The sequence below is a fragment of the Pararge aegeria genome, chromosome 4 (assembly GCF_905163445.1).
Source record: "Pararge aegeria chromosome 4, ilParAegt1.1, whole genome shotgun sequence".
NCBI lineage: Eukaryota > Metazoa > Arthropoda > Insecta > Lepidoptera > Nymphalidae > Pararge > Pararge aegeria.
In genome coordinates this window covers 18,177,890-18,322,068 of record NC_053183.1, presented here as the reverse complement: position 1 = coordinate 18,322,068, position 144,179 = coordinate 18,177,890, and the positions used below count along the sequence as shown (strand labels likewise).

The 144,179-nt window shown below is 36.4% G+C and overlaps 9 protein-coding genes across 10 annotated transcripts; 6 read left to right on the top strand and 3 right to left on the bottom strand.

The window, feature by feature from the left end:
* Positions 1–40,548: 40,548 nt before the first annotated feature.
* Positions 40,549–46,056, bottom strand: LOC120637562. The gene is made up of 3 exons (XM_039909399.1): positions 46,034–46,056; positions 42,062–42,414; positions 40,549–41,618 (listed from the first exon to the last, which is right to left on the bottom strand). Exons 1-3 carry the CDS (start codon positions 46,054–46,056, stop codon positions 40,549–40,551), a joined length of 1,446 nt encoding a protein of 481 aa, XP_039765333.1.
* A 6,590-nt stretch (positions 46,057–52,646) lies between these two features.
* On the top strand, positions 52,647–63,332 carry LOC120637561. The gene is made up of 3 exons (XM_039909398.1): positions 52,647–54,155; positions 56,551–56,653; positions 61,817–63,332. The coding sequence occupies exons 1-3, from the start codon at positions 52,675–52,677 to the stop codon at positions 63,308–63,310; spliced, it is 3,078 nt and encodes a 1,025-aa protein (XP_039765332.1). The 5' UTR covers positions 52,647–52,674; the 3' UTR covers positions 63,311–63,332.
* A 6,286-nt stretch (positions 63,333–69,618) lies between these two features.
* LOC120623436 lies at positions 69,619–77,562 on the top strand. 2 transcript variants are annotated; one of them, XM_039889465.1, is made up of 6 exons: positions 69,619–69,909; positions 71,216–71,255; positions 74,241–74,417; positions 74,980–75,149; positions 76,292–76,458; positions 77,240–77,562. In XM_039889465.1, the coding sequence occupies exons 3-6, from the start codon at positions 74,249–74,251 to the stop codon at positions 77,436–77,438; spliced, it is 705 nt and encodes a 234-aa protein (XP_039745399.1). In that variant the 5' UTR covers positions 69,619–69,909; positions 71,216–71,255; positions 74,241–74,248; the 3' UTR covers positions 77,439–77,562. The 2 variants fall into 2 exon arrangements, with proteins under 2 accessions (XP_039745399.1, XP_039745398.1); XM_039889464.1 differs by lacking the exon at positions 71,216–71,255 and having other exon boundaries at positions 69,622–69,909.
* A 1,619-nt stretch (positions 77,563–79,181) lies between these two features.
* On the bottom strand, positions 79,182–105,684 carry LOC120637951 (DNA topoisomerase 2-binding protein 1). Its single transcript, XM_039910040.1, has 26 exons — positions 105,466–105,684; positions 104,349–104,500; positions 103,665–103,797; positions 101,969–102,076; positions 99,281–99,418; positions 98,893–99,014; positions 98,015–98,190; positions 97,040–97,137; positions 95,719–95,838; positions 94,516–94,743; positions 93,162–93,354; positions 92,371–92,499; positions 91,702–91,874; positions 90,431–90,603; positions 88,938–89,137; positions 88,580–88,783; positions 87,272–87,388; positions 86,550–86,696; positions 85,822–85,979; positions 84,298–84,399; positions 83,844–83,894; positions 83,469–83,652; positions 81,962–82,068; positions 81,310–81,510; positions 80,018–80,241; positions 79,182–79,435 (listed from the first exon to the last, which is right to left on the bottom strand). Exons 1-26 carry the CDS (start codon positions 105,553–105,555, stop codon positions 79,240–79,242), a joined length of 3,924 nt encoding a protein of 1,307 aa, XP_039765974.1. The 5' UTR covers positions 105,556–105,684; the 3' UTR covers positions 79,182–79,239.
* A 730-nt stretch (positions 105,685–106,414) lies between these two features.
* Positions 106,415–110,643, top strand: LOC120623272. The gene is made up of 4 exons (XM_039889193.1): positions 106,415–106,673; positions 107,218–107,353; positions 107,918–108,054; positions 109,132–110,643. Exons 1-4 carry the CDS (start codon positions 106,569–106,571, stop codon positions 109,297–109,299), a joined length of 546 nt encoding a protein of 181 aa, XP_039745127.1. The 5' UTR covers positions 106,415–106,568; the 3' UTR covers positions 109,300–110,643.
* Positions 110,644–111,680: 1,037 nt separating this feature from the next.
* LOC120637539 (alpha-1,2-mannosyltransferase ALG9) lies at positions 111,681–124,469 on the top strand. Its single transcript, XM_039909361.1, has 9 exons — positions 111,681–111,889; positions 112,406–112,572; positions 114,036–114,222; positions 114,997–115,196; positions 118,027–118,304; positions 119,803–119,960; positions 120,357–120,541; positions 121,658–121,882; positions 122,744–124,469. The coding sequence occupies exons 1-9, from the start codon at positions 111,789–111,791 to the stop codon at positions 123,034–123,036; spliced, it is 1,794 nt and encodes a 597-aa protein (XP_039765295.1). The 5' UTR covers positions 111,681–111,788; the 3' UTR covers positions 123,037–124,469.
* A 4,800-nt stretch (positions 124,470–129,269) lies between these two features.
* LOC120637540 (tubulin beta chain-like) lies at positions 129,270–131,988 on the top strand. The gene is made up of 2 exons (XM_039909362.1): positions 129,270–129,476; positions 130,650–131,988. Exons 1-2 carry the CDS (start codon positions 129,420–129,422, stop codon positions 131,943–131,945), a joined length of 1,353 nt encoding a protein of 450 aa, XP_039765296.1. The 5' UTR covers positions 129,270–129,419; the 3' UTR covers positions 131,946–131,988.
* A 908-nt stretch (positions 131,989–132,896) lies between these two features.
* Positions 132,897–134,884, top strand: LOC120637781 (tubulin beta chain). Its single transcript, XM_039909794.1, has 2 exons — positions 132,897–132,956; positions 133,518–134,884. The coding sequence occupies exons 1-2, from the start codon at positions 132,900–132,902 to the stop codon at positions 134,787–134,789; spliced, it is 1,329 nt and encodes a 442-aa protein (XP_039765728.1). The 5' UTR covers positions 132,897–132,899; the 3' UTR covers positions 134,790–134,884.
* A 1,138-nt stretch (positions 134,885–136,022) lies between these two features.
* LOC120637780 (tubulin beta-4B chain-like) lies at positions 136,023–138,486 on the bottom strand. The gene is made up of 2 exons (XM_039909793.1): positions 138,282–138,486; positions 136,023–137,365 (listed from the first exon to the last, which is right to left on the bottom strand). The coding sequence occupies exons 1-2, from the start codon at positions 138,336–138,338 to the stop codon at positions 136,082–136,084; spliced, it is 1,341 nt and encodes a 446-aa protein (XP_039765727.1). The 5' UTR covers positions 138,339–138,486; the 3' UTR covers positions 136,023–136,081.
* Positions 138,487–144,179: the final 5,693 nt, after the last annotated feature.

The window sequence follows — 144,179 nt, the reverse complement described above, 5'->3', positions numbered from 1 at the left end:
CGTTACACTGCGCTAGCTGCTCATCTGACAGTAAGCAGTTACTGTCTTTAAAAGTCTCATGTAAGTAGTTTAAGTACCTTAAACTGGTAAGTTACATCTTAGGTCATTAGCACATCAACCCATTATAGGAGCACGGGTCTCCTCCCATAATGAGAAGGCTTTAAGGCCGTAGTACACCACGCTGGCCTAGTGCGGATTGGTGGACTCCACACACCTTTGAGAATATTATGTAGACTCTCAGGCATGCAGGTTTCCTCACGATGTTTTCCTTCACCGTTGAAGCAAGAGTTATTTTAATTAATTAAAACGCACATAACTTAGAAAATGAAGAGGTGCGTCCTGAGATTCGAACTGGGTCCCCCAAAGGCAAGTCGAGCTCCTGACCAATGCGCTAACCTACCTATTCTAGCTAACTAACCCATTTAGTTAGTTTTTAACAACTAATTTTAAACAAGTTGAGGTATGTTTGATATAGTGGTAGTTATAGGTATAAAAAGAGTTGACTAAAACTTATACGGAATCCGTTTTAATGAGAAAATAGAGAAATAAATCCATTAATTGGTCTCACAGCAATACAAACAACTAGATCAACTTGTACGCCCTAGCCCTTGTATCTAGTCCAAGTCTATAGTTTATGAAACTATAGACTTGGACTAGATTGTCATGAAGGTGCTGTCTTACCCCCGGACTGGACTCCTGTATGAAAGCAGAGGCTAGCAACGTGTAAACAAGCCATTAAGTAAAAAAATTCAAACTATTATATGTTTTTTCTAGGAATAACGTTAGATTCTAAACTTCAATGGGGCCCTCATGTAAATAATTTATCGAACAGGCTTAGTTCTGCTGCCTATGCGGTAAAGAAGATACGCCATATGACCGACGTAGAAACTGCTAGACTGGTATATTTTAGTTACTTTCACAGCATTATGTCATATGGAATTTTACTTTGGGGTAATGCTGCTGATATTAGCACTATTTTCGTGCTGCAGAAGAGGGCTGTTCGTTCTATCTACAAAATGGGTCCGAGAGAGTCATTGAGAGATAAATTTAAAGATTTTAAAATAATGACAGTGTATAGTCAGTACATATTTGAAAATTTAATGTACGTCCATAAAAACATTTCTAAATTTAAGAAAAAATGTGACTGCAATAATTTAAACATTAGAAGTAAGAATAAACTTACAGTGCAATATACTAGGTTACATAAAATTCATAATTCGTTTAAAGGAAATTGCATACAATTCTACAATAAACTACCAATTGACATCTTGGAGATGTCTCTTAAAAAGTTCAAAGTTTGTATTAAACGTAAGCTTATAGAAAAGTCCTATTATAGTATAAAGGACTACGTAAACGATAAAAAAGCTTGGGTGTAAATTATTGCTCTAACCAGGTTGCTCTTCTAATAATTTAAAATTACATTGTGAGATGGCGATAACAAAAAAAAAAAAAAAAACACCCGGTTAAGTTTGTTGTGGGCTTCTTCTTAGACCGGGACGCATTTGGAACCCTCGTAGCTTTAGTTTTAAGTTTACGAATGTGGTTATCGCCATCATCTCACTACCGTGTAATTCTTATGTACGCATCAAAAGTGCCACCTGTGGGCCTACTTGAATAAAGATATTTTTGACTTTGACTTTGACTTTGACTATAATTATGACATAAATTTTACTAGCTCAGGTCTAAAGTTTATGAAATTATAGACTTAGGCTAGATTGGCATGTAGGTACTGTCATGTAGGACTGGACACCTGTATGAAAGCGTACGCTAGCAACGTCTAAATAAGCCATTAAGTAAAAAAATCAAACTATTATTAAGCATAATTATGAGATAAAGGCTAACTCAGTAATAACAACTACTGGTATAATAAAGCTTATACAAACATTTTCCTAAGAGCATAATAACATTGTAATAAGAGTGTTTAATTAAGACATAAATTTTACTAGCCCAAGTCTAAAGTTTATGAAATTATAGACTTAGGCTAGATTGGCATGTAGGTACTGTCTTACCACTGGACTGGACATCTGTATGAAAGCATACGCTAGCAACGTCTAAACAAGCCATTAAGTGAAAAATTCAAACTATTATATGCATAATTATGACATACAGGCTAACTCTCTAATAACAACTACTGGTATAATAAAGCTCATACAAACATTGTCCTAGGAGCATAATAACATTGTAATAAACGTGTTGTCTACACCGCAATTTTAAAATGAGTTACCAGTGTCAAATTGTTTTAACCAAACTTGTCAAATTGAAATTTAAATCCATACAGTAACACTAATAGTTTTTGAAGTAACCACTGCCATAGTTCTTAATTAAAGAGATCAGATGCATCCTTATATCACATGCAAAATTAAAATATATAATAACACTGTCAATTTATTAGGTACGCGTCGCGTAGCGTAGGTACTGTGCGCCTTTCGGTATTTTATCTTCAAAACAATTGAATAAATAAATATACTACTACAATACACACATCGCCATCTAGCCCCAAAGTAAGCGTAGCTTGTGTTATGGGTACTAAGATGACTGATGAATATTTTTATGAATAATATACATAAATACTTAAAATATGCATATACACACCCAGACAGTGAAAAACATTCATGTTCATCACACAAACATATTCCAGTTGTGGGAATCGAACCCACGGCTTTAGACCCAGAAAGCAGTCGCTGCCCACTGCGCCAATCGACCGTCAAAACAAAAAAAACACTTAGAATGTTTTGAATAACTTTATATGGTATTTTTTGATTAAATATTTTTACAGGGTGTTTCCTTACGAAATATACTTGTGCACGCTTCAACAGTATTTCGTAATTCGGTTACACGTTCTATACGTATCTAACCCTCCTTCTCAACTCCGAGGATGCTATTATATGCCTGAGGATGTGATAAACAAATAAATGTAGTGCATATCTTGCCAGGAGTTGTATTTTACAGCTGTCTACCTCGTTATTTTAGTTTGTATACCTTCTGAGCGAACACCACAAGTAAGTTAAGTTTATATATTTTTGACGAAATTATTCTGAACTGACGAAATTGTTATGAAATATTACTTTTTAACCGTTGAGAAAAATAGTAAAAACTTTTCAATTCTTCTGATATCCTTATAATACCTTTGGAGTCAGTTCTCGGGGTCACGAGAACTGACTCCGAAGGTACGGAATAGACTTTAGCATGTCTTCTGAGAGAACTATAAGCTGGCAACGGTCGTCAATGTAATCGAATTTCAATAATTCTGAATTCGTTACCTTGGCCCGCCAAGAAGCAGTTTGGTGGATTTAACCTAACTATCTTTCTTATAAGAAAAATGAGACATTTCCCACGTAGTAGGATATAAATTAGGCTAATGATAAAGATAATGAACATATATACGACCGTTTTAAAAAGCACTTTGCCAAACGCGCTGTATCTAATGAAATCAAATAAACGTTAAACATTCAACGTTATCCCGAAATGAGTAACATTACACACACGGGCCCCAAACGTGAAATACAATTACATGAAATTAATGCAAAGTTTAATTTGAGATAATATCGTGCCTTCGGGGACCAATTTTATATCGTTCTAGCGAAAACGTTTGAATAAATTTACGATTTTCTGGTAACTTTATTGTTATATCGTTATAATTTTTGAAGAAGCCTATCTTGTATTACCTCGCTGGTGCAGTGGTTAATAATTTCAACTACGGATCACGAAGTTCTAGGATTTGGTTTTCTGTTAATAATTCTCAGTACCAGCTCAGAGGAAATTAATTGGTGGTTTCCACGCCTATCGTCGGAGGGCAGATCCCTGTTGATATCATTAACATGGGATAGTAATTGTTAAAGCCCACCAACCCGCATTGGAGCAGCGTTGTTGGTCTGTGCCCTAAAACCGCCTCGGTCAAATTCAAATTCATTTATTTCAAGTAGGCCTACTTTATAAGCACTTTTGAAACGTCAAGTATGTATGTTTGTAGTGACTCTACCACCGGTTCGGAAAGCAGATTCTACCGAGAAGAGCCGGCAAGAAACTCAGTAGTTGCTCTTTTCCAACATCAACATTTACAATCATTTTTCTATCTTGCGGGAGATGAGAGCGAGGCTGGCTGCTTCCCATCTACCTTGTCATTGAGGAATTCATCAAATGTATAGTAAACTCGCTGTACTAGATGCGTTTTTACACATTTTTTAAATGTATGCATTGGGAATCATGTTGTAAAAGCGTGTACTCAACCCCACAAAGGAGTTTCTGCACCTTTCGCAGACGATATGCAGATATCACTAATTTATGTCCGTTTCTGGTAAGTCGATTGTTAATTTCAGCTTTCATAAAGATAATATATAGACAATATTTTGTCTCACAAAGACTATAATATTATAGATATATTGCGAAGCTACTGTAAGAATAAATATTTGATTAAATTTTTCACGAAGCGATTCGCGTGATCCAAGTTTATATATTGATCGTACGGCTCTTTTCTGTAGTATAAATATACTATCAATATCTGCTTTTCCCCACAGCAAGATCCCATAGGACATAATACTGTGAAAGTATGCGAAATAAAACAGGTCTTTAGAGCAGTACCTGTACCCAGCCGTGGGACGTTAAAAGGCTATAGGGATGATAATAATTCTTGCTCATTTTCATTGTCATTATGATGATCATCATGATTTCTTAATTTTCTATCGCGCTGAAAACAGGCCTCCTTTCTCAAAGTATGAAAGGGATTTAGAGCTAATTTTCACCACGCTGCTCCAATGCAGGTTGGTGGTGATTATAGACTATAATCACATCATATTGTGTATATGTGCTCTCCAAGTTACGGAAACAAAGCCATTAACCACTCCGATACTTTGATAGCCGATTGGCGCAGTGGGCAGCTACCCTGCTTTCTGAGGCGAAAGCCGTGTGTTCGGTTCCCACAACTAAAAAATGTTTATGTGATGAACATGAATGTTTATCAGTGTCTGGGTGTTTATCTCTTGGTATATTATAAGTATGCATGTGTATTATATTCATAAAAATATTCATAGTACCCATAACGCAAGTAACGCTTACTTTGGGGCTAGTGCTATGGCGATGTGTGTATTGTCGTAGTATATATATTTTTTTAATAAACAAATAATAACTATTGTTTTGTACTGGGAATTCATTGATTGAAAAACTTAATACTTCCCATTCAAAATCTGACTAACCTGAATTTGAACGTACTGGTGTTAATCTGTTTTTTTTACTTCGACTTATTTAGCATTATTTTATAGCCAATAGCTTAAAAAATTTGAAGTTTTAACAGAAAAGTTGGAGGAATTACTGGGCAATGAAGGAAATTATGAAAAGTAGAGATCGTTTTCTTCTCTCTATATAACACTTGTGTTTCACCCTGTCTTGCTTACGGCTGTGAAACTTGGGCTTTAAATCTAAATCATAGAACGAAACTAGTAACTTGCCAAAGAGCAATACAATGATAGAAGTGAAGATAAAAGACCGATATAGGAGCCACAACATTAGAAATCCAACTAGAGTTATTGATATTCTAAGTAACATTGGCATACAAAAATGGAGATGGGCAGGACATTCACAAAGAGATAGACAGGAAAAATGGAGCAAAGTCGCCACAAACTGATCCCACGAGATGGAAAGAGAAATAGAGGTCGACCATATAGGAGGTGGGAAGACGACATTAAACAGACCGCGGAACCAAACTGGCGCAGTAGCGCACGACGGGACACAGTGGCGGGAGCTAGGGGATGCCTTTTACCAACTTCTGTTTTCAAGCTAACTCCAGGAAACTTTGTTTTTTTTTTTAGATTTTCGATTGAAAATAAAGAAATACGTGTGTCACATATTTTGAAAATTCCAACTCCAAAGGCATCAAATATCGGATGAAAATTTATATGAAAGTTCTTGTATTTTTTTTTAATTTACGTTCATATTTTTCTATTAGCAGCAAGACATTTTTTTAAACCTTTGATGTCAAATTTACCAAATCAAAAACTGAACTTAACGTGAGCGAAGCCGCGGGCAAAAGCTAGTTAAAAAAAAGTAAAAAAACATATGCTGTCAAAAAAGTTAGCACTGTTAGCACTTTTTTGTGGACATTATGGTGGGAGGCTCTGGCCGTGGCTAGTTACCACCCTATCGACAAAGACGTGCCGCTAATCGATTTACTGTTCCGGTGCAATTTCGCGTATAAACCGATTAGGGGTATGACTATCATACCCCCTGTTCAGGTTAGCCAGCTACCATCTTAGACTTCATCGTCACTAACCACCAGGTGAGATTGCAGCCAAGGACTAACTTGTAGTGGAATAAAAAAAAAAATAGGAAGTCTCCAACCCTTTCCCTGTTCAAACATAAGCTAGCTCGCAGATGCAAAACCAAACTCCGTAATAATGTAGGAGCAAATATTTCATCACTACCAGTACATTTGTTACTCGTTGATCCTTTTGAACACGGTTTAATAGAGTTATAGGATTTTAACGTTCACGTTCCGGAATTCAATGCATTTCCGCGCAATTGTCCGTTCATTTGCCTTTGAGTGCATTTTAATTTTAATATTCGAGTCTTACTTGAATTAAGAATTTCATTGTTCGGACTCCTATGAGAGATAATATGGAAATGCATTATTATTATTTTTTTAATTGAATAATATAATAAAAAAATATGAATGCTAATAATTTAAACTTAATTATGTATTCATAAGTTTTAAATATTAAGGTATATGTAGTTTAGCTACATTTTTGTAGGATGTTAATTATATACCTTCAGTCATGGGAGTGTGTACCTAATATTTATTACTTTTACCGAATTACGGATTTCAGGAAATATTTATTTATTATCAAAATTAAGCTTAATTTGCTATACTCCGCGAAAAGCAGGAGAGTCTGTGTGGTGTAATTTATAATTTCTTCAATCCTTATACTCCACACCAAACAGATCTTCGGCAATGTACCCCCTACGCACGTTTCGCTCCGAAACCGGAGCATCCTCAGGAGATGTTGACTTTACAATGAACAATTGTTAAGTCAAACAATTATACTTAATTTGAAGAAATTATAAATAACACCACACAGATTCTCCTGCTTTTCGCGGAGTATAGCAAATTAAGCTTAATTTTGATAATATATCATGGATTTCCGCAAAGTAACACCTGCTTCTATCCAAAGATTTATTTATTTATTTTACAATGTCGCGTAGAAACCGATAAGGGTTATGACTTCCATAGTCCCTAAAGAGTTATCCCGCTACCATTTTAGACTGCATTGTCACTTACAGGTTAGATTGCAGTCAAGAGCTAACTTGTAGAGGAACAAAATTAAATTTAAAAAAATTATACAGTTACAATTCCATTAGAATGGATCTCTCAGAATTAAGAACATACAGAATCCGTGTGTACGACTGATATTAAAGCATCAAAAACCACTCCACTTAAGAAGTGTTTCTCGAACAGCCGGTCAGGCGTTCATTCCATTTAGCAGTTGATAGTTGACTGTATCAAATGAAAGGGCTTGAGTAGTTTTAGGCAATTAAAATATCAATTCACCGGTGAAGGAAAACATCGTGAGGAAACCTACATGCCGGAGTATTTTCCATAATGGTCGCAAAGGTGTCTGGAGTCCGCCAATCCGCACTGGGTGAATCCGTGGTGGATTACGACCCAAACCCTTCTAATTGTGGGGGGGAGACCCGTGCTCTGTAGTGGGCCGGTAATGGGTTGATACGATGATAATGATATATAAAACTTGGAAAAGTTAGAAGTGCCTGTTCGGAGTCGAACTCGGCCCCCCGAAAGTGCAGTGGAGTCCTAATCCCTGGTCTACCACGGCTACTGTATACAGATTATTACCCTTTATTTACGACACACCCTAAATACGATAATATCAGAGTGGCTTGTATTTAGGGTAACCATTATCATAAAACGCTTTTCTCTCGGCTGAGAATCATTTCAAATTGTTAACGGCCGGGTGGCGCAGTGGGAAGCGACCCTGCTTTCTGAGTCCAAGGCCGTGGGTTCGATTCCCACAACTGGAGAGTGTTTGTGTGATGAACATAAATGTTTTTCAGTGTCTGGGTGTTTATCTGTATGTTATAAGTATTTATGTGTATTATATTCATAAAAAAATATTTATCAGCTATCTCAGTACCAATAACTCAAGCTACGCTTACTTTGGGGCTAGAGGGCGATGTGTGTATTGTCGTAGTATATTTATATTTATTATTTATAAATAAGTCTTCATCATTTATTCACCACACTGGTGATTTTCTTCTTTTCAATGATAAATCTTTCTGCATAAATATTTTGGTAGCGTCAATTATTTCTAACGAGCGTCTGTTTTGCGCGTGTCATAATTTCGGCCTGGAGCTCTCGGATAATAGAGGAGAATTTAATAAAACTGAATTATAGGCTGAAAACGCGTACGATTCTCGGTAACTTGTCTATACAATGGAAAATCGAATCTCTTGATTGCGGAAGACCGTCGACCTCTTGCGCAGTGGTAGCGATGTGGTCCTTAAAGTGGGAGGCCCTTTATAAATCCCTGTAAAGTGCATTGAAAATAACAAGTCCGCCATCTTGGGTGTGCCGCCATGTTGGATTCAGAATGATGTCACATATTTAGCAGTGCACACCAGTGTTTAACGTGTCTCTGTATGTGTGTGAGTGTGTGTGATAAGACCGACTTTGCGCATTATTTTAACCTATATTTTATTTTATTTCCAAAATTATTTTTTATCGATAAAGAATTTAACTAACTGATATATTCCAGATAATTGTGATCCAGTGTAGAGGTGCGCGAGCACAAAATAATACAAACACTGAAAACGAATTTAAAGAAACCCAATTCAGTACTCAAGCTCGGAACAAACTTTTCCTAAGAAAGTTGTTTCAGTTTTGGAACTTCGCTAACTTTGAAATCAACTCAAAATCAAACAGAAAATATAATCATCAAGTGTGTTTGTCGCTTTTGAAGCTATCACTGGATTTGAATTCTGAGTTAATGAGAAAACGTAACTTCTTTGAACACGCAAGGCGACTCGTTAATTCGTTGACCTTCTTGGCGCAGTGGTGGGCGCTGTGATTTAACAATAAGTCCCTTGTTCTTTCCCCGGGAGGAGCAATTTAGAATTTTTTTATTCCTAAATTTTCTCTGGTCTTGTCTGTTGGATCCCTAGTTAACACCTTATCAACTAAGACATACCAATAAACAAATCCCTTACACCGCTATCATCTTAGACTGCATCATCACTTACCACCAGGTGAGATTGCAATTAAGAGTTCCTAGGTTCGATATTTCGCTGCGCTAAAAACGCAACCAATTACTATCAACGCAAAGTAACAAAAAAGCAAACGAATTCATCCAAATTTAGCTAGCCGCGAGCATGAATGAGATGGGTAGACCTGCAGAAATGCCCGCCCCGTGTCTATAAAATAAATAAATAAATAAATTAAATAAATATACTACGACAATACACACATCGCCATCTAGCCCCAAAGTAAGCGTAGCTTGTGTTTATTTTTTATGAATATAATACACATAAATACTTATAATATACAGATAAACACCCAGACACTGAAAAACATTCATGTTCATCACACAAACATTATCCAGTTGTGGGAATCGAACCCACGACCTTGGACTCAGAAAGCAGGGTCGCTGCCCACTGCGCCACTCGGCCGTCAAACCAATAATATAACATGAAATTAAATTCAATAAACTGTTCATATATTTTATCCGGCCATACGTTTCTATCAATTTGAAGCGTAGGTGCTAAAACTCATGTGCCCGTTAATATATCGGCAGTCAGACCGAAACAAATCACTGCAACAATGCTTCTTATCGGCTGAAATAAGCGCATGGCGCTAGTACTTCAATTTTTTTTTCATGATCCGGTTATTGAACCTAGCTCCTCATGGTCTGTAGTTAAAAAATTTAATTTGTTATCAAGCGATATCCAACAAATGCTTCTTAAAAAAGTGACTCTTTAATAATTATCTATCGAGAATTTTTAACTAATAAAACGACAAGAAAATAAGTTTTGCATTATAATAACTTGTCTTCAAATTAGGACATAGGTCTTTTGTAGAGAGATCCAAAATCCACGGTCCTGGGCCATCTTTGTTATGATGAGTAAAATCTTCAAATTATGACATATATATATTGTCATAGTAGGAACGACACTAATATTCTGTTAGAGGGTATTCTTATAATTTTGAATGACTTTTTTTTATTATCTTATAGTTTTAATTAAATTGATGATATTAATTAAACACGATATTGTATATGATATGAGACTGTATGAAATTATCAAGTATTTATATATACTATAATTTAATTTATATACTACAACGCACAAATCGCCATCTAGCCCCAAAGTAAGCGTAGCTTGTGTTATTGGTACTCAGATGTCTGATTAATATTTTTATGAACAATATACATAAATACTTATAATATACATATAAACACCCAGACACTAAAAACATTCATGCTCATCACACAAACATTTTCCAGTTGTGGGAATCGAACCCACGGCCTTGCAAGCAGGGTCGATGCAAACTGCGCCAATCGGCGGTCATGTATACTCATGAAATGTACTTATCATTTCAATGTATTTTTGTACACCAGATAATGTATCGAAATAATATCCAAATAATATATGTGTGTGATAATAAACGGAGGTAAACTTCTCCTATTCCATGTTACCGGGCAGGAGGTGGACACGTTTATTGTATCCCTTTTAAGGGATATAATCCGGGGATATCATTTTTAGCTCCTGCCCGTGCTAGCCCTGCAGAACATGTCAACCAATAATATAACACGAAATTAAATTCAATAAACTGTACATATATTTTATCCGGCCATACGTTTCTAGAAATTTTCGCTAACCACATCGTGTATCCCTCAATGTAATCTGCTTAAAGATAGGATAAACCTGTTATACATTCCAGTAATGTACGGACGTCGTAAAACTAAAATATTACATCGCGAACCTGCCGGCGATAAAACTGAAGAAGTCCTTCTATTTTTTAGTGTCCCCCCTGCTTTAATGGGGCAATTCATTTTATCCAACTCGTAATAATTTTTAACAAATTACCTCTTTAGAGTTCCGCCAAACTAACAAGAACTTTTTATGATTACACTAATAATTCTGTTGATTAATTTGAATGCATTATTATATATTATACTTCAAAAGTTCTACACAAATATTATTAAGAGGAAAGTTTATTTTATTTCTTTGTAACCAATCATCATCATCATCATCATCTCAACCAATTGACGTCCACTGCTGGACATAGGTCTTTTGTAGGGAGTTCCACAATGCAAAGTCCTGGGCCGCTTGCCTCCAACGGCTCCCAGCTACTCGCCTGATGTCATCTGTCCACCTCGTTTGGGGCCGACCTACGCTGCGTTTACCGGTGCGGGGTCGCCATTCCAGCACCTTAAGACCCCAACGTCCATCGGTTCTCCGAGCTATGTAACCAATAGCCTCCGAAAAAATAATTGAGATCCTTAAGAAAATTGCAATAATGAAATTCATAGGCGTGCAATGATAAAACTATTGATTATACATAAAAATTGTGGACTACACATGATTAAAGTACCCACCTATACTAATATTATAAAGAGGAAAGATTTTTTTATTTGTCTGTACCCAATAGGCTCCGAAAGTACTAGACAGATTTTAACCATTTTTCAACGAATGAAAGCTAAACTATCACGCAGTAACATAGGCTATAATTTATTTTTAAAAAAAATTGGAGGTCCTTAAAAAAATTGCAATAACGTAACCCAATGTATCAAAATCTATATATATATATAAATGTTATGTTGGTTTGTGTACGCTTCAAAAACTCAAAAAGTTCTGCACTGATCGGGCTGAAATTTTAGCATGATATTTAATACGCATCAAGGATTGTTTTTATCTATTTTTCTCAACCATTCAATCACAATGTGCCACAACGAAGCGTGGCAGGGTACAGTCAGTTATATATAAATTCATTACTTAGCGTACGCTGAAACTGGTTGATGATTGATGATATAATACATAAAAATTGTGTACTAGTATGAGTACTCATTATTACCTACAAGTCAAAAATCTACAAAAGTCCAATGAAAGTGAATAAAAATGAAAATGAAAGTTTTTATGTGATGATGATGATGATGTTAAAGTTTCTGGCCACACCCACATTTGTTTATCTCGCACCTCTGAAGGTTGGCTGGTAGAAAGTGCTTTAGCATACAAATATTCTTTTTTTTCTAGATGACATCGGAAATTCCCTGGCAGAAACGGATTCTACATGCGTTCGTTATTAAAATTAATATTCGTTTTAAATAATTCACCCGTTACGGCCAATTTTTTTTAAATCTGATTTAAACTCAATTGATAAAGCTTTTTGTATCAAATAAATAAAAAACAATTTCTCCAACAGGCAGAGTTTTTTTTTAAGTAGCAATATCCATTAACAAACAAACTTAGTTATGCGATTCGAGGTTTTTAAGCTAATTTTTGCTACATGAAAAGCTGTTCGTGTGTAACCAAATTACTATATCAAAAGTCGTAATTACAAATGTAGTCGCGACTGTGACCCGAACTTGGTTTGAATTATTTTTATTTTAAGTCTGACTTTCTCCGAAATTTATATTTAAAATTCATATATAATTTAATTGTAATTTCCCAGCGCCCCGCACCACTCCGTCGTAAGTTGAATGTTGAAACTATTCGAATAAAATCTCTCGAAGCGCGAACGCGACAAAGTGTCGACACCGATATTTGAAACCGACGAACTTTTGTGCCGACGCGGATATTAGTGCAATTGTAGACTATTCAAATTTATTTTAATGTCTGGAACCTGAAGCAATTCATAGCACGATGAGAGCCAGTGAATACTGAAAGTTTACTGCGAAGGTAAATACTTTTTGTATCTATTTATCTAATATTAGCTGACCTGCGCAACTTCGTCTGCACCGAATCGGCTATTAGAGGTTATAATACCTTTAAAACCAAGAAACGAATTGCAGTGCTACCTACCAGAAACCCTAAAACCATCCATCCATACATACTTACATCCATCCATCCATACTCACAAAATTTCAGTAAGATGGTACGCATGCATTCGATCGCCTTGCGACTTGCTAGTATCTGCGAAGATTTATGTCCTTCATCTGACGATATTTATCAGATCTTCATTAATATAAGACAAATCATGCTTTTCAAATAAAAAAAGAATTATTAAAATTGGTTCAAATTTAATAATTAATTAAAATTGGTTTAAATTTAATTTATTGGTTTGGGGCCGTGGCTAGCCGAAGCCCCAAACCTTACCTTAAAACCTTATTAGTATGGGGTTTGCCTAACATTACCAGCTTAGCCCGCTTCTATCTTAGATGCAGCATCACTTACCAGGTGAGGTTGCAGTCAAGTCAAACTTAAAGTAGAAACAAAATTCAAAAAAATTCAAAATTCAAAATTCATTTATTTCAAGTAGACCTAATACAAGCACTTTTGAAACGTCAAGTCTGTCCGTGTGTAGTGACTCTACCACCGGTTCGGAAGGCAGATTCTACCGAGAAGAAGCCGGCAAGAAACTCAGCAGTTGCTCTTTTCCAACATCAAAAATTTACATTTTATATTTTAACATTCATTTTTCTATCTTGTGAGAGATGAAAGCGAAGATGCTTCCAAGCAACCTTGTCATTAAGAAAGAATATCTCATCATCTAAGGTGACATTGCAGTCAAGGCCAACTTAGTGTAGAAACAAAAAATATTCAATCATTTAAGAACTAAAAAATAATTACATCGGGAACGTAAAAAAATAGGTAGTAAAGTTTTTCGCCTTTGTTAAATTTTAGTTTCGCCGGTGCAAACTGCGAGCTACTAAAAATTTCGTTCAACATTCACTCAATGAAAATCCCTCTTGAAACTTTTGAAAATGTAAACGGCTATATAATAATTACGAGTTACATTACACTAAGTTAGTAGTTTTTAGACTTCGAAAAAGCGAAGAAAAACTATAAAACATGTAAGTGAAAAACTTCACAGACTAAAGAGGCACATTATTTTTACTGTCTCTGAGACTTGTCGGTGAAACCGAATCGCTAATAGCTTTTGAGTAAACCACTGCCATAGTTATTACTGAAAAAAATCAGATACAGCCCTAACATCACATGCAAAATTAAAATCATGTCACTTATTTAATCTAGGTAATAAAGGTACGCGTCACTTAGCGTAGGTACTATGCGCGCGTCAGTCCCTTATCTTGAACACAGTGGCGTGCACTTCATACATGCAGAAAAGCACTGCCTACCATGAAAATTTTGTATGATGAAGATTTTTCCATTTTATGCCATCTTCCTTCTTTATGCATACCCTGGTCAAAAACCTTATCTATGCACGCCACTGCTTGAACAGTGTTATCATAAGTAAAGGCTTAAAATTTTTTGAATTAGTTTGTATGGAAAAATAATTGTTTCTTTTGATTTCATATTCCATTTGATTCCTGATAAATACTAGCTGTTGCCCGCGACTTCGTCCGCTTTTGTTTTTGTTTTTGAAAGACATGTGCCTCACAAATGTGGCAGCACTTTATGTATTTAGGATAGCTAAGCCTGTTGTAAAATCGTCAAACACTTTCGTCCCCTCTCCCAAGAGAAAGCATCGTATATTACTTCTAATACCTTCAGGAATATGTGTACAAAGTTACGTGATGAACGGTTTAGTAGTTTTTACACGAAAGCGTAACAAACAAACTTACATTCACATTTATAATACTAGTAAGGATACTAATGCTCCCTTCCACATTATTTCATTATGTGGTTACACGTTGTACAACAATCATTATAAAATATATTGTTGAAATATATTATGTATCCCTCGCGCTTTCGTTCGTGTAACATTTCCACGGACAAAAACATAAGAGTCCGTCAACAACATCTAGGGTCAGAGGTAGTATAAAGTTTTTCTTTACTCCAAAATTCACATTTATTTTATTTCAAGTACCTAACCCTTGTTTATAAGCACTTTTAAAACGTCAAATCAGTATGTTTATGACTCTACCACCGGTTTGAAAGCAGATTCTATCGAGAAAAGCCGGCAGGAAACTCAGCAGATTGCTCTTTTTCAACATAATTTTACAGTTTACAATCGTCAGAATTTTACTAACTTGTGAGAGATGAGAACGGAGCGGCCTGCTTCGCAACAGCCTTGTCGTTAAGAAATTCATCAGTCGTATAGTAACCAAGATTTATTAAATGTGTTTTAACACATTGTTTAAACTTGTACATTGGTAGGTCTAAAATTACCTTAATCATATACTCAATCCCACAAAGGATTTCTGTACCTTTAACAGACAATATTCCCATCCGTGCACCCATGCTCGGAGAGTGGACAACACTGAGGATGGGGATAAACATTTTGTCCCCGTGGAGAAAAGCGTCTAGCTAACGATATTAAACCCACTATGCCCCTCCAAAACGGAGTGGCGCGCTAAACTTTGCGCTTGTAATTATCGTTTAAATATTAAAGTGATACTTTGTAGAACATTGTAGAGCCTTATAAAAGTCCTTTTAAAGGCAGTTTCACACGATCGCCGGCCTCATTAGCAGGCGACGAGCGCAGGTTGCCTTAATGTCTTCATCCTGCAACTATCTTGTACAATTTATTGCCCGCTCGGCTTTAAACTTTTAAGCTGAAAACCAAATTAATACTTCCTACTACATCGACTAGTTTGCTGCAGTATTGGACATTTAAAAATACTTTTAACCTCCCCGGCGAAGTGGTGAACACTGTGGTTTTAGCTGGAGGTTCCGGGTTAGATTCCCGACGAATTTCTGGATTTTCTCTTATCTGGTTTGGATGGAGGATTCGTACGTGGCTAGTCACTGTTAGTACATGGTAGTCGTAGAACCGTCGATGCTGCTGCCGATCTGTTATATTTCCGAACCTCGTACGCCCATGACAACTGTATTCTAATCTGCCGTCACCACACGGCGTAAAAATGTATGTCTATTAAATAATAGTTCTTGGGAAAGAACGATTATACGATATGACTTTCGATTAAACCAAACTCTACCACTTACAATGCAAACAAACGAACTCAAAAATACTAATAATATATTCAGTTCCTTGTGTATAAGCCATTGATTTGTGGATTTCTCTGCCATGCAATTAAAATCACGAGCAATAATAAGCTGTTAAGCCTTATTATTTTTCACAAATAGCGAGCTCCCTTGTTCTTGTTGTTTGCTGTGCTCCTACGTGTTGTAGCGTGAGGTTATACCCATATAACTTTCCTCAAGAATTGGACTATCAAACGCGAAAAAGATTTTTCAAAACAGACAGAGTTCTAGAGGTCAAAGCGTTCAAACAAATAAACTGTCATCCAAAATGATACAATGTGTTGTACTATTTTATTTGTCAATCTAAAATCTTCATCCTTATAACCTTGAAACAATCATTTTAATTTACTAACTTCAATACAATATTATATTTAAAACCCTGAGAACAACTTTACATGTATCGCATTTTGAGGATTTGGGCTCACGTTTCACAGTTTTCTTTTATAGCAATATTTGATGGACTAAGCGGTTGGTCTATGTCGGCGTCTAGCTTTACCTCAAATTTAAATAATTAATTTAAGTGATAAAAGTAGTTAAATAATTTATTATAAGCGGTTAGCATTTAGGATTTTTAGGTAAAATAGATATTACTTAAATGCTAAACTTACACTATATGAAAATTTGAGATAATTATTTAGTAATACGACTAGATTATGTAAGACTTATTATTAAATAAAGAGTCTGCATTGGCGGTCGAGTACTTACACGCACGATAGCTCACCGAGAGTTCTCGACCGAGAATTTGACATAAGTAGGCTCTGGCCGAATGCCAGCCAGTCGACCGGGAGCATTGAAACTAGAAACATCTCGTCTTTTATTGTGAAGAACATCCTTCAACTTCAAGAACGGTGTCGCTATCCCTACCACGGGCTACGTCTACCTGAACACGGTGGAAGAACACGACCGGAGTGCGTAGCAAACGGGCGCTGACCAGCGCACGAGACAGCGCTCCAACTCTGTCTCAGAACATAAGGCAGGGTTCTTATACCTGCCTTATTTCGCGCCTTATCACCCAGTGGGACACGTTCCCTTGGCGTTGCTTCGGCATAAAACACTCTACGTTTATAATATCAACCCATTACCAGCCAGTTCGGGTCTCTCCTCCCACAATAAGAACGGGCTTAGGCCGTAGACCACCACGCTGGCCCACTGCAAATTGGTGGACTCAACACACCTTTGAGAACATTATGTAGAACTCTCAGGCATGCAGGTTCTAACGATGTTATCCTTCACCGTTGCAGCAAGCGACATTTTAATTGTTTAAAACGCACGTAACTTAGAAAAGTCAGAGGTGCGTGCTGGGATTCGAACTCGCCCCCCCGAATGTGAAGTCGAGCTCCTGCCCACTGGGCTATCACTGCTGAGGCTAGTATGTGTAAAACCATCGCCTATAACAGAGGAACAAAGCTTGGCAAGGCATGCAGGTAACATGTCCTACAAGACCACCCTGCGTCCATTAACCTGATGTGTAGGCGTTGAACCTACTGCCTGTTATTACACCGGCAACCACACCCTTCAGACCTGAACACAGCACCGCTGCTTGGCGGCAGAATAAGCATGAGTGTTGTAGAACCTCCCTGGACGAGCTCTGTCACAAGGAAGTCACAAAGAACCGCTTGCCGTTAAAAGCTTTTTACATACCTACAAAGTCAGTTTGGCACAAACTTCTAAAAACTAAATACCTACTAGTAGATGGTTTTTAAACAAAATAAAAAAAAATAGAAAAATATAGTGGTAGTAAACTACTCGCAGAAAGTCCGAAGAATACTATATACTATAACTATAAATACTACGACAGTACACACATCCATGATGAGCATGATCCATCAAGCCCCAAAGCAAGCGTAGCTTGTGTTACGGGTATACTTAGATAGCTGATGAATATTTTTATAAACATAATACACATAAATACTTATAGTATACAGATAAACACAGAGACACTGAAAAACATTCATGTTCATCACACAAACATTTTTCCAGTTATAGGAATCAAACCCACGGCCTTAGATTCAGAAAGCAGAGTCGCTGCACACTGCGCCAACCGGCTGTCAAATAAAAGAAAAATTTCAATACTGTGAAAGTATTTTAATAAAACCCCTCAGTGAAGTGGCGTAATTTCGCTGCTTTTTTATAAACATGATTTTTATAAACATAATACACATAAATACTTATAATATACAGATAAACACACAGACACTGAAAAACATTCATGTTCATCACACAATCATTTTTCCAGTTATAGGAATCAAACCCACGGCCTTAGATTCAGAAAGCAGAGTCGCTGCACACTGCGCCAACCGGCTGTCAAATAAAAGAAAAATTTCAATACTGTGAAAGTATTTTAATAAAACCCCTCAGTGAAGTGGCGTAATTTCGCTGCTTTTATGAAAGAACTAGCAAAGTTTTGTAGGTACGAGACGAAATTGTCCCTGCAGACTGTTCACATTTATTTCTAACGGCAAGACGCTGGCGGATAGCCCCTGTCTAATTGCTAAAGAACACCCTGGCCCCAGTTTTCAAAGAGCAATTAAGGCATTGTACGGACGTAGCGGAAGCGGTGATAGGTCAGTAGTAAGGACTGCGATTTCGCTTTCGGGCTGAGTTCGAATCCCACTACGCACCTCTAACTTTTTAAGTTATGTGCGTTTTAAGCAATTAAAATATCACTGGCTACAACGGTAAGGGAAAACATCGTGAGGAAACCTGCATGCTTGAGAGTTCTCTTCCATAATGTTTTTAAATTCGATATTGTATATTAAGTAATACTAATTGTTGTTTTTAATGTATTAATATGGGCTTTGCCTAAATAAAGAAATATTCTATCATTTATTATTTTTCTTTTTTTTTTAAATTATTAACAATGCTTAAAAATAAATTTAAAAAACACTATTAAAAATTTATAAAAAAAAAACTTCCATCCTCCGCTTGCGGGGCTTTTGAATACCCAAGCAACCGGTGGTCAGGGCTCCAGAGTGAGGAGAACCTCCTCACAATACGCGCCGTTTTAAGGACTACTGCCTTCTGTATCCGACCCTTGATCCAATAACCAAGCGAAAGCTTCTTGAGATGTTGGTCGAAGCTTTTCGCGAGAAGACCATTGACTGAAACGACGATCGGAACAACAACGGTCGACTCAACATTTTATTTTTTTTGCCTAAATAAAGAAATTATTATTATTATATTATTGAGCTTTTTTCGGAAATCTTATTGTAGAATTTCATGAATTATGAATAAATAGAAATAAAAATGAAATGGTTCATAATTAAGAAATAAATGATGATGATGATGACACCCGTAGAGTTTATAGATCTCCCTGTCAGTGGTGAGCATTGCGGGGTTAAAAGTGGGAAGTACGTTAGTCGATCCACGGCAGGGACTATTTACGAATTCGTAGTTCTCGGCCGCCGAACGACTAATCATAGCGTCAAAATGTCACTCAGAAACCGTGTAGAGGTTTATTATACACGGGGGTTCGCCCACAATGAAGAGGGGGTTAAGGCCGCAGTCCACTACGCTGGCGCAGTGGCTCAAAACACCTTTGCGAACATTATAAGAACTCTCAGGCATGCAGGTTTCCTCACTTCGCCGTTAGAATTAAAAATGGAACATGGATTTAAAAATGGAACTCCAAAAAGTCAGAGGTGCGTCCCAAACTAAAAACCTTTATTGTATTATGTTCCAAGATTCAGTAAACAGGATATATCTACTTAAAATTGCAGCAGAAATTTACAAGAATTTCAATAAACTCTGTAACAATTTGAATAAATCTCTTTGCGAGTGCAAAGACGGAGCTGTGCCGCTATTCCGAACCGACCAACTTCCCCGTCTTCAGCAGTTACCGTAATGAATTCTTCAACTTCAACTGTCTAATAATGAATCTCTCCTATTTTACACTACAACTGCCCGAAGCGTCAGCGTCTATATATGTAATTGTTGTGTACGATAAAAAAAATGTGGTGTAACACACATACATTTAACTCCACGTAGGGCTGTCTGGACGCAGAAATTCTAATTTATAACTTTTTGCATATTGTATATTAATAATGAAATATAAGTTGTTATTTTTTATTCAGTATAGTTTTTAATTATTCTGTTGTGTAATAGTGTAGATGGGTCATAGTTACCAAATAAAAATTGTTATTATTGCTTAACACATTATATATATTTTGAAGTAAAACTTCTTTAGGCGCGACTAGGGAGTAACTCAGATTTTTTTCTGACAGAAGTAACGGTTAGCCGCCTTTTGTATTCTGCTTCTATTTTTATGTTTCTTTTTTCTTGTATAATTCTTCTACTTCTTGTGGTGTACAAATAAAGAGTAATAATAATAAGTTTTCGCTTGGTTGTTGGATCTAGGATCGGATACAGAAGGCAGTAGTCCTTGAAACGGCGCGTATAAGAGGTCCCTCACTCTGGAGCCCTGATCGCCGGTTGCTTGGGCATCCAAAAGCCCCGCAAGCGGAGGGTGGATGTTTTTTTCTTTAAAAATTTTAATAGTGTTTTTTATATTCTTTTAACCATTGTTAAGAATTTAAAAAAATGAAAATCAATCCATCTATACAGACTTCCGCATTTATAATATGTAGATTAGGAGGAAAACCTGTTTTTCAGTTTCGCAGTAACAAATTCAGTTACGAGTACACGACTAAGTCGCCAGTAAGCTCAGTAAATAGTTTAAAGGGGAAACCGAGCAAAGTGTAAAGCGGCCATATATAATCAAAAGCTGTAAGCGGGAACAAGGAATAGCTTAACTAGCCAGACGGGTCTCTGCTTAATTGGTCAATGCATGTATTTTACACACTTATTATAAAAACATATTTATGTTGTGTAAGTTACACAATATAAATATTATACGTACAACGGACGGTCCCAGACCAACCAAGTGCGGAAAAGGCCCAGGAACAGAACAGAACAATATAAATATGGACGATAACTTTTTTGATTTTGACGTCCTCCCTGGCGCAACGGTGAGCGCTGTGAATTTAAGAAGGAGGTACCAGGTTCGATTCACGGCAGGGGAAATTAATTGAAATTTAATTAATATTTATTCCTGTATTTTCTCTGGTCAGGTCTGGTGACTTTGGCCGTGGCACCCTACCGGCAAAGACGTGCCGCTAAGCGATGTCGTGTTCCGGTACGATGTCGCGTGGAAACCGATTAGGGGTATGACTATCATACTCCCTAACAGGTTAGCCCGGTACCATCTTAGACTGCATCATCACGTACTACCAGTGGAGATTGCAGTCAAGGGCTAACTTGTCTTGTAGAAAAAAAAAACAAAATTTTAAGTCCCATAAGAACTAATTAATGTAAACGCAGAATGTGTAGTTCAGATTTTAGGGGTTTGCGCGCTCTTTACCCCCCTTTAAGGGGTAACTAGCTCGTCTTGCTTAGTTACCTACTAAGCAAGTCGAGTTAGTTACCCGCGCCCGCGTGCGTTAGCGAGCACTGGAATGAAACATCGTATTTGACAAAATTATTATCATCATCGTCATCATATCAACCCATTACTGGCCCACTACAGAGCACGGGTCTCCCCCGACAATGAGAAAGAGTTACGGCCGTAGTCCACCACGCTGGCCCAGTGCGGATTGGTGGATTCGTGACATACAGGCACCACGCACGAAGCGCTTTTCATCTACTATTATGAAAATTAAGAAGCTAATAATTGTTAACAATTATAACTTAGGTAGGAAAGGTTATCGTCTACTGTGCAGATACGAATCCTCAAGTTCTTGGGACACATAACTAGGAATAAGCACTCCATGGAACGACTTGTTGTCCAGGGGAATGTGGAAGGCAAACGCTCACGTGGTCGATCACCCACGCGTTGGACAGACATAATTAAAGCTACAACACAAATCTCCATAGTCCAATGTTCCAGAAACGCTGAAGATCGTAAGAAGTGGAGGCGCAAGCCAAAGAAAATGAACCATCGCCAACCACCACCACTCTGTCAAGAGTGAACGACTAAGGAGAGAGAGAGGTAAGGTGAGGTATGTGTATTCGTACGTAGAAATATTGAGTATTTTGAAAAGAATACTGATTAAGGCCAAAAAGTATCACGCGATATCCAAATAAATTAGTAATACCAAAATACCGAGTTGAACAGACTTTAAAATCGCCTTACGCAATGAGCTGCCAAATCCCTATCCCTATCCCTATCCCTATCCCTACTAATATTAGAAATGTGAATGTAAGTTTGTTTGTTACGCTTTCACGCAAAAACTACTTAACCGACCATCATGAAACTTTATATACATATTTCTGAAGGTATTCGAATTAATATAGGAAGCTTTTTATCCCGAAATTAAGCTCAGTTCTTTTGGGAGAGGGGTAGAAGGTGTTTGACGATTTTAACGCCGTCAAATGAAAACCGATTAAAATAATTACTTTTGTACTAATAATGTTTAGTTTTGCCCAAATTTCGTGTAGATCTGATGAATGTGATTTGAGATAGAGGACACAACTCCCCAGCGGACGGCAGCCAACCCGACATTTAAAGCTTAGCTATCCTAAATACATAAAGTGCGTAGAATTACACCTAAATCTAATGCCACATGTCTTTCGAAAAACAAACGCAGAAGAAGTCGCGGGCAACAGTTGGTATATAATAAAATTAAAATAAATGTAAAAAAACTACCCTTGAAAACCTTTAAAAGGAAACTGTTTCTATGGTTGTGTGACAGATCATTTTTTACCATCGCAGAATACCTTATGCTGCTACCTGCTGCTATGGGTATCATGAAATATCTGTGGTTCCTGCTTAATTTGGCATGTGTGCGTGACCTCAATTTTCTGACATGTTAATTAAGTTTTAATTTAATTGTATTTATTAGACATTAAAACTTAGAATTGTGATTAAATAACTAATACAATGTTTAAATATGACACTATAAATCTCAGAACATTATTTTATATAATCGATAACAAATAAGATTATTATTAATATAACTTAATGTTTAAATTTTGCATGTTGATGTATTAACAGAATATGTTGGAACTTTATGTCCTAAAAACCAATAACTAACCCATATTTAGCAAAATAAATTTCATTTAATTTCATTTCAACTACAATTATTAATTGTAAAGTCAACATCTCCTGAGGATGTTCCGGTTTCGGAGCGAAACGTGCGTAGAGGCTACTACTAGAGTGCGTAGGATTGAAGTAATTATAAATTACACCATACAGATTCTACTGTTCGCGGAGTATAGCAAATTAAGCTTAATTTTCATAATATATTATGGATTTCCGCAAAGTAACGCCTGCTTCTATCCAATACTTTTCATCTACGTTTCTGATACGGACTGCTAAAGTTTGGAACGCTCATCCGGCTTCGGTGTTTCCTGATTCATACAACTTGTATGCTTTCAAGGCAAGAGTGAATAGACATTTTCTAGGCAAGCGCGCCCCAACATAGACCGCATCATTGCTTTACATTAGGCATGATAGTTATCAAGCGCAAGTCTATCAAGTATAAAAAAAACACACCTTTAAGAACATTATATTGATCTCTCAGGTATTCAGGTTTCCTCACGATGTTTTCCTTCACGGTATAATATGTCTTCCAAACCGGTGGTAGACTCACTACAGACAGACAGACTTGAGAGTTCCTAAGCGCTCATAATATAACTACTTAAAATATATAAACTTTGAATTATAAATTTGAAAATGATTTAGTTAAATCTGAATTGGAATTCGATTTGAAATTTGAATTATGAAATATTGAAAATTCTCCCTATTTTTTTTATATTGGTAAAGAAATCTTACAGCTAATAACAGAAAGTAGGAGAACAAATAAAGTAGCTGAGTATAACTAATTTCAGTTTTCGAAAAAAGAGTTTTTATTTTAAAAGACATTAAGGAAACCGGCATGCCTGGGAATTTTCACAACGTTCTCAAAGGCATTTCAAGTCCACCAATCCGCACTTGGCCAGCATGGTGGACTACGGCCTAAACCCTTGTCATTTGTCAACCCGTGCCCTGTACTGGGTCGGTAATGGTTTGAGAAGGATGATATTAGTATCAGTGCATATACTAACCTGAGCAGAATAACGTGAATATTGTAGTCCTTTGTGCGCACAATAGAGTGAAGTCAAGCAAATTCTAAGCCACGTCTTCAATCGAAAGCTCTTAAAAGCAACAAGGAAGGAGAGTTGAAGCTAGATAGACCCAACTTAATTGGTCCTAAAGGATATGTTAAGCACTTTGAAATCCTTCATTTGCATATGACAACAAAATTGCAAGACGGTTCACGTAGATTTAAGGCAAACCAGATGTTGCCCGCGGCTTTATACGGTTTTTTTTGGTTTTTCAAGAATCCTGCGGTAACTTTACATTTTCCCGGGATAAAAAGCAGCCTATATGTTAATCCAGGGTATAATCTATCTCGATTCCAAAATTCAGCCATATTGATTCAGTAGTTTTTGCGTGGAAGAATAACAAACATCCATCCATTCATCCATCCATCCATACAAATTTTCGCTATTATAATATTAGTATACTACCAGTACGCTTATTTTGAGTTTTGGACCTGACTTAACGGCCTCGGCTCGGTCTAGTGGTTAGCATGTGTAATACAGATCACCCGGTCCTAAGTTCAAATTCTATGTCACGCAAAAATTTTTTTAAGTAGGTAATGTCTTTTAAGTCATTACCTACTTATTTTTTTGGTTCTGCACCGCAAAAAATTTGGGATGTAAACTTCGGTATCACTTTAAGGACGCAAAAAGGAGTGTAATAAATTAAGGTGCGGCAAGTTTAAGCGCAGAGTCAGTAATCTGAACAAATTACATGTAATAGAGCAAATAGTGGCGTCGCTGTTTATGTAACGTAGCGTTTAATTGCTCCGGAACAATTTATGTGTGTTGCGATCACAAACCGTAATGTTTGAGCGAGAATTGTGCAAAGATAGCATCTGTAACTAGGTATCATCATCTTTGCATAACCCATTACCGGTCCACTACAGAGCACGGGTCTCCTCCCACAATGAGAAGGGGTTAAGGCCGTAGTGCAAAAGCGTATTCGGAAGATACGAAGAAACTTACCCAATTGAACATTTTCGTAGGTATCAAATACACACCCTATAACCGTTCGCTTCTGATCCAAAGAAGGCTTTCTGAGTCCAAGGCTGTTGGTCCGATTCCCACAACTGGAAAATCGTGTCCCGAAAATTGATCGTGACGTCTGGTGACCCAAGAGCTAAGTCTAGTAATTCAAAGAGGCCATAGCGCCAGCATTTTGGGTACCATGCGCATAAGTGAAAAGTTAGACGGCTTATATCTTTTGTAAATATTAATATTAGTTTGTTATTATTATTATATGTAACCTAAATAAAAATATACTGGAAAATGTTTGTGTGATTAACTAGAATGTTTTTCAGTGAGTTACGTAGGCATACCCCATAAACCTATTTGCTAACCAAGAAGCGGGCGTATCGCATCATGTTCAAGTTACGTCTAGCCTACCTTTGATGTAATACCTTTTTTAACAGGCTTCCTATAACGAAATATATAATTGTAAGACGTAGGGTAGGGAGCTCGTGCCACGAATAGTTAATCAGTTTAATTTTAATATTTATTTTTTCATATATGATAATTCTTATCTTAAAATATTTTATTCAGCACCCTGCTGCGACCCTAAATATAAACAGTGTCTGGTTTATCTGTATGTTATAACAATAATATTACAAGTGTTCTTATTCGTGTTGAGAAAATTTTACTGAATCGTGTAAAGCTGACAACCATTGAGTCAGATAATTGGTCAAGAATAACATATCTTTTGAAGTTATACTTCTTTTGGCGCGTTAGGGAAAAATGATGAGTTTTTGCTGCGCGCGCACATCGTCACGAAAAACTGACACCCCGAAGTTAGCTGTAGTCAACATTTTAGTTTTTCACAAAAAGGTTTGAAAGTGAAGACTTTCAATGTTCAAAGTCTGCGTGCTCATTCCGGTGATTTAATTGATTCAATTCTAAAAAAAACTCAAATTTTAATGTTGAGTGGAACTTGGTGGTGTGATATTGAGATAACTAGATAATGCGTTATAAGAACTTTCCATGTACTAAATACCTTTTTTCTACTGTTAATGTCGTTTTTCCACAAACGTAGAATAAGGTAAAAGATAAACTTGAAAAAAAATATATATCTTGTTACGCCTAAGAAGTATAACTTCTAACGCTACACATAATAAGTAGGTACCTACACATACGTTTTTTTTTCGCTGTGCAGAGCTTGTTACATAGATTACATTATTAATAGTTTAAGAACTTTCAACCTCATTTAGCAACACTAAGCACTTATTCTTAACACATATTAATTGTAAAGTCGACATCTCTTGAGGATGCTCCGGTTTCAGAGCGCAACGTGCGTAGAGGGTACATTGCGAAGATCTGTTTGGTGTGGAATATAAGGATTGGAGAAATTATAAATTACACCATACAGATTCTCCTGCTTTTCGCGGAGTAAAGCAAATTAAGCTTAATTTTCATAAGCACTTAGCACCTTAAGCCTTAAACCATTGAAATTATGATTATCGAAATCCACCATACCAACAAATATTTTAACTTGTCCCGTAGCAACAAAGGTCAAAGCCGGTCAAGCGACGCTCGATGGCACTTAGGAGCACCTGCGCCACGGCACTAATGATCCAGAATAGACACCAGCCTTTATTATTTAAAGGGAAGGCCAAACCGCCGCTTCTAAACTGCGTACTAACCAGCGTAAAATTTATTTTATATAGTTATTTATATCGTTATAATTGAAAACCAAGCAGATGGCCAACATAGGCAGGAGACAAAAAATATATCCCTTGATTATGTCTCCTGACAAGGGATAAAGTTTGTTCTGGGCTCTTCTTAGACCAGGGCGCGTTTGGAACCCTCGTAGCTTTAGGTTTAAGTTGACGAACGAAGTTATCACCATCCCTTTACAATTATGTAAACATATATGTATGAACGCTTCATAAGTGCCTGTGATAGGCCTATATGAATAAAGAAATTATGAATTTGAATTTGAAAAATCTATATAAGGATATGTATAGGTACCTTATATATATCCTTATATAGATAGTAAATTTTTCTATAACTCCTCATTTTAATTGGGTTTTTATACATATAGATTTCCAATCTAAATGTTACATCCACGCCTCATTAAAAGGTGTTCGTTTAACAACTTAAAACAATACGTCACCAAAAAGATTATTCTCAAAGATCTGTATGAGATTTCGACGCAAAGTTTAATTTAAACAGTAATGACTGTATTTCAATAAAGAACGTGTATTTTACGCAAATTCTTAATTCCCAGTGCCAATTTTACAAAGTTTCTTCAACTTTTGTCATGAAATAAATAGCTGAAATGTGCCACAGTAAAATACCAAGCAGTAAGCCTAATGAAACATTGATCTTGAAAATTTAAAACTAAAGAACACATACAAATCGGAAAGTTGGCGGCAATATCACTAAAAATCGGACTAGTGCGTGTTGGACAGGCTCTGGGTTGGTGGCTGGTGTTGGTCATTTCAAACCGGATGCAACGGATAAAACGATAGGTAAGAGACACAAATACAAAATATGTAGGATGAACAATACATACTATTTTATCTGTTTTTTTCCTATTTAAGTTACCAAGGAAACCGAATAATATCTACATAAAGAAACAAACACATAAATGTATAGGACAGAGTGAGATAGAAAACATTATAAGTACATTTTTTTACCTATTCTAGTTACCATGGAAACTAAATAATAAACCTTACATTTATCCCAATAGTTCTGATATTCTACATCCACCTCAATCTCTCGTAGGATACTTTTCAGAAGTTAAACTTCCGCCGTGTGTGAATAAAGTGCACAGGTTTTTTTTTTTTATAACTAATATTTAATAACAATAATAAAATCAATAAATTTTATTTTATTAAAATTACATTCGTATCTTATTTTAACAACAGTATTACGAACTAAATATATAAAAGTTACTAATTAGGAATTAATATTATAAGCAATTATGATTCCATAATTTTTGCTTAACGTTTTTATCTAGGGTCTTCGAGTTAATAAATTATAATAAGTGGAAAACATTGTTTCCAACACACATTGAAGAAATTTCCCACAAGAAATTTTCAAGTAGCAATTGCGAGATTAATTCAACTTTCCACTACATGTTATATTTGTTTTTTGACCGACTTACAATGGATGCGGTCCACAGTTTTATTTTTATGAACCGATTTGAAATTTTTGTTTGAAATGGTAAACTTCGCTTACTTAAAATGTGTTAAACAGATCTGTCTTCTCTTTAAAAATTATAGAGATATGTAACGATTTGAGTATTCTTCAAAGTAACTTGAGCATTAGCTTTCGAACAGGACCATTTGGTCAAGTGACACTGATGATGGGGACCACGGATGGCGGATGTACCACACAATTATACATATTGCACGGGTCGCAATTCATCGTCATCATCCCATCAACCCATTACAGAACATGAGTCTCCTCCCACAATGAGAAGGGGCTAAGGCTGTAGTCCACCACGCTGACCAAGTTCGGATTGATGGACTACACAAACCTTTGACAACCTTATGTCAGTTGTCCACACGATTTTTGCCTTCACCGCTGAAGCAAGTGATTTATGAATTGAAGAAGTGAGAAGAAGTAAAAATAAACTTGTAGTGCAGTTTACTAGGCTGCATAATATTAGTAATTCATTTAAGAGTAATTGTATATAGTCGACTCATTCGCGGACGAAGTCGCGCGGGTCCGCTAGTTTGGCTATATTAAAACTCACCTATAACAAATCTAGCCACTAAAAAGCATGAAAAAATGTTTGACCAAATAACAACTATAAAGCGAGAAATAAATATTTTCAACGTTATTTTTAAGTCGGTGTTATATCAAATGTAGATAACTACTAGATATAGATCATATGCTTCGTATTTACTCTTTTATATAGTAGCAAGAACCTACCAGTAATTTAGTACTATTGTTATATTTCTTGCTTTTTAGTTGTTTAACAAAGTCGGTTGTTTTATTGTCGAATATTTTTTTCTAAATACAACTATCGTATTTTCTTTAACATTGGTTGTGGATTTACTGTTTTTTTTATGCTATGATGAGATATTTTGTTCGCCACCCCGCGCATTCCAAACCGAATTGAAATTCGGATGACATCATTTTCCTACAGCCTCCTCATCTATAATTTGCTTCGATCCGTGACGAAAGTTTTTCTTTACTGGTATATATATTTACAGACTTATTTTTTTAGAAATACCGAAGTACTAGATGCTGCTCTCGTTCTTCCTCCGCGTTTTTACGGTTTTTTTACAAATCCAGTGGAAACCGTTTTATATTTTAAGTATAAGGACGTTGTGTTTTTATTATTTTTGTTATTTACGAGTATCAATAACTTAGAGTATACAAACACTACGTCAGACACACAACACTGCCTGTCTGTGAAAAACCTTGAAAAAAGCAGGTACTTACTGCTATCGTACTGTTACGACGTCGCACAGAGCTGAGTAGGTGAACTATTGAACGAAGCCACATACTTGCCTGCTAAGCCTTAACTATAGTATTTTTTTTTCTTTTCTCTTTATTTGTATGTTGAAATTTATTTTGGTTCATAAAACTATTTATTATTATTATACCAACTAGTTCGGAAACCCTTGAAAATGTTTAATTCTTGCAATCCCGACAGAGATCCACTATGAATAAAATGAAATACGAAAAAAAACGATGCTTGTATGAAAACCTCGTTACAAAGCCTGTAACAAAATCTCCGAATGGATTTTCGGAACCGAATTTATTGCAACGCGTTTTGATTGATTCACTTTTACGCGTTTTTTTTTTTTATTTGTATTCCATTGTAGTGAATATGTAGCAGTAAAATGGTTTATCGATAAAAAATTCGCTACACAGTAAATTATCGCGATACTAAAAAAATGGCCTGAATATATATTTTTTGATCACTTTATTGCACATAATTTTAAAGACAGATGAGACTGAAGGCTATTAAATACTAGGTGTTTCGGTTTCGTGCGACAGTGGCGTGCACTTCATACACGCACAAAAGCTCCGCCTACCCTAAAATTTTTGTGTAACTCATAAATGCGAAGGATTTTCCATTTTAAAGCATATTCCTTCTTTATGCATACCCTGGTCAAAAACCCTGTACACGCCACTGATGGGCAGTGACCCTTCTTCCTGAGTCCAAAGCCGTGGGTTCGATTCCCACAACTGGACAATGTTTCTGTAATTAACTTGAATGATTTCCAGTGTCTGGGTGTTTATATGTATGTTATCTTATCTTATCTTATCTTATATCTTTAAACGAGCAATTCTTGTATATATATATATATAATTGGAATCTCGGAATCGGCTCCAACGATTTTCATGAAATTTAGTATACAGGGGGTTTCGGGGGCGATAAATCGATCTAGCTAGGATTCATTTTTAGAAAATGTTATTTTATTTGTGTTTTGCGGTAATCGGTTATTGGTGCAACGAAGTTGCACGGGTCAGCTAGTATCTTTAAACGAGCAATTCTTGTATATATATATAATTGGAATCTCGGAATCGGCTCCAACGATTTTCATGAAATTTAGTATACAGGGGTTTCGGGGGCGATAAATCGATCTAGCTAGGATAAATTTTTAGAAAAGGTCATTTTATGCGTGTTTTCCGGTAATAACCGATTTGGTGCAGACGAAGTTACACGGGTCAGCTAGTAAGTATTTATGTATCATCATCATCATCATATTAACCCATTACCATCATATTAACCATTTACCCCACTACAGGCTACGGGTCATCTTCTACAATGAGAAGAGGTTAAGGCCAGTGTGAATTGGTGGACTCCACACACCTTTGAGAACATTATGGAGAACTCTCAGGCATGCGGGTTTCCTAACGACGTTTTCCTTCACCGTTGAAGCAAGTGACATTTTAATGGACAAAACTTGAAAAAGTTACAGTTTCGTGCTTGGATTCGAGTTCGGTTCCTCGAAAGTAAGGTCCTGCCCACTGGGCTATCGCATTTGTAATATTAGTTAAGATAGATAAGATTGGGGAATCGAAGCCAGGGCCTTGTGATCCACACTTAAAGATGTTAAACACTATACAAACACGACAGTAAACAAAACTAATTACGAAAGAAGATCTAAAAGAAAGGATTTTTCTCTGCTCACAGACAAAGGTCGTAATTCGTTCTCGAGTCGATTAGGCTAACGCTTCACGTTTACGATTCAAATTTGGCAGTAAAAAATCTCTTAAGCCTTCTTCGGAGGGTTGAATGATAATTGGTTCGCTTCGAAAGGCTTCAGTTTATTTTATGTTTGTTTTTAAACGTTTCATATAAACACTCATTAAATCATCAGAATTCTTTAAAGATTTTATGTTAGATATGGGTATGTACTGTTTTTTTAATTACTAGCGTACCCAGCCGCCGTGCTAAATTTTGCTTTATTTTATTTAAACAATAAACTTACATCATTGACATCGAAATCTTCCTCGGAGTCCCAGGTTTGGGGCTCGGGGGGTAACCGTTCAGGGCGATGGCCCTTTTCGGTGGTGTTCACCGCCGTCTGCGACTACAGACGGGTCGCTTGGTGGGACCGTTGGGTCCGTGGAGTCATGTCCGTGGGAAGAAGTCGCGGCAGCGCGATCAAGCCTGCGTTATGACGCGGCGATTACATAATTGAATTTTTAATTTAAGTCTCATTATATATTAAATCAATTATTTCTCTCCGTATTAATTCTCTTCTATCCTCTTCTCGAGCGGGTTAAGATCATTATCTAAACCCATGTACACCGAACAATAGAATATCATCATAGTAAATAAAAGCTGTATTTGACAGTTTGACTGTTCAAAAATAGGAGTGTCACTAAACTTTACAGGATTACTCGCCAGGTCAATCCGGAGATTTCCTGAAAGTTTCATTGAAATGGGTCCAGCCGTTTCGGAGCCTATACGGAACATACCCACACACTTTCTCTTTTATATATTAAGAAGATGTACTTTTTGTGTTGTGTATTTATCACTTTTTCGGATGACTGCATACTATAATTCATTTTTAATTTTAATGCTCAGACGGACTCAGACTCATGGTCAATGCTGCAACAATGTTTGTTGAAGAGCTTATTCAATTCATAATATCGCCCACTACAGTCTACAGGGCACGTCCTTGCGTCTCTTAATTGTCTGTATGTCAAAGTTATTTTAGGCATAACTGTTAATATGGTAACATCCCACTGCCTAGGAATTATCGACCGCCTAAGACCGCTAGTTCTGCGTTATATTTCTTGTTGTGAGAACGGTGTTCTGACGGCCAAGTGAGAGATTTTCTACCTACGTTTACTTATTAAATCGTATGATAGTAAAATACGATTTATATGGTTTCAAAAAGCGCCATCTTGTGGCAAGTCTGTAACTGCAAGTTAGCCCTTGACTGCAATCTCACCTGCTGGCACGTGATGATGCAGTCTAACATGAGTATGGTATTCATACCCCTAATCGGTGTCTACGCGACATCGCACCGGTACCTACACTAAATCGCATAGCGGCACGTGTTTGTCGGTAGGGTGGTAACTAGCCACGGCCGAAGCCGTCCACCAGGCCAGACCAGAGAAAATTCAGAAATTATGAATAGCCCCTGTCGGGTATCAAACTCGGGACAAAATACTTAAATTCAAAGCGCTCACCGTTGCGCCAGTGTGGTCGTCATACTGTTACTGTCGCGTTAACTTTGCTGTATGTAGTGAAATGAATGAATGAATGAATGATTACACTGTGTGTGAATGAAGTGGTAGCGTTAGTGATATATCGCAGCAAATAGTAGTGTCGCATTAGGTTCTTTTATCGTGGCGTCGGAATCAAATTATTGCGTCACAAGAAGGGACGTGACAATCGCGTTAATATACTTTTTGGACGGAATTCCGTGAAATACTGAGCCGCTATCAGTTTCGTGATCAAAATAAAACCTTCCGCCACCGTTCCGCGTTTTGGAGTTGCGTTAGGAAATAAAAGAACCAATAACAAGGGGTTAAAGGTATATTTGCTCTTAGCTTATTGCCAATAACTTTGTTATGTCGACTATTTCTCGGAAATATTTGATAGAAGCAGACGACTTTGCGAAATCTATTATGAAAATTAAGCTTAATTTGCTATATAAAAGCAGGAGAATATGTTAAATGGTTTTAAATTTAATTGGATTAATGGAACCCTCGGGTGTGCCCCAAGGGTCCTTGTTGGCACCCTTCTTATTTACTATTTTTATTCATGATATCGACCTTTGCTTTATTAACTCCAAATCGTATTTCACTTTGCTATCATCGCTCGAGGTACAGCTCTGCCATAATTCAAATAAGGAACACATAATAATGCATTAGATCCATAACGAAAGTAGTTATCACCATCACCTCAATAATTATGTAAACATATTACATATATGTTTACCCACAAACGCTTCGTAAGCCTACATTAATAAAGTTTTTTTTAAAAAAAGGAAACCCATACACATAAGTAGTTATAGCTACTTATTGATTAACTTATAATTTTAAGTGGAATCTTTGCTTTTCATTAAATTCCAATAATCTTTCTTTGAAACTGATAATATGAGTAAAAGTAGCAAAGGTAAACAAAAATTTCCGGCTGCCCAGTAATAGTGCACAGATAACGTATCAGCAGAGAGAAAAGAGTTCTGCCATAAATAGTGAGCGCCAACACAAAAACCACTTAGCTCCACACCCACTTCACTCTATGCCTCACTCATTGAAATAAATAAAAAAGTAATTTGCACAAACGCGAGTTAGTGGAACTTGTTACGGGATAACTTTTTCTATTCGGGCCATTAAACGCTTGCGGTGAGATCAGTTTTATTATAATGCCTTTTAGATTGCGCTCCTGAAGCGATCACTTGCTATTAGGTACAGTAAATTATCGTCATTCGATGTCTTCTCCCACATTGGTGTGTGATGAAGAGCAATCCACATAATCATTAGTATCTTCCTGCCTCTTTAATGAAGATTATAGGTCTTACTGAATGAACGAATGAATTTACTTTAATTGTACACCATATAACAATACAGGAAGATTATAAAAAATAAGTTAACACAATGCATACAATATTGCAGTTTTATCGCTACAAATCGATCTCTTCCAGGCAACCAATGGCCTTTAATCTTTATACATATATTTTTTGTGTGTGTGTGTATGTCACTGAACTCCTCCTAAACGGGTGGACCGATTTCAATGATTTTTTTGGTATGCGTTTAAGTGGCACCCAGGATGGTTTAGATTCACAAATCAGCCCGACAGATGGCGCTGGGGTCCGCTAGTATACATATATGTATATATATATAAAATTCAAAATTCAAAATTCATTTATTTCAAGTAGGCCTAATATAAGCACTTTTGAAACGTCAAGTCTGTCGGTTTGTAGTGATTCTACCACCGGTTCGGAATGCAGATTCTACCGAGAAGAAGCCGGCAAGAAACTCAGCAGTTGCTCTTTTCCAACATCAACAATTTACATTTTGCATTTTAACATTCATTTTTCTATCTTGTGAGAGCTGAAAGCGGAGCCGGATGCTTCCAAGCAACCTTGTCATTAATACCTTATATATATATAGATATTTATATTTGTAGATACACCTATATATACATAAATACTATACATAACGTGTAACCTAATAACGAAATACTGTTGAAGGGTGCATAGGTATCTGTACTTATCTATTGAAGATAAAAGGCCGCCACGTGCATAGTACCTACGCTACGCAACAAGTGCCTAACAAAGTGGCAGGAGACACTTGATTTTAATTTCGCATGTCATGTCAAAGCTGTATAGAATTTCTTTCAATGAAATCTATGGCAGTGGTTTATTTAAAAACTGTTACCTACTCAAAAACTGTTACCGAAACGGTTTCCCAGATAAGTCTCACAGACAGTATATAATGTACCTCCAAAGCCTGTGAAGTAACATTTCGGTTTTCATTTACACGGTGTATAGAATAAACTTATACACAATATTATATATATAATAATGATAATTAATATATATCTATACAATGAATATCGGAATATAAAAAGCGCATCGGAAAACGGCTTCGGTGAGGGGAAGCACACAGATTTCACGTCACCTAAACGTACGCTTAGGTAAAATCTATCGGTAATCTCTTAACCCAACGCTTCTCTCAATCAAGCACTTTCTTTAGTCTACTTACGTCCCGGGCTGATTCCTGAATTACTTTCATTCTTTTATATTAAAATTTTATATGCCCTAAACAGGCTTGCAGCTTGCTTTCTAGAACAGACCTAACGCGGGAATTTGTTCTAATCTCCAGGGGTTATCAGAAAAGATACCTGACGAACTTACTCCGCTAGTATGATATACGGAACTCGTAGGAAAATATCATTGGTCGCGGATATCTTCGAATATAGCTGAGAGACATTACTTTCTTTGAAGCGCAGCGACGGGACAAACTTTCATCTCGGCGGAAACAAATTTTTTCACTCCACCATCTGATAACTCTTGCCTGAATGACATGATTTACACTTTGAATTTCTGTTTCTCTAGATAAACGATGAGACGGCCTTGCCGTCGTAAAAACAATTCTTTTTTACCTGTTGGGGAACTACTTTACCAGTGCCTCGGATATTCACCAGCGTAAACTAATACGAAGCTTAGTTTGCTAAGGCCTAAGGCCCAAAGACATCATCATATAGAATCTATAGAATCTTGTGGGAGGCTTCGTCTGTGGCTAGTTATCACCCTACCGACAAAGGCATGCCGCTAAGCGATTTAGTGTTCCGGTACGATGTCGCGCAGAAACTTTATAGGTACTAAGATAACTGATGAATACTTTTATGAATAATATAGATAAATACTTATAATATACACTGACACTGAAAAACCTTCATGTTCATCACACAAACATTTTCCAGTTGTGGGAATCGAACCTTCAGCCATGACTCAGAAAGCAGGGTCGTTGCTAAGAGCGCCAATAGGCCGTCTATATAGATAATAGTAATAGACAAAATAATATTATACATCTGACACTGGGTATAACTTCAAAATTGAAATGCTGTTCCACAAACTTTTATTCTACAATACGAGATACACAGTTTTAAAATTTAAAAATTTATTTTAAAAACTGATTTTAAAAACATTTTCAATAGCCTCCTTAACGCCTAGTTTTTCAACATTTCTGACTACAGTAGTCTCCAAACTTTTTGACCGCCATCAAGTGTACTTGTGCAAATCAAAAGGTGTTCAAAAAGAAGAAGAAGAAATACTTTATTGCACGTGCAACGTACAGGAAAAGAGACGGTAACGAGTATACAGTAAACAATGAACACATGTGAAGGCGGCCTTCTTGCTGCAAGCAATCTCTTACAGGCAACCTTTGTTAGGCTTACAGGAAGAGAACGGGATAGTGCTAAGAGTGTTGATATATATACATAAATACCAAAATGTATCGATACAAATACATAGATATAAAAAAACCGATAGAACTTATACTTCTTTGGCGTAACGAGATAAAAATCTTTAAAAAAAATATTTTTCGCCTTAATCTACGTTTATAGAAAAAACTGAACTAACAATAGAAAAAAGGTATTTTAAACATTGAAAGTTTTATTATAACGCATTATCTAGTTAAATAGTTTATTTAAATATCACAAAAAAAAAATGGTCATACTTAGTAAACGTAATTAAATTTGGAATACTAATAGAATCATTATCGGACAGCAAAGTTTCACTCAACATTACAATTTTTGTACAATTGAATCAATTAAATCACCGGAATGAGCCCGTAGACTTTGACAATTGAAAGTGTACACTGTCAAACCTTACAGATAATAAATAATAAATAAATAAATATACTACGACAATACACACATCGCCATCTAGCCCCAAAGTATTCTTAGCTTGTGTTATGCACACATAATAATACACATAAACACCCAGACACTGAAAAACAATCATGTTCATCACACAAACATTTTCCAGTTGTGGGATTCGAACCCACGGCCTAGGACTCAGAAAGCAAGGTCGCTTCCCACTGCGCCAGTCGGCCGTTAAATAACTTCTGGGTGTCGATTTTTAGTGACGGTGTGGCGCGGATCGCAAATTTGCTTTCATCATTTTTCCCTAACGTGTGAAAAGAAGTATAACGTCAATATATAACATACATAATATATATAAGTAGATAAATTATAATACATAATTTAAAAGCAATAATAAAGATCTACTTTAAATGCATTCACTCAAAGAGAAAAGTAGTCCTTCAGACGACTCTTAAATGTAGTGTAGGGAAAGGCTAGGCTCTGCATACCTTTTGCTCGCTCTGAACTAAGCTCAGGTATTGGGGCTGTAGGCGGTTTATTATGAAAATTAAGCTTAATTTGCTATACTCCGCGAACAGCAGCAGAATCTGTATGGTGTAATTTATAATTACTTCAATCCGTATACTCCACACCAAACAGATCCTCGGCAATGTACCCTCTACGCACGTTTCGCTCCGAAACCGGTGCATCCTCAGGAGATGTTGACTTTACAATGAATAATTGTTAAGTTGTTTTTTGTTTTGAATTGTTGTTGGACTTAACAATTTTTCAATGTAAAGTCAACGCCTGTCCTCCAATACTTACCAATCAATAACGGAAATCCTAATGTATTCGCTAAATGCTACCACTATTCTAAACGGCGTACACGGTTACGAATAAAATCTGCAAATCGGTAGTCGTAAATCTCCTAATAAGTTTTATCGCGGACGCCTGACTGTCACCTGTCGGGAGTGAAACGGGATAATGCCGTGATACCAGATAACTAGAACCGTTACGTTCAGGAGGGTTAAAGTTAGGTTTAACACAACGTTAGCTACAGATTTCGTTCTTATTTGTAGGTAATTTTAAAAGAAACTTGTTAAAGTAACAAGTTTCTTTTAAAATTAATATTAATTTATTATTAATATTATTATTATTCTTTTAAAATAATTATTTAAGGTGAATAATAATTAATATACTACGACAATACACACATCGCCATCTAGCTCCAAAGTAAGCGTAGCTTGTGTTATAGGTTCTAAGATGACTGATGAATATTTTTATTAATATACATAAAAACTTATAATATACAGATAGACACCCAGACACTGAAAACCAACCATGTTCATCACACAAACATTTTCCAGTTGTGGGAATCGAACCCACGGCATTCCACTCAGAAAGAAGGGTCGCTGCCCACTGCGTTACACTAGGCCATTACCACTTCTGCAGCAGTGTGATATTAACTTAACTGATGACGGTCATGATCATCATTATCATCACATCAACCCATTACCGGCCCACTACAGAGCACGGGTCTCCTCCCACAATGAGAAGGGGTTAAGGCCGTAGTCCACCACGCTGGCCCAGTGCAGATTGGTGGACTCCACAGAGACTCCACTCCTGAGAACACTATGTGGAACTCTAAGGAATGCAGGATTCCTCACGATGTTTTTCTTCACCGCTGCAGATAACTTAGAAAAGTTAGAGGTGCGTGCTGGGATTCGAACTCGGCCCCCCGAAAGTGAAGTCGGGCTCGAGCTTGGCTATGGCATCATCAAATAAATAAATTTTAGAAATTACATTAGCCCTTTTATCGAAGAAAGCAGACCATAATTTTGCAATCTACTCTAATAACGCGGGGAACGCCTTCTATAGGATCGTCAAAGATTATGGCGTTTAATAACAGAACTTTTATGCGCAATATCACGATTAAAGTGATCATTATATCCACGGGAAGCTTTGGCATATTTCTTTTTTTTTATTCCATAAATAAGTTAACCCTTGACTGCTCTCAACTAGTGGTACCTACCTAAATAAAACAGTAACCATTCTATCTATGTAGAATGCAGGAACAATGCCGTAGAAACCAATCAGGGGTTTGGGTTTAAAACAACTGCTATCTTTATCATATCAACCCATTACGGGCCCAATACATACACGGGTCTCCTCCCACGATGAATAGGGTTTAGGCCGTAGTTCACCACGCTGGCCAAGTGCGGTTTGGTAGACTCTACACTCCAAAAATAAATAAATAAATATACTACGACAATACACACATCTAGCTCCGAAGTAAGCGTAGCTTGTGTTATGGGTACTAAGACGACTGATGAATATTTTTATGAATAATATAATCAATACTTATAATGTAGAGATAAAACCCCACTCTAAATATTCATGTTCGTCACAAAAAAATTTGCCAGTTGTGGGAATCGAACCAACAGAATCGACCGTCTTTGAGAAGTGTGGAGAGTTCTCAGATTTCCGTAAGATTTTCCCTGCACCTTGCAAGTGATATTTTTATTGCTCAAAGAAAGCTTACCAAAGTATGATATGTTTGCTGGGATTCGAACTCGGGCCCTCGAAAGAAAAGCCGAAGCCCTAACCGCTAGGCTATCACCGCTTGGCAACTGCCATACTCCTATCATAATTTACCTCGCTAGTATATTAGGCTTCGCCGGTAAGTAAAAAGGTAATAAACAAAGCAATTTATTTATTAATTTATTAATTTAAATAAAATAAATTAATAAATTAACTCAATTTATTTATTGTAAAAATTGTAACAAGTAAGTTCTAAATTCAAATTAAATAACAAGTAAACTAGTTTAAAAGTTCTAAACATAAATTTATCTTTCACTATGAAAAGAATGGTGAACTTACAAAAAAGTAATAAAAACTTTTACCAAGAAATCTACTTCTCATAATTTATATGTCGCAGTGAAAATACAGTATTAGTAACATCGCAAATGTTCTGAAGATATCAATTGATTTTTCTGGATTTAATTGAAATATATTTCGTAAAACGATATTATTTTAGACTTTATTGATAAATGATTTACCAACTGAATCTAGTAAGATGTCGGAATGTAAGGTTAGAGTAAAACTTTTTATAACTAACGTTACTACGTTAACCAATTACTCGAGCCCTATTTAGATGAATTCAAATGGGGTTAAATCAACATCTAGTAGATGATGTTTTAACTTTCTCCCGTAAAAAAATCGTAACGTTCGAATAATAAATAGTTCGAATATCAAGGGACGACGTATCCACTCTTCTGGATATACGCACGGACGTAAAAATTTTACTATTTACCTAACTTGACTGTGAGTGCGGTTATCGAATAAAATGCACCACAGTCCAATCATACATGTTTTTCACTGCTACTGCAGCCTGTGTTACGAGTAGTATAAAAGCCAGAAATATAAAATAGTCCTAACATTAGATATTATGATACATAAAAAAGAATAGACCACTATTATGAAAATAGGAATTAGTGAATTACGTAATTTCACTTTAATTTTATTCGTAAAATCCCTAGACAGTTCCTGAAATTATTAAAACTTTAATTTCCCTACGACATAAACATAAATCATTGCCGTAACATTACGAATTACATTCTTATTTAATTTATTTTTCTCGGTTTTAATTTTCGTATAACTCTTTTCTTACTTTTCCTATAAATGGAAGTTCTTGTAACAGGAACAACTGGCTTTTCCGTAGTACTGAACTGTAGATTAGAGTTATTTTTTCCTGTCTTAGGCTCTATTGTGAATAAAATAATATTTGTAAAATTTTCCAATTCAATAATACTTTCTGTAACAGTAATATTACTTGTCGTAATGTTATTTCGTACACGTTTATGTGAGGTATCAAATTCATTCAACATCATTTGTTTAGTACCCATTACACGTCCGATAAATTCTAAACTTGCCTGATTTTGCAATTCAATTTTCTTAGACATGTTTGCTATTAGTTCTAAAAATATATTGTGATTTGTCATATTAGTGTCATGTGAGTATTTATTAACATCTATATCCTCTTTTGTAGAGTCCATTGAAATTATATTTACCACCGCATTGTTTAAGATGGAATTGGCATTTTTATCATCATCTAGTAGAAAATTTATATCTGTTAAGTTAATGTTAGTCTCTGTAGAATTCTCTTGGTTAACAGTATTGTTCACTACTGTATTTGAACTGCTCATCGTATCTTTTTTTGTCTTATTTAAACTACCTTCTATAAAATTTTCGATATAATTCTCCAGCGTAAAATTTGTTGCATCAGTCCGATATAAATACAGAGCCTCTACATTAACTGCGTTCTCCGCTCTTCCATTACTATCACGTTTTGTCAAATATTTTTTATAAAATACAGGACTGTAAATTGAAGGTTCGTTTTCTGGAGACAGTGACACAAAAAACTTAGTTTGCCTTGCACCATCATTTTTCTTATAATGATGCATCCTCTTTAAAGATGATTGTCCATGTAGCAAATGTTTATTTGACGGCCACCTTGTCTTTGATATGTCCATATTTTTCTCTTTATTCAATCTTTCGGATTTCGTATTCTTAACCTGCTCTCGTAAATTGTATTTCATTTCCAATTTTGGTATTTTATTGTATTTAAAAACTAAATCCTTAAATGGAATCAAACGATGAATTAAATTGGTTATTTTTGATCTCTCCGTCATTCCTGAAATTGAACAAGTATTTAGTAACGGTAAAGTAGTAGCTTGTTAAAGATATTAAAATTGAGCAATTGTGAATTGTAAATTTAACATCTCCTGAGAATTCTCATATACTATGCCAGGAAGAAACCAACTAAGCAAGTACCGATATCGACGTGCCGCCTAATCTGTCGTCCTAAAGCTAAACTGTTGTTAACTACAAAAACCAAAATATGATCGAAAAAGCGCGAAAATATTAGGAACGATGCCATTGGATAACTAACAAACATAAACAAAACTTGAAACTATGAAAATGTGTATCTAACAGAGCACATTCGAATAACTGTATTTGGAAGTTCCTAGAGTAAATAATAAATAAAGTAAGAGATTCTTGTCTTCTTAGTCTTTCTAGTCTGAACTGTATTTTAATGAATTCAATGATCTAGCTGAATTATTCTATTTAACTAACCTCCATACGACGTGAACAAGGCAGACTCCTCTAGCAAATCCCCCTCAACATCTTTTTGATCAACTCCGAATATTGCAGATTTGGTTGAAACCTCAACATGAAATTTTGGGATTGAATCAATCACAAAATTGCTTTCATCACCCTTCCTCTCTGGTCTTTTTAAACATCCGTTCGGGTAACAGTATGTCGGTTGTTTGGGGCACATTTGTATGCAAACGCAAGCTGGTGGAGTATTGTGAAACTCCGTGAATATTAGGTCAAAGAAGCGCTCTATAAACGATGTACTGCTGAGGTCAACACACGGACCCAGTTTCGATGATACGTATTGGCTTTTGCATACTGAAATAAACAACCTAATTTAAAAAATCTTAACGATCATTTCAGGGAGGGTACAGAAATGTATACGAATAAATTATATTTAAGTAACCATCAATAGTCTACTGATGGACTAAAGGCCTCTCCCAATGCGAGGGTTTGCCAATAAGCATCACGCTTGGGCGAAAGGCGTGTTGGTAATTACAGTATAGTATAGTCTGTCACGTACACTGCGCCAATCGGCCGTCAATATATTATACGTCATATATTATTTCAATTACATGTATAATTAATTTTGTAATAAAATGTAACATAATCCAATAAAAGGAAACTGTTATACAATTCTTCCGGTCGACATCTTGGAGATGACATCAAATATTGCTTAGCTTATAGAAGTTTTACACTTCAAAATAGACTACGTAAAAGATAGAAAAACTTGGGTATAAATTATTGCTCCAATATAATTGCTCTTTAAATAGTTTCAACGGTAGTGAGAAATAATATTAATACAAAGAACAACCGACTATGTCTGTTATGGGCTTTTTCTAAGACCTTTGAACCTATTTGAACCCTATGAGTTATAATCCCTATCCCTACTAATATTATAAATGTCAATGTAAGTTTGTTTGTGACGCTTACACGCAAAAACTACTAAATCGATCCTCATGAAACTTTGTACAGATATTCTTGGAAGTGTAAGAAGTAATATAGGATACTTTTTATCCCCACATTAAGCTCGATTCCTTTGGGAGATGGGATGAGAAAGTGTTTGACGATTTTACAACATAACTCCGACAAATCATAACCGATTAAATAATTATTTTTGTTCTATAGAGGTTATAATATGTGTTAAATATTGCCCAAACTTTGTGTAGATCTGATGAATGTGGAGATACAGGACAGACCTCCTCAGCGGACAGCAGCAAACCCATCATTTAAGGCTTAGCGATACTGAATACTTTAAAATTTTTTTTAGAACTACAACAAAATTGAATGCCACATCAAAAAACAAAATCAAACGCAGACGAAGTCGCGGGCAATAGCTAGTTTTAAATAAATTTATCGAACGAATTTAGTTAACACTATCATCTCACTACCATGCAACTTCCTTACTACTTATGTAATCATAAAAGTACCTTTTCTTGGGCAATTTTAAAAGAAATATTTAACTTGGATCATGAAAGAACAACTACAAAACCCCATCCAAATAAACAGTAAATTTATTTATTTTATTTTATTTATTTCATTACATATTGTACACATAGCAACTACAAAATACAAAATTGTAAAAACTTCGCAAATTATTTAGATGTATAATATTTATAGGTTATAGTTATTAGGTAGGTACATTTACATCGCACAATACCTATGTGTAATTGTAAAACAATCCAATTGTTCATTGACTACTGATCTAGTATAAACTGTGTTTCAGTAGTCAGCCTTCCTCAATTACACAGAAAAATTACACAATCAGCAAATAGTGAGAATTTTGACGAAAGGACTTTTAAAATAAAATTTACTAAAACTTAACTGAACTGAACTAAATAAGAAAAGGTAATGTACTCACCCCCAAAGTATGTTACAAGGAAAACAACAGCTCTCATCGTGTTAGATATTTCACAGAAGGTAAACTAAAACCGTGTCGTGGTATGCCCTGTGGTGACGGCAGATCGGAATACAGTTGTCACCGCTCCACCTATTCTCGCGGGTGTCGTCCGAGGCGACTAAGGGACATCCGAGACAGGCAGCAGCTTCCTCTGTACTACTACTACCAACTACTGCGTTCACCAACCCGTCTGCCCAGCGGGGTAATAGTGGGCAGAGGTCTTAGGTATAGACTATTGATGTATGGTTATGTAAACTAAAACAATGAAATGTAAACATGATATGTAAAAAACTGAATTATTCACTAAACATTTACACCGATCGTACCGGTTTTGACGGCCGATTGGCGCGGTGGGCAGCGACCCTGTTTTCTGAGACAACGGCCGTGGGTTCGATTCCCATAACTGGAAAATGTTTCTGTGATGAAAATGAATGTATTTAAGTGTCTGGGTGTTTATTTGTATTTATAAGTATACTAGCTGTACACATGGCACATTGTGAGTGAATGGTTGAGCAAAATAGAAAAAAAAACCTTGATGAGTATTATATATCATGCTAAAATTTTATATATATACTATATAGATATATATAGATACATATATATATCTATATATAAAATTGAATAATTTTGTGTATAATAGATATATATATATATATATATTATACACAAAATTATTCATCAGTCAATTAGTACCCGTAACACAAGCTACGCTTACTTTGGGGCAAGATGGCGATGTGGGAATTGTAGTAGTTTATTTATTATTATTTTTTATTTATTACCGATCGTGAGGGATTTGATTACGTACATCGAGGAGCTTTGTATGACAAACATGTGCTATTGATCGTAAACTCGCACTGTTTAAGCAGCCTTAAACCCACTCTCCCAATTGACTCTAGCCAACAGTGGTTAACAATAAAACTATCACTAACGTTCACTACTAGTAAAAGTGCCTGTATTTTTCACTAAGTCGAAACATCGTTAAAAATTCAAGTGTTATTTCCTAGAACAGGTCGTTTATCTGATTCGGACTTTAGCGACTGCGGGAAAACAGAAACTTTGTGGAAATCGCGTAGACATACACCATAACATACACTGTCTGTGACGACAAGCAACATAGCGGGAGAGGAGAGCTTCATATGATTTTGGGGCCAATTCAGTTTTCCTATAGTGTGTTGCTCTATTTCTTTATCGCACTGAAATATGGTTAACTCAAGAAGAAATTTTATAAATTTAAAACTCTCTGGCAATCGCGGCCTGAGGGCTTTCTCCAATTAAGCTACGGCTCTCCTACCGTCGATGCCGAAATAAGTATATGCCTTTCACATCAGTCTTATAGCGACTGTAGCGTCATCTAGTAGAAAACGATGCAGTTTCGATCTACTTTTTCAAAGGTCCATATTACAATGAGACACGTTTGAAACAATAGATGACACTTTCTTTTGCGTTCATCGACGGTAGAAGAGCCGTAGCTTAATTGTATAAAGGGCTCAGGCCGCGATTGCCAGAGAGTCGCAGGTTCAAATCCTGTCGGTTCCGAAATTTTTTTAAATGCTTTTTAAATTTATAAAATTGACAATTCCTCCAAGTGTAGGTAAAACAATAATAAAAATTATAAAAAAAAATAAAACAAAAAGGAATATTAAGAAAAGTTTTATTTTAACAAAGGAATTATATTTTAGTATTTGTTATTTTTTCTTTTTTTGTACTTAACTACTTTTGTTCAATTTAGGTTGTATGCAGTAGCAAATTATTAAATAAACCTATAGTTTTAAGTTATTAATACAATTATCACAATCAAACTATACGACAATAGATAAAACATTGAGTAAATGTTTCCGTAAATAACAATTTTGATGAATTTGACACAAAATTTTCGCTTTAGAAACCTAGTGGGTTCGTTAAGATCTTGGTCAAATAAATTATTGAATGCTAAAACTGATTGATACAAATATTCTTGACTATTTTTTGTGATATTTTTGAGTTCACCCACTGGTGCAACATAGTTAGTTAGTTAAAACATAATGACATATGAGAAAGGTGGAGCGTTATACCTTTCCGATGATAAAACCTCCATGTTTTTTAAGACCCTGTGGTCTGGTATTTTGGTAGAAAAGTTATTGTGCATTGCGTCTCCCCCGCAAGGACGGATGGACGGACTTTACTTTTTTTACAGCAATATGTACGTATATTGCTGATATCCTGTTTGGAAAAATAAACGAGTTTCAATGGAAATTGTTTTCAAGTGTACAATCTCATTGATGTCGGAATAACATCGTGGGAATTGTATCTATTTCGATACAGGAAATAGGTACAGTAAGTAGTTTATATTTTCTTCCTTCCATTCTATTCTTGTATCGAAATAGATGTTTCTTCCGTAATGTTTTTTGTAAGCGCTTCGATCACAACAGCTATTTTGAGCTGATTTTTTTTATATACATAATCATCATAACCGGCTCTCATCACTGCTCAAGGAGCGGTGTGCGATAGTGTAGTGGTTAGGACTCGGGGGCCAGGTTCGAATCCCAGCACACACCTCTAACTTTTCGAAGTTATATGCGTTTTAATTAATTAAATATCACTTGCTTTAACATAGTTAGGAAACCTGCATTCTCGAGAGTTTTGCATAATATTTTAGAAAGCGTGTGGAGCCCACCAATGAGCACTGGGCCAGCGTGGTGGACTACGGCCTTAACCCCTTCTCGTTGTGGGAGGAGACCCGTGCCCTGTAATGGGCTGGTAATGGGTATCTATAAAAGGCTTTATCCTGAATGCGTTAAGCACTTTTTTATGAACAAAAGTCATGGAACTCGCGTCTTCATCATCGAACGCTTGCCACGAGCTATATGTATTACTGTGTATATAATAATTAATAATAATTATCTTTATTGAAAGGTATAAACCCAGTTATTAGAATATAAAAAGATAAATTTAATAACAAAATAATAATAATAAGTAACAGTATTGCAATATATAAAAATATTGCAAACTCACGTCCGTCATAATAATTACATAATTCGTCATAGTTTATGAGTTATTTTATACCTAACCTTTACAAAATCACTACAGTTTATTTTCTATTCGCCTCATGGTGCACCGAAAGCCAGTGCTTGAAAATCGAGCAGTCCAGACCCTCTGCCAACGTGCTTAGGATTTCATTATCGGAGGCTTGCAAACGACTCCAAAATGTTGCGATACGCGATCTCATGATCGCAAAGAAACCCGGTACTCTGGCCCTAGCGAACAAATCCGACGCGCTGCAGTACCTTGGCAACTTCATCAAGATACGAAAAGCATTATTGTATTGCACCCTGATATTGTTGACAGCGCATCTGGTGGACTTTACCCAAAGTTGACATGTATAGAAACATAAACAGCATGCTCTAAACAATGTCACCTTAACTTGGTCACTGCATTTCGCAAAGCGATGTGCGAGCATATTACATCTGACAGCCAAAGCACGTCGTTCCCTCTCTACATCTTCATCATCGACAAAGCCTTCAGTTACAATATGTCCAAGGTATCTGAACCACTCAAATCTCTCGAGCAAATCTCCATCAAGGAAAACCCCCGGAATAGTCCCCGGACCTCTGCCTGCTCGGAACACCATCGTAACTGTCTTCTTAACGTTATATTTAAGACCTTGTTCTGCAGCACAACTCTCGCAGATTGCTACTAGTTTACGAAGTCCTCTAATTGAGGAGCTGAGAAGAACCATATCATCCGCGTAGCTAAAGTTGTTCATACAAGTGGACCCTATATGACAACCGATCTTGGTGCTTCTCAGTTTCTCAATCAGGTCGTTCACGTATAGGCTAAAAAGGTCAGGAGAGGTCAATCCTCCTTGACGAACACCGCATTCTAGCTTATATACACTAGAAGTCGCGTCGCCCCATCTTACATAGCTTGTTTCGTTACCATACATACCAGTACTTCAACAGATTAATCGTTTTTAGAGGGACTTTAGAGTCGTGTAATTTCTCCCAAAGTAAATTATAATTTACGAGATCGAAAGCACGACTTAAGTCGAGAAAGCACGCGTAAACTGATGTGTCTCTGTTCACATAATGGCTCACGGTTGCTTTTAAGCTGAAAATCGTCCAGTATTTTTCCTAACACAGTGCCTAGCGAAATCGGTCTGTAGTTTTTTTAGGCTGGAAAGGTCACCTGTTTTGTTTTTGGGGATTGGAACTACCACGGTTTTCATAAGCTGTTTTGGTAAATAGCCAAAGTTATTATATATAATTATATATAATGTGTATATATAATTATAGTAGTCTTTGTATATATTATATACAAAGACTACCCCGCTTTTTTTTTCACTACAAGTTATGGAATAAATATAATATGGACAAACATTTGGAATAAATTGTAATAAACAGCACTAAGCATCAGTTAGGATTAAAGAAATTATATCGATACGATATCAGTTGTTGAGTATTCCCGATTCCTGAACGAAAACTGTAGGTCTTGTTGGGAGGAATGTCAATGTCAGTGGTGGAAAAAGGGGGATTAAAAGTGCCCTTGTCTGCCATCTCACCTAAAAAGTAATGGTGTAGTCTAACCTGTTAGTATGGCAGTTAAACTCATACCCCTTATCGATATCTATGCGTCATCGTACCGGAACGTTAACTCGCTTGGCGGCACGTCTTTGTCGATAGGGTTACCAGCCACGGCCGAAGCCTCTCACCATACCGGACCAGAGAAAGTTCAGAAATTAAAAAGATATGTACAAAAGTCATCACCATCATCGTCTTGGATGAGAAAGGCGGAGGACCGTGTGTGGCGGCTCACACGGTCCTCCGCCTTTCTCATCCAGCCGCTTACAGCCACTTCTTTTAGGTCATCTGTCCAGCGGGTTGGAGTTCGTCCCACACTACGCTTACTAAATATATAATTAGAGTTAGAGTGGGCAGCGACTCTGCTTTCTGAGTCCAAGGCCGTGGGCTCGATTCCCACAACTGAAAAATGTTTGTGTGACGAACATGAATGTTTTCTCTAGAGTCTGGGTGTTTATATGTTTATTCAGTATTTATGCATATAACACCCATAACACAAGCTTACTTTGGGGCTAGATGGCGATGAATGTATTTTTTTTAAATTAAAATGCGAGAGTTTTTTTTATTTTTCCTTACTTTACGCCCTAACTAAGCAATCAATTGTCTTCATTTTTGGCATACAGTTAGTTAAAACGACGGAGAGTAACATAGGTTCCTATAAATTTTATATTATTTATTGTTTATACAAATTTTCTCTATATATGCATATATACACGCGTAAATAAGTATGTGTGTGTATAGACAACTATTATTATTGTAGCGATTATGTAAATTGTTATCGTTGAAATGTTTATAATTATAATAGTCTGAGAGGGCGAAGGCAGTTTTAAAGGGATGTTTATCAAACTGAAAGTATGTGTTGTAGTTGTGATGTTTATGATTAACGAGGATGGGTGGCAGTTATAAATTCTGAAATAAGGTCACGAGCCTCTCTTCCCTTAAAAATTAGAGCAACGGAGATAATGGAACTGGAAGAACAATATGGCTCTTCCCTTGGTTTCTAATCTCTTGAGAATCTTAAAAAGACCTTCCTCATTCCTTTTTTTTTATTCCAGAGACCACCAGGGAGATCGATTACCCTTATATGAAAACGTTTGTAGTAAAGAACAATGGCGAACTCTCCAACCAATATTTCTGGAAATTTTCTGATTAAAAATATGAAAGTTTGAGTATGAATATTGTGATTTGTGTTATCTTAACGCAGTGTTCGTATCCTCTTTGGTTTCAGATAAAGCAACGTTATTGACAAAAGTACGCGATTAAGAAAAATAGGAAGGCATATTTACAGTTTAATAGATCTGGAGACTTTGTAAACACAATGAATAAGCAGGCAAAATTTCATAATACTTTCATGTAAGATTTCATTAGACGAACATAGTGCATTTATATAATATATTTTTTTATTACACTATAAGTTAGCCATTGACTGCAATCTCACCTGGTGGTAAGTGATTATGCAGTCTAAGATGGTAGCGGGCTAAACTCTTAGGAGGTATCGTAGTATATTAAAGAGGTAGTTATATTAAAACTATACCCCTATTTCTACGCGACATCCTACCGTATTAACTCATTAACATTCGTATTAAAAACACCTAAAAATCGTGGATGTTTTCATAACTTTTAAAGATGTCTGTAGGTTAGTCCTTGGTATAAAAATAATTTAAAAATAAAAATTACCTACTGTTGCGTTGTCATATATTTAAAATTCAAATACCTTCTCCAACTCCGGTAAAGGGAGCTGCATCTTCACATTTATTATATTACTCGGACAAAATTAACTTCATTAGGCAAACTTGACACAAACTGGAACTATGGATAAGTATGTAATCACCTCGGAATAATAAATAATTCATTTTTCTGAGGTTACTACACGGCTCAGAAAAAAATAAGAGCCATCGCTCGTAGATTCTATAGATGATTTATACGTAATTTTTCTTTCTACTAGAAAGAATATTAAAAGCCACGCAATTCTTTATGCTTATAGATAGACTAACACAATTTTTTTTTTTATATCAAGCAGTCATTTAAATTACCCACGCGCTCTTGGAACATATCGTGACTATAACAATGTTTGCCTGGATTTCCCTGCTAAATATTATATTAATTATGTATAGAATAGAATAGAATAGTAGAACTTTATTGCAACACAACACAATAGGAAAAACACAAGGAATAATAATAATAATATAATATTATTTAATATTCATATAACTTATTAGTTATTATTTAAGGAGTCCCATTTGGCGTATAGACAAGTGTAGCAATTAAGTCTTACACCAAATTTATCCGAGTTATTACACCGAGGTAAATGGCCTCTTCTGGTAACAGACTGACTTCTTGCTGCGTGGAACTGAAGTTAGCATTCTTCGCACCATTCCTCTCGAGCATGAAAGTTTAGTTATAAGTTTATAACATATAAACAGCGATTTGAGTGATCAAATCCGGAATAAGGATTATCGTAGAAAAATTACGTATACGTACGTATACCGGAAGCTTAACAAGTCGCTAAGCTGAAATGGCAATGGGCGGGGTATAAAGCTCAGAGAACCGATAGACGATTAGGTTTCAAGGCACTGGAATGGCGACCGTGCACAGATTAACGCAGCGTTGGTCAACCCCCGACGAGGTGGACAGACGTCTTCAAGCAAGTCGCTGGGAGCCACTGGAAACAAGCGGCCCAGAACCCGTGGATTTTGGAACTCCCTACAAAAGACCAGCGGTAGACGATAACGATGATATTTATAGGTTACTAATCAATTTAACAATAGTCAAAACTTAATTCATACTCAACCCAAGGGCTCCTAGGAATCATCAAAAATTGCAACGTTGCATACTGAAATTGAATCCAGTCATTGAACACTCTTGATGTCATTTTCAAGAGGATAGTCTAAATGACATTCTCCATACAAATGTATTCCCTGGATAATAAAAGCAATAATTTTTTTAATAATATTAAAATCTTGTGTTGACATGTCGCTTTCATTTATTTTCAAAGCTTTACAATTACCTTAGAAAACCTGGCCCTTTGACATGACAGATAATTCACCTTTTTTCACCACCAATTTTACCTCACGATGTAAGACCAATATGAAAAAAAAGCGTGAAAGAAAGTAAAGGGAAAGCTAATTTAAACGTAATTTTTAGGAAAATTTTCATGCCCAAATAATCAGTTGCGTATAAGAATCCTTCGCTGCTACGTCTTCTCCGTTCTCTTATAAGGGGTAGAAAACTGTCAACTTACGGAAGCCCTATGCAGGAAAAAAGAAGCTTTCGAAATGAATTCTGAGAATTTCACAGAATTACAGAGGCTAGATCGACTTACAACGGAAGGTTCCGGCCGACCAAGTACGGAGACCAGACCAGAGAAAGAAGAAGAAGAGGCTATGCAAAGATCTACTAATACTTAAAACTCTTAGAAAGCGGAAGTTAAAGTAATTTGGGCATATTATAAAAAGCTCCTTCAGCTCATTATTCAGGGGAGAATACAAAAGACCACCTGGCCGAAGAAGAACATCGAGGCTGAAAAACTTACGCCAATGGTTGAAGAAAAGTACTCAACCGTTGTTTCGTGCAGCTTCGTCCAAAGGATAGGAGACGGCACTGCAAGAAGAAGAGAAAACTCTACGTGGAAAGAGAGGAGTTCAAACTCATCGCAAGTTTAATCGTTTTTCAAATACTAATTCGTCTAATTAGCCGCAGCTACACTCTTAAAAGCGATTCCCACCACTTCGTCCGCTTACAACTTCTGATAATTCGCACATATCCTTATATTATGCACAATATTTCCCGACCCATAACGTCGCATCGCCTGGCCTCACTATTACTTCATTTGTTTAGGTTCAAGGGCACGCACTGCTATGCTCAATAGCTTAAAATCTCAAGAATTAGTCTGTCAAAGTTTTAATAGTCCACTGCATAGATCTGATGGTTGAACAAACAAAAAGTAATAAACACTTACAATACGCCCAGACAAACATATTTCCAACCAGTTGATAGGTAGTGAACTGGTTGGCTCGATTATAATTAAGTAAACACTTATAATCTAGATAAACACGCACTATATATAAGAACTTTGACTCGCTTTATGCAATATTAACTTGAACTCTCTGAAACACAGTTATTTCTTTACTTCCACAATGTTACTAGTTCTAATTTTGATCAGTATAGTTTTCATTTTTATTTATCTAAATGGAAAATACAACGAAAACTATTGGACAAAACGTGGCGTTACGTTTCACAAGAAAAATAAAGTTATGGGTGTCTTCTGGGATTTCCTGACCAAGCCCCGATCGTTTTTCGAACACCTCTACGATGTGTATAAAGAGTATCCAAACGAACCTGCAGTGGGTATAGGCTCTTTCTTTACCCCATGTTTGTACGTGCGAGATCCTCTTAATATTCAGCATGTCTTAGCATCAGATTTCAATTCGTTCTACCACAGAGGAATTGAGCCAAACGAAGGTGATGTGCTAGCAGAGACAGTTTTGTTTTTGAATGGGAAAAAATGGAAATTGGTACGACAGAGCATGACGCCATTGTTCACATCGACGAAACTTAAAAGTATGTACTACATAATAGATAAGAGTGCGCAGGACTTTATATCGTATTTGAACGAGAATCCCAAATTGCTGCAAAAAGACTCATTTGCAACACTTTCGATGTTCTGCAGTGCAGCGATTGGTGCAGCAGTTTTCGGTGTTACAACAAAGTCTATCTTCGACTCTCCTTTTCTTAAAGTAGCTCGCAGTGCACTTCAACCTACTCTTCAGCGCAACGCTAAATTCGCTATTTCTAACTTATCACCTGGATTATTCAAATTCCTGAATATTAAATTCTTTAAAGAATATGAAGATTTTTTTATAAGCGCAATTAAGAAGGTCGTTAGACAGAGAGAAAGTGAGGATGTTAAGAGACACGATTTTGCAGACATCTGCGTCTCCTTGCAAAGCGGTGGGAAACTTAAAGATCCAGAAACTGGGTACGAGTTGGACCCGACAGACGAGCTTCTAGCAGCCCAGGCGTTCTTCTTCTTCATTGCAGGCGTTGAGCCTACGGCCTCTGCAATTTTTGCTGCATTAGTTGAGCTAGGAAAATATTCGGAAATACAACGGAAACTTCACGAAGAAATAGATCAAACTTTTGAAGAAAATGGTGGCAAAATGACATACGATATTGTGGTAAATATGAAATATCTAGATATGGTGATGAATGAAGCCATGCGAATGCATCCTCCTATAGGTTTCCTAACGCGGAAATGCACTAAAGACACAGTACTGCCAAACGGAAACATTAAAGTCGAAAAGGGAACAAAGATTCTGACAGCAATATATGAGCTCCATCACGACCCAAAGTACTACCCAGATCCAGAGGTTTTCGACCCAGAAAGGTTTTCACGTGATAACAAAAACTCCACAATAGACATGACTTATATGCCTTTTGGTAAAGGGGGTAGAATTTGTGTGGGAATGAGGTACGCCCAATTGCAGGCGAAATCTGGGGTACTTTATTTATTACGTCATTTCTCTCTTAAAACTATAACGTATCAAGGAAAAAGCACGTATAGTAAAGAGCAAGTACAAGTAAGACTAAACAATGTTGATGTGGAATTCACCCCTAGGTTTTAATGTTTTAAAGAAGAAAATACGTAGGTTAGAAATAATTTTAATAAATATTGTTATAAAACTGCGAGAATATCAGAGTCAAAATATATTGCAATTAATTAAAAGCTTCTGTTTTATTGTTTAATAACCTAATTTAGATAGAAGAATAAAAGTTATTATTAAATTAAATTTATTTGTATCAAATATTTTTTTTGTAAGTACTAAAGTATTGTGCAGGCTTTAAGAACTTAGTAATTATTTCCTATGCGAGAGGAGTCCAGCCCCACTTAGTAATGTAGAGATGATTATAATGATGTCTCCACAGAATTTAGAACATGCAGAATTCATCAATTATCGCATGCAGTGCATTGTGTCCAAAAACAGTGAAAACGCCCCGAACACGTGTCATTTCACACCCACAGAATGTTGCTAGCTCACATCCTTTTTCCGTTTTATGGTAAACGTTTAGAACATGAGAGGTAAAATAATTACTGGTAAATGCTAAATGAAATGAAATGAATATACACTTTATCGTACACCTAACAGAATTAAATTATAAAACACTAAATATAACAAACAGGTACAATGGGCGGCCTTATCGCTAAAAAAACCATTTAAAAACGACAAACCGCCTGTTCGAGAAATACTACTAATGTATAGTGGTGGGTGGTTTTTGATGCTTCAGTATTTGACGTATAAACGGTTTCTGTGTGTTTTTAATTCTGTGGAGGTCTCAATAAACGGTGATATGATATATATACATATATATATATATGTAAAGAACTCTTTTCTCGAGTTCATATATCGAACCTTTTCTGAAAGTCACCAATGTTTTTACAGTGATAAGTGACATAAAGAAAAGGATGTTTAAGAAGAAACTATTTTGATTTTAAAGACCTGAAGTAAGGGCTTTAAATGTTGTTTCTTGTATTTTCACAGAAACGCAATATCGTCTTTATTTCAACTACCCATTGAAGGGAGTATTATAAACATTATTATATATATGTATATACATTTGTATCATATGTGTTTAATTTTGCCCAAGCTTTGTGTAGATCTGATGAAGATAGAGGTTGAGAGAGAGATGTGGTTGGAGATAGAGGACAGAACTCTTCAGCGGACAGCAGCAAACCCCTCATTTAAGGCTTAGCGATACTGAATACATAATTGCTGCCACATTTATGAGGACTTCAGTGCTAGGAATAAATAAAAAATTTCAGAAATGTTCTTCGTTTAACATATGAATTAACTAACAATGCGATTTCGATTCTTCCTCTAACGTTTACTATTCTTTGTAATACTTAGAAGGAGCTTAGACTGATCAGACAGTTTCTTTAAGATATTGTTACTATGTGAAATTACTTTATAAAAATTACACCAATTTTTTTTTATAAGAATACCAAATTTTAAATTTTTTTTAGAACTAAAACTAAATTGAATGCCACATCAAATAACAAAAACAAACGCAGACGAAGTCGCGGGCCACAGCTAGTACTATGATAAAAATACATATGATGATAATACTTAATATCTTTATAACTGATATTAATATATTAAGTAGCATAAAAATAGTGACATGAAAATCATGAAACTTAGATAAGCTATAAGTATTTATAAATGCACGATAATCGAAATTAATTTTGATCAAGAAGACTTATCTGTAGATTTTGTATAAAATAGAATTTGAAATCAATGTAATTTTTTTATATTTTTGTGATGAGAAATAAATGGCTTTTTTATTTTATTTATTTTTATATCGACATTCCATTGGTTTAATATTCATTGGTTTAATATTAGATCTTTAATAGATATCCATTAAATTAAAAAAAAACACCCCGACTTTCCATTTGGTTTACATTATTCTAATAGTCAAGTCCTTTCACCCATATTGAGGGAGTTGTAAAAAAATATGTAATCCGCCATTTTGTAGCGGCTGCCATCTTGGACCGGTATTCATAAAACATAGCTAAGATCACTTGACTAATTCCCCTTTAGAAAAACATAATCAAAATCTGTTCATTCGTTCGGGAATTATGATTAAAAATTAGTTCTTAGTAGATTTATAAAAAAAAGCGCACGCAAGAAGTAGTCTAATGTATCTGACGTCACCTTTGCAATCTTCCTAGGTATTTGTCCAAAGAGTCGGGTTGTCTTATTACCATACGACATATACAAAAATAGAGACATCCTTGTCAATAAAGAACGTTGTTAAGTGGATGGAACTAATTATTATGTTTCAGTAATTTAGTTTAATTGTTTCGTTTGCAATACAAAGTCCACGGCCGTATCACTAAATCTATATATGCCATTGGCGTCTTCATGCTGTTTTTTTTTCGAAAAAACTTCGAAATGGAGGTTATTATATCGATGGTATTTATTTGTTCTTTTTAATTGTGAATAATATGTCTTAAGACATGTTAGTCGAATTGAGTATTTGCAAAAACTAAAGAAGATCTCAAAAAAGATTGGTTGTATTCCACCACACTCGGTGGCGTGCACAAGGTATTCGGCCAGAGTATGAATGAAGAGTATACATGCTACATGCAGCGCTATTTAGGTAGGCAGTGATTTTGTGTATGTATGAAGTGCACGCCATTCATACATGCACAAAAGCACTGCCTAACTACTCCACTGGTCAATTGTAGATTGGTAGACTTTACAAGCCTTTGAGAGCAGAAAGACCTGGCATGTAGGTTTCTTCACGACGATTTGGCTGTTAAAGCAAATTATTAATAAATTATTCCTTAAACCTACCTACTACTAGCTACATAAAAATTAGAGTGTAGCCCTCCGAATGTGAGGCCGGCATTCTCGCCATTAAGCTATCTCTATCACCGCTTTACTAATTTAAATTATATATGCATTTGTATCTTTACATTTTGGTATTTATGTATCAACACTCTTGGCACTATCCCATTCTCTTGTTGTGAGTCCTATCTACAAAGGTTGCCTGTAAGAGATTGCTTGCGGCAATAGGGAATTAATTTCAAATTGGGTCTACCTTTTAGAAGTTACGACGAGTATAGAAATGCTAAAAAACAAGAAAAATGACGCGGGCCGCCCGGCCGCGTACGTATAATATAGTTTGAAAATAAAAGTGGACCCGGTAGGTGGCGCTAAAATTAGGTTATAGGTTTTTGTAAGATATTGAAACGGGTAATAACCGATTTGATGCAGACGTAGTTACGCCGCACAGCTTATATACTAGCTGTGCCGCGTGAAGTGGAAAGATTTTTTTCTTTGTTTATATGGGTATAAACTAGGCTAGGCTACGAAAGTATTGGACTGATTTTAAGTATTTCTTCGTTTAAAGAAACCTAAACTAAACTATCACGAAGGAACATAAGCTGCAATACATTTAAAAAAAATTGAGATCCTTAAGAAAATTGCAATAATGTCATTAATACATACAGATTAAGTACTACATAATTATAAACACCACGCTGGCCCAGTTCGGATTGGTGGACTCCGCACACCTTTGAAAGCATAATGTAGAACTCTCAGTAATTGATATTTTTCATTATTTAAAAAGCATATAAGTTAGAAAAGTTAGAGGTGCGTGCTGGGATTCGAACTCGGCCCCCCGAAAGTCAAGTCAAGCTTCTACCCACTGCGCTATCACAGCTTGTGCTGGTGGACAAAATAATTATATCTCCTGTCAGGGGATATTAACGGGGGATATAATTTTTGTCTCCTGCCTGCGTGGCAAATATATACTCGTAACACGGGTAAAACCATGAGGAGCAGCTCGTTATTTTATACTTTGCATGCTGTCTTCTAGAACGTGGATATGTACGATATTTGAATTTAAAATAGCTGCAATCTTGCATGTTAGATATTCAATAACCTGTAGCCTCTTTCAAAACCTCGAGTCATGCTTACAATTAAAAGTTAATACACTTTTGACATAAGATAATAACAAATTGATAATATAGATTAGCTTAAGAACAATACGATGACAAGGCAAATATTCGAACCGTTTAAAAAAAATGGAGTAGTTGTATTTCGCAACAAAATTATCATCATAAAAGTCAAAGTCAAAGTCAAATACTTCTTTAATCAAATAGTCCCACACGTTACATAAAAAAATTGTTATTTCCATCTCACCACCATGTGATAGTGAAATGATGGTGATAACTGCATTCGTAAACTTAAAAGTAAAGCTAAGAGCGTTTAAAACGCGCCCTCAACCAAGAAGAAATTAGAACAATCCGTGTGATCTTTTTTGTTATCACTATATCACCGTATCATATAAAACTGTTGTATCGTCATTCTTAGTCTTGGCTGGGCAGCCTCGTTCGGCTAAGTCTAGCAATTCAAAGGGGAAATAGCGCCAGCATTTTGGGTACCATGCCCATTAGTGAACAGTTAGACGACTTATATTTTGTATAAATATTAGATAATCTATGTTTGTAAATATTATGTGTTTACTAATTGGAATTACCTACTTACATATAGATGTTTACTGTTGAATAAAAAAATTAAAGTGTGTGTAACCTTTACGCGCGACTGAAGTAAAACCTTTATTATTATTTATTGAAGAAATACAGAAAACTCTGTAAGTAATATACCTGCGTGACAAGTAAATTACAGCACTAGCGGACCCGCGCGACTTCGTCCGCGAATGAGTCAACTTCAAAAAGTAATCGTGAAATCCGGTATACTTACTACATATTTCCGTTTGGCGTAACGTTTACCGTTCACGCATCGCACGCATCGGAATCTCTCAAAAAAGGTATTTTTTTGCAGTTTTTGCAAAATTTATCATTAATGATAGTAGCGTGATGTTGTATAGCCATAATTGTTACTACAAATCGAAAAAAGTCTTTAAAGTTTAATAAAACAGTCCGCGACAACATACGACTATTTTTGAAATCGACTCATTCGCGGACGTAGTCGCGCGGGTCCGCTAGTATTAAATAAAAAACGGTTTTGGACTCAGTATCGATTTTAAAGCATCCTCCGGTCAATATTTTCAAAATAAATTAAATGTACAGAAATCTTCCAGTTACAGATTTATTATAAATATAGATTACCTACGTTATGACCTTTCAATATCGCGGGTAAAACCGTGAGAAGCAGCTCGTTATTTTATACTTTGCATGTTGTCTTCTATAACGTGGATATGTACGATATTTAAATTTAAAATAGCTGCAATCTTGCATGTTGGATATTCAATAACCTGTAACCTATTTGAAAATCTCTAGTCATGCTTACAATTTAAAGTTAAATACACTACAAAAGTGATAATACAGATTGACTTAAGAGCAAAACAATGACAAAACAAATTATCGAAGTTTAAAAAATATTGAATATAGTGGACCCCCGGTAGTCCGACAAACATTTTGCAGGGCAGTGTCGAACTATCGAATTCGTCGGATTATAGAGTACTGCCTAAGACCCCCTATAGTCCGGATTTTTTTACAAAAGAGTACCTTGTAATCCGACCACAATAGTGATGGTGCGTACAAGTTGTAACTTGTTCAATCATGCTTAGCGAATACGTATTCAATAATAAATAATAGACCAAGTCGGATTACAGGGGGCGCCGGATTAGACAGGGGCCGGACTACCGCGGGTCCACTGTAGTTGTATTTCGCAACGTCAAAAAGTCAAAGTCAAAGTGAAAGTGACTGTGACTTTGACTTTGACTTTGACTTTGACTTTGACTTTACCGCGGGTCCACTGTAGTTGTATTTCGCAACAAAATTATCATGATGAATATCAAAGTCAAAGTCAAATATGCCCATAAATGGCGTACGTAACAAAAAAATATTGTTATTGCCAATAATAGTGCCATCATTTCACTACCACATGGTCAAGTCCCTCCCTCTCTCGTATAAGAGAGAGGACCTCGTCATCATCACATCAACCTATTTTTTATATTTCATATTGCTTATTGCAACTTTTTTAATTTGAATTAAATAAAAAGAAAGAAAGTATTCATTTCATACTCCCATCATAACTCGCATTCCCTCTCTCCTATAAGAGAGTAGACCTCATCATCATCTCAACCCATTACCGGCCAACTATAGGTCGGTTTTTACTACTACGGTCCTCCTTCCCCAATGAGAAAGATTCAGGCCGTAGTCCACCACGCTGGTCCAGTGTGGATGGGTGGACTCTACACGCCTTTGAAAACTTTACGGGAAACTCTTAGGCATGCAGGTTGCCTCACGATGTTTTCCTTCATCGTGCTATGTGGTAGTGAGATGGTGGCACACACTATCGGGGGGCCGAGTTCGAATCCCAGCACGCACCTCGAACTTTCTTGAGTTATGTGCGTTTTGAGCAATTAAAATATCACATGCTTCAATGATGTAGTAGTAAGAAACGTGTAGTCTGTTTTGGCCCTACGAGTTAGCCCTTGACTGTAATCTCACCTGGTGGTAAGTGATGATGCAGTCTAAGGTGGTAACGAGCTAATCTGTTTTAGTTGTGGCAATTATACTAGTCTCAAATCTTTAACCGGTTTCTATGCGGCATCGTACCGGAACGGTAAATCGCTTGGCAGCAACACCCTACTGACATCTTTGACAACAAAGAACTTAAAAAAACAAGAAATAATTTAAAAAATATAAATTCCTGAACTACCGGGGATGGAACTTGATACCTACCACAGCATTCACCATTACGCCAGAGAGGACGTTAGAAAATCTTTGACTATTCAAATATGTTTCATAACATTATTTAAACTTATGCAATGCAGGGATCATATTGTGATAAAAGCTTAGGTATAAACAAACCCACGCAATAGGTATTTATGTACTTTATCCAGAAGATAAGACGAAAATAAAGTAATATTGTTTCCTGTATATAAAAATATCATAGTACATTACGATACTAGTGTGGTAATTTAATACTTACACTCGAGGCAATATTACGAGCGCGACTAATGATCAATATGATATTTTCAAAAACAAAGTTGTTTTGGAATCAACAAATAGTTATGTCGCTTTTTATGACAGAACTCGTCGTAATTGTTTCTGCAGCCGTGCATTGCTGTGTTTTTAAATCGATGGTTTCCCGTCAATAATTACTATAAAAAATATTCTAATAATAAAAGAAATAAATGTTGGCCATTTTATTATTCTCTTAGCACACTGAAAACATTATCAAATATTTATTTATTTATGGTGTGAAGTTTTTATTTACTCGCCGGAGTCGTTTTCAAGATGCGAGGTCGACGACATTATTAAAAAAATGAATTATAAAGCGTTGTTAACTGCTTATAATTAGAAATTATTAAATTTTTATGTAAATTGATAATAATTAGCAAATTATTTTCTTAAGAAAATGTGTAAAAACTCTTAATTGGTAGCGTAAAATATGTCTACATATATATAACTTGCAATGAGGTACTAACTTAACTCAATTGGCATACTTATTATAAAACACAAGTGTAGTAATATGAAATAAAACACGCTTGTTTTTACTCTCTTACATTATGAATCCTAAAGCAATCTAATAAAGTTAAAGTTACGAGCAAGTGTGATGAAAATATAAATAACCGAATAGTGCATGATAACAATGACTAATGAACTTTAACTGATAAGACATTTGGATAATGGAGCAATTAATTAAATGATTAATATTTTAAATACATATAAATACTACAGACAGTTTACGACAATATTATTGTTCCCTTAAATAGTCACGAAAGCACACCTATTTTAAGAAAATGTTGCTCGTTTTACTCTTTATTATAGTTGCAGTGCTAACTTTAATTTACATAAACGGACGATACAATGAAAGTTATTGGAGGAGACGTGGTGTAACTTTCCACAAGAAAAACAAAGTTACTGGAGTGTTTTGGGAATTCATGACAAAACGTCGAGCGTTATTTGAACATCTATGCGATATTTACAAAAAGTATCCCGACGAACCCGCAGTTGGTATTGGATCTTTCTTCACACCATCGCTATATGTACGAGACCCTGTAAATATTCAGCACGTTTTAACAACTGACTTTAATTCCTTCAATCATAGAGGTCTCGAGCCTAATGAAGACGATGTGCTAGCTGGTAGCATTTTGTTTTTGAACGGCAACAAATGGAAATTGCTTCGACAAAGCATGACCCCACTCTTCACGTCAACAAAACTGAAGAGCATGTACTATCTCATGGATAAAAGCGCCCAAGAATTTGTTAATCACCTCAAGGAAAACCCGAAGTTATTGAATGGTGATACATTCCATACACTGTCAACATTTTGCAGTGCTGCTATCGGTACTTCTATATTCGGAGTTACTACCAAATCTATCTTTGAATCCCCGTTCCTAGATGTTGCTAGGAAAGCAATGAATACTGGATTGATACGCAATATTAAATTCACTATTGGCAATTTAAGTGCTTCTCTATTCAGAATGCTGAATATCCAAATATTCAAAGAGTTTGAAAACTTTTTCATCACTGCAATTAAGCAGGTTATTAAGCAACGCAAGCTTGAGAATATAAAGAAGAATGACTTCGCAGACATCTGTGTAGCGTTACAAAATAATGGAAACTTGAAAGATACTAATACTGGATTTGAATTGGAGCCAACTGACGAGTTACTTTCCGCTCAAGCATTCTTCTTTCTGATCGCGGGTGTTGAGCCAACAGCTTCCGCAATGTTTGCTACGTTGATGGAAGTAGGACGATACCCAGAAGTTCAGGAACGCCTTCAAGAAGAAATCGACGAAGCATTCGACAAAAACGGCAAAGATATTTCATACGACGTTGTTGCCAATATGAACTATCTAGATAAAGTGATGTGCGAAGCTATGAGGCTGAATCCTCCTATTGGTTTCCTATCAAGGAAATGTATTAAAAATACTATTCTACCCACTGGAAATATTAAGGTTGATAAAGGCACTAATATAACAGTACCGGTCTATGAACTTCATCACGATCCAAAATATCACCGGGATCCGGAAACATTTAATCCAGAACGGTTTTCAGCTGAAAATAAGAAATCTATGTTGGACATAACTTACATGCCGTTTGGTAAGGGCAACAGAAATTGTGTGGGTATGAGATTCGCACAGTTGCAAGCAAAATCTGGTCTTGTTCATTTACTACGAAACTTTTCCATTAATACAAACGTACTAAAGGGTGGTGTTAAATATCGCAAAGATCAATTTCAAGTAAGAATAACTAATGTAGAAATTGAACTTATTCCTAGACGCTAAGTTTGTGCGAAAATGTTTATTTTATTATGAAACTTTAAATTATGGACTTAAAACAACACATTAAAAATAAACACATGTTGTTGATTGATACGTTAAGTGGATATATGAAATCATATATAACGTGTAACCGAATTACGAAATGATGTTAAAGGATGCTTACTTACTTATATATTGCATAAGTTATCATCCTGTAAAAATATTAAATAGAAAAAAGCATATTATTTTTCCATGAAAACGAATTCAAAACATTCTAAGTGTTTACTTGTGACAACCCTATTGAAGCGAAAAGACCGACACGCGCATTGTACCTACGCTACGGGACGCGTACCTAATAGAGTGACAGGAGTCACATGATTTTAATTTCAAATGTGATGTTAGAGCTGTATCTGATATCTTCCAGTAAACACCATGGCAGTAGGTTACTCAAAAACTATGAAGTTTTCAGTTTCACAGATAATTCTCAGAGACAGTAGGTATATAATATACCTCTAAAACATATTAACAAAGGTAAACGGTATACACAACTTATTATTAATTAAAAGGAATGTATTTTACATAATTCTAAAGGCACTGGGCTGATTTTTTGCCGAGAATAAACACGGCCAATGTATATTCAATAATGTCTATAAAAATAACTGTATTTAAATACAGAGACACATTAGCCTTCTGTATTTGGGTAAAACCAGCGTTAATGAAACTGCTACACAACTTTATTATTCGGAAATCCTTGGCTATGTAACTGTGCCATCGACGCACGAACCGAAGTACCGATTTTAATTCTTTTTTTTAATATCACACGTGTATAACTTCTGAGCCGATAATGAAATTAATAGGGGTTTCATTTTCGCCACCAAAATACTTAGGTAAATTTGATTTTCTCAGTGGGTAAATCAGTTTAAGGTTTTATTTTGTTAACTTAAGTTAAGTGTATATTTAAAAATACTTTGAATAGTTAAATATAAGATATTTTTAAATTTCTTTGACATATAATAAAGTTTTATATTGTATAAGTGAACAAATTACTTATATAATATAAAATTGTTTAGCTATCTATGATTTTGGTGTAAATATGATCAATATTTATATTTTAAAATAACTTAACAAAAAGTGTAAGAGAACAATCTAATTGACTTTTGCTTGTTTCGTTTACTTGCAATATATTATAATATTTTATTAGAATTCTCGATCAATATGTAAATAATAATCTCACAATATGTAATACTAAGTCAATTTCAACTCGACTAAGCACCCATATTGTGAATGAAATTTATGCTGTTTTTATTATTTTTTGATTTTATTACACTAAAATAACCCAAAATTCAATTTTTCTTTTAATTTGTCCATCATTATCCGTAGCCTGTAGACGTCCAACGGCAGGTAAGACACGGCACGTCTCTTATGGGAGCGACGATTTAAGAGCGACACGCTGCTCTAATGCTGGTTGGTGGGCTTTGACCCCTATTATCACAAGTAGGAGATAATAACCTGGCTTATAGTAGTTGTATCGGATTGAGCAAGCGGAGACTCAAAGGCTCGGTATTGCTTGAAATTAAACGCTTTTAAGTCCTTGTAAAGTTGTACAACTCAAAGGAAGCGTGGCTTGTGATATAGGTACTAAGATGACTGATGAATATTTTTATAAATATTATATATAAACACGTAAAATATACAGATAAACACCCAGACACTGAAAAACAAACTAGTAGCCTCGTTACCACCCTACCGACAAAGACGTGCCGCTAAGCGATTTAGTGTTCCGGTGCGATGTCGCGTAGAAACCTATTAGAGGGTATGACTTCCATACAGCATACTCCGTACCATCTTAGACTACATCATCACTTACTACCAGGTGAATATGCAGCCAAGGGCTAACCTGTAGAGGAATAAATAAAAATTAAAAAAAAACGTTACGTTATACACGTCGAGAGTAGCGAAACGATGTCCGCCAGGCATTGTGATTGGCAGATCGCTGCGTTCGAGAGGTCAAAATATCGCGTTACAACCAAGCTCATTCACAAAATTGATAAAGCAATTTTTCAATTTAAATTCTGTCAGATATAACAAGCGTTGTTAAGGTGCCTGCGGACTTGCTGGATTTATTACAGTGTTTTTGTTAGCTTTTATCACTTTTTGGTGCTGTCACGTTAAAGCACATTGGGACACACAATTGGGAGTCTTTACCGGTCCACTAAAGAACACAGGTCTCGTCCCACAATGAGAAGGGGTTAAGGCCTTAGTCCGCCACGCTGGCCTGCGGATTGGTGGACTCCACATACCTTTGAGAACATTATGTAGAACTTTCAGGCATGCAGGTTTTCACCGTCGAAGCAAGTGATAGTTTTAATTACTTAAAACGCACATAACTTAGAAAACGTTGAGGTACGTGCTGGGATTCAAACTCGGCCCCCCGAAAGTGAAGTTGAGCTCCTACGCGTCACTTGGGAGTCTTATTGTCAATAAAAATATCTGAAAAGAAGCTATTTTTTGTCTAAAACAGCTAGCAAGTAAATTTGTTTACGCAAATTGAGTTCCTTGTTTTGTTGAATTAAAATTTTATGTTTATAATTATTAATTAATTTTAATCTAATTTTTATTTTTATAATTATTGTGTATTGTTGTTTCCATTTATAACAAAGCCCAAAAGCGCAGCAGGCGGCGCCGTTGTGTCAGTTCAGTTGGACGCTCGAGCATAATGCAACGTTTGCGGCTAATTGCCATATTGTTTTGTTAACTAACACTTTCTTTTTTCTTTGTACCTATATCTAGCATAATAATTAAGCATGGCAATTAAGTAATTTATTATAATTAGGTAATTTATAAATATTATTAAATTAAAGTTTTTGGACCATTTAAGGTTTGAAAAATAAAATAAGCACATACTTCCATATCATGATTCCTAAATATTAAAAAAGGGCGTTAGGGATACTGTGGCTCAAAGAACATCGTGTAATGCCGCCAAATTGTATACGTGGTTGGTATTCTATTTTCTGTACTTCTGGGTGGTGTACAAATATATATATATATATATATACAATGTGTAACGAATTAAGAAATAATATTGGAGGATGCATAAGTATATTTCATAAGGAATCACCCTCTATCTTAATATATATAAATCTCCTGTCACGATGTTTGTCCGCGATGGACTCCTAAACTACTTAACCGATTTTAAATAAAATTGGCTCACCGTGAGCAGTCTGGTCCAACTTAAGAGGTAGGATATCTTAGATCTTTAATTATAGTCGCAATTTTATTTTATTGCAAATTATTTGTCACATGTTATATATATATATATATATATATATGTATGTATATATATACTACAATACTCACTTAAGGCTAAGCGATACTGAATACTTTAAAAACAAAATCAAACGCAGACGAAGTCGCGGGCAACAGCTAGTAAATATTAAATCAAAAGAAGCATATTTATTTTACCACACAAACGAATTTAAAATATTCTTAGTGTTTATTTATGACAACCCTATTGAAGATAAGAGACCGACACATGCATAGTAACGAATAGTACGCTACGCGACTCGTATTTTATAAAGTGACAGGAGTCACATGATTTTAATTTTGCGAGATGTTAGGGCTGTGTCTGATTTCTTTCAGTAAAAACTATGGCAATGGTTTACTCAAAAACTATTGGGTTTTCGGTTTCACAGATAAGTTTCAGAGACACTACATAATCCACCTCTGAAGTCTGTGGAGTATTATTTCGGTTATCATTTAAACGTTGCATATATATTTGTATGTTAATTGTACTTAAATGAGTCGCATACTGAATAACGCGGGATGCAAAATCTTAGTTCTAAGTTCCGTGGGAAAACAGAAATTCCACGTGAGCGATTATCACAAGGAATATTATTAACCGCAAATGTTACGAGTTAATTTATCATGTCTGTACCCTTACATTGACACGCTCGCGAACGTTTAGTTGCTGCCGAGTATCGAAACACCTGATCACCAGGGTAAAATGGAATTAAATTTCGAAAAAACATAAAAATTAATTCATAGTTAGTAACCATCAATTCATTATCCTACTTTGTTTTTGCGGCATATCTTTGTCGGTATGGGGTAACTAGCCTACCACCAGACAATCAGAAATTATAAATGTCTAAATTGCCTCCGCTGGAAACCGAACCTCGGACCTCCCACTTATAAGCGCACAGCGTCACAGCGCTCAACACTGAGCTACGGAGTTGAAACGTTCCTTTAATAGTCAAAAGTTTTTCACAATTCTACAGCTACTGATCTAGACAAAACGTTTGTAAAATAAAAAAAAATCAAAAGTGCACGCCTCATAATCTCATTCATTACAATAAAATTGAGATTATTTGTAAATAATAATCAAACTACATCTAATTATACCGTGAAAGTTAATAGGCTTCTATTCCTTAAAATACTGGAGCCTACAAAAAATAACCAACTCGATAATTGAAGAATTTTTCACTCGTCCGAACTTTTTAAACAACTTTTTAATTAGTTTAAATAATAAAAAGAGATTTAAAAATATCATGTGTGTTAAAAATAGTGTTTTTTCTCAACATTTGTCTATTTATATTCACTTATAAAAGCAATAAAGAATAAAAAAGTGACATTTTGAATTGGAGAATCACTCGGTGTGCGTAAACTGTAATACCCACCTCTACGCTTCGCTTATAAGGCGTGCAATTAGTAGAGAATGTGCAATTGTAAACCATGTGACATTCGATCAATTGTGCGCAGAGGCAGGGTATGCAATAAGTAACCAGATGATATACTATGAAAAAAATCTCCAGTACGTGTTATAAAAAACTTAACAGTCGGCATTGTAAAAAATTTTTTATATTATCCGCGTACCCTGTGCATACCCTCTATGCACGCCACTGATTGTGATATAACGGTTAATAGTGCTCCGCTACTCGAAAACGAGCGGACGAATCTCGAACTAAGGGTAAAGAGTTACGCTCTTGGAATTTCTGTGTGCACTGGAAACGCACCTACTCTTTAATGGGATAAAACTGGGTGATTGCAATTTTTATATCCTCATCAGACTATTAATGTCCCACTGGGTACCGACCTGACTCATCGGAGCGAGAGAACTAGAGCATTGACCCACCACGCTGCTCGAATATAGGTTTGTAAAGTAAAACTTTTATTACATCGTCTTTTTCGGCTGTATGTTGCATGTCGCGTGACGGTCGGCCGCGAAGTAGGGATAAAGTCACAGAGAGACCAATAGCGTATAGACTATCACTCATTAGTGCCAGTGCTCGGCCACCAGCACGATGGCGGGATGATATCGTCAAGGCAGCAAGAACTAGATGGCGACAGAAATTGGCTGACTATTGATGATGATTTTATGTATTTTTAACCACCTTACAAAAAGTACCACCGTAACTACACAATAATAAGTATTGCACGGGTTATGCTCGTCGGAATAAAGCTGATGATGAAGTGCCTAAATAGTTCTTTAGCAGCAACCTCAGCCATTAACGCCCCAGCTTCAGTACACATTTGGCTATTAAACATAGATCATTGCTAATCCAGCCGCTAAAAAGCGTTTTTAAGTGCTGCTATTGTGCTATTCTTTCCTCCATCTGACAAAGAGGAGGCAATATTCGCTGGAGGCAAGCGGCCCAGGACCGTGTATTGTGGAACTCCCTACAAAAGACATATGTCCAGCAGTGGACGTAGATTGATTGACATGATGATGATGACTGTGCTATTAAAAAGGTAATACGAAGTTACTATATGATGAGCACCGACTTAAAAATGTTGAAAGTTTGACACCTCATCCATACAACTATTTATAGTTACCTAAATAAAATAAATAACTATACTACGACAGTACACACATCGCCATCTAGCCCTAAAGAAAGCGTAGCTTGTATAAAACTAAGCTTTAAATTAAAATTTTAAAACCTCGTACAAGGTGCCAACTGAAAATCAACGCTGTATGCTCCCACTGGCGCATGCAGCATAATGCTGAGCTGGCACCTTTTTTCTAGTTTGTGCCACACATAACATATGTGGTGTTGTGAATATTGTAATGTGTGGCGCAATGTAAAAAATAAATGTTTCTTTCTTTCTTTCTTTCTATTATTGAATACTAAGGTAGCTGATGAATATTTTTATGAATATAATACTCATAACTCTTTATAATATATACAGATACCCACGCAAAAACATCCATGTTCATCTCACAAACATTTACCAGTTTTGGGCATCGAACATGGCATTGCGCCAACCGACTATCGGCTGTTGTATGGATGGGAGTCAAACTTTGAAGCTGTTTTAAAACCGCGTATTCTCGTTGTGAAACGCAAGCGCCACTAATTAGGCCAAAGATAAATGTGCGAATAGATTTAATGTACCAACCAAGATTATATTTTGCACTGACCCAGCTCCTTCCCAATACCAATGTGTGCGATATGTCAGTATTCTAGAACTCAATGGCGAGACGTGACGCGTTGTGCAGTGCATGACGTCGTAAATAGTGAATGATTTGTATGCGTTTGTTTGTGATTTCAATATCAACTTCATCAGAGTGAATTGTGGGGGCATTTGTAATTAATTATTTTGCTATCATTGCATTGGATTGCGGTTAACAGGTTCGTTAATAAATATATTTAAATAAATAAATTATAATTTTGTTTAATTAATATTTTAATTAAATCTAAAATAAATTATTATTTAACTATAAATTAGGTACCTAGATGAAATAGATAGCGAAGTGTGTGTGATTCAAACCATATTATTAATGCGTTATAGCAGTGATAGCCCAGTGGTTAGGAGCTCGACTTCGCTTTCGTGGGGTCGAGTTCGAATCCCAGCACGCACCTCTAACTTTTCTAATTTATGTGCGTTTTAAGTAAAATATAACTTGCTGCAACGGTGAAGGAAAACATCGTGAGGGATCCTGCATGCCTGAGAGTTCTACATAATGTTCTCAAAGGTGTGTGGGGTCCATCAGCGAGCGTGGTGAACTACGGCCTTAACCCCTTCTCATTGTGGGAGACCCGCACCTATGACGTACGCATCATCATATGATGATGATCAATGCGTTATAAATACGAGGTGGATTGAAATCTATTTAATTATATTTAGTTAGTGCATTGGTTCGATTTCGACGTAGTACCCTCATATCACAGAATGGTTGTATTTGTAATTGTAAAATACCAACATTTTACAATTTTATTTGCTAGCTGTTGCAATCGTTTTTGTTACGGTTTTTTACAAATCTCGTGGGAAACGCTTGTTTTCCAAAATATAAAACATGGATTGTTTCAACTTTTCTTCCTTTCAACTAACTTTATGCCAAAAATCAGGTTGATCAGTTAGGGCACAAACAATCGAACACACTGTAGTATTTATTAGCTGGTTCCAATCGACCTTGTCATTATACAACGTGTTACCGAATTACGAAGTTCTGCTGGAGGGTGGATAAGTATATTTCATAAGGAATCACCATGTGAAGATATTAAACCAAAAGAAGCAAATTTATTTCTAATTCAAAACATTTAAGTGTTTACTTGTTGTAACATTAAAGATAAAGATAAAAGACCGACACGCGCAGTACCTTTACAATAGATTAAATAGGGAACAGCAGTCACTTGATTTTAGTTTTGCATGTGATCAGGGCTGTATAACCTATGGCAGTGGTTTACTCAAAAACTATTAGCTTTTCCGTTTTACAGATAACTTATCAGAGACAGTAAATAATGTTACTCTAAAACCTGTGAAGTAATATTTCGGTTTCCATTAATATGTTGTATATAACAACCATATAACATTTGTCTTGTTTAATGTATTTTATAATCTTTCTTTATTTAGTACAATTTAGTTAGTGTACGTGGCCCTGCTGGAATATTTGGATTAAAAATAAAGCCTATAAAACAACCAAAATATTTTTTTCAGAAACCCAGCAATAAATGAGGGAATCGGGTGTTTAAAGCTGGTAATATATCTATATATATAATAGAAAGTTGTGTTAGTTACACCATTTATAACTCAAGAACGGCTGGACCAATTTTTATTGTATTGAATTTTTTGGATTCCTCTTAGACCGGAATAGGATAATAAGTATTAAAATATAACATTCATCAAAACAAAATTATCCGCGGTACGAAGCTCGCCGGGACAGCTAGTTAGTAATAAAATCATTTTTTTTTAATTCCATATAAGTAAGCCTTAGTAAATTTTAATACAATACCTACCCCTAACAGTTAGCTTGTTTCTATATAAATTACATCAGTTCCCACCAGGTGGCATTGCACTGACGGGCTAACTTATAGGGAAAAAACACCCACACACACATACAGCCTAACTAACGGCAAACGCATATTTTATATCGCTTTCATTCAGTTGTGGTAAACAGGGCAGTGACCTGAACGTACAGTTTTATTTTTGTAAATAGAACATTCACTCTATTTGTATAGGAACCTAGTCACGATTTGGCAGACAACCAATTTTTTTTGAAAATACCAATACTTTGCCTACCCGTCCGCGGTTTCCACTTCAGAACACGTCTGCCCTAACGGCCATCGGTTGTGCGAAGGGAATTTTTTTATTTTTTTTTTTTTAAATAATAAGTAGTAATAATTGACAGTTGGCCAACCTGATTGTTAAATGTGTTGTGCCCAATGTGCCTGTAATTATTGAAGTTTTCACAGATGATCTTTTTTTGCTTTCACAACAAATACTACCAAAAAGATAAAATAAATATTTAAAAGGGTTTCCATATTACAGACATATTTTTTTGTCGATTTTATAGATAACGCTTATAGATAACGTTTTTATAGACAATCGACCGATTCTGACTCGCACTGGGTCGGTTTATTTAACATTTTGGTACTGAACCTCAAAAGGATTCGTAATTTTTACCTTACTAGTTGACCCGCCTAACTTCGTATTCGTTCTTCGTCACCTATCGGGTCCAGTTTTATTTCCAAACTAGATTATACGTGGCTGGGCGGCCCGCGGATTATCGTTTTCGCGCTCAGACAGAAAGACAGACGCGGCTTTGTTTTATAATACGGAAAGATAAATAAATTTTTATTTGCATGGATTCTATTCTAAGAAGTAGTAGTTGAGCTGGAGAGGGTGCGGTTGCTGGTGTACTCACAGGAACACTTCTACTCCCTGACTCTCATAGTCGACCGGACAGAGATTAGGAATTAAAGGAGAATTCTCTTTTCACGTGACACGATGTATAATTCGCAATTGCATGCGCACATATTAATTTAATTGGGGCATCACTTAAAGATTAAATGCTTATTTTACGTAGATAAACTTTATAGCGTGCAAAAAGAGATAAGACAGTTTTGTATAAGTATAATAATGTTATCACATGATTAAGGAATAAGACGCCGACCATGAATACAGAACAGTGCACTATAAAAATATACTAGTACGCTTGTACTTATATACAATGTTATGTGTCTTTCTACTAACTGCAAAGACTACTGCTACTGCCCATGTAAGACCACCCTTTAGAATAAGATGTTTTAGATACTAAAAGTAGCCTACGTTACTCTCCGTCCTTACATCAATTGTTTTGATAGGAAGTGAATGAAGGACGTTTTCTCGTATAAAAATACGAATGCTCCTGTAAACCACCCTTGTGAATGCGATGTTTTTTCTGGACCAAAAGTAGCCTATGCTTCTCACCTTCCTTTCAGCTCTAGGTCGAAATTCAAGTCGCTTGGTCACTTAGTTTACGACTCAAAGAAAGGACAAACTAGTTAGTATTAATTAGTTACTGGTATAAAAACTTTTATTTCGACCATGGATATTTTTTGCATTCTCCTTTGGCATTGTGTAGGTATTTACGTTGACCTTTATACCTGTATGCGTGATAAAAAAGTGGCCACACAAAACCGTGTTGCGAACAATACTTTGTACAGAGCAAACTTATGTTTAGATCTACTTTCGTAGTGTGCGGTGACCTCTAATCAGTCCGCTGTCACGTTGTTATTGCCACCAATTGAGTGTCGCCATTTTGGTGCTGTACGTTGATCTTAGACGGCCGACTGGCGCAGTGGGCAGCGACCCTGCTTTCTGAGTCCATGGGTTCGATTCCCACAACTAGACAATGTTTGTGTGATGAACAGGAATGTTTTTCTGTGTCTGGATGTTTATCTATATGTTATAAGTATTTATGTATATTATTATTCATAAAATGATTCATCAGTTATCTTAGTACCCATAACACAAGCTACGCTAACTTTGGGTCTAGATGGCGATCTGTGTATTGTCGTGGTATATTTATATTCATTTATTTATATCTCATACGAGTGAACAGGGTAGTATTTACTATTTTTAAAAACATTATATTAATTATAGAGACACTCATTGGTATATCCCGTGTGTCGCTTCAAATGGGGATTTCAAATAAGATGTCGTAAAGGGACAGCTGTGTTTTGAAATTTTATGGTTTATGTTTGGACAGGCTGAAGGCAAGGCAGTGTCTCTTGTGTTCCACAAGTGCATGCGGCTCATTACTGACACTCCTACCCACATATTTACACAAAAACGGCATTAGAACCCCAGCTGCAAAATTGCGGTTTGGATGCAGTTTTTTCGCGGTTGTCATTTGCATCACAATTGCATACCCATTACGCAGTCCGCTTCCAGTCGCTGTGCTATCGGAAATTACCTAGACTGCCTACTGATGGGAATCAAGCGGTTTCCAAGGGATTTGTAAAATCCGAAAAACAGAATAATCCCACGGGATTTAAAAACGCTGAAAAACACTGCCGAAGATCGTGGGCTATCTAGTATAATTTTTTTTTTATGATTTTGCAATTTTTGATATAATTATTATTATTATGACTCTGAGAACTATATAGCTATAATAATAATTAGTTTAGCTATAATCGTTATTGAACGTCACAAAAATGACGTCCATCAATTTGTCTGATTCAAACCTTGATTTTTTTAGGGTACAAAATGGGATTCACGCGGCAATGGGACGCCTCGTGTCCACGAGTGTGGGACAGCTGGGAAGAGGATGGTGTCAGCTGGGTGATCCAAGATCTGGCACCGGAGGATGACGACAGAGCCCTGCATATCCTCGAGAAGGACTTTTTACCTGATGAAGTACTGTGCGCCTACAGTAGTATGTTGACTAACTTAGCTTATTCACTTCGCGTTTAGAAGAGATTTAGCGTTTTACTTTGCAGATAATTTATTTACTTATAGCATTTCATATTATAAGACAGGGTAAACTTCAAAGCACATGCAAATTCTGGTGATACTGAGCTTTCAATGTGGTCAAATAATCTCTGGTCAAATTGCAACGATGCCACCAGCTCTGGAAAAATTAGACGACGTACTTATTAACATACAGACACAAAATAGGGACTTATTTACATAGAGAACAAAAATGTTTCTCGCTTTTTTTGATCATGTACCTACCGAATAGTGTTTTGAATTCTATACCAAAATAAGGACAGACAGTCGCAGTGACAGACCGACATTATTTCTTGCTTCGACAGAATAGGTAATATTTATTTAACTAGACAGCGTTATTATTATCTTTTTTCTATTGTTAGTGTAGTTTTTTCTACATACGTAGAATAAGGCAGAAGAATTTTTTGTAAAAAGATTTTTATCTTGTTACGCCAAAGAAGTAAAACTTCTGACGCGTGTACATAAGTATACATACGTTTTTTTTTAAGAACTTACCGAAGACCCAGAAAGCGTAAAGAGTATGGTCAAATTTTGGCATGACTGTCTAGCACAGAGAATGAGCCTCGGCTGCTACACCGTCACCAACGGCAAGAAGACACTAGTAGCTCTCAACGTGTGCGTTGTAGATACTATCGAGGAACGGGTTCCCAGCACACCGGTTAGTATATACCTTAAAGTCAGTTCCCACAGACACCTCAGGATTTTTAAAGATGGCAGCCGTAAACGCTCAGAGCTGTTCACATAGACCGGCTGGGTGAGTGTCTCACGTCAGGCTTGCGACGGACGGCGACAATTTCGCTTGTATTTATTTGTATGCAAAAGTGACGCTTGACAGCAAAGATCGCGCGATTTACGCCCATCGCAAGCCTGTCGTGAGACACGTAATTACCCTGCGGCTGGAAGGACAGGCGATGATAAAGTTGGGCAAATTTGATGAATACGTAGCTATTTGAAAAAACTATTGCTGTCTCGCCGAGGCTAAACTTGTATATCTTCCCCCGTAGAGTGCGATAGGGATAGCTGCAGCTCAGACCGATTTGATCGATGCGATTCTTTTGCTAATGTGTGGGTGAGACGAAAGTATTTTGTTCACTTCCACTGCAAATTAGCTCTTTTCTTCTATCTCACCTGGTTGAAAGTGATGATGCAGTCTAAGATGGTATTGGGCTGACCTGTTAGTCTTATTAATTAGGTACCGGCCCACTACAGGGCACGGGTCTAGGCCATAATCCACCACGCTAGCCACGTACGGATTGGCATACTTAACATGCCGTTGAGAACATTATAGAAAACTCTCAGGCATGCAGATTTCCTCACGATGTTTTCCTTCAAATTAAATCCCATAACAACCTCTAATTGGTTTCTACCTGCATCTTACCCGAAAGCATTTCGCTAGGTATATTATGAAAACGAAGCTTAATTTGCTATGCTCCGCGAAAAGCAGGAGAATCTGTATAGTGTAAATTATAATTTTTTCCTTAAAAATCCTTACAACAATTATTTAATAATTGTTTACAATTATTCATTGCAAAGTCAACATCTCCTGAGGATGCTCCGGTTTCGGAACATGCATAGAGGGTACATTTCCGGTGATCCGTTTGGTGTGGAGTATAATGATTGAAAAATTTATAAATTACACCATACAGATTCTCCTGCTTTTCGCGAAAAATAAGCTTAATTTTCATAATAAATCATGGAATTCCGAAACCTGCTTCAATCCAATATTTCACTAGGCGTTAAAGATTATTGGTTTGCTTGTCATATCGGTTCTGAAGGCTTTATTTTTTGTCATCTAAACAGATCGAAGGAGTAGCGTGGAATAACGTGTACCGCGCTATCGAGTACCTCGAAGAAAAATGCGATCCGTTCAAGTACCTGAAGCTTGACACAATACTGCACGCACTTGGTCTGTCCGTGCTAACTGAATATAGGGGAAAACATCTCGGCAGCAGGATTCTAGCAGCGAGGTGAGTAACATCTTATTAGTACCATAGTTTATACAAGGAGAACAAATCAGTGAGGGAATTGTGTAAGAAAAACCTATTCATTTACACTGGAATTCCTGCAAATCTAACATACAGTCCATTCAAAGAGCCCAAAATAGAATCCTCAGAGCGATGGCAAATGCTCCCTGGTTTACACGCAACACTGAGATCCATCATTACTTAGGAGTGCCAACAGTAATCGATGAAATTAATAGCTTTAGCCCCTAATATCTGTAACGCTTGGTAAAACACCCCAATCCACTGGCATACAGCCTACTGACTGTGGAAAGAACAAATAAATATAGTCTATCGACTGATTGTAGATGACAAAAAAATTACACTGGAATAAAGCGCAACTATAACTTTTTATAACGAATCCCAGCACGCACCTATAACTTTTTTAAGTTATGTAGGTTTTAAGCTATTAAAATATCACTTGCTTCAAAACATCGTGATCAAATTTGCATGCCTGAGAGTTCACCATTATGTTCTCAGAGGCATGTGGAGTCCACCAATCCGCACTGGGCCAGCGTGGTTAACTATGGCCTAAAGTCGTACGATTTTAGGCCATATTCCACCCTTCTCATGGTGGGAGCAGACCCGTGCCCGTGGGCCGGTAATTGGTTGACATGATGATGACGATGATGATGGAATAAAACTACTGTATACTGTCGTAGTATATTTATAAAAAAAAAACAGGAATACACTTTTATTGTACGCTTTTAAGTTTTATCCACTGACTACTTTGACCCTTGTTTTCCAGGAGGCCACTCTGTCTAGCTCACGGTATTAAGGCCACAGCGACCATGTTCTCGGGGCCCGCGTCGCAGAAGTCGGCAGCCAGGGCCGGTTTCAGCACCATCTGCGCTGTACCCGGAAAGGAGTTGGCCGAAAACGGCATGAACTTCCCCAAGGACGATAGCATCGTTATAAAGCTTATGGTGAAGAGATACGACGAATAAATGTAAACTGGCCACTAAAAATCAACTTATGCCCATTTTCACTTAACACAGGAATCGCTTAAATCGAATGCATAATGATTTAGGCAATGTCGTTAAAAAAAGTTTCACCAACTCTTAGGTAAAAACTATTAGTCTAATGTAGATGTATGCCTAGGTATAACCTAAGGCGTTCCTTAAAAAGCATTGCCTTGTTCATCGTTAGTGAAAACGGGCATAAGTACCAATTGGAATTGCACAAGAACCGTTCCGTATCAAAGTGCAATATGAAACTGTACAAACTTTGTAGTTTTTTTTTTTTCATATTGAATATGAATGTACTTTTATTGAACACCACAAAAAGTACATAAAAAGAGAAAAGTATAACAAAACAACGTTTACAATTTGGCGGCCTTATCGCTGCATATCGATTTCTTCCAGGCAACCATTGGCGGAGATAAAAAATATATAAAATAAATATTTCATTACTAAATATTACATATTATATAATTATAAAGAAACATAATTAAAGCGGTGATAGCCTAGTAGGGTTTGTTTTGGGGGGCCGAGTTCCCAGCATATATATATAGAATCCCACCTCGCACCTCTAGCATTTCTAAGTTATGTGCGTTTTTAGCAATTAAAATACCACTTGCTTAAACTGTGAAGGAAAACGTCGTGAGGAAGGCCTGCATGCCTGAAAGCTTTCCATAATATTATCATAAGGCGTGTGTCCTTACGTTAAAGTTACGTAATTTGTATATACAAACCAGTAATTGTTGTATTTATTTTGATAGAATATTTAATTTAATAAAATAATAAACTACTAATTTGTTTTTCTGCCATACCTTAACCACACTCATATTAGATTAAATCCCACTTCTGATTAAAAACAGGCAAATAAACATAATATTTTAATTGAACCAATTAGTCGACAAATTAGAACTGCATTTATTTCAAGTATGCTTTATCTAAGCACTTTTGAAACAAGTGTCTATTGTTAACGACTCTACTACCAATCCGGAAGACAGATTCTACTGATAATAATATCTGCCATACGATTAGTTTAATTTGGTTAAAAATTTATTTCTATAATAAAAAATAATTGCAACTAGCCACTACATGATATTTTTTAGCTTTTTAAGTTGTTAACAAATTCGGTTCAATTAAACCGGTTTTCCACCGTGAGCGGAGCGGGCCCATTAAGGACTCAATTTAACTTACAAGAGTAAACTAGACAGTTTAATCTTGACTTGTGTTTCCACCAATAAATAGTCGAGCGGTAAGGACTGAGTGAGCCGAAAGAGTTGAAATGAACTCGCTCAATTCTAGGCATTAAGGAATCCGAATGACTTGCAATGATAACTTGTATCGGATCGAACGAGTAAAATCTACTTGAAATGAGTCCGGTGCATCAAGGTCTCGGCAACTATTTTGAAACGGTCTCGTTTGCAGTTTTCTCACCCCAGCAACCAGTTTAAAACACCAACTGAACTCGCTCTCCGTTTCATTTCTCATTTTCCGTTCAGCTCTCTCCGCTCATTTCTCTTCTTTTGCAGTGGGAAACAAAAGACGAAACTCTGTGTGGGCGGAAACGCAAATATATTTCTCATAAACGGAGTCCGTCCCGCCTAATCATTTCCCCTTTCGCGGTAGAAAACAGGCTTTAGAGATTAGAGGATATTCAAACTTATTTAGGCGGTAGTACTTCCCAGACAGATTTACAACTTACTTTGTATGATGTTATTAATGATATAAAAGAAGAAGAAAAATTAAACGAATACTTTAATACAGTAAAAAGGTAAAATAAGCTCTATACCACATATCATTTAGGTCTATAATCGGGTAGACAGTGTTCGACCGGGTTGGGCGGTACGTCGTCGGTGAGGTAAGAACTGAGAAGCACCGGCGGACATACGGGTATGCGCTTCGATATGAACCACGCCGCGTCGCGGTCTGATAAAGGGTAGCGTTTTATATCTGCGAAGCATACTGATATACTGTCGTCTGTATATGGTGGTCTGGAAAGAAGGAAAGTTTTACTGTAACTTCATTGGCTGTTCAATATAATAATGACCTTCCTGGCACAACGGGTGCATTCAATTAGGAGGTCCCGGCAGGGTCATTTTTGTGAATTTATAATTTCTGAATTTTCTCTTATCTGGTCTGGTATGCCGACAAGTTTTATGACGGCATCATTTTAAATAATGGTCCAGAATTACTATATGCACTACCAAAATTTCGACTACAAAGACACCTACTCAACATCCACAGAACTCCCTGCGCCCGCTTCCAGCAACCTCGTCAAAAGCCTCTTCCTAGTCCCAGCACGTGTAACAATGCAGTCATTCTATCGAATGGTCTCGAGCTACCAGTTGCGCTACTAAGACGTCGACTACCCTACTTATCGGCAATAACGATCGAGAGCTACCAGTTGCGCTACCAAAATTTCGACTATAAAGACACCTACTCAACATCCACGGAAGTCCCTTCGCCAGCATCAAGCAACCTCGTAAACAGCTGCAAGTTTTATAACGGCATCATTTAAACAAATGGTCCAGAGCTACCAGTTGCACCAAAACTTCGACTATAAAGACACTTACTCATCGTCCACAGAAGTCCCTTCGCCAGCTTCCAGTAACCTGGTCAACAGACGCTTCCTGGCCGCGGGCACGTGTAACAACGCAGTCATTCCAGCGAACGGCCCCGGGTTACCAGCCGCGCGGCTAGATCGCCAGCGATGCGCCGCCCTGCCGAGGGTCTTTTCCGCCCCGGACAATGTTGGAAGACAAGTTGCGATTGGATTACCCCATTCGTATTCTTCTTCCTTTAAGACAACAAACACTACACTGTTATTTATTGAATTATTTTGTTGACCATTTCTCTAGCCTAAACCAAATTGTACAGATCTAATTTAGAATTTTTGACCTTTCCAAAATGTTCTCCGCAGAAAAGAGTAGATAAAGATTGAAGACTATTTAAAGATAGATTTTATGTCCCGTAGTGGGCTTGCAATAGGTACATAGTGATGATGTTTATTACAAAACAAAAAATATTTGGATTTCAACAAAAATCTCCTCATAAAAAGTGATTATTTTAAACCAGTTCAGTTAATACTACAAATAAGCGTTAAACGTGTGTTTTAGCTTTATACCTTAGGCGAGATTCTAAAGATAGTCAAATTTTAAACATAGCCAACGGCTCTTAACAATTGAGATAATGAAAAATAAATAATGACGGTGCATAGTCAGTACATATTTGAAAATTTAATTTATGTCCATAAAAATATAACAAAATTTAAAAAGAAAATAGACTGTAACAATATTAATATTAGGAGCAAAAATAAACTCGTTGTGCAGTTTATTAGGCTACACAAAATTGCTAATTCATTGAAGGACAATTGTATATTATTTTATAACAAATTACCAAATGAAATCTTTGAGATGTCTCTCAATAAGTTCAAAGTTTATATAAAACGTAAGCTTACAGAAAAATCCTATTATAATATTAAGGATTACTTGAACGATGAAAAAGCTTGGCAGTGAATTGCTCAAGCTTCATAGCTTAATATAAATAAACTGTGAGATGGTGATAACAAGAAAAAAATACTTCCCGGCTAAGTTTGTTGTGGGCTCTTCTTAGACCAGGGCGCGTTTGGAACCCTCGTAGCTTTAGGTTTAAGTTGGCGTACATACATATATGTTTACAAATTATGTAATCATATATGTATGAACGCTTCATAAGTGCCTGTGATAGGCCTACATGGATAAAGAAAATTTGAATTTGAATCTGATACTTCGTTAAGCCAACCCACTAAATCGGTTCGCCAGCGAGGTTTAGTTTGCTTAATGAACAAGGAATTAGTCCATAATTTTAAGCACAATAATATAGTTACCGGTAAGAATTTCCCGGCCGCTCGACTCCGGGCCACATAAGCTGGATGCAGCACCCACTTCCCCGCCGCTACGGAACCCAACATTTTCTCACTTCTGCCCGGTGCTGAACATAATAGATGGGTCGCTTCCAAATCCAGTTCACCGCCTTCAGATATGTCCCCGCCTAGGTAGCGAATCATTTCCGCTATCTCTTCGTGGTTCTGGAAAACCCAAAACGCCCAACAACATTTTACCGAGAAATATATATCAGTGGCAGCACAGACAGATATATCATAGATTAAACTCAAGGTCAAGTCAGAATATACTCAAGGTCAAGGTAAAGGGGACTAAGAATATACTAGAAGACAAGGCAAGTTAGTGCCTTAGACATACCTTTTGGATACGAATAAAAGCTGTCAGAATGAATAAATTTTCATGGATATATTGTAAAGTGGAAATTCTCTTCTCTTAATTAAACTTATTTAGCAATGACTGGAACAAGTTCCTTCCGGTGACGACGAAGTCGGAGACGAAGGTGAATAGTCTTATATTCTTACTTAGGTGAGAACTCAGAAATCCGCAAGTGCCTATTGGAAATGGATTTTGGAAAAATGGAGCGAAACAGTTTTAAATAATGAATTCATAACAGCAATAAAATATAAATTTTCTCACGTCAACATTGGAAGACAGCATGAATTTCTTGACTTGCCTCGCTGGGGTCGTGTCGTCCCAACCTACAGTGTTTGGTTGAGAATCTGGACCGGCGTCCAATTCTGGGCCTAAAACATGGTTAAAAAAAGCCTTACTTCCACCGCATAAACAATATTATTATTATATTGTTAATTCTACAATGAAATATTTACCAATCGTAAATAAAAGAAGAATGGAAATACAAGGATGGAAGTAGAATACAGAAGTCGCCTTATCGCTTAGTAGCGATCTCTGCCAGGCAACCTTAGGACTAGGGCAACATAAGCGAGAGCGGACAGTGGTGTAAAATTATTATAATGTTTTGTTTTAAATTTATAATCCAGGCTGTTTTCGTTCTTCGTCTGTGTTTCTACGATATTTTTTTTACAAAAATCGTAGGAACCGTTTATTTTCATAGAATAAAAATGATGCTTTATATGCTATAGAGACTAGAGTAACATACTCTTCGTACTTTAAACTAGCTCTATGTCAAAAATCAAGTCAAAAGAATGTTTTGTTTTGGAATTATAATCCTTATTTGTAGGACATGAAGGTATATCTATATGACATATCTTCACGTCCTGACAATTTTAACTAATACTGTAAAACAATTTTAACGATTAAAGTAAGCCCCATCTTTTATGAAAACGTTAGTATTCCCGTTGTTGACGTAAACGCATTATATGTAACAGTTTAAGATAACGTTTTTGAAAACACGATGAAAATTTTGGCTCATTCGCTGTGCGGCCGAGCGATTTATATGTGCAATTTTAGAATCGCGCAGGTAAACTTTTTGTTAGTCCCCAATTTATCATAGTATTTATCTCGAAACAACGCAATGGTGCAATGTGATAAAGAATATCGCGTTTACGATATCAAGAACAATATCATTTGTGATGAGTTCTGTGAAGCAGACTCGGAGCTCGACTTCACTTTCGGGGTGCCGATTTCGAATCCCAGCATGCTCCTCTAACTTTTCTAAGTTATGTGCGTTTTAGGAAATTAAAATATCACATCTAAGAAGGCCAGATATCACATATATATCACATCACATATACAAAGTGTCCATTAAGCGTAGGCGGTCATGAATATCCTTTAAGTAGCTCCGATGAGGGTGGCATGTTCAGAATTAAGCAAACCCTGTATAAATAAAAATTAAGAAAAAGAAAATATCACCTATTTTAACGGTAAAGGAAAACATCGAGAGGAAACCTGCATGCCTGAGAGTTCTACATAATGTTCTCAAAAGTGTATGGAGTCCAGCGCAGTGGGAATTGTGACAAAACGTGGAAATGTGGTGGAGTATAGCTGGTTCTCATTGTTGGAAGAAACCTGTGCTCTGTAGTGGGCCGGTAATCAGTTGATGTGTTGATGATGCTGATGAAGTGTTCTGTTCTTTGTGTTGTTCTATTTAGTTCTGTGATCTTTTTCTAGAATCTTCCTACAGTAAATTTTGTGACTTGATTTCTAGTTTTGTTTCAATACATACCTGGATTTACTGCGGTAGAGTCCCGAGGCCTTTTACGCTGTAAACTAGGCCTGCCCGTGAGCGCAGCGCTCAGCTTTTGCAGCTGGACGTCAACAACCGCTGGAAGAGAATTGCTAGCGGTTGAAGTGCTTGAAGCGCTTTTTGTGCTTTCGTCAGCTCCTGATACGTTGAGGCCCCCTGCGCTCTAGAGATCATAAAGGATAACAATATAGATGTAGGTTTAATATAATTAATTTAATTTGAAATTCAATAATTAATTCTAGCGCGTGGTTCATAGACCTACACTCTCTTTTGGCAGATATAAGCGTAATCACTTTATTCAAAAAACTTATACAGTAAAAGTTAAAATGGCTTAATTATATTGTGTTAACATACTTGCTCTTGATTAAACTTGGCCATTTTCGGTGGTGGGGTTTCCGCATCTTCCTATAAGAAAAATAACATAAATATCACAAAAGCAAGGTCTAGTATAGGAGAATAGCACTACCAGCCTAATAATTTAAAAGCCTTTATAAAAGCATACGAATAATTTGGTCCTTACCGGTATGTCGGAAAAAGCCGGACGATTCAGCCTTTAGTGTAAAAATATGTTTAATTTGTTTCTCTTTTAAATTCCCACTACAATTAAAACTTTGATTAAAAAGTAAAAAGACGATAGTAGTCTAGTTAGATCCTAACAAGTTTGTTAGGGTATAAAGGTTATATTAAACTCTATCAGTTGTTACTTGTTACATAGCATCGTACTGGACCGCTTCGAGACACTTCTTTGTCCACAGCCAAAAACAGACAAAAATCAAAGAAACAGAGATCGGATTAATAAATGTCATACCCCTAGATGTAGTTTCCTGGGGCCGGCGTGGTGTTCAGAGGGAGGTGTCGGCGCGTCAGAGTTGAATTGCGCAAGAAAACGATTCCGGATCTCGGAGAGTGGCTGAACGATAAACAATAATTATGTACAACGTGTAACCGAATTACGAAATAATATTGAGGGTCGCATAAGTATAATTCGTAAATAATCAACCTGAAAAAATATTAAATCAAAAGAAGCATATTTATTTTTCTTTACAAACGCATTCAAAATATTGTAAGTGTTTTCTTATGACAACCCTATTTAAGATACAAGACCGACACGTGCATAGTACCTACTCTACATACTACCTACTACATAATGTGACAGGAGTCACATTATTTTAATTTTGCATGTAATGTTAGGGCTGTATCTGATTTCTTTCAGTAAAAACTAGGGCAGTAGTTTACTCAAAATTCGGTTTCACAGATAAGTCTCTGAGACAGAACATAATGTACCTCTAAAACTTGAGACAGAATTGTTTATGGAGTAAGTTCAAAGTATAAAATGGTTTAACAAGAATTCCACTCATGCGCAAAATTTAAGCGAGCATAAATATCACACGTAAAATAATTGTCCTGAAATTCGTTAGCATATTTCATTACGGATTAAACCTTTGATCCGTTCCGATTAACAAATATTTGGCAAAGAAGTTCTCAACCCGTAATTATTAAATTGGCATTGTCCACCCTCGTACCTCTGAGAGCACGTAACGCTGTCAATCCCTATAATAAATCACAAACAGATTTAAGTTCAACAGTCCCTCATTAGATGAGCGTCTAGACCTACACTTAAACCTTCTGTTCCGGGAGACGTGTGCCCAGTGGGGCAATAATATGTTAAGGGTGATGGTGATGATGATGAACAATTTTAAGCAAAATGAATACGTCGTGAGACAACCTGAATGCCAGAGAGATCTTCATAATGTTCTCAAAGGCGTGTGATATCTACCAACTCTCATTCATTATCATCATCAAATCAACCGATAGACGTCCACTGCTGGACATAGGTCTTTTGTAGGGAGTTCCAAATTCCACGGTTTTGTGCCGCTTGAATCCAGCGACTAATGTCGTCCGTCCACATCGTCGGGGGTCGACCAACGCTGCGTTTACCAGTACGGGGCTGCCATTCTAGCACCTTGGGACCCCAACGTCCATCCCTCCTCCAAACTATGTGCCCCGCCCATTGCCACTTCAGCTTCGCGACTCGTTGAGCTATGTCGGTAACTCTGGTTCTTCTACGGATCTCCACATTCTTATTTTATCACGTACAGATTAGCTCTCTCCATCGCCCGCTGAGTGACTCTGAGCCTTCTTATGAGGCCCATAGTTAGCGACCATGTTTCGGAGCCATAGGTCATCACTACACTCTCATTAGGCAAGCGTATTGTGGTGAAATACAGGCCGAAACCCTGCTCATTCTGAGAGGACGCTCGTGTCCTGTATTATCTTGTAGGGTTTGATAACTGTTATCTAAATGATTATGATGATACAGTGCAAAACTTACAGTAGCTTGATGTTTTTCTTCTGTGGGCGTCTGCTGTTTGGACGGTAGATCTTGGACGACCTTCCACAGTCTTTTTCTAGATTCTGGCGATAGACGTCCCGAGCCGGGCCTGAGTATCGCCCCGAACGCACTGTCTGGAGTTTCAGTCTTTTTGTCGACTGTAAGAATTTTATTTTATAACTATACGGATAGATTTTCTGCGATAAAACTTTGGGGATATACATTTAGTATCAATAAATTTCCAATGCTATTATTCCCAATATTATTATTATTTTATGTTTGTTATCTGGATATGTATTAGTGTATAATTATTCGTTAGTATGAATGTAATAATAATCCACCCCACAAATCGGTTTCTCTTGCTTTACGAATCCTAAGGTTGCCTGGAAGAGATCGCTACTAAGCGATAAGGCCGCCTTTTGTATCCTACTTTTTAAGTTACCTCTTGTTGTGTCCATTGTTTTTTTTTTATTTTTGTGGTGTTCGAGTGAAGTGTATATATAAATAAATAAAATACTAAAAAGCTTCTCGAAGTAAATCATCATTTAAACAACCAACAGTAATTCTTACTTAATAGCGCAAATACGATGTAGTAACAAACAAAAGATCGACGGACATTCACACAAGCTTTTAATCCCTTATTTGCCCCCTTTTTATAGCATTAATTGATGAACAAAGTAGATGGCCCACCCAATGCGGGCAACAGCGTGTCTCATTAAATAACTTACATGGATCCACAGGTGTCCGTAGAGTATCTGAAGGTATTTCACCCCTTTTGATGGCCTGTAACCTTCTCCGTGTGGTGGGACTTAATCTCATGAGGTTCGGAGTTGATAACGCGTCATCTAAGGGCGGTGTTCTGAATGCTGCATCGCCTATCAAGCAAAACAAAAATTTGGGTGGATTTTGCATGAAAAATGACATTTGAATGACTTGACACTTTGTTGACATGTCTCGTGAAGTGGAGAGTTTTTCCAGTTATAAAACTCACCACTTCGCGAGAGACAAGACAGAAACATTTCTGGATTTATCTATTACGTACGTCTCGCTACGATATAGCGTTTTGGTACAATACCACGAATCAAAAATTTGGGTGGATTTTGCATGAAACTTTTCCCTTGAATGACTTAACACTTCTTTTACATCCCTTGCGAAGTATTGAGTCTTATAACTGGGAGGTTCCGTTATGTGAACTCCAGCAAAAGCAATTCTGGATTGTTGACTACATCTCGCTACGATTTAGCGTTCCGGTATAGCACCACGAATCATAATTTTGGGTGGATTTTTTATTGAAATTCTTCCTTGATTCTGTTGACACTTTGTCGAGCATTGTGGTGGGTGTCCTGCTCAGTGGGAGGTCACGAGTTCGACCTCCGGCGGAAGCAATTATGTTTTTTTTACTGCCGCGTAGAAACCGATTAGAAGTAAGGATTTAGTATAACTTTCATACCTTGTTTAGCATCGTCCTTGAGTTCTTGCAATCGCTTCGGCGTCTCCTGTGAATCGCCACCAAATAAACCTAGTCGAGCCATTGCTATGTACCGAGACGCCGGCGACATATCTCCATCTATGAACACAATCACAAAATTATTATAATAATTAATAAATAAATATACTACGACAATACACACATCGCCATATAGCCCCAAAGTATGCTTAGCATAGCTTGTGTTATGGGTTTCAAGATGACTGATGAATAATATACATAAATACTTATTATATATAGATAAACACCATATGATCATCACACAAACATTGTCCAGTTGTGGGAATCGAACCAACGGCCTTGGCTCAGAAGGCAGGGTCGCTGCCCACTGCGCCAATCGGCCGTCAAAACATAAAACAAAAAATCAAATTATATAATAATATGTATACTGCATCCAAGTGTGCACATATGACATTGCTTTTTTAGGCTATGTATGTAGGCTGTTACAAAATAAATTTTAGTAGTAACTTTTTTGTAACAGGATATATTACCCAGTGTTATTATCGGCCCATGAGGCTGAGCACCTATGCTTTAGGGTGATGGACACAGAGCGGTAATTTGTATAACGTGTTCCTTGCATGCCCTGCGAAGTTGTGCTCTGTTTATAGGCGATGGTTTTTCCACTTACCATCAGGTGGCCCATTTGTTTGGCCCGTCAATTATTACTTTAAAAAAAAACAAAGCTTTTTGAGCAAAATATTGTTCCTTTACTGTAGGAGAGGAAGCCTGAAGAATTTCTATATTGAAGAAAAAATGTGACTGCAATAAATTGGCCATTAGAAGTAAGAATAAATTTACTGTGCAATATACTAGGGTTACATAAAATTCATAATACGTTAAAAGGAAAATGCATACAATTCTACAATATACTACCCATTGACATCTTGGAGATGTGTCTTAAAAAGTTCAAAGTTTGTATTAAATGTAAGCTTATAGAAAAGTCCTATTACAGTATAAAGGACTACACAATCGATAAAAAAGCTTGGGTGTGAATAATTGCTCTAACCAGGTTGCTCTTCTAATAATTTTAAATGACATTGTCAGATGGTGATAACAAAAAAAAACACCCGGCTAAGTTTGTTCTGGGCTTCTTCTCAGACCAGGACGCGTTTGGAACCCTCGTTGCTTTAGTTTTAAGTTTACGAATATGGTTATCGCCATCATCTCACTACCGTGTACTTCTCATGTAATGTACGCGTTAAAAGTGCCACCTATGGGCCTGCTTGAATAAATATATTTTTGACTTTGACTTTAATAACTAAGATGACTCACCATTAGCCATTTTCCCTTTAGGCGTTTGTTCTCTGCTAGGCATGGATCCCCGTCGTGGCACATTTGATACTTTTGGAGGTAACATGGCGTTTTCTTTGTCTATCACATCTGTTGGCGTTTCTTCTTGTTCTATTCTTGTCTGTTTGCTCCGTTGTTCTGCTTCTTGATCTTCAGGAGGCTCTTGTTGTTCGGGAATAACTGGTGCTAGAATGTAATGAAAATGCTTTAACTGTCTACCTCCCCGAAGCAACGGTGAGCGATCGAATTTCTAATTTCTGAATTTTCTATGGTCTGACGTGCCGCTAAGCGATTTAGTGTTCTGGTGCGATGTCACTAACTTATTTTACTCATTACTAACCTTTAGTGTCTCCCACAAGGTAACCACACTCGCTGACCTTGGTGCCGGTTCTAGCACATTCCAACAGCCAGTCAGCTGTGACAGCGGGCAGCGACCATTTGACTGCGCCCTGGTATTTGTCACCCGTGGGCGTGGGGCATATCAGGTGAGTAGACGCCATAGCGTTCGTCGTGTTTCGGCGACAGAAACGCAGCTGAGTTCTAAGAAACAAATAATACAGCAAAATAAACTTCTTTGTTGTCAACAAACTTAAAGCATTTATAGTTGTACCTTCCACCTTTCGCTCTCATATGCCAAGTAATGTCATCGCTCTAATATATTAAAAAAATAATTAAATATATAAACACCAGATCTTAGGTTTTCATTCCCGAATGTGTACAAGTCTAGGCTGAAGCAAGTACTATTTGGCTTCTCTATATAATTATTTTATTAGCATATTTTTAATTCTGAATATATATATATATATATGTATACATACATTATATTTGGTATTTATACTATTTCTATGCATGTCCATGTATTATATTAGTAACTAGCTGTTGCCCGCGACTTCGTCTGCGTTTGATTTTGTTTTTAACGTATTCAGTATCGCTAAGCCTTAAATGATTATAGTAGTATCTACATATATATAACATGTGACTGTCAATTAATTATAGACAAATAATTTGCAATAAAATAAAATTGCGACTATAATTAAACATCTAAGCTATCCTATCTCTTAAGTTGGACCAGACTGCTCACGGTGTGCCCATTTAATTCAAAATCGGTTAAGTAGTTTAGAAGTCCATCGCGGACAAACATCGTGACAGGAGATTTATATATATTAAGACTAGCTGTTGCCCGCGACTTCGTCTGCGTTTGATTTTGTTTTTAAAGTATTCAGTATCGCTAAGCCTTAAATGAGCATAGTTGTATATATATATATATATATATATATATATAACATGTGACTGTCAATTAATTATAGACAAATAATTTGCAATAAAATAAAATTGTGACTTTACTTAAAGATCTAAGCTATCCTATCTCTTAAGTTGGACCAGACTGCTCACGGTTTGCCAATTTAATTTAAAAATCGGTTCAGTAGTTTAGGAGTCCATCGCGGACAAACATCGTGACAGGAGATTTATATATATTAAGATTATTATATCTGTGTTCTATTCGTATCAGTTATTTCTGTAAGAACCTACTCAGCTCTGCTATTCCATTTTTGTTACATTCGAAAGCTTCTAGAAGAAATCTCTTCAGGGATAAATTGTCCTTTGCAGGTCCTGTTCTTTTTGTTTATTTTTTTTTGGTACTATATAAACAAATAAATATCAGGACTTGGACCTTGGCCTTCATTAGTTGAAATTTTATTATAAAAACTTGTATCAACTTCTAAGAATCTCACTTGAATACCGAATACTTTTAACTTCAAATACCCGAAATAGTATCTATCTATATTGGCCATTTTAATGTGACCCCGTATTTAAGGATGTAATTTTACTCACACGGCTCCCAATAACTTGGCCAATTCGTCCAGAAACGCACGCTCAAATCCGCTGTACGTGCTGAGGCTCGCCACCACGCCCTCCAAAGGTCCGGGGCCTTCCCACTGAGGCAACTTCACAGGCCGATGATAGTACTGTATCGGTAGTAATTCTTGCTGCGAGAGACAGTCTTTCTGTAACAAAAGAAATATCTTGATCACGATTACAGCCAGAAATAAGCTTGTGTAAATAAGCTTTGTGAGATTATCATTAATCATTATCAGCATTGGCGGATAATTGTATCCGCACACTAAGAGCCGCGGATCACCTCTCAGAATGGGAAGGGTCACGCTTGTCACGTGCGGATTGTTAGACTTTTCACTCCTTTAAATGGAGAACTATGCAAGCGGGTTTCCGAACGATGTTTTCCTCCACCGTTGAAGAGAGTGATATTTTCTGTGAACACGTCTAACCTAGACCTTCTAAACTCAGTACTCCAGTAACCCACTCAACACTGACTCTCCACTCACGCATTATGGTGGGCATTACATTAGCACAGAGGTGTTCACTAAAAACCTCATTACGCTCTGAGGTTTACAGGGTATCATGGGTTGCCTAAGAGAGTATAAGCAAGTGTGAGCACCCAGGTTTAAAGCTAAATCCTGCACAATACACTCTCTGGGGTTAAGTGGGTTGCCATCGTGTACCACATACCCTTCCGGAAGCTGAGCAGTTAGTGGCATTCTTTCCGGGAGAAAGGCACAGAAAAAAACCATTTAGACCAACGACGCAGGTAGGATGAAGAAAGATGGGTTGGTCACTAAGACTAGATTACGGTTAACTCGCGATCCAAACACTGATCCCAGTCGCAACCAACAGCCATTTATGCACCAGCATAGCCTATCGCTACCTTGTCAAGGCCATGGACACCGATTTTAGAGCGAACACGTCTAACCTCTAGACAGTAGACCTTCACCAACTTCTAAACACACGACTCCACCCACTCAACACTCCTCATCAGTCACGCACAATGGTGGGCACCGTGGGGAATCAGAATAACACAGAGGTGTTCACTTAAAATTACGCTCTCTAGGATTTAGTTCATATGATGAGTTGCCATCAAGTCCCACTTACACTTCCAGAAGCAGAGCAATCAGCTATCCTGTTTCCGGAAGTGAATCACACACTTTTCCGGAAACAGACCAGTTTCCTGGAGACACCATAGTTTCCGCAAAGTACGTGCACGCATTCACCAATACCTACCTCTTGACCAACTAGGAAGGCAGACTTACGATCCAAAACACTGTGATATGTTCAATATGCGACGTGGCATCCCAGTCCAACGGCACCAACACGTAGTCCCCGCCCGCACCAGACGCCACCAGCAGCCCACTAGCGGCAGCCACCTCTGCACCGATCTCGCAAATCGCTTCCTCATCGAGACCGTGCACTTCAATTTTAATGCCTAAAACCAATTCCGAAAACATAGTATAATATTTCTAGTGGTACGCCCTAAGCTCAGATCTCGCACCGTATGGCAAGAAAGTTACCTTTTTAAGTCGCGCTGCAATTTAACACCACTTATGCAAAAATGGTTTTTGGAGATGATATTTCCAGAGATAGAGAGTTAAATTGATTAACAAATAATTTTTTTCTTGCCTTGCTGCATGGCTTCAAAGGGTGATAGTTTCTCAATAGTAGGCAACACAATATTACGAGTAGCATTTCCAGACATTATGTAACGCAAGAAACTTTTAAGCAGTGAAACTTTTACTTTAGTGTCATCTTAAGCCACGCTTGAAGGCAATATAAGGCAACATACTATAACCCCTTCTCATTGTGGGAGGAGACCAGTGCTCTGTAGTGGGCCGGTAATGGGTCGATATGATGAAACTCTTCACTTATAATGTCGTTTTCATTTGGCCAAAATTAGCCTTAGTAGTTAAATTTGTTTTAAATACCTCTGAATATCTGTTCAACCTCTTCAGTGGGTTCATCGGCCATATCATCAGTGACATCCGGTTGTTCCTGCAAAGGCTCGAGCGGTGCAACCGGCTCTGGGGTCTTCTCTTGCGGCTCGGGTACTATTTCTATCAAAAACAATGGTGACAAAAATAAAATAATACATCCTTTTAAAACAAAAACTTTTGCGTGGTATTTTACTGGGTTCTAAGTACTCGTAAATGCTGTTGATCTAGTAGAGATTTTTTGCTATTGCTTAGAAAAAAAACAACACTTTGCAGGGCATGCAAAAAACACGTCCTACTAAAGACGCACTGTGTCAATTACCTTGAGGCGTAGGTGTAAAGCCTCATACATGAACAGCCAGTATTAAAACTGCTGGTCTATAGATGGTAGTAGCAGAACAGAGAACGCTTGCAATTTGGGAATTTATAATTTCTGAACTTTCTATGGTCTGGTCCGGTGGGAGGCTTTTGCCGTGGCAAGTTACCACCCTACCGACAAAGACGTGCCGCTAAGCCATTAAGAGTTCCGGTGCGATGTCGCGTAGAAACCAGGGGGTATCACTACTATACTCCTTAAAATTTAACCCGCTGTTTTAGACTGTATCACTTACCACCAGGTGAGATTTCAGTCGAGGGCTTACTTGAAGTGGAATTAAAAAAAAAAGGATTTTTTCAAGTTTAAAGAGGATATATTGGCCATATTGAGCCTACCTCAAAAAACCTGAGAGATAAGAGAAAGATAAATTATAATTGGCAGCTATTGATTCAAATATTGTAGAACTTACGACTCAGATAATGATTAACTATTTCGTCTTGATGTTCTTGCGGCTCCACTATTTCCGGAGCGGGAGGCGGCAGGTCGAGGGGCCCATGCCTCAGTAGCTGAAGGTTCCGCTTGCTCATTGGGGACGCCGGTTCGATTCGCGCCTTCCGAGCGCTCGATTTGACCGGTGTTGTGATCTTCTTCTCAATTAGATACTGCATACATAGGTGCATGCTTGTACTTTCTCCATAAGATGAAAACATATTATATGCCATTTTGGAGACTTAATCTAATAACTATCTTATAACATAGACTTTTCAATTTTTTCTTTGTATATCTCGGAATTAGTTTATTGGGATGCCTTTTAGGATTATATTAGATACTGTCTATTATAGTGTTTAATATCCTCAGAAAGATCACGTTTGCACATAAACAAATACAAATATTTCAAAATTTGGTAATGCACCATTATTATCTAATAACTATATAATAATATCGACAAACAATTCTCGAAAGTAAACATTGTGTATCTCGGAAATAGCTTATTGGGATGAAGAATTATATTTAGGTGAAAGGAAAAATGCTTTATAAGATTATACAAGATAATATATAATATCCTTCGAAAGATCACGATTGCATATAAACAAATACCCATGTATATTATACAAATATTTTTAAAATTTTAACAATAAATTTCAATAGAACTAGTGACAGCATTTTTGAATATTCGGACTCTCAAAACTTCTTGGACTTTTAGAAATTTGGTATTGCACCATTATGCTATCTCATACGTCGGTATCGGTATGTTCCCTCGGTTATTAGGTAGCTTATGCTCAACTTTGGATGTTATTCCCGAACGTGCGAAGATAAACTAAGATTTAAAAAAAAACCTCAACGCAGGTAAACGGTAAACGCACTCTACCTACGAGACAGCTATACACTGTATTTTTTCTTCTGGCTTTACACAGACTCAGCCAATGTCAGATATATATATGTTTTATAAAGGTTAGGGAACCTTAAAATATAAAACATCAGGAGAAATCGACTAACGAAAAGGGCGGAAATCTTCGTACATGACGGAGCATTCCTCAAATCTACCGCAAACTCGCCCCGAAAAGGACCGGTGCGCCATTCCCACAGCAGCTAGCTACCCATATTGGCAAGTTCTTTAAAATACTCTATTGTAAATTTTAAACCTTTGTAATATTTTAAAAGAACTTAGCCATACACACAGCCAACCACTATGAGACCGACACCTAAACTACAACATGTAAAATACAAACAACAATCCTCGCCAAAACGGAAAAGAACAATCCGAAAAAACCCCGTCCGCCATGCACGAAGCCTCCCACTGTTTCCTATACACTGTAACACACCTCAGCTTCATCCAACGCCTTCCCTGCAAGAACGCTGCGTAGCAACCACAGAGGACTTAGGATTGGTACACTGGGCAACGCAGCGAGCGCCGCGCTCGCCGCCGCACCCGTACCCGCAAGTGCGTGCGTCACGCGCTCGTGCGGGCAGTCGTACCGCACGCCGCCGCACCGCGAAACGCACGCCGCCGCACGCTCCCGGCACACACCCTCGAGACCCGTTATCCAGATCTGGATAAAAAAAACAAAACATTGAGATTCATCTTCTTCATCTTTACATTAAATAATAATAAATAAATAAATATACTACGACAATACACACATCGCCATCTAGCCCCAAAGTAAGTGTAGCTTTTGTTATGGTTACTAAGATGACTGATAAATAATTTTATGAATTATATACATAAATACTTATAAAATACAGATAAACACTCCGACACTGAAAAACAGTCATGTTCATCACATTTTCCAGTTGTGGGAATGGAGCCCGCGGCCTTGGACTCAGAAAGCAGGTTCGCTGCTTCACTGCGCCAATCGGCCGTCGAGAGGTTTCGAAATAGTTGTAAATGATTTTAATGCAGTTATCAGTAATAGATAAAATGATTTAGGAAGAAGGTGTTTATATTGTAAACGTGCATTTTATAGACGGGGAAACCCAAGAAATTAAAAAAATTGTAATGCGATGTCTATATTGCTGTGCGGTGCAAACGATGCTGGCTAAACCTTATTAGACAGATCAAATCAATGTATACTCCACTTTTTCTAACTTGTCTCATAATATAAACAATCTTTTCATTACTATTTAGAAAAAAAGTATGTTAAGAAAAATATTTATAAAAACTATTGCGATATAATAAATAAAAACAAACTCAATAAAAAGGGGTTTTCCCTATGAAAGTGTTTTTTTATTATTTTCATTACAATTTAAAATAATCTTTACACTAAAAAGTAACGGAAATACTGTTTAAATTATAAGAGGTAAGAAAAAATAAGACTTTACTACGGAGTTGTATATTTTAAAAAGATCGACAAGAAAATTTGGTAGGTACCTACATATATGTTTAACTCCTAAGAATAACCCACTGCTACGATTTTTTTCCGTTACATATTACAAGAAAAAATATGTGCCATTTACCAAGCTAATTAATTTAATTTTAAAACAATACAGTATTGACTATTATATTATAACAAATATGAATAAATTACACAGAATCCATCAAAAATAGGTCCAGCTTTCTTAATGCAACTCATGTCGAACTTCTCAAACTCCGACAACATCTCCTTGTCAATCGATGTGTCATATGACTTTTTGCTCTCTTGTGATAGCTGCAAATAAAATAAATATGATCGTTATATAATGTTCATAGATAAGCCTGCCTAAGAGGAATGTCTGTCTTTCCAATATGTTTATACGGAGCAGAGACTTGGTCACTAAGATAACAAGGCCGTCAAAAAATCAATGCCTTAGAGATGTGGTGCTGGAAACTCCTTTTAAAGGTCTCTTGGACTGCATTACATTTTGAAATAACTCAATATAAATCGAACACTTTCTTCTACAGTTTTTGGCTAAATCTCGAGGAATGAGGGCTCGATTGAACGATTGGTGGTGCCAGGACAGGTTGAAGGAAAAGACAAGAGAGCGGTTACCTACTCGAAGGACAGATACGGCGAAATCCTTGACCCGGACCACTGTATGGAATGCTTCCGACACGCTACTATCGACCGAGGTCGCATTCGACCAGATACCCCTAAGTTTTCTGTTACCTGCGTTCTAAGTTGTTAAAATATAACTTGCTTCCACTGTGAAGGAAAACATCGTGAGAAATCCTGCATGCTCTAAATAATTTTCTTAAAGGCGTGAGTCCATCAATTGCGCACTGGGCCAGCGCCGGTGGTCTTTTTGTTTTGTTAACGATCAGCGCCAGCGCTTGACGACAATCATGCCCGTTAGAAAGCAATGATGAGGTCTAGGTTGGAGCACGCATGCCTAGAAAAAGCCTATTTACTCTAGTCTAGGTACTCAAATTATACGTGGCAGGAAACACAGTTGCCGGGAGGGCGTTTCACATCTTAAAACCTTTACTACTACAGCCTTAACCTTTTTCATAGCGGGAGGAGACCAAAATTCAAAATTTCTTTATTCATGTAGGCCTATTACAGACCCTTATGAAGCGTCCATGCATAAATGTTTACATAATTGTAAGGGGATGGTGATAATTTCGTTGGTCAACTTAAACCTAAAGCTACGAGGGTTCCAAACGCGCCCTGGTCTAAGAAGAGCCCACAACAAACTTAGCCGAGTATTTTTTTTGTTATCACCATCTCACGGTAAATTAATATTGAGCTATGAACCCGTGAAGCTATTACCCGTGCCCAGTAGTGGGCCGGTAATGGGTTAATATGATGAGTATGAGCGAATGTGTAACTTATATATACAATTACATGCAATTTTTGTATTTAAACTATATATGAGAAAAAAAGATATTTTATACATTTGTTTTGAATAAAATAATATTTGTTTAAATACCTTCATTCTTGCAGACAATGTTGTTATATCGACCGATCTACTTTCGTCTACGAAATTATTAGGAGGCCGGATATTCGTTATACGCGAAAAGTTTAGACCTGTGGACAATTTTTTTGCATAATAATTCCGTTAAAACCATTCATTTATGATCCCCTCACTACCCTTACTAATATTATATATGCGCTTTGTCCTTTCTTTATCGCCTAACTAAGCAAAAGTATTTTTTTTCTAGATAGAGATATTTGAAAGGACGGAGAGTATCATAGGCTATTTTTATTTAAAACAACAGTTCCAAAACAATTCGACCGATGATTCTTTCATAATTGACACATCATTCATTGAACAAATTTGGAAACATTATTATGAACGAATGGTATGCCTAGCATACAATTCGTTCATCGTGCACACATCATTCACTCACCTCCGGGTTCCTGAAAAAATACGGGACGTATCTTATATCAGAATGCGATACTCTGCGAGGAGCAAGGAAGTAAGGGTGCCTGCAACTCCGTACTTTGCGAACAGCAAGGCACTCCCATAGCGGCAGATTCCCAAAAACCAATTGCGCAGTATGCCTAGTCGTATTGTAGTAGTACGCTTTGTATTTCAATCTTGTATGATTCGCTCACCATTCGTTCATCATTCACTCTTTGATTCTTGAAAATATACGGGACAAAACTTACTCATATCGGAAACGCGATGCTATTTTAGGGGCGAAAATGTACAGGCGCCGGCGACTCTATGCCGCTTTGTATTAACATATAACTCTTCTATGATTCGCTCACCATTCGTTCATCATTAACTCATGTTTCCTTATAATAATCCTTGCGAATTTGTCATTTATTCACTCTGTATGTCCGCTACCCAAGCGGGTAGCAAGAACTTTGTATTTCGAAAAAAGGTACCTTTATCCTTCGCTGACCATTCGTTCAACATTTACCCATGATTCTTTAAAGTATACGGAACAAAGCTTACTCATGTCAGGTACGCGATGCTCTGCGAGGGGCGAGGAAGTAGACGCGCCGGCGACTTTGTACTTTGCGAGCGGCAAAGCCACTCCCATAGCGGCAGAGTCCACTACCCATGCGGGCAGCACGCACGCTTTGCCGTATTCCAGTGCCGCTTTGTACTTTTCGCTGCCCACTCCCTCTCTGTGTACATCAACGTGATAGAATAACATCCACCCTCCTATTATATCGATTTTATCATTCATCATCGTTGTCGACCGGTTCATTACAGCAAGTGATATAAAAATTGTTTAAATTAAAAACGCACATAACTCCGAAAACCTGTGGTGCGTGCCGGGGCTAAAATTCGGTCTCTACGAAAGGAATGCCGATGCCTTAATTTTCATAATATATTATGGATTTCCGCAAAGCAACGCCTGCTTCTATCCAATATTTTATCCAATATCACATGCAAAATTAAAATTAAGCGACTCCTGTCACTTTATTGGGTACGCGTCGCGTAGGGTAGGTACTATGCACGTGTCGGTCTTTTATCTTCAATAGGGTTGTCATAAGTAAACAATCAGAATGTTTTTAATTAGTTTGTATGAAAAAATAAATATGCTTCGTTTGGTTTAATATTTTTACAGGGTGACTCCTTATGAAATATACTTATGCATTCTTCAACATAATTTCGTTACACGTTGTATATCACTTTCATTAATTGGTGAAGGAAAACATCATGAGGAAACCTGCATGCCTAAAAGTTCTCCATAATGTTCTCAACGGCGTGTGGAGTCCACCAATCCGTATTTGGCCAGTGTGGTGGGCTACGGCTTAAAAGCTTCTCATTCTGAGAGATGACCCGAGCCCTGTAGTAGGCCGATAGTGGGTTGATGATCTTACTTCGTCAGCACGACGATGTCTGTGACCTCGCTCTGAAAGGCCCCCGTGAATGTTCCACCATTTTCATTTATGAGCTTCATTGTAAGAAGCTTTTCCTTCTTCGATATTCCTGTTGTGGTAACCTAAAAAATATTCGACAACTTGAAAAATGCTAAGTCATTTAACGGGCATGCGCGCACGCATGTTCAAGTCAAAGTCTAAAATATCTGTATTCAAGTAGATATCACTTCATTGGACTACGACCTTAACCCCATTGTGGGAGGAGACCCGTGCCCTGTAGTGGGCTGATAATGATTGATATGATGGTGATATTACAAAAACAGTTTATTTTTTTAAACTTGTAACTCTCTCGTTTGTCTAGTCTAAGTATTTATTATTTGATTATCACCTGTAAATTAGCAAACGTTGGTAATCTATGTCCTTCGAAGTCAGTGGACGACCCGTTCACGTTGAGTCGCATGGAAGCTTCCCAGACGGCGTCCGGCCACGTCTCGTTCATTACTGGTATACCTCTTTCCACTGCTTTCTACAAGCAAAAACCGAAATTTAGTGAGACAACAATCAATAAAATAAATAAATAATATACTACGACAATTCACACAGCGTCATCTAACCCCAAAGTAAGCGTAGCTTGTGTTATGAGTACTAAGACGACTGATGAACATTTTTATGAATAATATACATAAATACTTATAACATACATATAAACACCCAGTTACTGAAAGACACTGAAAACAACAATGCAAGCGAATGCCAGCCCAGATTCCTAGTCCTAATTTTAAGTTATTAAAATATCACTTGCTTCAACGGTGAAGGAAAACATCGTGAGGAAACCTGCATGCCTGAGAGTTCTACATAATGTACTCAAAGGTGTGTGGAGTACACCAATCCGCACTGGGCCAGCGTGGTAGACTACGGCCTTAACCCCTTCTCATTGTGGCAGAAGACCCGTGCCCTGTATTGGGCCAGTAACGGGTTGATATGATGATGAATGCCCAGCTACTTAGAACAGAACTGTGCTACTGCGATCACAAATCCGTGTGAGTGGGAGATTGGTGATCGCAGTAGCACAAAGGACCATCTGGAGCGCAATACCAGATCAATTCTACCACTTGCAATTTGTGGCACAATCCCCCATCTGAAGTGTTCTCAAAACTACTATCTGGGGTTAAAAGTCAAAGTCAAAAATATATATATTTAAGTAGGCCCCATGGATGGTACTTTTGATGCGTACACTACATGAGAAACACACGGTAGTGAGATGATGGCGATAACCATATTCGTAAACTTAAAACTGAAGCTACGAGGGTTCCAAACGCCTGGTCTAAGAAGAAGCCCACAACAAACATAGCCGGGTGTTTTCTTTTGTTAACATCTCATATTCTCATTTAAAATTTTTAGAAGAGCAATCTGGTTAGAGCAATAATTCCCATCAGAGCTATTTTATCGATTACATAGTCCTATAATAGGACTTTTCTATAAGCTTACGTTTAATACAAACTTTGAACTTTTTAAGAGACATCTCCAAGATGTCAATGTCATATGGCTAGAATATTTACACTGTAAGTTTATTCTTACTTCTTGTGTTCAAATTTTTGCAGTAGTTATTAAAGTGGCGTAATAAAAAGCCTATAGTGGAGTGAGCTCGCTTAGTAGATGCCTATTCACTCGTGATTTGCAGGGACTTTACCACCTGGTGGTGAAAACAAAAACTCATCTCATACTGAGTGTGTCCTTCTCGTAAAACCCATAGCATAACGCATTATAAAATATTTTCAAAATATGCAAAATATTTTCTAATGACAATGTGAGATGGTGATAACAAAAAGAACACCCGGCTTAGTTTGTTGTGGGCTTCTTCTTAGACCAGGGCGCGATTGGAACCCTCGTAGCTTTAGTTTTAAGTTTACGATTGTAGTTATCGCCATCACTACTCACTGCTATGTACACATTTTGTATATAATAACACATCAAAAGTGCCATCTATGTGCCTATTTGAATAAAGAAATATTTGACTTTGACTTTGACATTTATGCGTTTTTGCCCTATGTCTAATCCAAATTATTTAAAGTTATTAATTTATACTAATATTATATTTTGTCTCGTTTTTGTAGAATGTTGTAGTTTTATTGTACACATAAAAGTATAAGAAAAGGAATAGTCTCTCCAGAATGAAATTCAAAATTTATTTATTTCAAGTATCCCAGTTTATAAGCACTTTTGTCAACATCAAGTCAGTCTGTTTGTAGTGACTCTACCACCGGTTCAGAAGGCAGATTCCACCGAGAAGAGCCGGCAAGAAACTCAGGAGATTGCTCTTTTCAACATCATTTTTGCAGTTTACAATCTATTAAATTTTCTATCTTGTGAGAGATGATAGCGGAGCCTGCTTCCAAGCAGCCTTGTCGTTAAGAAATTCATCAATCGTTTAGTAACCACGATTTATACAATGTTTTTTAACAAATTATTTAAACTGGCAGGTACAAAATTACCTTGGGAGTCATATTATAAAAGCATATACTCAATCCCACAAATGACTTCCGCACCTTTCGCAAACGATATGCAAATATCACTAGCTAATGATGTATGTAACTTATACGAAAAAGCGCAACTAAACAATGACATCGGCGACAAGTGACATAGAGAAAGAAAGTTATTAATCCGCGTACTAAATGTAAACAAACAAATTTAGTTAGGCTTTGATTAGGTTATTCTAGTATTTTAGAAGTAAATTATACCTTTCTAACACATTTTCTTATAATGTTTTACATATATTTGCGGAAGACTAAAATGTTGTTTACCCCTTCACTAAGTGAATCTTTTATTTACCCGGCTAAGTTTGTTGTGGGCTCTTCTTAGACCAGGGCGCGTTTGGAACCCTCGTAGCTTTAGATTTAAGTTGGCGAACGAAGTTATAACCATCACCTTACAATTATGTAAACAAATATGTATGAACGCTTCTTAAGTGCCTGTGATAGGCCTACATGAATAAAGAAATTTTGAATTTGAACAGCCTGACGTGTGTTTGTTTACATTTAGTCCGCGGATAAATTGGCCGCACTTTAGTTATACTTACAATGTACTTGTCAGAGAGCACCGTGTTGGATATAAGATGTGTTGTATCCTCGGCCAAAACTGTACTATACTGTCCTCCCATCCAATGCACTTTCTTTTTTATGTTTGCCTGAAAATATTTACAGAAATGTTGTTTGTATCACCATCACCTAACAATTATGTAAACTGCATATGTTTACATATCTTTAAACAAGCAATATGTATATAATTGGAATCTTGGAATCGGCTCCAACGATTTTCATGAAATTTAGTATACAGGGGGTTTCGGGGGCGATAAATCGATCTAGCTAGGATTCATTTTTAGAAAATGTCATATTATTCTTGTTTTTCGGTAATAACCGATTTGGTGCAGACGAAGTTGCACGGGTCAGCTAGTGTCTACATAATTGTGTAACCGAATTACGAAATAATCTGGAATGATGCATAAATAGGTATATTTCACGATAAAAACATAAAATCAAAAGAAGCCTATTTAATCTTCCATACCAACGAATTCAAAGCATTGTAAGTGTTTACTTATCACAACCCTATTGAAGATAAGAGATTGACACGCGCATAGTACCTACGCTACGAGACGCGTACCTAGCAAAGTGACAGGTGACACAAGACTTTAATTTTTGCAAGTTATGTTATAAGATATCGTTCAGGAAAAACATGTATGGTAGTGGTTTACTCAAAAACTTCACAGATAATGTTTTCGGTTCCACAGATAAGACTCAGACACAGTAAATAATATACCTCCAAAGCCTGTGAAGTATTATTTCGGTTTTCATTTACATTTTGTATACTAATTTACTGAACATAATATATTGTTTGGCTCAACCACACTGCAAAACCAAATTACTGATAATGATAGAATTTGCCACATATACAGCTTGAATCCAGGAGGTGGTCATAGCCAGTGGTGTGCATAGAAGGTATGCACAGGGTATGCAGATGGCAGATGATATAAAATGAAGAAAATATCCAGTATATAAATACTTGAGTGTAGGCCTTTTATAACTCTTACAATTTTTATCCTTAAGTTTTTTATAACTCGTACTGGAGATATTCTTCATTTTATATCATCTGCATACCATGCGCACGCCACTGGACATAACAAACTTTTTACACAAAGTTAATAGAGTGATATTCCTGGGGGATTTGAAAATATAGCCTTAAAGCTTGTTTTGCATTTAGGTGTAACCTGGAGATGGACAACTTTAACCCAGGAATAGAAATGTTTCTAAAGGATTTTTAGAATAAAAAAAGCTGCACTAAGTTGCGAGGAATTGTGAATTATAAACATATTTGAAAGCTCATTATCTAAGGAATACTTTACAAATGGTATGTAGTATATGTACAATATAAAAATTCATAAACGAAACTACATTGAGAGCCTATACAATATTTATTTATTTATTCCCATCTTACATTTTTGTCATTACAGGAAAAAGTTATAATAATTTTTTTTTTTTTTTTTTACATATTGTTTTCTTTAGCACTTAATTTGACTGCTTCTAATGTCATTTTATTTTGCCAAATATATTTTTCTTCTGTACTGTCCTGCAATCTATTTTACTAGCACAAGTAATCTTCAAACTTCTTTCACATAAAATTATATACATAAGTAGCTAATCCAACTAACATTACCACATATGCCACATGACGCCTTACACATTTATAGCATACATTTAAAATGGTGTGAAATGTATTACCTTCTGCTGCTTAGTCATGCCACTTGCGGTAACTATCAGGCCTCTCATAGCAATAGTGAATACAGGTTCTGGCCCTGAAGGGATGGGCGATCCTTCCATTAAGCAACATGATAAACACCTGGGACCAACTAGCCTAAAAAAATATTGTATATTAGTAAAAAATAATTATAAAATGAAATTATTTTATGCTCCATTTACAAACTACAATAAAAAACCTGTTTAATTATAATTTTAAAATAACTTGTTTACAGTGTCTAGATGTTTATCTATATATATAAATAAGTATTTATGTATATTATTCACAAAAATATTAATCACTCATCTTAGTACCATAGTAGTCATAGTTTATTGTATCTTTAATGTTTTTATGCCTGGACAGCATTGTTACAATAGATTGTAACTGGTTTAAGTAAGTTCAGAGACCATATGAACCTGAGCTGCATACAAAAGAAGAAGTGTATTTATATGAAAGAAATAAAATGCCTCAGTTCTATTTACATACACTCTGTAGCCTCGTTGAATTTGAATGCCAAGTTGAATGAAGGCAACACATCCCATTAAACATCTCTTTTCTGGCAGTCCTACATGTAGAGTATGCTTTCATTTCTCTAACTTATAACATTTCTCAGAGTAAATAAAAAACTTTATCCAGGTGCATGAAAAATAGATAGGACTTATACATACAAGCATTTAGTGTTTCTCAGTTTTTCATAAAACTCCCCTTCAAATTCTGCCAACACCAACACATCTCTCTTCGTCAGCCCCTCAAATGTTCTCCATTTGGTCTGATGGACCCACTGAGCTTTGATTCCACCTCCACTGTGCTGTTCACATGCCTTAAATCAATATAATGCTCATATAAATTTATACCTAATTTGAAAAGCTTCCACAGTATAGCTAAAGTCTCCTACAATATCAGACAAAAATCAGGAACATAAAAGGTCTTTCTAAATATGAATGAAAATGTGGTATAAAATAGGAATAGTTATACAGTGTTTTGTCACACTTGAACTGAGAGCATGTATCAAATGTCAGAGCATGATAAAACAATGATAAACTACCATGCCATTATTCCACATTTCTTTGTGAGGCATTATATTTTAAGGTTGGGACTAACAATAATGTAATTACAACTATCTAATAATAATACATATTTCTACAAACATATTAAAAATTAACTTTTTAATATTTTATAGATAATAATATATCAGATGATGTCACAGGAAGCTGTGCGATCCAATGATGCCTAACGCCATGCAATATGTTTCAGCAGCCACAACCACTCTGCCAAGAGTGCACAACTAAAAAGATATCAGATCTCCTATGTGCCATCTCCATCTACAAGACATTGGTGAGGTACCTTGTGCCCAGTTGACACAGATAAAAACCATAATCAAGAACTGAATTGAAGGCCTTAAACCTCTCAGATGAGGATAGTTGTGAGAGAGGATAGTAGTAGTCATAAATACAATAATGACGAGGAAGATTCTGTTCTACTTGATAAAAGTTAACTACAAAAAGGTTACAGGGTATTATAGTTGCTAAGGTTTTAGGAGCCATTATAGTCGCTAGTGTAACCATGAGGTATAACAACCTTTGGAAGCGCTGACTGGAATTAACCTAAGGCTTCAAGAAACTAACAGACTGATAGCCTTAGAAAGCTTCTTCCGATTCTCTATTTCATTGGGATGATGGATGTTCTAACGAGAACTCGAAGATAAGGATATTTGAAAGTATGTAAGGCTATAGGTAGGAGCGGTTATCGGTATGTTTGTGTGTTTATAAATATTTGGGCACTTACGGTAAAAGCGAGTTGCATTTCATCGGAACATTCATTTTCATTACTACAAGCTAAGGGGATAATAAAAGTAACATTAATGTCCTCATTCATTTTCGAGCTTGGTCTAGGGATAAAATTTAATAAACAGTTTAAATAACTTTATAAACTAATATTTAATGTGCATCCTATTTTAAAACCATATATTCGTAAACTGTGAGAAATTACAATCGCGCGCGATTTGTTTTCATTTCAAACGTCATACTGACAAGCACAGAGTAGTAAACAAGTGACACAGTCCCACTCAGTTTTTTTTTCTTTCTTTGGCATGATATCACATGATATTCATATAATAATATCCATATCTTCTGCATACAATAAAATCATGAACTAGCTGTGTGTGTTATTAAGATTTTTGCAAAACAATTACTAGTAGACGTAAGAAATAATAGTAATAGGATGCAAAGATGCAAAATTGAAATTTTTGTCTGTTTGTCTGTGTAACTGATTGTGCGCAAATCACGCGAAAACTACTGGACGTATATGGTAAATTTATAGCTGATACTCCCGATTAAAATAAAATATACTTTTAATCCTGCAAAACAAATTTGATGCTTCTAATACCATTGTCAATAATCATTATTTATGAGATTGATTGATTGAGTCGATTGTAAAGTTGCATCGTTATCTTTATTAATACAATAAAACTTATCAGTTTGTTCGTGTATGGAACAGTCAGTCCGAATGAAAAAATTTGCGCTTGATAAATGAAAGGCTATATTGAGGAAGTTGTAGACTATGTAGCACAACGCTGCGATCTGTAGTTGATGCGAGTGAAACCGCAGGGCACAGCTAGAACTATAATAAAATTCGTATTTTATGTACATTTAAAATTCAACACAAACACCTGAAAAAACACAGAGCACAGAGTGAAGATTAATGACATTTACGTGACACATACACCATAGAACACTTGATTTACGTCACTTTACGTTTACGAAATAGGTTATGGCCAGTTTGCATGTGTTTGTATACCATAACATCTTGTGAAGTTCTTATATTAATAAGTGATGAAGACAATCGATAGATCGATACCGTTGCTCTGGAATAAAAATATATGAACAAACATGTTGTACGATGACTTTAAACCTATAGTGGACATCGTCTTTAATAACTGGACCGCCCTTCAGCTAGCGGTAGAACATGGAATGGGTGCCCCGGGCGGTGAAAAAGTATGTATCTTCACAGCACGTAATAATTCATAAGCAAGCTAGTTCGTCAATTACGCATTAACCTTTCACCTCTTGATTGATTTATGGATAAACTTTAATTGAGGCTTATCCTATTTTTTGAGGTTCCTAGTGTGTAGTGGATTTCTGGTTTTATCTTTTTATGAAATAATTACAAGCTATTTTGACCATGTTAATATTACTCAGCATGTTTAATAAAAGATACAAAATTCATATAACTTGCCATGGCCTAAGTCAGACCAGACTTTGGCCAGATGTTTTATATTTTGTATAAGTTGTGCTGTCATTCATCAAAAAGTGTACATCAAATATAAGTCTATACTCACTTACAGGATCCTATTTTTATTATTTAGCTAACATCATAGTATAATATATAATAAGTATAAAAATAAAACTGGTCACTTTTTTTCCGAAATTTTGCTTGGGACAATATATCTAGTACATTATTTATCCAAAGTTACACACCCAGACTATATAGCATAGGCTTATAATTTAGTTTAAGTATTCCATACATTTTTTTTTTCAGACAGCACAACTCATGTCTGTTTACGTTGCAAGGTACTGTGTGGAAAATGTATCTGACAGAGAAGAATTAACTGAAGTTCTAGAGGATTTGATGGATGAAGAGTTTGAGACTGTGTGCCATGACAATTCACCTAAAGGTTACCCTTTTTTAAAGATAATCTTTTAAAACTAGATCATTTGGCCCCACATCTTTGTCGGCATATAGCCACGGCTGCAGGCTCCTACAGGCCAGACCAGATATAATTAAAATTTATAAATTCTGAAATTGCTGATCAAACCCAGGACCTCCACTTATAAGACAGAATAATGTAAATGGCAATGAGATTACCTATTCAACTTTTTTTATTTAAAAAAAATATAATCAGTATATGGAACCTTTAAACTATCTTTTCATATACTTAGTTGTATATATCCATTATCCATATTTTCTAAATTTATTTGTGCACTTCATATATGCCTAAAAGCAATGCCCACCTTAAAAGGTGTTGAATGTTTCCATACTTTATCATCTCCTTGACAATTACCCATAAACAGGCACACAAATAAGGATCTGTTAATTTTCCAAGGCTTTATTTATACTTAATATTAAAAGAACTCAAACTAAACTGAAAAGTTGGAGTATGCCAATAACTAATAATTATTTTATTATAAAACTAATAACTGTTTGTAAAGTACACCATATTTCCTTTTTCTCACTCCAGAAGTTGCATCTTTACTTCTTTTCTACCTTGGCCTGCTCAAAGAGGGCAGACATGAAGAGCTGAGAAATATAATAGAAGCAATGCCTCAAAGTCAAAAATGGCTCAGTCAACCAATTCATGACTCTATACCACCTCAAGTGAGTGAAAATGTTTAATTTCACAAGAGACAGCAGAAAAAACACCTATAATATCTTTGTATTCTTAAAATACATTAGTTAGTCTCCATATTTTTTTAGTTTCAAAAACTGAGGGAATGCTTAGTTTTTCTTGGTTAAAAAGTCCCCTATGCCCACATACAGACTACATTATTAAATGCAAGCTATTCTGCAAAATTTCGCCTCTTTTAATCTAGGTTTCAAGCTGTGCATATGTAAAAAATGCTCTATTTTTAAATTCCCCAGAAACATAATGATTTTACAGAATAAAAGAAATAATTTGGGAGTACCAAATGTATGTAACAAATAAAAATATAGAGATACAGATATAAAATATGATAATTCTAGCTGTTGTTTATTTGGGAGATGTGTGGCATTCAATAAAGTTGTAGTTTTTTAGTTTAGATTAGTTAATTTATAAAAATAACTGTTTTGTATAGGTGTAGTCCTTAAACTCTTTAAACTTGCTATAAATTCTAAATTATGATAACTTCTGAATGAAATTTGACTAGCTATTGATGATAAAATTATTTATTAAAATAAAGAGTTAATATATGGAATACTAATGTAACCTACTTTCGTTTGCATTGGCAATTTAATAAAATCTTAGAACACAAAGGAAGCAACTTAACTAGAACTTAGTTATATTTATTCGCTCGCAGACTATTTTGTAGATTAGTACTTTAATCACATAAAACATACTTTTTATGTATCATAAGTAGTTTTTTCAGTGCACACATCAAGTAATTGAATTTATAAGCAAAATTTTGCTAAATTAAACACTTTGCTACATTACTGAATAAATAAATAAATTATATGTTACTTTGTGATTCTTTATTATTTTTTTTTGTCGAGAAATGGTTAAAAATCGGTTCTTTCAGAGCCTATAGTATCCAATAAACAAACAAAAAAATCTTTTCTCTATAAAATTTTATATAATATTTCTGTCTAACACCTTAAATCTTTAGGCTTAACATTATTAGTGAGCTAGTGAGTTATGAAACTGCTTTAGAGTTAAAATTGTTAAGTCACAGATTAAAATACTTGAATTTTTTTCAGTGTCATGGAAACCCAGATGATGACACGACAAGTAGCAGTTCGGACAATAGTGACAGTGAAGGAATCAGTGAAGCAGCCGCTAGTTCGACGGTAAAAGATAACTCTGAACCTATGGATGAAGATACTGATGCAGGATGGACAGTTGTAACGACACGCAGGCGAAAATAATATAATTCTGCACTCATATCTTAATATTGATGTTTTTACTATTATTAAGTGACTCATATTCATGTAGCATGTGAGTGTCACTCATTTTCGACCTAGACGGTACACCAACATTTTACCTACAGATGCATTGGTTAATCAAGTACTCCCACTATATAATATTACATATTAGTGACAATGATACAGAGGTATGCGTTTAATCAGTGTTATAGAGTAATGCATTTAATCAAATTTCCAGGAAGGTTCTCTTGTTTTAAATGAGCGTTGAAGAATCTTTAACGCAGATTTGGCAATTAATTGTTGTTTGCTAAAATGAAAATTAATTCGAAATGTGAGGTCCTTAGTTAGAAAGTTAAATTATATGACATTATGGATTTCGAATACTCACATTTATTAGATGCACAATAGTATAGTTTTTAACTGTACGGGTGATGTGAATGTCTTGTTCAAACACAAAATTGACATTGGTGTTAAAGATATATATTAATAGCAAAGATTTTTAAGGTAGATAACTTTACAAACAAAAGAAAATGATGTCAAAGTATTTTGATGTCATATCTACACTTTGAATCTATGGCTAATTGTTTTAAATTATCTCATCTTAACATTTACAAGTGCAGCTACAAATTTCCTATTGATTTTTTATTCACCAAATGCATTAATTCACATGTATATTAAACAATCAATTTAAACGGGTCAACATTGCTCTTCAATCAAAACCATTTTTCTGACATAAAAAACAAGAAAACTAGATGCAATGTAATGAAACTGTAATTCACATAATAAAAGTATTGTCGATTTTTCTACAACATTCTCTTATAGAAAATGATTGATTGTTTTAAGTAATTTCTCTTGCAATAACAACTGCACCATTTTTTGAAGCGTCTATCTTTAATAATCCTGTTATTTATTTTTAAGAGACTTCAAAAAAGGGAAAGATAAGCATATTTTGTGTACATAAAATTAATTTACCAACATATCAAGAGTAGAAATAGTATTGTAACATTTTATATGCAATATCTAATTTTTACTTAACTTTTTTGTATAGTGATAATGTAATATGTACATCAACAAAATTAAAATCAAACTGAATTAAGACTGGACTTCCAGTGGTTAGCAGGATAGGATCATGAAGCCACAAGGCCAAAAAAAATTAGGTTTTCAGTTTAAAAATTCTCAGTACTACATAATAATATCAAGAGACTCAGAGAGCACTTAACATCATCGGTGGAACGTAGATCTTACCGCTAACAAGTGATAAAATTGTTTAGCCCCCAAACGATCGTAGAAGTAGCATTGTGGTGTAAGCTTTTGACTCACCAGGCTGAGGACGATAAATTTTAAATACAAAAATACAAATCACTCATTGATACGTCCAGCCCAATGGACCATAATTTAGGGCCAACATTATTTCTCATAGATTTTTTTCTTAAATTGGTGGATTAGGAAATTTTTAGCCCACTTTAAGATATGTATTTAAATTATAAGCTTAATACTTGTAATGCAAAATGTAGCATTTTGATGTGTAGTGAAATTGATAATACATATACCACAGTGTAGAATTTATTTTGTACTATTTAATAAAAGTTGTTGCAAGTTTATTTTATCAACCACTTTAAATAAATGTGCTAAATGTTTATTTGTTTTATTAACAATTTTAAAGTTACAAGTGGCCCAGACCCTACGTTTTGGAACTTGTTATAAAAGTACTATATCCAGCAGTGGACGTCAATCGGTTGATATGATGAAGATGATACGGACCGTAATACTTTGAGGCTTTTATGTATTGTTTATTATATATTTTTTCTATTTATCTAATCTATATAAAAAAATTGCCATGCGTGTGTCAAAGGAACGGTTGCGAATTCGTTAGTCGAATGGGTAATTTTGGTCAAGAGGAATTGTCGCATAAATTTTAATAGATGGTGTTATTTATCTATCTAATCTATCCTGGATAGTTTTATTTATTCTTTCCCGTAGGGAAAAGGCTAAGGTCTGGATGGTTTCATTCACAATAAGATTCAGTAGATGGAATGATGTAAGATTATTTTTATTATCAGGGTAAATAAATATAAGTCAAGCCAGGCCGACTATTAAACATTTACTACTGTTATATTTCGGTTCAACAGAAAAAAACAAATAGGGTATTGGATCTACTTCCTGTATCTGTTTCTCACGATATTTAATTTTATAAAATTGTTTTATACATTGATTTAGTATGTTACTACTGGTTTTATAATAAAATTAGTTTTTTACCGAATATCAATGAAGACGCAAACAATTCCTTGGACCTTTTTTTCCCCGGATATCGATTATGTTATTTTCTTGGGTTTGTTTAGGCTATTCGTCTGTGACAAGATCATTGACCTTTTGACAGCCGAGTGAGCCAAAATCAACCGATATTAAAAATATGTCGATATACTAGTGAATAAAGCCGGAAAATTATCGTAATATAAATATTTTGCGAATAAGTACACAGGCAAGTTACATTGATGCCGCTAACTGCTCGACAACGAAGTATTCACAATAAAAATGGTGCCAAAAGAACGGCTAGTTTCACCAAAGGAAAGAGATCTCGGAAGCCCAGCGAAGGGTAATTATTAATTTGCTTTTATAATTTGATATACAATCAACCCCGTGCGTTTTGAACTTCACCAAAATTGAAAATTACTTCATCAGTATCAGTTGGGAGTGTATAACCTCAAAGTTTTATGGTAAACAAGAATATTGAATATTATGTGAAGTACTAGCTAGTGAAGTGTGTATATCATACAAATAAAACTGTATCGTAGCCGTTTTCCGTTTGAGGTATGTTACTCTAATAAGCATGGAAAAGAAAGAAATAAATGGATTTGTTTACTCCACAAATAAAGACTTTTATTTTTATATTTTACTCCCATATTGCCTCTGCCAGGAATCGACACCGGGAACTCATAATTAAATTCACAGCGCTCACTGTTGCGCCAAGGAGGTCATCAAAGCAGTTGAATATACAATGAAAAAGCGTGGAAGCTGTTTTTTTAATTTTAATATTAAAACCACTAGTGCATTAGAATCACTTAGATCATTATATATACTGATCACTTATAATAAACTTATGTATTTTCAGAGAATATCTATTCACAAATGCTCCGTCTGATCTACGTAGTATAGCATACCCAGGCGGTGCGGTAGCTTTGGGGCTGTTGCTGGTAGCCCGTTTAACTTCAGGATATTGGGGGCAGATAGCAGACTGTGATGAGACTTACAATTACTGGGAGCCTTTGCACTATTTGGGTAATATATTAAGTTTATAAATAAATTAAAAATAGTAGGCCATTATGAGGCACCCTGTGGTATAGAGAGAAAGTAAATTTTGAATTTACCTGGCTAACTTTGCTGGTAAAGAAATTAAAAAATTTGAATTTTGAATTTAAATATTATAAGTATTTGGTGGTATAAAGATGATCATACACACCTATCCAGCTGAGAGTGTTTTGCAAATAGCTGAGTTAAGTGATAGGAGTGTGATGTGTGTGTAGAATTAAAATTGTACTGCCAAATTACACTGATAGATATTTCACTTGTGAAGAATTGTTATTTTATTTTATTTTATTTTTTCTTTAATTGGAAAACCAACAGTTGTAGATACTAACTAGTTAACAGATTGATTGACTTAAAACTAATAACAGGTTTCCACAGATAAGTCTTATATAAACAAGGGTACCTGATAGAACCCAGCAAAAACGCAGCAAACTAAAACAAAGTGTTAAGTTTACCTAGCATGCAACCGTTTATCTACTAAGTTGCGACGTACACTATTCATATTACCATAAAATAAGTCAATTTCGGGGTCATTGTAAACAGAAATATAACTAGAAAGCCTTGTTTTGAACACTGAAATAGTGAAATAAAGGAGTGCAATACACTCTGTTGATTTAATTGTGGGTTTCTTGTTTACCATTATAGCATTTAGTCTATGTGATTAGGAATTAATATAGAAAATAGAAAATATTTATTAGAAAAACTCAGTACAATAATTCTTTGGAATCCTGACCCCTAAACTAGGGGCCATATCTTATATCCTGTATCTTAGGGGCCAGTGCCTTCCCAAACATTGATTCAATCATTGTGATAATATATAGTGCACTTTAACAAAGGAAACTTTCAAAGGTGTGTTGAGTTCTCTAACGGTTAAGGGAGAATATAATGCTGACTGAAATGTGTGTGTGTGTTAATGTGTGTGTATATCATATCATCTGACTTTGTTAAATCTAGTCCAAGTAACACTAAGTACCCAATAAAGGTAAAATAATTTTTCTTTTATTGATTATTTAGTTTATATTAGGGTTCATAGGACAGGATTTTTCTCATCTTATAGATTTATTTTTCTTTGTTTTGATCTGGGTGGCTAAGCAACAGGAATGATTAGGAAAAATCTAAAGAAACAGCCAAAAAGTCTGCAAAACCAGATAGGTTATAATGAAGCATATACACTTATTTTATTAGAATGTGATTTTCCTTGTTTTTTACAGCATAAAATATTAATTCTGGCCAAAAAGATTTACTTTCTTAACAAGACAATCTTATGTATCTACATAAACATAGCATGATACTTCATTGCATAGTTTAGGAGATAGTGAAAAATTTGTAAAAGTTATCTTTATAGCAAAGTTGACCTTAAGTTAAAAAGGGTTAAACTGTTCGAAACAGAAAGCTTCTAATTTAAAGGAAAATTTTTATGATGTTTTATTTTTCAGTGTATGGAAATGGCCTACAAACATGGGAATACAGTCCAGTATATGCAATACGGTCATATATGTCACTGTGGCTGTTTGCAGTACCAGCTAAAGTGCTTTCCTTTGTCATGGCTCCAGTCTCCGTGTTTTATAGTATAAGAGGCCTGCTCGCTGTGCTGACTGCTTGTGCTGAACTTATGTTTTATAAGTAAGTGGATGTAGTTTAAGTAAAGCTTGTAATTAATGCAAGAAGAAGGCATTGTATATATCTATACAACACGTTTTTCATTGTTATAAATAACTTATTTTATACTGGCTGCGTCCCTCGGTTTTAAGCTCTATGAATAGGTCTGTATATTGCATAGAACATCGCAGGGCACAGCTAGTATAAAGCTGACTTTGTCCCCACATACACTCCTTACTATGGCAAAAAAACATGGCTACTTTCTATCCCAGGGAACAAACGGTTCCCACATACATTCCTTAGTATGAAAAAAAATCATGGCTACTTTTTATCCCAGGGATACTTCTTACTATGAAATAACAGCTCCCGCGTACACTTCTTACTATGAATTAAAAAGAATGTGTGAGCTGTCATAAGACGCCCGGCAGATGTGAAACAGAAATGTATATGCATAATGTGTGCATAATAGTTATATGCATAAAATAACAGTTAAGCTAGGAGTCAGATATGGCATAATTTCTTTCTTTAAAATAAGTTCAAAAAAAAATAACGATTTATTACATAAATATGCATTTGGTTAATGATATGCGAGCTAAGTGTGGCGAGACATTGCGCACAGTCACTTGCGCACTGCATCGCAGCGCCATGTCTAACAAACTATTACCTATAGACTACGTATAGTACATATATTCTATCATACAGTGTGGCGATGCGTCGCCACGCCAAAAATCAGGTTTAGGGTAAACCTGATAGATGTTTGACATCAAAAAAATTGCAATAAAAAAATGTTCTCATCAGGGCCGTGTGCCACGAGTTCGGCGTTCACGTGGGGCGGGTGTGGCTTTGCCTGGCGCTACCGGCTGCGGGTTGCTTCGCATCCACCGCGGCCATGCTTCCGTCGGCGTGGAGCGGCGCGTTGGTCTCCGCGGCGCTGGCCTGCTGGTGGCGGAAGCGGTACCCGCCAGCCATCATGTTGACCGCTGCGACTGTTCTGCTCAGTGAGTTATTGCATATACCTATCACAGGCACTTTTAAAGCATTCACATTTTGACAGCCGGTTGGCGCAGTGGGCAGCGACCCTGCTTTCTGAGTCCAAGGCCGTGGGTTCGATTCCCACAGCTGAAAAATATTTGTGTGTTTTTCCGTGGCTGGGTGTTTATCTGTATATTATATATATTTATGTGTATTAAATTCATAAAAATATTCATCAGCTATCTTAGTGCCCATAACACAAGCTGCGCTTACTTTGGGGCCAGATGGCGATGTGTGTATTGTCATAGTATATTTATTTATTAAAACACATATATGTCTCTCGATTATCTACAGAGACTACTACATTCGTGAACTTACGAGTAAACTTAAAGCTAGGGTTACAAACGCACCCTGGTCTAGTGATGACAAACTTAGCCAGGCCTTTTTTGTTATCACCATCTCACAATCAATTAATATTCAGCGATGAAGGTTTAGCAATTCATACCCAAGCTTTTGCAGCGTTGGCTGGTACGCGTAAAGTATGGGGTAGACGCGTCACGTGTACCAAAATAAACTAGTCCTCATATAAAAGTTTATTAATAAAAACTACATTAGTACTAGTTAACCTCTTGTTGCTCTGAGAGTTATTGCTGTTAACAAACATGACCACTTTTGATTTAGAATAAGAATAAAAACAAAAACAAATTGCTACGTGCATTTTCTATTTACACTTTTATTTGCATATTTTAGTCGCCCAAATAAAATCCCCTTGCCTTTTTTTGAAGTTAGTTCAAAAGAGAGTCATATTTTCTACAGCAGTGGTGAGGAGGAAATTCCGTAGAAGTTTGTACAGAATGTTCCGTTCGCACTTTGAGGTTGTGTCTCGAAGTGTTGGCATGTGCTGTGGGCACTATTAGGCTCGCAAGCGCAAGCGGTGGCTTGAGGCGTTTAAGTCTGGAAAGCTTGTGCAGCTTTTGGAGTCTTAAAAGTTTCAGAAGCGCTTCCCGCCTGTCGGCTTGAGGCTAATGGCCTCGACAAGCATGGGTTTTGCTTGAAGTCCAAGGTCTCTGGCTTTTTTCAGCCTGAGACCTTGTCTCACATAAGCAAGTAGTGTCAACGCAGTAGTCCCACGCATTTTGCGCGGAATCATGCAAACTGCCTACAGCGGTGTTGGAGCAGTTACCGCCACAACTGCCTTACTGTGTAGAAACGGACTCTCGACAGATTCTCTGCATGCGACTGTATATATACCGCGCGATCTTAAAAACTTCGTTAGCGCGATGCAGGCCTCTGACGTTGTATTCCTGTTAAACACGTAACTTACTGCTATCAACGTTGATAATTTTTTTTTATTTTTTTTTGTATTTTTTTCTAAATACTTCATTGAATTAATTTTATAAAATAATGTATATTTATTAGTTTTCAATAACTTTTGAAATTTTAGTTTCCTGCAGTAGTTCTAACATTTGTCAAAAGATGGCGTTGTTGGACTTAGCTCCCTTGTGATGGTGATTTCTTAATATGCCAATAGATGGAGATGAAAGCAAATATTTTTTTTTTCGATTAAGAAAAATCTTTGTTTGTTAACAATTCCAATTAGGGAAAAAACAATCGTCTTAGTTAAGCAGCTTTGATCCAAGCTTAGGAGCATCGAATTTGTACTTTACCTTTTCTCGTTGCTCCAAAAACACGTTGAGGCATCAGGCTCGTTCAATATCATTGAAACACAGAATGAATGAATGAATACACTTATATTGTACACCAAAGAAAAAAAGTAGTTACAGAGATACAAATACATAGCAAAAGAGTACAATTTGGTGGCCTTATCGCTACAAAGCGATTTCTTCCAGGCAACCAATGGCGTAAAAGGAAAAAACATAGAAAAGAGGTAGGTGGTGCAATAAATAAGATTTAAAAATTATACAAATATGTAAATAAAAAAAAAACATTACATATAAATACATTAAATTACCCACACACATGATATATTTTTTTTATAGTAATAATTGACGGACCAAACAGACGGTCCACCTAATGGTTAGTAGAAAACCATTATATATATATATATATATAAACAGAGCAATACTTCACATGCAAGAAGCACGTCGAGTGGCGCAGTGGGCAGCGACCCTGCTTTCTGAGTCCAAGGTTGTGGGTTCGATTCCCACAACTTTATCATGTTTGTGTGATGTAAATGAATGTTTTTCAGTGTCTGGGTGTTTGTCTGTATATTATAAGTATTGATGATTATTATATTCAAAAAAAAAAATACATCAGCTATCTTAATACCCATAACCTCTTTCGAATGAAATAAGAATTTTGCAAATATCTCTATGCAACGTGTAACAGAATTACGAAATACTGTTGAAGGGTCCATAAGTATATTCCATAAGGAATCGCCCTGTGAAAACATAAAATCAAAAGAACCATATTCATTTTTCCAACTAATAATAGTGTTTATTTTTGACAACCCTATTGAAGATAAAAGACCGATACGCGGGTAGTACCGACGGGTATCTTTATAATAGATTAAATATGTCACTTGATTTTATTTTGAGATGTGATGTTAGGGCTGTACCTCATTTTTTTTAAGTAAAATTTATGGCAGTGGTTTACATCCAAACTATTAGCGTTTCGGCTTCACAAAGTCTCAGAGAAAGTAAATTATGTGCCTGTAAAGCCTGTAAAGTAATATTTCGGTTTTCATTCACACGCTGCATACGCCCGAACATATTCCAAATTTAAAACCCCCTTTTTGGGATTTGATAAATAACGAATTTAATATATTATGAAAAGTAAGCTTAATTTGCTATACTCCAATAAATAACGAATTTAATATGTTTGTTTTTGTTTCAGGTTGGCCATTCACAGCCTTGCTAGGCTTGCCGATAGCAATAGACATGATCTTTATTAAACGGCAATATACAGACTTTATAAAGTGGTCGATCATCTCTCTTGCCATCATTCTGCTGCCGACGGTAGCTGTGGACTCGTGGCATTACGGCCGCCTCGTGGTCACCCCGTGGAACATACTGGCATATAACATCTTCACTGAGCACGGGCCCGATTTGTATGGCGTGGAACCTTGGACTTATTACTTTGTGAATGGCTTCCTGAATTTTAATATTGTTTGGGTGAGTATCCGATGAGGCGATGATAGCCCAGTGGCTAGGACTACGACTTTTCACTTCACCGAGTTCCAATCCCAGCACGCACCCGTAATTTTTCTAGTTAAATGAATAAATAATAAATAAATGCACTACGACAATACACACATCGCCATCTAGCCCTAAAGTAAGCATAGCTTGTGTTATGGGTACTAAGATGACTGATGAATAATTATATGAATAATATACATAAATACTTATAATACATAGATAAACACCCAGACACTGAAAAACATTCATGTTCATCACACAAACATTTATCCACTTGTGGGAATCAAACCCACTGCCTTGGCTCAGAAAGCACGGTCGCTGCCCACTGCGCCAATCGGCAGTTATATCCGTTTTAAGCTATTCAAATATCACAATATGACATTTTTCGATCGTGAAGGAAAACATCGTCAGGAAACTTGCAGGGCCTGAGAGTTCTTCATAATGTTCTCAAAAGGCTTATTGAGTTCACCAATTCGCACTTGGCCAGCGTGGTTGAGTACGGCCTAAACCGCGAAGGGTTTAGGACCCTGCGGCTTAGGCTATTGCGGGACCCCGTAGTGAGCCGGTAGTGGGTTGATATGATGATGAGTACGCGATATTTATATTTGACTGACCATCTGGTTTTTGCGGCGTAGCTCATAGCTAACACTGGCCCAGTCCGGATTAGTGGACTCCGCACACCTTTGAGAACATTATGTAGAACTCTCAGGCATGTCTCCTCGCGATATTTCCCTTTACCGTTGAATGAGCATTGAAAGTTTCAGTTAAAAAAAATTCAATTTTATTGTGAAAAAAATGAGATTATGAGGATTTTCCAAATTTTTTAAAATTTTTGATTCTAATTAAATATTGTTTTTTTGTTTCATTTAAGTTATATTTCTCTATTTAATTATGTTTATTATGTCCATTCCTTTAATTATGTAGTTTTTTTTTTTTTTGATATTTAAATAATCTTGTTTTAACTAGATAGCGTGTTGTAACTTGTAATAAATTTTCAATGTATGAAATATCTTTTTTCTATTGTTAGTTTAGTTTTTTCTACAAACGTAGAATAAGGCGAAAGGTAAAATATTTCAAAAGATTTTTATTTTGTTACGCCAAAGTATATAACATCTAACGCGTGTACATAAGTTCACACACTTTTTTTTAAAGTTAATCTCTTAATTTGTGTATATACCCATATACAAAATGACCCCGACCCGAAATAAATATATATTTTTTAAATTTATATATCACATTAAACAAAATTCTACGGGTAATCACTGATGTTCCCTGGTTCGCACGCAACGACGAGATTCATCAGTATCTCGAAATGCCAACGGTATTTGAGGAAATCGGCATGTTCTGTAAAAACACAAAGAAAGCCTAGCTGAACACCTTGCTTCATCTGATTATAGTCTCGCGACTGATTGAAGATTTATTAAAAAAAAAAATATATATATCGCCGACATAAATGTTTGAATTGTTTGTCTAGGTGCTGGCGCTGTCGTGCCCGCTTCTCTTGCTGGCATGTACGTTGATTTCGACACGTTCGACGGCGCGTGCGTCTTTTTGCGCGCCGTACTGGCTGAGTCTCATGCCTCTGGCTCTCTGGCTGGCAGTGTTCATGACGCAGCCGCATAAGGAAGAGAGGTGTGTGTTCCATAGACAATATGACAGTATTATAATCTATATATATAAAAGAGAAAGTGTGTGGATATGTTACGTATAGGCTCCGAAACGGCTGGACCGATTTCAATGAAACTTAGTTACACCATTTATAAATCACAACGGCTGGACCAATTTTTATGATATTTGATTTTTTGGATTTCTAAACGCGCACTGTTCTAAGAAGAGCCCACAATAAAGTTAGCCGGATGCCTCTTAGACCGTAATAGGATAATAACTATTAAAATAAAACATTAACCAAAAAAAAAAAAAAATGATCCGCGGTGCGAATTTCACCGGGACAGTTAGTTTATAATATTAGTAGGATGTTCTCTTTCGGCAATATTGCTATGTAATAAGGCAAAGAATAATTTGTTCCAGGTTCCTCTACCCCGTGTACGGTATGATAGTGCTGGCGGGGGCGATAGCTCTGGACTGCTTGCAGAAGATGACGTTCGCTGTGGGCACGGAATTGCTGCGCTGGCGCAAGGAGCGAGAGAGACGGCACTACCTCGTGTACACCGGCCCGCTCGTCGTTATGTGCGTGCTACTTGCGGGAGTTGCTAGTGAGTACAATCTTGAGGACTTGTAAAAGGAAGAGGATGGATAGAGGCACTTTTCGCCCGATATAAAAAAAACGGTTTCTGACTATTTTAAAATGCATTTCTTTGTTATTTTTTTTTGGTGGAACTAGCAATTATTGTGATGCATGTGATCCTACATCAGATTTCTTTCAGTCAAAACTATGGTTTCGGTTAACTCAAAAACTATTAGGTTTTCGGTTTCACAGATAAGTCTCCGAGACAGTACATAATGTAACTCTAAAGCCTGTAATGTATTATTTCGGTTTTCATTTAGACGTTGCGTATTTTATCATTGAATTAGATTTACGTTATAGATAATAAAGTTAGTCAAAGCAAATATTGCTGAAACAGAGAGTGCAATTTTTCTACATTATTGTAGTTTTTACGATTTGTAAGTCAAAATTTCTTATAAAAAAAGTGCTTAAAGACCATTTATAGTCATTTTAATAAACTTTATATAATTACTAGATTTTGTTTGGTTCACTGAGCGAGATCCTATGCGGAAAAAATACACGTGGCGCGTATCCATTTTACCTATAGTAGTGAACATTTTAGTGTTTAAACTTCATATGCCGCGTTCAAAGATTATTTCGGTAGTGCGAAATTGAACTAAATTCATATTCTTAATATTTATAATTTTTGTGAGGAAATTAAATTATTATTAAAGTCATGCAGCGAAAGCTGAAGCGGTGATAGCGCATTGGGTAGGAGCTCGCAGCTCGCCGCACGCACCTCTAACTTTACTAAGTTATGTGCGTTTTAAGTAATTAAAATATCACTTGCTTCAACGGCGATGGAAAACATCGTGAGGAAACCTGCATGTCTGAGAGATCTACGCAATGTTCTCAAAGGTGTGTGGAGTCCACCAATCCGCACTGGGCCAGCGTGGTGGACTACGGCCTTGACCCCTTCTCACTGTGGTAGGAGAACCATGCTCTGTAGTCGGCCGGTAAAGGGTTTACGTGATGATAAAGGGCAGCAAATATGGTTTCGATTGCGTTTTTTTTTTATTGTATATGGCAGTAGTACTTCTCCGTGCGAGCTCTGTCACAGACAGCTCTACTACTACTTTTTAATATTATTATTATTATTTCGCAGGTATATCACGAACGACCGCTCTGTTTAACCATTATCACGGCCCGATGGCGATACTACGCCACATCCCCGAACAAGCTGACAGTAACGGCGTTTTTAACGTGTGCTTCGGAAAAGAATGGTACAGATCTCCGTCCAGCTTCCACGTACCGGACGCGTACCGGATACGATTCGTACCGAGCGAGTTTAAAGGTCAACTGCCTGCGCCTTACGACGATGGACATAATGGTGAGATTCCTCTGACTTATAAAATCACATTCAAATTCAAAGTCAAAGTCAAATATTTATTTATTCAAATAGGCACATAGATGGCTATTATCAAAATTAAGCTCAATTTGCTATACTCCGCGAAAAGCAGGAGAATCTGTGTGGTGTAATTTATAATTTCTTGAAACATGCGATAAAACAATGCAAATTAAAATTATTTAAGTTCATGAAAAAGTTTACAACACATACATTACATTTATCATTAAAAAATATTACTTAACTAATAAATTTATTCATTATAATTACAGTCAGTGTGTGTGTGTAGGTATGTCAAAATTTTACAATCATTTACTATGTTAGTTATTTTTTTTAGTATGTTAGTTTGCCATTTAAAAAATCGCTGTATGTCAATGTTAGGTATTTAATGTGAATTTTAGGTATTTTAAGTCAATTGGAATGAGCATTTATGGCCGTTGGCCTCCTGCATCCTTTTCCATCTATTTCCCTTTCTCGCCAGCTTTGTCCAGGTAGCCCCAACAGGCTTAATCAAATTCAAATTCAAAATTTCTTTATTCATGTAGGCCTATCACATGCACTTATGAAGCGTTCATACATATATGTTTACATAACTGTAAGGGGATGGTGATAACTTCGTTCGCCAACTTAAACCTAAAGCTACGAGGGTTCCAAACGCGCACTGTTCTAAGAAGATCCCACAACAAACTTAGCCGGATAGTTTTTTTGTTTTTGGAAATGTCGTCACTTCAGCGACGCCGCGGCCATTTTTTGTAGCTCGGCGCTCTTTGCGTGGACTAAAAGCTATTATAACTAAAGTTAATTAAGTAAGTTTTGTATATTGAAAAGTATTTTTTTTAATTTCAGCTACTCGAACAGTCCACCAATACTTCAACGATATGAACCAAGGCGACAATCAAACATACCTCCGACCGTCCGATTGCCATTACCTCGTTGACTCGGATATCGGAACACCATCGAAACTGCAGCCGCCGTACCATAAAAACACAAATGCATGGGAAATTATCGCCTCAGTGCCTATATTAGACGCCACTAAATCCCATAGGATATTTCGTGCTTTCTATGTCCCGGTTTTGTCGAATAAAAATGTCGTCTACGCCAATATGTATTTGTTGAGGAACAAAAATATCAATATATAATAATTAGGCTCAAGTTTTTGACTGTCTCGAGTGAATTCACATTTATCCTATCGAAAGTTAGTTGGAAAGTCAAAGTCAAAGTCAAATATTGTGTACGCGACTATGTATTTGTTGTGGAATAAAATCAATAATAACTAAGCGAAATTTGTTAATCGTCTCGAGTGAATTCACATTTATCCTATCGAAAGTTAGTTGGAAAGTCAAAGTCAAAAATTGTGTACGTTACTATGTATTTGTTGGGGAATAAAATCAATAATAATTAGGCGCAAGTTTTTGACTGTTTTGAGTCAATTCACATTTATCCTATCGAAAGATAGTTGGAAAGTCAAAGTCAAAGTCAAATATTGTGTACGCGACTATGTATTTGTTGTGGAATAAAATCAATAATAACTAAGCGAAATTTGTTAATCGTCTCGAGTGAATTCACATTTATCCTATCGAAAGTTAGTTGGAAAGTCAAAGTCAAAAATTGTGTACGTTACTATGTATTTGTTGGGGAATAAAATCAATAATAATTAGGCGCAAGTTTTTGACTGTTTTGAGTCAATTCACATTTATCCTATCGAAAGATAGTTGGAAAGTCAAAGTCAAAGTCAAATATTGTGTACGCGACTATGCATTTGTTGGGGAATAAAATCAATACTAATTTGGTGGAATTTGTTAATCGTCTTGAGTGAATTCAATTTATCCTATCGAAAGTTATTTGGAAAGTCAAAGTCAAAAATTGTGTACGTTACTATGTATTTGTTGGGGAATAAAATCAATAATAATTAGGCGCAAGTTTTTGACTGTTTTGAGTCAATTCACATTTATCCTATCGAAAGATAGTTGGAAAGTCAAAGTCAAAGTCAAATATTGTGTACGCGACTATGCATTTGTTGGGGAATAAAATCAATACTAATTTGGTGGAATTTGTTAATCGTCTTGAGTGAATTCAATTTATCCTATCGAAAGTTATTTGGAAAGTCAAAGTCAAAAATTGTGAACGTTACTATGTATTTGTTGGGGAATAAAATCAATTAGGCGCAAGTTTTTGACTGTTTTAGTGAATTCATATTTGTCCTATCGAAAGTTAGTCAAATATTGTGTACGCCAATATGTAATTTTTGAGAAACATTGTCACCAATTATGCTTAAGTTTTTAAACTGTCTTGACTGAATCCATACAAATCTACTTTATTGTATCATCGAAAAACATTGCATTTTTATAGTTCCTCTATATTTTAAATCAATCGAACCTTATGTATTATTATTTGAATTTGTAATCTTATACTAATCTAAAAGCTGAAGAATGATTAGAAAAATTCCTTCAACGTTTGATAGCCCATTTATCGACGAAGGTAGGCTATTTATCATCACGCTAAGACCAATAAAAGCATCGCAATGAAGAATGTCTCAAAATTGGGGGTTTTTCTCCCTTTTGTGAGCTTTCGCTGCGTGCGCTGCGAAAACGGTAAGAATTTTCGATAAAATCATGTTGCCGTCTAAAAGTTCTTAAAAAAAGTCCGCGACAGCGTATGCCCATCTTCTAAGGTTGTCTTATACGCGGACGAAGTCGCGAGGGACCGCTAGTAATACATTAATACTGTTAGTTTAAACGCGATTATCTCAAAAGTTGTTTTTTTTTCATAGTCCGACAACAGATAACAAATATTAGTATTATTTATTTATTTATTACACAAACTACTAAAATTAGTATTCTTCGCATTCTGAAACTCACATGAGTTTAAAATAAAAGAAGCCATGTCTATGGTTTCAATACATACAATATTGAAACCATAGACAATTGTAACTAATCGCACACAGCTTACGCATTATCTAAAAAAAAAAATGCATTTTTGATTGCTTTTATATTCTAATAGATAGATAGATACGTAGTTCTTTATCACAGGTTCACGAAATCACGAAATTCTAATTACGAAGTTAGTAGAATTTTTCACGAAGGCTCTAGGTGTTGGAACCGAACGCACGCTTTAAAGTACCGGGTTTTTATGATGCCCGAGAATACATGCATGTTTAATATATTGTACTTAATAGAGTGGTCAGGTAACAATGGTGGACGTACAGTGGTTCGACGAAACCGTGTTTTTAAGTACGAAGCACATAATTTAGAACACAAAGAAAAAATTCAGAAAAACTAAATTTAAAAATCGCGCCGGGAATCGAACCGAGAGCTTTTATTAAACCATAGGCGTGCCACTGCGCAATGTAGGTTATCAAAATGGAACGATAACGGCCGCTCTTTATAAATCCATTCTTTAACTGCGCGGGTACACACCATTGTATCTTCTATATCTTCTATACGACGGCCGATTGGCGCAGTTTGCAGCGACCCTGCTTTCTGAGTCCAAGGCCGTGGGTTCGATTCCCACAACTGGCAAATGTTTGTGTGATGAACATGAATGTTTTTGAGTGTCTGGATGTTTATATGTATATTATAAGTTTTTATGTATATTATTCATAAAAATATTCATCAGACATCTCAGTACCCATAACACAAGCTACGCTTACTTTGGGGCTAGATGGCGATGTGTGCGTTGTCGTCGTATATAAATTATTTATCTTCTTTATACTATGCTAATAGATAAGTATTCACGAGCTAGCTATTTAGTTAGGAATACTTTGTTGTTAATAAGTTAAAGTAAGTTAGTACTAAATTTCATTACAATTTGTATGTATACAGGATGATTTCTTTTTAACCTCTAATATGATGTACATTTTTTCATTTATTGAGTTGCAATTAACTAATGAAAACAATTGTGTACAATTGAATCAAGAAATTGTCATTGTCAATTAATGAATTGACATTTTAGTAGAAGTCGAGCTATTCGTGATAGAGCAAGTATCACCGCCAGTTATTTCTGCCGCAGCATTGCTGTATTTCGTACGGAAGGGCGTGGTTGCAGGTCGGCACATGAGGCTTAAAGCCTACCCCACAGATTGATGGACACAGGGCGGCACTTCGCAGGGTCGTGTCCCTCGATTTCCATGGGTTTCCACTTACCATGAGGTGCGCCATCTGCTCGACCCTATTGTTACTATAAAAACATCAAAACGATTTAAAATTTTATAAATTTAAAATGTTTATAAAAAATTTCGGAACCAACAGGATTTGAACCTGTGACTCTCTGGAAATCGTGGCAGTCGAAACTGCAACGTTTCCTACTAGGTGACGCTACAGTCGCTATAAGAGTGATGTGAAAGGCATATACCAATTTCGGCATCGACGGTAGGAGAGCCGTAGCTTAAATGGAGAAAGCGCTCAGGCCGCGATTGCCAGAGAGTCGCAGGTTCAAATCCTGTCGGTACCGAAAATTTTTATATGCATTTTAAATTTATAAAATTGATAATTCCTCCAAGTGTAGGTAAAAACACGAATAAAGAAAAGGATTTAAAATATTTTGTACCCTTATTTATTTACAGTGAGTCATAAATGTGCATATCAAAAAGATCATCCTGTATAAAACGGGCTGTAATAATATAATATAATATCAAGCGGTGAATTTAAACGAATGAGCTATATTATGCAATAGTTTAATTATGAAGCTAGTCATAAATTTCATGTGAAATAAATTATATAATTAAACATTTTTAATTAATCATTTTTTTCATTTATTATATTTTTACAAATGTTTACGATTTATCATAATTTATTAGTATCACCATGTATAATGTCTATTTTATTCTTTTTATAAAAAAATAGGTATTTCGGATTGTTTTAGTACGAGTTGGCACATTTGGACAACGATGATCGTTTTGTGAGTTACTAAAATATAATGGCAGAGTGAAATTTCTCTTGCTAATTCTCACGTTGGTTTATACATTTACAGACAGAAATAATAATAGTTGTACGAAATTTACAACTATAAAACAAGGAGCACAGGGTCCATTTTACTCTGACATTGTTTCTCACTCTGTGACCGTCGACGATGGTGAGATGTCCATTTTGTACATACGGGTAACTCTTAGTACGACATACACGACCTAAAGTCCGTTCACAGTTATTTTATTTCTAGCTGTAAGGTTGGCGTAATTTTATTATTTATTTATTTATTGCTATTTAAGTAAAACACAGCCCAATTAAACTAATTGAAATAATTGATTGCGACACTATATTAAATAAAATAAATTGGAATACTTGACTAATTAAATTAATAGAAATAAACTATTTTTATTTTTTATTTTTATTTTTATTTAATATTTTAATATCAGAGGTAATGTGAATAACTGTGAACGGACTGAACATATACACGCCACGTCAGTCTTATGTGTCAGTGTTATTAGAAATATCAATTTAGCATTGGAAAGCAGTTTTAAAGAAATTATCAAGTATGCTTTTAATTTATTTTGTTTTTATATCATTTATTAACTGTTGGACTTTTCGACTTTGTAAATTATACTATAAAAAACTATTTAGATTATAAGGTAGATGTTTTCTCTACTAAACGAATTTTTGTAATTCTTTTGAGAAATAAATATCCTGCTCCTGTTTAACGTAACTTTGTCATAATCTCAGTCGTAATTATACCTAACTTAGAGCATTGAAATTAAACGTGATCAAATTTGGTGGTTAATTATTTTGCGTTTTGTATCTGACTTTTGACTTAAATGGTGTCAGCAGCGTCTCGCGCGAGTCAATATAAACAGTTATTCGCGCGTTGCTAATTTGTTCGCATAGCTGTCTAGGTTTGGTGGTTTGCTGATTTCGGAAGTTGCTAATTTCTTATCACCAAAAACGAAGGGTCGGATCGGCGGCTTTTTTGTCCAGACTCTTAACGCTGCCCCGTCTGCTAGATTTTACATTGTCTTTATATGCCATAATGCGCATATGAAGTACAATCAAACTCATTGAGATAATGGGAACATATAGCAAAGTTTAGTGTAACAGGGGCATATTACGGTAACTTCTTATCACGTGCAATAATAGTATATGTGCTTCTTTTTATTACACATTTTATTAATGAAACATCGTCGTTAACACCAAAGAGGGAATAATTAGAATCATGTTTTGCATCTTTATAAGCACTCGTAGGAGTTAAGATTTTGTATGTAAGATTTTTAATAAAGAATTTTTACGACTAAATTTGTTATTGTTTTATTTGAATGCCTGACTCAGGTTTAAATTACCCCATAAAATCTTTTGGTTTGTATTCCTTTACAAGTTACCCCTTGACTTATGTATATTATCGTACCGTAACGCTAAATCGCTTGGTGGCATGTCTCGTGGGTGGAACTAGCCACGGCCAAAGCCTCCTACCAGACCAGACTAGAGAAAATTCGGAAAGTATATATATTTCAAATAGTATTGGCTAAGGAACGAACCTGGGACCTCCACTTAGATGTATAGATGCAGCCCTCACTACTAAGCCAAGGAGATCGTTGGAATGGTATCCTCTTTTCTACAATCCTCTTTTTTAGTGGTTATTTAAAAATAAACTCTTACATTCTTACCTATTTTATATGAAGGAGCAAAGATTTAAGATCCCATAAAATTAAATTTCTACTTGATAAATAATATGTCACTTTAAGTAGTAAACGAGGATCTTTGTTTCAGTCTTATGTTTTATTTTATTTATTTATTTGTAATCAACAGCGTAACAATAAAATTCTTCAGACGGTCTCGGATTTAACATAAGAAGAATTAGGTGCTTTGATACAATAAGTAGATAAAAGAGTTAATATATATAAGGCAAAAGTGACAGACTGAGTAATCTATCAATGCACAGCTCTAACCACTTGACGGAGCGGGCTGGAGTTTTGAACCCAGATAATTATTACAACGTAGGTATCCGCTAAGAAAGGATTTCTGATAATCCCATCCCTAAGAGGGTAAAAGGGGGGATGAAACAAATGCCTGCCTGCCTGGCCCTCTGCCTGCCCGCCTGTCTACTCGCCTGTCTACCCGCCTGCCTGCCCGCCTGACTACCCGCCTGCCTTTTTTTTTTTTTTTTTTGTTGACGGGGGGGAAATCTTCTCAAAAGATGCCCAATTCTCTGTGGGAGAATTTGGGTTATGTGGGATTTCTACCCACTTAAACCCCCTCGGTTGCCAGCCTCAGTACATAATACCCGCCTGCCTGCCCGCCTGTCTACCCGCCTGCCTGCCATGGCTGCCATGATTTCCGGAATAAAAAGCAATGGGTGGCACACCCTGTACCCTCTGAAGTCTATTGAAAAGGCGTAGCCAACCCACTACGAAAAAAATCAATTTCAGTGAGGCTACGATGCTACGATTAAATGGAATTCACTTTTGAATGTAGCTTAGAGTAGGTAGGTTAGCTTTTTAAATGTAAGAATTTGTTTATTAAAATAATTTTAATTTTATTTTGCTAAACAATTATATTTTTTTATATTTGTTCACAAAATCGAAAGTTAATAAATCGCCATGAGGGAAATCGTTCATATTCAAGTCGGTCGGTGCGGCAACCAGATTGGATCGAAGGTAAATTATTGAATTAGAATTGTCTGTGAATACGAATACGCCGCGTGGTGGCGGGAGGTCATAAGACAGTTGTAACCAAACTTCTTCTAGGGGGGCTGCTCAGTTAATATAATGGAAAAAAAGGCAGCTCTTTCCTCTGTGCGTCTGTATTGTGGACTGTTATAGGTTTTTGGTGATGAATACGAATGGTAATGGTCATAACAGCCTACAGCCATCTTTATTGAAATTTTATTATACTTTCAACCTATGGGAGTTGTGGCGGTTATCAAACTAGTTGGCACCACACGGATGCTGCATCTTATATGTTATCATATATACTTTCTAGCTTGCTAGCTTCCAAAGATGAATGAGGAAGGTCCTCCTACTGTTACGGTCGAGCACATCACTAAAACTCCCGTACTGCGTACAGGAGTACACTTTCGCTAGGTTTTTAGCACTGATTTTAAAATTCCAGTTTGTGTCAATACCCCGACGATTAGTTTAATACCGCCTGACTATTTAGACAGCGGTCTATGAACACCTCATTATTCGGTGTGAGGTTGCCATTCCAGCACCTTTGAACCTCAACACCCATTGTTACGAACTTTGTTCCTTTCATTGCCACTTTTGCTATGGCAACCTGTTGAGTAGCGCCAAACTAAATTAGCATGAGGCCTCTGGTAATTTTAAAAAGGATCCCTTGATTTGCATTAATTATAAAAGTTTAGAATCTTTACATAGTACCTATAAAACAAAATAATGTAGCTCCCACAGTTCACCTAAGCGTACATTTAATCCTTTAAACTAGTCAATGGATTAAAAAAACTTTAGCAATAGCCAAATGTGATTGAAAGGATGGTTTATTTGTACATAAACATGCATATTATAGTAGAGAAAAACAAGGTTTTTCAAAGATTTGTAATGTGATGTCGTAACGAACATATTTTTATACCTAGGCTAAACCTTTGTACTACGGAACTATATAATTGTTCACGTCAAACTGCCGCAACTTAATCTCCATTGCACCCGCGCGAAGCCGGGCGGGTCGCTAGTCTAAAATGAAACGACACATTCACGATTCTAAATGATGTGATATAGGAAGAGCTTGGACTTTAATTTAAAAGTCAATTGTTTTTAATTTTCGCAGAGATTATATATTGCTGTTTAATTTATGTTAATCTCTTTTTCTTCAAGTTCTGGGAAGTGATATCCGACGAGCACGGCATAGATCCTAACGGTTGCTACACAGGGGACTCCAACCTTCAACTTGAACGAATAAATGTTTACTACAATGAAGGAGTTGGTGGAAAGTACGTCCCACGCGCCGTATTAGTTGACCTTGAACCTGGTACTATGGATTCACTACGCGCGGGACCCTACGGTCAGATTTACCGACCTGATAATATTGTCTACGGCTTAACTGGTGCAGGAAATAATTGGGCTAAAGGACACTTTACTGAAGGGGCAGAGTTGCTTGAATCAATTCTGGATGTTGTCAGAAAAGAGGCAGAAGGCTGTGACTGTTTACAAGGATTCCAAGTCGTCCATTCTATCGGTGGTGGTACTGGATCCGGTTTGGGCACTTTGCTCCTAGCGAACCTTCGAGAAGAATATGCTGATAGAATAATCTTAACTTTCTCAGTAGTACCGAGCCCTAAAGTATCTGATACAGTTGTAGAACCATACAATGCAACGTTGTCTATCAATCAGTTGATAGAAAACTCAGACGAATCCTTTTGCATTGACAACGAGGCTTTGTACGATATTTGCTTCCGAACTTTAAGGTTACACACACCAACCTATGGGGATTTGAATCATTTAGTGTCAGCAACTATGTCTGGTGTAACAACATGTCTTCGTTTTCCTGGCCAGTTAAATGCGGATTTACGCAAGCTTGCAGTAAACATGGTACCATTTCCAAGATTGCATTTCTTTATGCCCGGATTTGCACCTCTAACCGCTCGTGGTAGTCAAAAATACCGTGCTTTAACTGTACCAGAGCTTACTCTACAGATGTTTGATGCTAAGAACATGATGGCGGCTTGCGATCCACGCCATGGCCGTTATTTGACCGTTGCTGCTGTATTTCGCGGTCGTATGTCCATGAAGGAAGTTGACGAACAGATGCTTAATATCCAGAAAAAAAATAAAGACTATTTCGTGAAGTGGATACCTAATAATGTCAAAACAGCTGTTTGCGATATACCTCCTCGGGGTATGAAGATGTCTGCTACATTTATCGGTAATACGACAGCTATTCAAGAAATTTTCAAGAGAATCTCTGAACAGTTCACTTCCATGTTCAGAAGAAAAGCTTTCATTCATTGGTATACGGGTGAGGGAATGGACGAGAATGACTTCACAGAGGCGGATAATAATCTTAATGATCTTATTTCTGAGTACCAACAATATCAAGACGCGACCGTTGAGGAACAAGAATTTGAGGATGAAGAAAATGAAACTGCGCCAAATGACGATAGTGACGAATGAGTTGTTTTCATTATTTCTATTTATTTATTAAATTAATGTTGCTTTAAAATTTGATTGTATTATTTCATTCAAAACATTTTCTTTTAATAAGACAAAATATGGAAATATTGAACCTCTAAATAATGCTATCGAATCGGTACCTATGAATGAAACTGCCATAATTTTATCGAAACCCTTGAAAAGCCTAAGGCTTATTGTGATTTATGATCCAGTATATCTATTTCAATTATAATTCGATTTTAATTATGTTTATAAGATAATATAAATAAATATATAAAATAACAGCCAGACACTGAAAACTTTCATGTTCATAACACAAACAAATTCGATTGTGGGAATCGAACCCACGGCCATGGACTCAGAAAGCAGGGTCAATCGCCAGCTTGAACAACGTTGATATGTTTTTAGGCTAACAACATTGGTACAATATAAGAACAATAGGTAGATACGGTCGGTTTACAGGACGGTCGATTTTATCTTCATAACATAGACGGGTTTCGAAAATTACCTCGTATATAAACTTAAACACGTATTTTTGGTGGTTTAAGATATTTATTGTTCCAAAAGGAATTTCCACTTAAATAGAACTTAGAGGCTAATTTGCAGAAAATAAAAATTTGCAAAAAAAGAAAAGAAAAATTAAATTATAAACTTAAACTAACTTTAATTTAAACTTCGTAGTACAAACTGTATATATGAAACTCCTTTTCATTTTGTAATTTATGCAGGCCGCAACCCCGATTCTATGAAAACTAAAAATTTTAAATTTGGAAGACTTTAGATTTTGTGACTGATCAGAGAACTATTTCAAATCATTTATTAAGAAAATTTTGTGTACGATGTGCATGTAATAATTTAATTTTATAATTTTTTACACATTTTTTTATGTTACCAATTGAGTTTAAATCTTAACCATCTTTTTATTTGGTTCTAAATTGTTTGTGAATTACCAATATGAGGGAAATCGTCCACATCCAGGTCGGCCAATGCGGGAACCAAATTGGAGCTAAGGTATGTGTTTTAATATCTGGTAAAACCTCTACGGAGTACCTACGTGTATTTCAACAAAATATTGCAGATCCTATACGTCGCAATGTAAAACTCTGAACGTTTAGAGACCGTAATCCAGCGAACGATGTTTTTCTCGCTCGCTCTCACCGAATCGCTGCTATTTTCTGCTGCCAAAGACGCCACTAAATTGAAACTGTTTTTATCTAAAAGGTCTGTTTCATAAATAATACTCTAATAACCTGGTCGGTGTTAAATCCCTACTCTACCGCATCGTTAGTAACCCTTCCGAGCCCGCAGTGTGCATTTTAATGTTTATTTCGTCCGATATAATGCCTATACCAATGGTAAACGAATAAGCCGATATAATTGGCTCAGCAGGACCTAAGAACTTTAACACTTTAGACGTATGAGAAATGGGTGAGCTTAACGCAAATCTACGATTGAAATTTTATATTTTCGAGGTGTTCAGCTGGTATAAAATTTTATATATTATACGCTCCTTTCTCATTTCCATACTATCTGCTTTCTACATTTAAAGTTTAATTTGCCTTTTGTCAACAGTTCTGGGAGGTGATATCTGACGAACACGGCATTGACCCTACTGGCGCATACCAAGGAGATTCCGATTTGCAACTAGAGCGCATTAACGTATACTACAATGAAGCTTCCGGGTGCAAGTACGTCCCACGAGCTATTCTCGTTGATTTAGAACCTGGTACTATGGACTCTGTACGTTCAGGACCGTTTGGGCAAATCTTTCGCCCAGACAACTTTGTGTTTGGCCAATCTGGAGCTGGAAATAATTGGGCTAAGGGCCATTACACTGAAGGCGCTGAGCTGGTAGATTCAGTTCTCGATGTAGTTCGGAAGGAAGCAGAAGGCTGCGATTGTTTACAAGGATTCCAACTAACGCATTCCCTTGGAGGCGGAACAGGGTCAGGAATGGGTACTTTACTCATATCAAAAATCAGAGAAGAATATCCTGACAGAATTATGAACACGTTTTCTGTCGTGCCAAGTCCTAAAGTCTCCGATACAGTTGTAGAACCATACAACGCAACCTTATCAGTACATCAATTGGTAGAAAACACAGATGAAACCTATTGCATTGACAATGAAGCGCTGTACGATATTTGCTTCAGAACATTAAAGTTGACAACTCCAACTTATGGTGATTTGAACCATTTGGTATCGGCAACCATGTCTGGGGTCACAACTTGTCTACGGTTTCCTGGTCAGTTGAATGCGGATTTGCGGAAGCTTGCTGTTAATATGGTGCCATTTCCAAGGCTGCATTTCTTCATGCCAGGGTTTGCTCCACTAACATCTAGGGGAAGTCAGCAATATCGAGCGTTGTCTGTACCCGAATTGACTCAACAGATGTTTGACGCGAAAAATATGATGGCTGCTTGTGATCCACGTCATGGGCGATATCTTACTGTTGCTGCAGTCTTCCGTGGGCGCATGTCTATGAAAGAAGTCGATGAACAGATGCTAAATATCCAAAACAAGAATAGTAGTTACTTCGTGGAATGGATCCCGAATAACGTCAAGACAGCTGTCTGTGACATTCCGCCGCGTGGCTTGAAAATGTCTGCAACCTTTATAGGGAATACGACAGCTATTCAGGAGTTGTTTAAAAGGATATCTGAGCAGTTTACGGCCATGTTCAGACGAAAAGCGTTTCTGCATTGGTACACCGGTGAGGGTATGGACGAGATGGAATTTACTGAAGCAGAAAGTAACATGAATGACCTGGTCTCCGAGTACCAGCAGTACCAGGATGCCACAGCTGATGATGAAGGGGAATTCGACGAGGAAGTTGAAGAGTAATGTTTGTTTGTCCGGTGTTTATTGTTTTACATGTGTTTGTGCTGTTTAGTGTAGGCGTGTTTCGAAAAGTTTTAAATAAAAATACTCATACGTTTTTTTCAATTTTCAATAGTTAGTGGCATGTTAATATGCTTCTAGGGATCATGGGGCATAAACGATTAGTTGGACCACTGCCCCCCAAGACCTATTCAGGAGCAACCCACAGCTTTCTCCTACCTGGGGTTGCAAGAGAATTTCCGTTTATACCCTGTGGTCCCTTTTGTGGAATTTTCTTGATCAGTGTGTTATTATTGTGTAGGTCCGGTGGCCATCCGTTGTCTTTATCATCAGTTTACTACACCCATTGGTTTCGATAGTGTAACGGATACGCAAATAAAAACAATATTAGTACAACAAAATATTTTAATACTTTTCAAAAAAATGGCGGGCTTTGGCTAGCTTGACGTACCAAACCATAATGGCTGCATTTTTGGCATGGCGGTAAGGTACGACAACATGGCGGCTTGGCTTTGACAAATTGTCTATCTATAATCTGTGGTCGGTGCACTGGCTGACGTCTTATTCGTTACAATAGTTAATACTCAAGTTACTTTATAAAATACTCATATAGGTATAATATTTGAAGATCAATTTCTTCAACAGATCACGACCTAATGTGAAAATCACATGGGAAGTATACCGTCTCCGACGAAAATAATTTTTACATTCGGTTCATAAATGACAGTTCTGAGCTATCAAACATAAAAAAGTAAATAAAAATAACAAAAATACAAAAAAGGAGGTTCTCAATTCGGTTGTAAGGGCTCGTTCACATAGAACATCCAACTTTACTGGATCCGGAATAATGTCGTGTGTGAACTGGCTCATACAACTACATACGCGAATAACATATACGTTTAAATGGACCTGTAAAACGGATTGCTGCTTATTTTGTCGGTTGGGTATTTTTTACTGGATCCGGAATACTATATTCTGTGATATCGCTCATAAACTACATACGCTAGTAACATAAGTTTAAACGGACCTGTAAAATGGACGGTCTATGTGAACGCGCCCTAAGTCGGTTAACAACTACGTAATATACAATCGTCGCTGCTGCTCACTACAGAAAATATGCCGTCGGCGTTTAGTGGTTGTAGCCTGTGTTCGGGGACATTTATCGCCTAGGCGCGGCAATAGATATTTTCACATAGTCCATTTATATAGTAAATAATTATTAATTAAAAACAGAGAAATGTAGAAAAGTATTTTTTTTAAAACAAAGACATACACAAATGATACACCGACAGTAGTCACTCCAACCCCTCTTCACCTTCTTCCTCGTCAAACTCCCCCTCATCATCCGCCGTCGCGTCCTGGTACTGTTGGTACTCGGAGATGAGATCATTCATATTACTCTCAGCTTCCGTGAACTCCATTTCGTCCATACCTTCACCCGTGTACCAATGCAGAAACGCTTTCCGCCTGAACATGGCTACGAACTGCTCCGCTATTCTCTTAAAGATGACCTGTATGGCTGTGGTATTCCCAATAAATGTAGACGCCATTTTCAACCCACGTGGAGGTATATCACAAACCGCGATCTTGCAGTTATTCGGAATCCATTCCACAAAGTACGTACTGTTTTTGTTCTGTATATTCAAGATTTGCTCGTCGACTTCCTTCATTGACATACGCCCTCTGAAAATCGTGGCGACAGTCAAATACCTCCCGTGTCGTGGATCGCATGCTGTCATCATGTTCTTGGCGTCAAACATTTGCAAAGTCAGCTCTGGAACTGTTAAAGCTCTATACTGTTGCGCGCCTCTGGATGTTAGTGGAGCGAAGCCAGGCGTATAGAAGTGAAGGCGGGGGAACGGCACCATGTTGACAGCCAGCTTTCTCAAGTCCGCGTTTAATTGTCCGGGGAAACGAAGGCACGTCGTGATGCCAGACATCGTTGCGCATACCAAATGATTTAGATCACCGTAAGTTGGCGTGGTCAACTTCAACGTTCTGAAACATATGTCGTAGAGTGCCTCGTTGTCTAAGCAGAATGTGTGGTCAGTGTTCTCCACCAGCTGGTTTACTGCGAGCGTGGAGTTGTACGGCTCCACAACGCAGTCTGAAACTCGAGCGCTTGGGAACACTGAGAAGGATAGGATAATCCGGTCGGGGTACTCTTCCCGTACTCGGTTAATTATTAAAGTGCCCAAACCAGCTCCTGTGCCACCGCCGAGCGAGTGGCTGATTTGGAAGCCCTGCATGCAATCGCAGCTCTCCGCCTCGCGGCGTATGACGTCCAATGCAGACTCAAGGATCTCGACGCCTTCAGTGTAATGTCCTCTGGCCCAGTTGTTAGCTCCCCCGCCTTGTCCGTAAACGAAGTTATCAGGGCGGTAGAGACATCCAAACGGGCCGGACCGTACGGCATCCATTGTAGATGGCTTAAGGTCTATCAGCACAGTCCTCGGAACGTACTTGCCACCGGAAGCTTCGTTATAGTAAACATTGATACGTTCCAGTTGGAGATCAGAGTCGCCATGGTAGCAGCCACTCGGGTCGATGCCGTGCTCATCCGATATCACTTCCCAGAACTGTAAATAACGAAAATACATGTTAGTACCAAAGATTTAAATCGTAACAATTTATTGGCCTTCGCTTATATTTATAAAATTAGCGCAATGTCTCCGGTTCTTGCATTCATCAAATCTAAATAAGTTTAATTAGAACTACTACCGCGGTATATTGTTAAAAAAAGGTAAAATCATCCACCATGTTGAGTGTTTATTGTAAGTCATAATTTTCGATGTCAAGCGCCGTTTAACATTATATCTAGGGTTCATTATTCATCATCATCATCATCACCTCAACTATAGGACATCTTCTACTGGATATACATTTGTTGCAGGGATTTCAACGCGCCTTGTAACTCATTCTAAGTCGTCTATCCATCTTAGGTGCTCTAACAATACTGCGCTTTCTAGTGACCATCTAGACCATCTACCTACGTTCATATTAATTCACTAGCTGATGCCCGTGACTTTGTTCTCGTGGATTTAGATATTTAAAAAATCTCTGGAGAAGTTAGTAACAACCCATTTATAAGAACTGACTGGCGCTTTTAGTTTGCGTAAAAAATGGAAGTTACTGAATGGTAGAAGGTCTGAAACCTACTAGGAGAGTATGAAAAACAAACTGTTGAGCATCATACCTCATATTTAAGTATTTATTTTATGTTAAAATATGTATTAGTATATTTATTTTTTATATTTATCAATAGTATTGTTGCATTTGTGTAGTCTGGTTTATGTATTAGGATGTAGTTATTCGTATGTATGTTCTAAATAGTGTACCCCACCTATTCGTTTTTCTTTATAATTTCCTAATCCCAAGGTTGCATAGCAGAGATCGCTACTTAGCGACAAGGCCTATTGTATCCTGCTTAATTCTACAAGTGTTCGTTCTTTTTTTTCTTTTTCCTTAGTGGTGTACAAATAAATAAATAAATACCTTTCCTCCAATTTGATTCCCGCATGAACCGACTTGAAGGTTAATGATTTCCCTCATCTTGATAATTTCTCAAATTTTTGATCCAGACACTTGTAAATTTCTCTAAAACCTATAAAGAATTGTTTTGGAAGTTGATGCTTAACATTAGCTTAAACTAATAAAAAAATACAAAAAGAAGTTTAGCTAAATTCACAATGTGCACATCGTACGTTGGATTTCAAGTAAATGAGCAAAAAGTCATATTTTCGTGTTTCAATTATTTCAAAATTCGGTTCTGGAATCCCTTTTTTTCTTTCTTTATAGAAATCTTTATGGATCTTCTTGGTCAGAACATTTACTTCTTCTAAAAGTTCTGACCAAGAGAATCCAACTTTAATTTTTAAATTGGTATTTTAATTTTAAAGATAAGGTAAGTTGAGTCAGTAACTGTCATCGGTTCCTAAGAGCTCCAAGAACTATGTCATTTTGTTAATTTGGAATTTGGAAATGGAATTTGTTTGTTTGATGTGAAGTGGCAAACCCACTAACTAGTAGGCCGATTCTGTATCTCAGTTGACACCAAATTTAGCTAGCCAATGACCCAATGAGGCAATTTGCCATCAAATATCGCCCAAACGAATATTATACATTATGCAATAGATTTTAAACTAAGATTTTCGTGGTAAATCAACACTTCTTAACATAATACTATCGTACATGCTACGATAGTATTATGGGATTAGTCGATATTTCGACCCAGTTGCAGAGATAGAGCTACATGACCCTAAAGTTCTTTCCACCGACTGTCACTATATTCCAAAACTAGTTCGTGAAGCGATTGAAATTCGAAAGCACAAAAACTACAATCGCAAGGACGGTTTCAAATTAGCAAGTGTGTAGAATCCAGTCGTAGAGTTATGCGAAAAGGAAACATCGTACAGCCTATCAATTTATAAGTGACGTTGCCAGTGTAGTATGTCGAACAGTTCGTAAAATACTAACAAAAAGAACGCGAAAGCAGGTAGTAGATTCTGCCCGTGACATCCAACTTGACATCCGCAGACCCGTCTTGATCCATCTGGGTAAAAATATGGACAAATCCCATAATACTATCGTAGCATGTACCTACCCGTTGAACTATTTTTAAGAAAAATTATGCAATTGTAACTGCCAACCGTATTGGAATGAACGCAGTTGGCAATTTAGGTGTTAGAATGCGAAATTTAACGGGTTATTTGGTGGGAACTTTCAACTGTGGCTAGCTAAATTGGATGCCAACTGAGATATACATTCGGCCTACTGATATTCATGTCCTAACTCCTATGATGCTTTAAGTCTTTTTATCCATATAATTTTTTGTATTGACAATAAGTAGGGACCCAATATTATGTGATTGTATATATGTATAATTTTACTAAATTCATTTTAAATTTTTGTTAATATTTCCTTTTCAACAATGAAGAAATAAACACTAAGTTTTTTTTTTCGACGTAAACAGGCCACGCCATCTTCACGAAACAGTCCCCGAAGCTCTCGCGAAAGGCTTCCACCGTTTTCCCGCGCAGTACGCGTTAACACACACAGATGTCGCGGTGCGCGAAAGCTTGTTTTGTTTTCCCAGTACCTTTTGTCACGATGTACGTAGCGCTCGCTGGAAATGTCAGCTAGGTAGCGATAAAACAATGTATTCCGTTGTGAATTGCCAGTGATATCTGTATGATGTAGGCTATTATTGTGTGGGATGTGCGTGCGTAAGTGTGCCGGGCGAGCGATCGTGTGATGTTGGAGGCAGGAATCTGCATCGGCGAGAGAAAACCCCCTTGTGGCGAAGACAGCACGGATAGCGAGAATGAAACCGAGAAAAAGGCTTTGCTCCGCAGAATCTCCACCAGCAAATGCGTCGGTAGACTGGTTAGTACACACTCATTATAAATTACCTGTGGCTTCGTGATATGATCGTTTGTTTTGGGGGCGAAAACCGCGTAGCAAGGGCGTGCCATCTGTCATAGTGAGGTGCGGGGGGGTCGCCATGTGCCCGGGACGCGGAGCGTTGCGATGTTTGAGTTCGCCGAAATTTCAACTTATAACATAGTCTATTATTTACCTTTATTCTTCTCAGCTTATATAGTCGTTTCACAGCTGGGTGTAGACCTCCTCTTTTATAAGACGTATTAAGAATTCAGAGATACTAAAATGCTTGAATGCGAGTTGGCGGGCTTTGATGGTACTGTCAGATCTTATTGATATTACTGGGACTTATATCTTAATGTGTGTAATGTGGTAGACGGGTGGACAGCGAGGACAATTTCGTAACTCTGTGCTGGTGGTGAGAGTTTATTGACATAAAAACACAAAATGAAGGCGCAGTGGGCAGCGACCCTGCTTTCTGGGTCCAAGGCCGTGGGCTCGATTCACACAACTGGAGAATTTTTCTGTGATGAACATGAATGTTTTTCAGTGCGTGAATGTTTATCTGGATTTTTTAAGTATTTATGTATAATATTCATAAAATGATTCATCAGTCATCTTAGTACCCATACCAAAAGCTACGCTTACTTTGGGGCTAGATGGCGATGTGTGTATTTTCGTAGTATATTTATTTATTTAAAAAAATATATCTTAAAAATTCGACCCGAGAAACCTCCTGATACGCACCAGAAGTAAAAGTTTTCCAAAAAAAAAAGGTAGGCAGTGCTTCGATGCATGTATGAAGTGCACGCCTCTTTGGTAAGTTATGGTTAGCTTAGATGGTAGCGGGATGTTGTAGGGTTATAAATGAAAAACTATGTTTATTTTTTTGTCCTTCCATTATGCCCTAACTAAGCAACCAATCGACTTGATTTTTGGCATAGAGTTGAAAGGACGGAGAGTAACAAATATTAATAATAATAATGCTTTAATTAAGGCCAAATACCCTTATGACAAAAATTCAAAACTATATTAAAATTTAAAATTTGAATAAAACTACAACTACAAAATTTCAAAAAATCAACACATTTATCCCCGGAAAACAGACGGTTCCAACGTGAATTAAAAAAAACGCAATAAACGCGGTTGACGTAGGCGGGAATCAGTTAGTTATTACTAGAAAAAAGGAATTACGATCCTGGATGCATCCAACTGGAAATAGGATCCTGGATGCACCCACCTGGAAATAATCCTGTGCTTATGACGTCATTGTGTATTAACACGTGTCATCCACTCGGCTGAGCTATTTAGAATAACAAAAGAGCGTTCTAGATCGAGCCAGGCTGAAATTTAGATGGTTCCGTGTAATAATCATCAATTTAAAAAATATATGAAAAATGTGTATTATACTTATGTACACGCGTTAGAAGTTATACCTACTCCTTTGGCATAACAAGGTGAAAATCATTTCAAAAATTTTATTTTTCGCCTACGTTTGTAAAAAAAAACACTTACAATATAAAAAAGGTATTTAATACATTGAAAAGTTTTATTATAACGCATAATCTAGTTAAATTTAAATATCACAAAAAAATATTAAATTTGAAATTATAGACTCATTATCAGACATCCTAGTTTCACTCAACATTAAAATGTGAGATTTTTGTAAAATTGAATCAATTAAATCACCGGAATAAGTCAGCAGAATTTGAAAATTGAAAGTCACACGGTCAAACCTTAAAGCTAACTTCAGGGTGTCGGTTTTTTGTGACGGTGTGCGCGCGCATCGTGAAAATTTACTCTCATAATAAGAACTAAAACTTCAAAAAAAAAACCTCTATTTTCATTGCGCTAAACCTGTCCCCTAACATGTCTCATGTCATGTATAAGTACAATCTGTTTTGGCGTAAAAATTATTAAGAAAGATTATGTCTAAGTATCTCTTACTTTCTTTCATGTTTGTCTATGAGTTCTCTGAACATAGCGGTAAGAAAAGTGTTTTCTTTTAAGTGAAATTTTTATGACATCGTCTCAGACTTTTTCGACTGTGTTGCATGTCGCGTGACGGTCGGCCGCGGAGTAGGGATAAAGTGACAGGCGCTCGTCAGAGCAGCCGAGGCCAATATGGCGGCGCCTATAGTTCGCATCAGCTGACCGTGTAGTGTATAGACTATCACTCATTTGTGCCAGTGCGCCATGAAATATTGGTTACAATTTTAAACTGTGAAACTCATGATGAAGATGGAATTGATAATAGAATGATTGAAAATAATTGAAAAACAGATTAAAATTACTCAACGATTATAAAATATTGTTTTTAGTTCTTTAATATGTGTATATGATCTAAATAGTTGTCAAGTATTACGTATGTCGTACTCTAAGATACAGAGCACAATAAAAAAATTAGTTGGAGACCTAGTCTACTTTTATCATTTCCCATTAACATATCCATCTTCCAATTATAGAATTAAGGTTGCTGAAGCGATTTTTATACCTTTAACGGAATTTTATTCCGAAAATTTTTAGTTAAATGTCTATAATGTGAAAAAAAGTTTCACTTTTCCCGTGGTTTCATAAAAGCACACAATCCTTTTTGGTTATTTTAATAGGCCAGTTTTCGTAAACTGATTAGCGTCTCAAGTATACTGTATACACATACTTTGACTTTGCAAAAAAAAAATCTGCATTATCCGGGGGGAAAATAGGTGTGTTTGTCTTGTTTATTGTCACTCGTACATATGTCATAATAATCGTGTATCTAATCCCTAAAACCTTTTCTCGTTTAAGAGAGAAGACATAATACCTGACATTGGCTAATATCTCTAAAGCCAGAAGAAAAAAAAAATTACATAATATTATAGTTTGACATGAATAATAATGGATTATATATTTGTAATTTTGACACAAAGACTGACATTCTTAAATTTGTTTCTTATTTTAATAAAGTTGATTGATTTAAGATAGTATTATCCTTCGTGCCTTCTCCATATACAAGACATTGGCGAAGTACCTTGTGCCCAGTTGGCACAGACAAAAAGCATAAACAATTGAATTGAAAAGTAAAGAAAAGAAGGAATTAGTGTGCGATCTCTTATGCGATTCTTTATATTTAATATATCAGATGATGCCGTTGACAAAAGTTTATCCATTAATGTTCTAATTTTCCCCAGCTTTGCTAATAGTTTGCATTCTGGTGACGCTCATAGGATACATTTTATACCAGGAAATAATAAAATAAAGGGACCTACTTGATTTTTTTAAACCCATAATTAATGTTTAATGTTCATTGTAGAATATAGAATGTCACTGCATACTCCTAGACGATAACATGTAATAAATTGGACCAAAAAATATTGTTTATTGTGGTAAACATTTAATGTATACCATTGCGTGGCTGATTGTGATTTGCACAATTTAAGTTGACTATACAACACCTTGTATACTTAAAATCTGGAAATAAAGATTTATTTATTATTATTATTAATAAAAATAATAATCATTATTAATAATAAATATTTATTAACCACAATAAATAAATTACAACATACTACAACAGGAGGACAGAGAAAAAGAAAAAAAAAAACAATAATTTAGGCGTATAATGCTTCGTTGTGGTCAACGGGTCACCTACTCAGCTCTGTGCCGCAGCACCATGCCAGTAAATGCCAAGGAATACTAAAACGCTGATTTTCAGTAGGGACTAAAGGTCACGGGTTTTCGCGGACCGGCAGCGACATGGTCTGACGTAGTGTTTGTATACTCTATGTGTAGGTTATTGATTAATAACAAATATAATACAAACTTTACGTCCTTATAACTTATTACAATAATTACAAACATAAATTGAGGTCTACAAAATAATAATAAAAAAAAACATGATGATGATGATGATGATGAAAAAGAAAATCAAAAATAACAAAATACTAACACAACAGATTAAACTACTAACCGTAGGGCATAGAGCACAGACTATACCAAGTTAACACTAATTTGTTTTCCACGTTTTCGCCA

Coding starts and splice junctions, on each gene's coding strand:
- LOC120637540 (XM_039909362.1), top strand. CDS start 129,420: ATGAGGGAAATCGTTCATATTCAAGTCGGTCGGTGCGGCAACCAGATT. Junction 129,477..130,649: donor GCAACCAGATTGGATCGAAG/GTAAATTATTGA, acceptor TTTTTCTTCAAG/TTCTGGGAAGTGATATCCGA.
- LOC120623272 (XM_039889193.1), top strand. CDS start 106,569: ATGTTGTACGATGACTTTAAACCTATAGTGGACATCGTCTTTAATAAC. Junction 106,674..107,217: donor GTGCCCCGGGCGGTGAAAAA/GTATGTATCTTC, acceptor TTTTTTTTTCAG/ACAGCACAACTCATGTCTGT. Junction 108,055..109,131: donor ATGACTCTATACCACCTCAA/GTGAGTGAAAAT, acceptor AATTTTTTTCAG/TGTCATGGAAACCCAGATGA.
- LOC120637781 (XM_039909794.1), top strand. CDS start 132,900: ATGAGGGAAATCGTCCACATCCAGGTCGGCCAATGCGGGAACCAAATT. Junction 132,957..133,517: donor GGAACCAAATTGGAGCTAAG/GTATGTGTTTTA, acceptor TTTTGTCAACAG/TTCTGGGAGGTGATATCTGA.
- LOC120637562 (XM_039909399.1), bottom strand. CDS start 46,056: ATGGAGGTTTTATCATCGGAAAG. Junction 42,415..46,033: donor GAGGTTTTATCATCGGAAAG/GTATAACGCTCC, acceptor TTTTTAAATTAG/GTTGTTTATTTCAGTATGCA. Junction 41,619..42,061: donor CTTGTTCACGTCGTATGGAG/GTTAGTTAAATA, acceptor GTTCAATTTCAG/GAATGACGGAGAGATCAAAA.
- LOC120637951 (XM_039910040.1), bottom strand. CDS start 105,555: ATGAATGAGGACATTAATGTTACTTTTATTATCCCCTTAGCTTGTAGT. Junction 102,077..103,664: donor GCATGACTAAGCAGCAGAAG/GTAATACATTTC, acceptor AAATATTTTCAG/GCAAACATAAAAAAGAAAGT. Junction 95,839..97,039: donor CATTGTCTGCAAGAATGAAG/GTATTTAAACAA, acceptor TTTTATTTGCAG/CTATCACAAGAGAGCAAAAA.
- LOC120637780 (XM_039909793.1), bottom strand. CDS start 138,338: ATGAGGGAAATCATTAACCTTCAAGTCGGTTCATGCGGGAATCAAATT. Junction 137,366..138,281: donor GGAATCAAATTGGAGGAAAG/GTATTTATTTAT, acceptor CGTTATTTACAG/TTCTGGGAAGTGATATCGGA.
- LOC120623436 (XM_039889465.1), top strand. CDS start 74,249: ATGGGATTCACGCGGCAATGGGACGCCTCGTGTCCACGAGTGTGGGAC. Junction 74,418..74,979: donor AGTACTGTGCGCCTACAGTA/GTATGTTGACTA, acceptor TTTTTTTTTAAG/AACTTACCGAAGACCCAGAA. Junction 75,150..76,291: donor AACGGGTTCCCAGCACACCG/GTTAGTATATAC, acceptor TCATCTAAACAG/ATCGAAGGAGTAGCGTGGAA.
- LOC120637539 (XM_039909361.1), top strand. CDS start 111,789: ATGCCGCTAACTGCTCGACAACGAAGTATTCACAATAAAAATGGTGCC. Junction 118,305..119,802: donor TGAATTTTAATATTGTTTGG/GTGAGTATCCGA, acceptor TTGTTTGTCTAG/GTGCTGGCGCTGTCGTGCCC. Junction 120,542..121,657: donor GCTACTTGCGGGAGTTGCTA/GTGAGTACAATC, acceptor ATTATTTCGCAG/GTATATCACGAACGACCGCT.
- LOC120637561 (XM_039909398.1), top strand. CDS start 52,675: ATGTTACTAGTTCTAATTTTGATCAGTATAGTTTTCATTTTTATTTAT. Junction 54,156..56,550: donor GATGTGGAATTCACCCCTAG/GTTTTAATGTTT, acceptor ATATGTCTTAAG/ACATGTTAGTCGAATTGAGT. Junction 56,654..61,816: donor GCACAAGGTATTCGGCCAGA/GTATGAATGAAG, acceptor ACCTATTTTAAG/AAAATGTTGCTCGTTTTACT.